The sequence below is a fragment of the Furipterus horrens genome, unplaced genomic scaffold, assembly GCF_987537825.1.
Source record: "Furipterus horrens unplaced genomic scaffold, mFurHor1.1.pri manual_scaffold_4, whole genome shotgun sequence".
NCBI lineage: Eukaryota > Metazoa > Chordata > Mammalia > Chiroptera > Furipteridae > Furipterus > Furipterus horrens.
Window position 1 is genome coordinate 8,165,444 of NW_028327174.1, and position 127,270 is coordinate 8,292,713.

At 54.3% G+C, this 127,270-nt stretch overlaps 6 protein-coding genes and 1 long non-coding RNA gene across 14 annotated transcripts in view; 5 read left to right on the top strand and 2 right to left on the bottom strand.

Annotated features, from left to right (window-relative positions):
- Positions 1 to 3,726, top strand: part of IL2RB (interleukin 2 receptor subunit beta) — a 17,514-nt gene extending 13,788 nt beyond the window's left edge. The window contains exon 10 of the mRNA XM_090272482.1: positions 763 to 3,726. Coding sequence (XP_090128608.1) covers positions 763 to 1,536 — 774 coding nt within the window. The 3' untranslated portion in view covers positions 1,537 to 3,726. The remainder of the gene's footprint in view (positions 1 to 762) is intronic.
- A 7,367-nt stretch (positions 3,727 to 11,093) lies between these two features.
- On the top strand, positions 11,094 to 48,587 carry TMPRSS6 (transmembrane serine protease 6). 3 transcript variants are annotated; one of them, XM_090275334.1, is made up of 18 exons: positions 11,094 to 11,287; positions 15,840 to 16,036; positions 19,908 to 20,041; positions 21,164 to 21,231; positions 21,754 to 21,938; positions 22,184 to 22,225; positions 25,774 to 25,978; positions 28,022 to 28,158; positions 29,554 to 29,666; positions 29,927 to 30,036; positions 40,391 to 40,536; positions 40,917 to 41,015; positions 41,953 to 42,066; positions 43,285 to 43,401; positions 43,719 to 43,887; positions 45,190 to 45,461; positions 47,172 to 47,308; positions 47,794 to 48,587. In XM_090275334.1, the coding sequence occupies exons 2-18, from the start codon at positions 15,841 to 15,843 to the stop codon at positions 47,950 to 47,952; spliced, it is 2,403 nt and encodes an 800-aa protein (XP_090131460.1). In that variant the 5' UTR covers positions 11,094 to 11,287; position 15,840; the 3' UTR covers positions 47,953 to 48,587. The 3 variants fall into 3 exon arrangements, with proteins under 3 accessions (XP_090131460.1, XP_090131462.1, XP_090131461.1); XM_090275335.1 differs by lacking the exon at positions 11,094 to 11,287 and adding an exon at positions 11,375 to 11,441; XM_090275336.1 differs by lacking the exon at positions 22,184 to 22,225.
- An 8,151-nt stretch (positions 48,588 to 56,738) lies between these two features.
- Positions 56,739 to 66,634, bottom strand: KCTD17 (potassium channel tetramerization domain containing 17). The gene is given in 11 exon segments (XM_090272483.1): positions 56,739 to 56,881; positions 57,677 to 57,701; positions 57,704 to 57,748; positions 57,751 to 57,765; positions 58,121 to 58,207; positions 58,373 to 58,466; positions 59,768 to 59,893; positions 61,866 to 61,961; positions 62,894 to 62,985; positions 65,148 to 65,256; positions 66,398 to 66,634. Coding segments are annotated over 11 exon segments (948 nt in total). The 5' UTR covers positions 66,587 to 66,634; the 3' UTR covers positions 56,739 to 56,811.
- A 14-nt stretch (positions 66,635 to 66,648) lies between these two features.
- Positions 66,649 to 69,316, top strand: LOC150011070 (uncharacterized). The gene is made up of 3 exons (XR_016510418.1): positions 66,649 to 66,945; positions 67,136 to 67,225; positions 69,167 to 69,316. It is a non-coding gene; the product is annotated as an uncharacterized LOC150011070 (long non-coding RNA).
- An 8,245-nt stretch (positions 69,317 to 77,561) lies between these two features.
- Positions 77,562 to 85,576, bottom strand: MPST (mercaptopyruvate sulfurtransferase). Of its 4 annotated transcripts, none has more exons than XM_090272486.1 (4): positions 85,421 to 85,484; positions 84,907 to 85,029; positions 81,343 to 81,970; positions 77,562 to 78,162 (listed from the first exon to the last, which is right to left on the bottom strand). In XM_090272486.1, the coding sequence occupies exons 3-4, from the start codon at positions 81,935 to 81,937 to the stop codon at positions 77,864 to 77,866; spliced, it is 894 nt and encodes a 297-aa protein (XP_090128612.1). In that variant the 5' UTR covers positions 81,938 to 81,970; positions 84,907 to 85,029; positions 85,421 to 85,484; the 3' UTR covers positions 77,562 to 77,863. The 4 variants fall into 4 exon arrangements, with proteins under 4 accessions (XP_090128612.1, XP_090128613.1, XP_090128614.1 ...); XM_090272487.1 differs by having other exon boundaries at positions 84,907 to 85,043; positions 85,421 to 85,473; XM_090272488.1 differs by lacking the exons at positions 84,907 to 85,029; positions 85,421 to 85,484 and adding an exon at positions 85,519 to 85,576.
- An 85-nt stretch (positions 85,577 to 85,661) lies between these two features.
- TST (thiosulfate sulfurtransferase) lies at positions 85,662 to 93,395 on the top strand. Its single transcript, XM_090272489.1, has 3 exons — positions 85,662 to 85,886; positions 86,519 to 87,134; positions 92,939 to 93,395. Exons 2-3 carry the CDS (start codon positions 86,540 to 86,542, stop codon positions 93,235 to 93,237), a joined length of 894 nt encoding a protein of 297 aa, XP_090128615.1. The 5' UTR covers positions 85,662 to 85,886; positions 86,519 to 86,539; the 3' UTR covers positions 93,238 to 93,395.
- A 2,331-nt stretch (positions 93,396 to 95,726) lies between these two features.
- CIMIP4 (ciliary microtubule inner protein 4) lies at positions 95,727 to 112,723 on the top strand. 3 transcript variants are annotated; one of them, XM_090275337.1, is made up of 7 exons: positions 95,998 to 96,673; positions 97,849 to 98,006; positions 99,903 to 99,947; positions 103,093 to 103,502; positions 104,706 to 104,850; positions 112,240 to 112,350; positions 112,546 to 112,723. In XM_090275337.1, exons 2-7 carry the CDS (start codon positions 97,955 to 97,957, stop codon positions 112,638 to 112,640), a joined length of 858 nt encoding a protein of 285 aa, XP_090131463.1. In that variant the 5' UTR covers positions 95,998 to 96,673; positions 97,849 to 97,954; the 3' UTR covers positions 112,641 to 112,723. The 3 variants fall into 3 exon arrangements, with proteins under 3 accessions (XP_090131465.1, XP_090131463.1, XP_090131464.1); XM_090275339.1 differs by lacking the exons at positions 95,998 to 96,673; positions 97,849 to 98,006 and adding an exon at positions 95,727 to 95,990; XM_090275338.1 differs by lacking the exon at positions 97,849 to 98,006 and having other exon boundaries at positions 95,999 to 96,673.
- Positions 112,724 to 127,270: the final 14,547 nt, after the last annotated feature.

The following is a 127,270-nucleotide window of genomic DNA, read 5'->3' on the forward strand; positions in this document are numbered from 1 at the left end:
CCAGCTGCTTCCACCTTCATTTTCTTGCTTGACATTCCCTGCAGGTCCATGCACAGGGAGGCAGCTAACTGCTATGCCGTTGAGGCTGAGAGAGGCAGGGACCTGCCCAGGGTCACACCGCTAGTGAGAGCCAGGGCTCTGGATTCTGAAGCAGCTGAGAAGTTCTCTGATGGGTGCTTTCCTCTCTCTGTGGAAGGGGCTGGGGGACTCAGGGCACTGGAAGGGAGACGCAAATGAGGGGACTATTAACTCACCACCAGAGGTGTTTCCATGGCAACGTGGGGGGGGGGGCCTGGGCCCAGCCCTGCTGTGTGATCGGTCCAGGGCACATCTGTAAAGTGAACAAGATGTGCTCTCGGGCCCCTTCTGCCTCGGCATTGGTTGGTCGATTCACATACTCACGCTAGTCCCCACCAGACACGGATATTTCACCCTTTGCTGCATCCTCGGTACCTAGAGCAGCACCAGGCTTATAGTAGGTGCTCAGTAAGCAGTCACTCGCTGAGTTAACACCTTCCCTGGCACCTGCAGTGAGCCAGGAAGGCCTGTGCAGGGGCTAGGAAGTAGGCACCTCCTTGGGCTGACCCAGAGGGCTCCCCAAGCAGTGGGCAGGTAGGTGGAGTCTAAGGGGACAGCCAGGGAGGGCTTCCCTGAGGGGGCAGCCTTGAGTGGCTTTGCCGCCAGAGGAGGAATCAGGAGTTGTTGCTGAGAATCTGGAGGAGGCATCCCACTTAACCCCTGCACCGGTCTGTCTCCTGGCAGAAGTGGCTGTCTTCGCCCTTCCCCTCGTCCTCCTTCAGCCCCAGCGGCCCGGCACCCGAGATCTCCCTGCTGGAGGTGCTGGATAGGGAGGCCAAGGCCACGCAGCTGCTCCTGGCGCAGCAGGACAAGGCGCCCTCGCCCTCCCTGGAGACCAGCAGCCACTCACTGACCAGCTGCTTCACCAACCAAGGCTACTTCTTCTTCCACCTCCCGGATGCCCTGGAGATTGAGGCTTGCCAGGTGTATTTCACCTATGACCCCTATGCTGAGGAGCCCGATGAGGGTGGGCCTGGAGTGCCCGAGGGGTCTCTCCTCCCACCCTTGCCACCTCTGCCAGGGGAGGAAGATGCCTACTGCACCTTCCCCACCAGGGATGACCTGCTGCTCTTCTCCCCTACTCTCCTCGGTGGTCCCAGCGCCCCAAACACTGCCCTGGGGGGCACTGGAGCTGGTGAAGAGAGGCTGCCCCCCTCTCCACATGAGGGAGTCCCCAAAGACTGGGCCCCCCAGCTCCTGGAGCCTCCTACCCCAGGAAATCCACCAGGAGCTTCTGACCCGGTGGATTTCCAGACACCCCTGGAGATTGCACCGGGAGAGGCAGGGGAGGAGGGCCCTGGCCCCGGCCCCAGCCTTGGGGAGGGGGCCAGCTTCCCCTGGGCCACTCGTCTGGGGCAGTGCCAGGTCAGGGCCCCCACCTCCTGCCTGCCCCTGAACACTGATGCCTACCTGTCCCTCCAAGAGCTCCAGGACCAGGACCCAGCTTACTTGGTGTAGACAGACGGCCAGTGGTGGGGCAGGTGGCTGCCCACCGTTGCTGCAGGCCCACCTGGGGACTCTGTCTTCAGGGCTTGTCCTCTGCCAAGATACTTGCTGCCCAGATGGCCCCCACCGGGCCCTGCACACTCAGCTGTTCACTTCCAAGCCTCACTTGCTGCTCGCTGGTCCTACTTACCGCCCCAGCCAGGAACTGCAGGGGGAGGGCTGCTTGGGTCCCCCCGCCATCAATCATGGGAACCATGAGTTTTGCCACTGAAGCAATGCTCCTCTCCAGCCTGCAGCTGTTCCTCGAGGGGAGTTCTCGTGGCTCTCCGGGGGGTTGCACCCCGGCCTCCTTACTGGGCTTCCTGCCCAGTCTCACCCTCTCTCAGCCCCTCACCCACCCTCCATGGGGCAGCCGGAGCCCTCTTTCCAAAACGCAAATGTGGCCATGCCATCCTTGTTTAAAACTGCGTGACTCCTCACTGACCTCAGCCCTACTTCTTGGCCTGGCCCTTGCCCCTCCAGCATCCCGCTGGGTCATTCCCTCCTGAGCCTCTTGGAGCTCCCGCATGCCCCCCACACCTTTGCACATGCCATTCTCTGTGCCTGGGGTGCCCTCTCCTTTCCCACCCGGGTGACAAACTGCCCTCATCCTTCAGGTGTGTCGGTTCAGTTTCCCCTGGAGGGAGACACTCCAAGGGAAGGGACAAGTGCAGGAGGGACAAATTCTGAGGGTCATAGGGTGGCTGGGCAAAGAGGCCCTGTCACTTCCCTCTGGAATCTCTCATGATTCCAAAAAGTTTGGCTACGGCATCTCTAATGCTATGGCCCCAGTATGGACACAAATCCCCCAACAAAGCGGACCCTGGCTGGATCCTTCTGCAACGGCTCCATAGAGTCATCAGGCACGCTGCTGGAAGGAACCCCTCCCAGTGTCACAGAGAGCCCGGTCCTGGGCCCCTCCGACCCACCCTCCACTGCGGGGCTCTCTTCAGAAGCCCAGGGGCTGGCACACCTCCAGAAGGACAGCTCCGTTCACTGCCCTTTGCACAGTGCACTTGGCGCCCCATTGTGTTCCCCGGATGAATGAATGAACTGTCTGGTACCACCTTGGCTGGGCTTCCTTCACCCGGCTGCCTTCTCACAGGGGGCACCGTCCACCTCGGAGAGCACGCGGCCACCTTGACCATTCTGAGGTCAGGACTCAGAGAGCTGAAGCCCCATGCTCACTAGTGTCCAGCATGCCTGCGGCAGCAACGAGCTCATCCCCTTACTTGGAAGTCCTCCCCCTCTGACTTCCTTTTCAGGGCTCCCCATCACCCCTCCACGTCTTTTCCCTCCGCCCCTGGCACTGATCACACCTGTGACGTCTGTCACAACGACCTTCCTTGACCAGGAGACTTGGGAAGGCTGAGCTGGGAGAGTAAAGTGCCTGTATTTATAGGCCCTGCTTGCAGCTGATGGGGCACTTGACACAGGCCGGCAACCCAGGAGGGGGTTTAGAACAGAAGCTCTGTCCGATCTGGGAGGCCAGGCCTGCACTGGCCAATGGGATCTCTCTCTGTCTTGGGCCTTTGAGCTCCAGGAAGGAGGGAGGCCCCTGGAAGCAGGTGCAGGAGGAGAAGGCCCCGGGAAAGGCAAGAAAGAAGTTGAGCCTCAACTCCTGATACCAGGACTCCTGCTGCTGAGAGGGCTACTGGCCCTTCCCTCGGGATTCCTGTTTCCCTTACGTCCAAAGTAACCCTTTCCCAAGGTTGCCCAAGCCTTGAGCTCCTACCACGGAATAGCTTAACCACCCTGCAGCGTCTCTCCCCACCTCCGGCTGTAGGATGCCACGTGTTCCCGGCCCCCCGAGCTTCTCCGTCTGGCCCAAGTGCCAGACCCCAGCTCCGTGCCCAGGCCTGTGCTGTGTGTCCCGGGATAAACCAGGAAACCCCGCTGCAGGTCACGTGGCAGAGTCCTTGGGAGGGTTACATTTTCAAGCCTTGGTCGTATTGTGTTATATATATTTTTCAATGATCTGTGTGTACGATCTTTGTTTTTGTTTACTTCACATTTTTCTTTAAGTCAATTCACTGTTTTGGTTAAGTACTTTTAGTTAAAAGAAAATCTTTATATTGCTTCTGTAAACAGAAAGCTGATATTTACTATAAATAAAAGGTAAATGTAAAAAAGTAAATACAAATAAAATGTTTTAATTCATTGCCTGCTGGAATTCTGCTCTGTCTCTTAGTGTAAAGGGAAGGTTACCAAGTGTTGGTGAAGCTGTTGAAGACATGCTAGCACTGAACAGAGACTCCCTGCTTGAGGAAAAGCACAAGCATCGTAAAGGAAATATCTTTTTCACTAATGGGAGTCAGGTTTATCTTATTCTGTACCCAGGCATCAGCTGATAAGGTCCCGTGGGAAAATAGTGCACTTGACTGCTAGGAATCTTAGCTGTACCAACCATCAGCTACATTTCTTCACCTCCCTGAGCCTCAGTTTCCTAATCTGCAAGATGTGCAACATAGCACCCGCCTCACGGGATCATTTTCAGGTGATGAGAGATGATGCTTGGGATGTGTATGCAAAATTTTCCTTGATTTTTATTGTTTCAGAAGCCTTGACTCTGAAAAGTGGGACCGATCATGGATGGCAATATCTGGCATTCAGAACACGGCACTCATGGCAGACATTGCTGATCGACTGCACCCATGCATGGCAGACATTGCTGATTGGTCATGGCCCTCCTTACTCTGGAATACAGCGGTGCAGCTTTGTATTCTGTAGGCAGGTCCTGAATGATCATAGGGGACACCTGGTGACATCTCTGAACCTGATAATTCCTTAGACTTTTTCCACAACAGAGACTCAGATTTTCCAGGTAGAAAATGAGACGTGGAGGCTGGAAGGCCGGGAGGGGCTACGCCAGGCAGGCCCAGGGAGCCCAGCTGGCCCCACCGTTTCTGACGAGAGACCCGAGCTGGCAGTGAGCGGATGAAGGAGCCACCTTACACCGGGTGGAGATAGTCTGATGGTCCAGAATGAATTAGAGTGTGGGCCTTGGGAGCTGGAACAAGGAGGGCGGGGTGGAAGGAGTAAAGGAGAGACAGGCCTGCAGGGTCAGATTGCAGGGGAGAGGTGTGGCACCAGCTGGGGACCAGGCAGCCTAAGACCCGGGAACTGGCAGGTGCGGAGCGGGAAACAGGAGGCAGCCAGGGCAGATTGGGGGATAAGAGCAAAGGGAGGAGAGGTTGGGTGGGGGGGTTTTCAGCCTCTCAGGTCTCCAGTGTCTTGAACAGTAATTGTTCCTCAACGCCCCAATCTTCTAGTATCTCTTTGCTCCCCACCCCCCATCACAGCATTTCCCGGCTCCCACTCCAAGCAACTTCCAGGGCCCCCAGTTACCAAGAAAACTGTGGAAACCAAACATGACTAGGATGAATAACCCACCACTGTCCTGCTAATTGTCAACATCCTAGATAACTCCAAAAATAGTCAAGAAGCACATTAGAAAGGAATGAGAAAACTAATATTTATCTTTCAGACACTGTGCCAGGCATGTCCCAAGCATCACCTCTCATTACCTGCAAAGGACCCTGGGAGGCAGGTGCTATGTTGCACATTAGGGAAACTGAGGCTCAGGGAGGTTAAGAAATGAAGCTGATGGTTGGTACAGCCAAGATTCAAATTCAGGTACATGTGGTTCCAGAACTTTTTAGGCCCTTTGTATACCTAAGGCTTCGTGGGAGACAATTACATTAATGAAAAAAATAATAATAATAATAAGGAAAATTCCATTCTAAACTTACTGGCACCAATTAAAAAAAAAAAAGCAGCTCCCATTCCATCACTGTGATTGTGGTTGAAACCATCCCCATGTCTGTGGCCTGGCAGTGTCACCTCTAGATTGGAACCCTGCTCAGCCTCCTCCTTGGTCCACATGTCCCCTGCCACCTGCCCCTCTAATCCTTCCACCTCCGAGCCCTGCCACACCCTTGCTTAACCCCAGAGTGACTCCCTGTTGTCTTCAGGACGATGGCCGAACTCCTTAATGTGACAGTCCAGGACTGGGGGGACCTCAGGCAGGTCGCATCTACTCTCATGCCTCAGTCTCCCCATCTGTGAATGGAGTAGTCAGATTAGATGATTTCTAAGTGTTTTCTTAGCCCTCATGATATGTGGTTTCAGGTGTCACACGAAATGTGGCTTGTGGCCAGGGCTACATGTGTTTCATTTCAAAAGTGGGAGGCGAGGGATGAGGGTAAGGACCACAGCCGTCCACTCATTTGCTTCAGCATCTGTTGGTCCTTAGGTTTGAAGTAGTCCTGACACCCAAACAATCTCCTCCTGGACTCCTACGCACCCCTCAGGACCCCACTCAAGCACCTCCACTTCTGGGAGGCCCTGCGATTCATCCCAAGTGGGGCTGATTACTGCTTCCTACTGACCTCTTCCTTCTGAATTCCCTCAGTTAAAACCACGTGTGGGGCTGTGAGCCAGACCCTGTGCTAGATTCTGGGGATGTAGGGGAGATAACAGTAGTTCTGGCAGAAAATCAACCAGACCACATTAGCACAAACCTCTCTTTGGAAACCCCAGGCCTGAGAAGACTCTTGAAGGAGCCTCTCCCTGGAGGAAGGAGGCTGGAACGTCGTTCGGGGCTTTAGTGAAAGGGTCTCGTCAGAGCTCAGCTAGTTTTGGAAATGGTTGAGGATGGTTCTTGGAAGATGAAGAACTTGATCGTGCAGATTAGCAGTCACTGTCTGGCAATTTGGATTTTATCGACAAGCAGTGGGGGAGGGACAGCTGTGGGGACAAGGGCCTGTGAAGGCCACAGTGGAAAGTTTTGAGTCCTTCAGCGTCTCTTCAAGAACTGCGTTTACTGAGCCTGTAGTGTGCCTCCGGCTCTGTGCTCAGCATTGCTATGAACTCACGTGTCTTTCCAACAACGCCGGGAGGGAGCAGGAAGGAGCAGTTCTCGCTCCATTTTACAGATGAGAAGGCTGAGGCCAGGCGTGGACGATGACTTGCGCATGGCAGCACAGCGGGAATGCGGCGGAGCAAGGCTGTGAACCCAGGCAGTCTTTACCATTCACACCGGCTCGCTCTGTATAGCTTTTAAAGGGGGTGCATGTGTAGAGTCTCATGAGGTCTCTTAGCGACCTAGCAAGACAAGAATGACGGCGACTCTGAGTCCTGCGTCATCGATGAAGACAGGAAGCCCTGAGATGGTGACACTGTGTCCCAGGCCACCCAGTGAGTTTAGGGGCCAGAAGGGGCTCTCACCCCCGCCTCCTACTACCTTATGGCCATTGTCACTAGGAACGAGGGGTGGGTGCTGGGTTGTTGATTAAACTTGAGCTTAGCATCAGTGGCTCAGCCTGGTCCCTGTGACAGCCTTGGGACATCCCCTTGCTGGCTTGCTGAGACATTTTCCACCACCACAGGTATGACACACTCTGCTCCCATCACAGCACTGGGGACGGTGGCGATGTTCACAGCTGTGGGAAAGCAAGGCAGGAAGTGCTGAGTGGGGAGAGAGACGGGGGTGGGGTGGGGGGGGTGCCCGGTCTACAATTCCAGGAAGCCAGGGCACAGAGGGGAGGGAGGAGCTGGCGGGACACACACAGAGGAGTCTGACAACCGCCCCGTCTGCAGAGTCCTCTGCTCTGTGGGGGTGGGAGTGACCATGGAGGACACAGGCAAGACAACGGACAGTCACACCCCGCCTCTCGGAAGAAAACCAGTCGGAGCCTTTATTGGGAATGCCCAGCTTGGGAAGGTTCTGAAGAGGCCTCCTAACTTTGGGAGAGAGAGTGGAATACCGGACTTGAGCCAGAGGGGCTCGTCCCAGCTCAGCAGGTTTGGGGTATAGCTGGTTGGGCAAGGCTCTCAGAAAAGAGCAGAACTTTTCTTCGAGATTCATTCCTTCGTTCACTCAACGTACATTTACTGAGACCTATGAAGCACAAGTTACAGTGCTAGGCGCTGGGGATCCCGGGGTGGACAAAACGCCCCCTGCCCTGTCCTGAGGCCCCTGCGGGCTCTGGGAGGCAGCTGGCATGGTGGGTAACGCATTAATTCCGGACCCGGAAGCCTGGATGAAGTCCCGGCTCTGCTGATACCAGCTGTGACCCTGGGCCAATGCCTAAACTTCTCTGTGCCTCAGTGTTCTCGTCGGTAAGGCAGGGGGAGTCCCAGGACGGCTGTGAGGACGAAAGATGGGAGTGCGTGTAAAGCACTCGAAAGACGAGGGCCGGGCGGGGACAGGGCTGGCACGGGGCTGTGACCACGCTGCAGGTGTGGGTGCAGCTGGCTTGCGTCTCCCATGCTCTCCACCGACCTGGTGAGGCTGTCTGGGCCGGGCTGACCTCCTTGCCCTTTCCAGCCTCTTGCCTTCCCCAGGTCTCAGGGTTTATAGGTTTAAGGTGTGACCCTCCCTGGGGTATCTGAACACTCAAAGGGATGAGTCCCTGATGAGGGGATTCTAGGATGTGCGACACACTTCCGAAGTGGCTTGAGGACCCAGAGCTACGTGGCCCTTCGGAAGAGCAGTCCACAGTCCACGACATTGTCAATAACCAGCCTGCCCCACCCCCGTCGTCCCGCCTGTGATGGGATGAATGGTGTCCCTACAAAGACATGTTCGAGGCCTGACTGCCCCTCCCACCTATGAAGGTGGCCTTATTTGGAAACTGGGGTCTTTGCAGATGCAAGTAAGATGAGGCCATTAGGGCGGACCCTAATCCAATATGACCTATGACCAGTGTCTCTGTGAGAAGAGGGGACGAGACACTGGGAAAGACACAGGGGCATAGCCATGTGACCATGGAGGCAGAGATCGACTGAAGTCAAGCTGCCACAACCCAAGGAACACCAAGGATTGCCACCAGCACCACAGCCAAGGAGAGGCAGGAAGCGTCCTCCCCTGGAACCCTTGAGAGAACGCGGGCCTGCTGACACCTTGCTCTTGGACTTCTGGCCTCTGGACCTGTGAGACAATAAATTTCTGCTGTTTTAATCCACCTAATTGGTGGCACTGCCTCGGAGCCTAGAGGAGCCCCATCCTCCCAGACTCTACCTGTCGAGACGGTGTCCGGCTGGGGCACACGGAGCCCCTCACCGCTGCTCCTGAGCCTGCGAGCCCTGCACTTCTCCAGAGGGTCTCAAAGAGAGGCTTGGCCAGCACAGAACCTTCTCCAGGGTGGGCTGGACCCTCAACCCCCAGGGCCCCGACAACAGCCTCCTTGACCCCTGAGGCTTGGCTGACCCCCAGGACTAGGCGGGGCAGCTCTCCGGCGATCTCCCATCCTGAGCTCCCGGAATAGTACCATCACCCTCTGTACCGCAGTATGGCCTCATTTTCGCTCATTCTATCTGCAGCAACCCCACTTCCAAATAAGGTCACATCGAAGGGACTGGGGGTTAGGATTTCCACGTAAGAATTCGGGGGACGCAACTCAACACTTCGCAAGCATCTTTTGCGAGCCTCCAGCAAGGCAGACCCGGCCTGTCCCGATGGGAGGCACCAGGGCTGAGGTCAGGCCTCCCTCTGAGTGCCAGTCTGTCTGTAGATTCTCAGGAAGCAGGACGCTGGACGGCCAGGTCGGACACATTGTAGGCACTTAATACAGGTTTGTGCTGTGAGTTCACATTTCACCAGGGCCTGGGTTTCCGCACATTGGGGCTAAAAGTGGCATCGACGAAAGGTTTTTTGTGGGAAGGAAATGAAATAAACTGGGAAGCACTGGGCACAGCACCTGGCCCCTAGTAAGTGGCCTTCACTGGTGCCCATTCTCGTAAGGCTGCTGTGGAGCGTGAGGGAGGACACAGCGGCCCACCCCCACCCCCAACTCCATCCTGAGTTTCAGTTCAAGAAAGGCAGCTGACCCTTTGTGAAGACCTCCCGTATACGGGGCCTTCAACAGCCCAGCTTTATCATCCCCATCCACAGTGACGAGATGGCAGCTTGGGGAGGTGATATGTCTTGCCAGGGCACTCACAGGTGGAGGGACCGATATTCTGAACACAGGCTCTCACCCTGGAACCCTGGCTGGATCCTTGTCACCTGCGTGTGGTGAGCGCACTAACTAAGGTCTGGCTTCCAAGCCTCACCGGCCCAGCCTCCAGGGGCTTTGCTGGAGACCCAAGGGGGCCCAATGTTGGGGTGAAATGCAGGTTCCCAGAGCACAGTGAGGTCTTCATCCCCTGTCTGTGAGTGAATATGTCCCTCTGCTGTGGTTACAAGGGTATCCAGGCCACACGGTTGCCCTGCTGACAGAAGAAGCCGTCTCTCACGGCTCCCATGCTTTCAAATGCCTCCTTCATTTTGCTGCTGCCCCACGTCAGCCCCTCCCCCAGGCTGTGGCCGAGAGATCGATGACGGGCAAGTGACAAGTACAGAGGATGCTGATTGTGCAAGATCTGCTCTCCGGATCATCCAGCTACACACAACTCGTGCCCAGGTGCCTCTGTGCATGGCTCTCACTCGAGATGGACACGCCTCTGGACCCCATGTACCCCTGCCATTTGCACACAGTGGGCTCCTTACAGAACACACGCAGGAGCATGCATGTGCAAGTGTGTGACATGTGTGAGGTACCACATGGTAGGCATTGCACAGGCAGCCTTCCTTGCCTTCACCTGCAACTCCGTGCACATGCTGACCTGGCCCAGACACACCGGGCAGGTGCACACAGGGTCCCAGGCGTGCAGCTTCCTCGTTAGGACGAACACTGATCAGCCTGGTGACGAGATGGTGCCCACATGTGCTTTGGCGCCCATGGGGTCAGACCTGCCGCTTAGGCTGCAGCTTCGCTCGTTAGCACCACCACTCGCATTTGTGAACCTCACTGTTCTACCTGCTGTCCCACTTGTGATTTCAACGTTGTAGACGTCACATTAAAGAATAAGAAGCCAAGCAGGTGGAACGAATTTAAATAATATGTCTTATTTAACTCAATATAGCCAATATGTTACCATTTCAACATGTAATCTATGTGAAAAATCCTTACTGAGGTATTTGACATCCTTTGTTTGTGCTGTATTTTCGAACCTGGTGTGTATCTCAACCGTGTAGCGTGTCTCAGCTCAGGCTGGCCGCGCCCCAGGTGCTCGAGAGCCACGTGGGGCCAGTGGCCACCAAAATGGACAGCGCAGCTCTATAGAATCAGGTAGAAATGTAAATAATTTCTTGCTAAACAGAAAATAGCATCAACCCCCACCCCTTACTCCACTCTCTTCTCTCTGGTCCCTGGATGGCGTGGGCCCCGCCTCCTTTCCTCCCTTGGCCCACTGTCTCCTCCGGTCTCACCTGTTCAGGTTTGGAGACCCATGTGAGCCCCTGTGTGCATCCTCCAGGCCCCTCAGCATAGTCCCCAGTCCTTGCCACCCCCACCTCATGCTCTAGGGGACCAGGGGCTGTAACCAGGCAGGAATGTCACCAGGCAACGGGCCTCGGGGGAGAGCTCAGATCTCTGGCACCTGCCCGCCAGCCTCCAGGGTGCCCGTGGGGCGGGGCGGGGCGGGGCGGGCCCTGCCTGCCTCCTGCCTCTGGACTGTTTACCTGAGCACAGTCACGGCCCAGGTCCTGAACCCAGCAGCAGGCCCATGGAGCCTGGGACCACAGGCCACAGAGGACAAGGGCCAGACACCCCGGCCATGGCTCTGGGCCATTGATCCAGCCCCAGCTGGCCAGGTGGGGGTGGGGAGACCTTGGCCTAGAAAAACAGAGGCTGTGAGGTCTGTGTGCAGGCCCCGCATCCATTTGCCACTCCCAAAGGTAAGCGGGGGCCTCCCGGATAGGGGATCAGGGTCTATGAGTGACCCGGTAACAGTGCCCACTGTGAGAACTGGGCCTGGCTCCCTGGAATTTGAGCTGTCTATCCTGCTTTGGGGCCAGGTCTGCCGGGCCTCATCAGCCGGAGAGTGACCGGGTGAGCAGAAGGCGAGGGGCCCACGGAGCTGGGGCGGGGGCAGGATAGGGCGGAGCTAGGCCAGGGGCACAAGGGCAGTGGAGGAGCCGCAGGTTCCGGGTGCCAGGAGGCCTGGGGTTAAGTGGGGCTGCTGGTTCTGGGGCAGGGACAGGCAGAGGAGAGGTCTGATTTGCTGACCGAGCACCCCACCGTTACTCTGTAGGGCTGGACATGCTGCCCTCTCCATGCCCAGGTACCCAACCCGGACTGTATGGTGTGGGAGACAGGCCCAGGGTCCCACGCTGCGTGAAACGGGACCCTTAGCCCCCAGGCTCAGAGCTGAATGGAGCTGGCAGTGTGTGTGTGTGTGTGTGTGTGTGTGTGCAGCATGTTCACAAATGTTTATGAAGTAGAAGTGTGCATCTATGAATCTGTGTCATAGATAGGTGTGTGTGCACTCTGTTGCTTCCATCTGTGCACACCTGTGTGTGTGTGTGCGTGTGTGTGTGTGGAAAGGACATTTGCCCCCACCCCCACATCTGGGACACACGGCCACAGCAGCTCGTAGCAGGGAATTACTCTAGGTCCAAATGGCCTCTCTGGAAGGTTGTGGATGAGAACTCCAGCTCCTCCCAGCTCCGCTCTGTCCTGGCTAAGTAACCTTGAGTTAGTAATTTCATCTCTCTATACCTCAGTCTCCCCAACCATTAAATAGAAGCAGCAAGGCCAACATCCCAGGCTGCTGGAGGCTGGGATGAACTGTGGGTGTTGGTGTTGCCCCGTGCAGGGCTGGAATTCAGGACGAGGTGTGGCCCAGCCCTCGTGAGCTCAGCCTCCAATGGGCAGACCAAGGATGCTCCAATGGTCAGAAGGGCAGGAGAGAGAGAAGAGCAGGTTGCAGGGTGGGGTTCAGGTACTCAGACCCAGGGACAAGCCTCAGGTCCCTGTGGCAATTGGGGTACACCCAGTCCTTTCTTCCAGGAACTCACTGTCAGTGGGACAGAGAGGATAGGTCCCAGGGTGAACTGTTCATTGATGGGGATAGCCCAGGACACTGCAGAGGGGCAGTGCCTTTCCTGAGGCACTCTGAGAGGGCTTCCAGGAGGAGGTGAGAGCTGAGTGGAGGTGTGAGAGGGCCATCTAAGAGCCAGCCAGATCAGGAGGTGGGCAGCCCAGGCAGAATGAAGGGTGTGTGATAAAGCTATGCAGTAACAAGGACCTTCAGTGTTCAGGGACCAGTCCATGCTACATTCTACCATATTTATTGTGAGAATCGATAACTGTAAAGGCCAATGCCACTGAGGTGCAACTGGAAAAAGAAGACACAGGCAGAAAGGAGGCAGGAGAAGTCGGCCTGGCCACAGGTGCACACAGCGCCTTGGAGCTATATGGGAAGAAACTGGGATCTTAGCATGCATTCATTCATTCATTCAACAAAAATTATGGAGTGCCGAGTTCTTCTCCTGGAGCAGGGCGCACAGCAATGGCCAGAAGAGAGCCCCGCTCCCCTGCAGCTTGCAGGCAGGGAGGAGACAAAGGACACATAAGCATTTCATGCGATTTAGGTCTCAGAAGTGCTGTGAAGGAAAATGCAGCAGAGAGAGGGGCGTGGTCAGGGAAGGGGTGAAGGAGCAGGCCATGAGGAAAGAGAAGGAAAAGCGTTCCTGGTGGTGGCAACAGCACGTGCAAAGGCCCTGAAGTGGCGTGTACTGGATATGCTGATGTTTGGCAAGCAGCTGGCGGGGCGGGGGCGCGCTGCAGCAGAGGGAAGGAGAGGACAGAAAGCTGAGCAAGGGCCAATCACAACAGGCCCCTGTGCGCTGTGATAAGGGCGGTTTGGGCTCTGTGCTGGGTGGACGGTGGCCATGGAGGCCTGTGAGCAGGGCACATGGTGGGAAGACCACTCGGGCAGTTGTGTGGCGACTTGCTAGGAGGGTGGTCGGATGACTGGCTATTATTGCAGGAGTCAAGGTGACAGACGATGTTGATCTAGATGATGGTGGGAGCCATGGAGGTACCAAGAAAGACCTGGGTTCTGGGAACATTTAGAAGATAGAGCCACAGACTTTCCTGAGGGACTGGGCCCCTGAAACCATGGGGGCATCACCGTATACTAGTAAAAGACAGGAGTGGTGTGGTCACCGTCACAGCTGTCAGTCATCACCGTTGTCCATCTCCTGCTGGGCTGTTGCCCCAAGAGGATGAGAATGGGGTCTCACACTCACCGGTGTGCCCCTCCTGTCCAGCACGGAGACTGACGTCAGGCAGACATGCTCGACAAAAATGGGGTGGCTCAGTCACCGTAGGCAGGGCTCCAGGGCCACCACCATCATCCATGTGCCAGCACCAAGCCTCACTCACAAGTCCGGCTCCTGGAGGCAGCATTCGTAGGAGGAAGCACTGCCCCAGGAGCCTGGAGACCTGGGCTCTCTGCATTCACTCCTTCGTGAAGCATTCATTCGCCTGGCAGGCTATGGGCTGGGTCCTGCAGGGAGCCAGGGCTGAAGAAGACACAGGCCCACTTTCTTGTGAGAGAGAGAGACAGAGCTGGAAGACGGGCCTATTGTTGATCTGACCAAGGACCACCCAAGGGAAGAGGCAGCTTATATGACCAGGCAGCTGGCCTTGGACTCACCCTTAAGGGTCCCCGCAGTCCTTTAGGCAGAGGGTGTGGCTACACAGAGGTGGCATCTCCTGGGCCTGGCGTGATGTGCATGATGGAAATTAGGGCTTCAGCGGGGTGGGCAGCAGCTTGGCCAGGGAAGGTCTTGGTGCCACGGTGCAGGGTTCAGAGGTGGCTGGGAGCTGTGAGAGGATTCTGAGTGGTAAATAGCTGGAGGTGGACAGACCCCATAAAAGCCAGACGGCCTGTCCCGCATGTCTGGATGTCCCCTGGTTAGGGGTGGAGGGGAGTTCCGTGCCCACTTGAGAATCCCTCCCTTCCTTGCACTGGGTGGGGGCCACTCAAGAGGGTCACCACGGCTGGGTGCCAGAAACCCTTGACTGGGAACAATGACAAGAGGAGTGGCAGAAAGTGGAGAAGCAGAAGGGCTGGGGGCCCCTTGAATCCAGCTGGGAGGTCTTTGAGCATCACTGAGGCATCTCATTTTGGGAAAACCCAAGACACAGCCCAAAGGCTCCCCACCCCCACACATGGGGGTTGCATTTCAAAACCACAGCGGCATTTATGGACTTGAGAGGAGGAGACTAACTTCTTAGTGGTCTGGAACCCCTGCTCTGCAAGCAGATGGGTGGATGCAGGGCCTGGTCTGCACTGTGGGAAAGCCTGCCAGAGAAGCCAGATAATACTCAGAAGTTTGCTTGGGGGCGGGAGGGTCTGATGATAGAGCTGCAGACCCAGGGCCCTGGGAGGGATGGCAGTCAGTTATTACTTAATCATGATTTGCTAATTAACGGCTCACTTACAGGAAACATCCAGGAGTAGTGAGGGAGCAGGGAGCCAGACACCTGGATGTGTCCCTCCCCCCACTCCGCCCCCCACTTAGCTGCTGCCTGAAGTTGTGTGAGTGGCTTAGCCTCTTGGGGTTACAATGTTTTCAGCTGTGAAATGGGGCCAGTAGTGAGTGCTAGATATTCAGATCACATTGGGAAAATGAGGCCAGACCAGGAAACCCTGGACGGAGGGATTGCTAAAACACTCTGGGTCTCAGTTTCCTCACCTGTCCAATGGGTGCAGAACCTTGTGAGGTGGTTGGGGGTTTCAGCAGAATAATACATGTGAAGTGTCCACACAGAGTGGGCCTGAGAAAGAGGAATGCACGGGGACAATGGTCCCTGCATCCCTGGGTGACCAGAGGATTCCATCAGGTGATACCTGTGAAATGTCTTCTGTAGACACTAAATGGGTATCAGTGTTTGTCTCCTTCTGCCCTGAAGAGAATTTGGAGCTGGCGGGGAGACAAGAAGGACAGCACTCTTTGCAGGGTAGGTCCCTGGCCCAGCACAGCACTGGCTCGGGGATCCCAGGGCAGGGCTGAGTGAACTGACCGCGTCGGTATTCCGGGGAGCTCTTCTCTGGAGAGCCAGGAGGAACAAAAAGCATTCCCCTGAATGAAGGGAAGCGGGGTTTGGGGAGCCCATGTTTGGCCTTCATGTTATTCAGTTCCTTCTGTGGGTACAGCCTCTCGGGGGGCAGGGTTCAGGCACTGAAACCCCCACCCGTCCTCTGAGCACAGAGAGGTGGATGTGGGTGCAAAGGCTGGAGCTGCTCTGAGCCTTGCGTTCGGCTCCGTGGGCGGGCACAGCACCCACTTTCAGTCACGGCTCCCTTCCTGGTGACAGGGTCCTCCTGCCCCCGAGGCAAGGCTGTCTTACTTCTATGCATTGCCTGCGGGCGGTCAGCAAAGGCTCCCTTGCAAATGCCAGGCCATTTTCAACCGTGGTCTGTTTCCCTGCCAGGATGCCCGTGGCCGAGGCCTCCCAGGTGGCTGGTGAGCAAGGCGATGGAGGTGACAGCGAGGAGGCGGAGCCGGAGGAGATGCTCAAGTCCTCTGAGGACTCCAAGAGAAAAGTCCGAGACTACCTCCGCCTGGTGCCTCTGTGGCTGGCCCTGGTTGCACTGGCTTCAGGGGGTCTCCTGCTCTGGTATTTCCTAGGTACAGGCCTGGTAACTTGGGGTGGTTGTGGGGGGCACATCAGAGGAGACCACAGTTCCAGGTCAGCAGTGCCTAGAGACTCACCTTGGGCAAACACTTCCTCTCTCTGAGTCTCCCCACTTGCGTAAGACAGGGGTGTTGTTGCACCTACGTTCTGGGTCCTGGGACTCAGGCCAAGTGCCTCCAGCTCTCACCAGCCAGGGAATGAGTGCTCTCCCAGCACCCAGTGCTTGTGAACCAACACACCAAAGGATTATAAACATTGCCTCCCCTTGCCTGCAGTCCTCCGGGGTTTTCCCTGGGACTCTGAGCCAGCTGTCTCTTCAGGAGAAGGCCCAGTGGCATCCATGTTTCCTGGCACTAATTAATGCTTGTGTTCACTTGAGCCCCACTTGGAAGCTCCTCTAGGGTGGGGACCACAGCTCTATCACCTCTGAGTCCCAAGGGCCAAGCATGAATGGGGATGAAGAGGAGGACAGACACAGAACTCAGGCATCCAGGGCATTGTCCACACACGCAGAGGTCTTTCACACCCATCTCAGGCACACAGAGAGTTCAACACACAGTGAAAGAGGGGCCTGGGGTGTCCCGAGCATGTGGCCCAGAGCAGGTGGCCCAGTGCCTCTCCCAGGTCCGGAATTTTGGCTTCCCTCTGTGGTATCATAGCCTTTAATCAGCCCCCTGGAAGCAACTGGCCCACGTTCTGGGTCCATTTGTCCACCTATTCATTCATTCACTCATTCATTCAATAAACATTCTTTACCACCTACTATATATTTCTCAAAATCTGATGGAGACTGTCTCATCCTCCCCCTGCCCCCACTCTTGGCTACGGAAAAAAATGGATGAACCAAGTTAGATGGTGCCTGTGAAAATGCTCCATGTACACTGTAGAAGACTCATTCGTTCATTCATTCATTCACTCATTCCTGACCACCTCCTATACACCAGCTCTGGGCCAGGCCCTGAGGATAGACCAGCCTCACCATAACGCATGGCATGTGCTGGGGAGCTGTAGCAGGGAGAAATGATCAGAGACTTCTCATTAAACACTCTGAAAAAGTTAGACAGTATTCTTTTCATTTTTTCTAAAGATTTTATTTATTTATTTTTAAGAGAGAGGGGAAGGAAGGGAGAAAGAGAGGTAGTAAAACATCAATGTGTGGTTGCCTCTTGTGTGCCCCCAACTGGGGACCTGGACCACATCCCAGGCATGTGCCCTGACTGGGAATCGAACCGATGATCCTCTGGTTCTCAATCCACTGAGCCACACCAGCCAGGGCTTGGCAGTATTCTTACTGGCTAAATCTCATGATGCAACTTCAGGTTCATGGAAAGGAACGGGGACTCACTTTGGAGCAGTCATGGGGGATCAGTCTAGGCCCAGCTCCACAGGGGGTCAGGGTGGGGGTAGTTGGAACTAGCCTCCAGGCAGACACCGTTAGGAAGCCCAGGTGGGATGTGAATCCACTTGCCATGAGCCAGAGTGGATGGTAACTCTGCTCAGAAGCAAACAACGTTGGCAGGGAGTGAAAGCTGGGTGTATTTCACCACAGGCAGGAAGCCAGAGCCCCAAATAGCACAGGGCTGCCGATCCCCCCGCTTGGCTGTGGGATAATTAGTCTTCAAGGTAAACCACAGAGCATCAGACTGCAGGGCCAGAAACTCACCTGCCAATGGTCTGCCTTTGCAGATGAGTCTAACTTCTGCTGGTTAGGCTCCAGCAGAAAATTGCCCACCCCCCTGCCCCCGCCCCTAGTGTATGCTCCATGGGGCTGAGTGCCTCCAAGTCTCAGCTGGGGGAAGCTGATTCCACCCTGCCAAGGGGTTAGGGCAGAGGAGGCACTGCAGGGGATGTTTGAGCCATCCCTTCCGCCCTGGCCAGGCTGTGCTCCAGGGACTGGGCATTGGGTGAGAGGACGAATCATCGATGCCCCCTGCTGAGCTGGAAGGGGAGCTGGGCCAGGGGCCTAGGACCCTGGAGTAGAATAAGCCCAAAGGGAGTGGCAGCCTGACCCAGAAAGGGGCCCAGGAGGGGATGGGCAGAGACTGGCTTGCCAAGGCAGATGGGCCCTGGTTCCTGACGCTGCCCAACTGTTTCCCTGGATTTTCCCCTCTCCTGCCCTTCTGGGTGACAACTTTAAGCTTTCTTCTCAAACCTCCTGCACCCCCACCCACTTTGCCACCTGTTTCAATGAGCACATGGAACCATTCAGAAGAAAGGTCCCCTAGATGCTCTCCCTCAGCTGCACCCATTGCTCTGCCCTCACGCCCGTCCCCAAGGTAAACCATGGCTGCCTATTCTAAAGCCAGCTCTCTGGGACCCCACGCAGTGGCCAGGCTGTAGCAACGCTCCTTCTCAATCTGCCAGCACACCTGGTCACCCCCAGCCCCCAAATACAGCTTGATTCCCACCACTTCCACCCCCTCCTCCACGCAGCCTGGGCCAGGCTCCATCGCCTCTCACCCCGACCACCCTCACCTGGGTCTCTCTCACCTGGCCTGCTTCCCGCAGGTCTCCCTGCTTCTGCCCTTGCCTCCTTGGAGCCTGTTCTCAACGCAATGGCAAATTAAATCATTTAACTTCTCTGCTTAAAATCCCCCAGGGCTCCCCTCTCACTCAGAGTAAAACCAAAGTCCTCCCCCATCCCCTCTCCCTGGCTTTCCCCTCACTCTGCTGTTCCTCAAACACGGCAGACAAGCTCCTGCCTCAGGGCCTTTGCACTTCCGGTTCCTGATGCCTGGAGGGCTCTTTCTACCGATTAACATCCACATGGCTGAGGGCAGCACCTTCTGCTCTGGTTTCCACTTACACCACTAACATGTTTATAGTATGTTTGTTGCTAGATTGCAAGCTCTTTAGGGCAGGGGTTTATTTTCTTCATTGTTTTGTTTATTGTTCTACTGGGATATTCCCAGGTGCTCTAGGCCAGTCCGTGCACATAGTAGGTTCCCCATGAATATTAGTTGAGTGAATGAATAAATGAATAGAGGTATAAACCCAGGGCTATGGATCTATTCTCTTCACATCAACCAAAATAGTCTTTGCAAAATAAAAATCTGAGGATATCATCCTGATTTTAAACCTTTCATGGTGTCCCTTGCTCATCTGATAAAGGCCACAATACTCCGCTGATGTCACAGCCTCTTGTTGCTCCATCTGATTGTTCCAGTCAAACAGGTTTTAGCCCTCTTCTTGCCACGCTCCGTCTGCCTCTGGGCCTTTGCACACGTTATTCTTGTTGCCCTGAAAGTACTTCCCTCCCTCCCTTCTTCCTGATTTACACTTTGGTTTTCCCATCTCAGCTGGAGGGTCACCCTGACCCAGGCCTGGTTCTTTGTCATGTGTCCTCAGTAGCACTTCATGCCTCTTCTTGAAGACTCCTAACACCTGTCTTACCCACCACTGTCAGTTCCTCATGGGGAGACACATCTGTCCTGGTTTCCTAGTGTCCTCCACGTACTAGGTACAACCTGGACAATGTGGTAAGTGGAAGGATGAATAGAGGCTGTAGCCCATGAACTTGACCTGGGCCTGTGGGGTTTCCTGGCCTTTATATCACCCACGTTCTGGACTGATCACTGCATCAGCTTCTAACTGGGAGCCCTTGGGACACCATCCAACCTGTGGGCCTCTCTCCTCCCTGGCACCTTGGGGCCAGTTTGTCACTAAATAAACTTTGGATGGCGTTGACGACAATGATAAAGATGAACGAGGATAATAGTGCCTTGGAGGCCCAAGATGTTGGGGGCTGAGCTAAGGGTTCAGGTTGGGGAGAAGGCTAAGGGTTCAGGTTGGGGAGAAGGCATGGCAGAGACAGGGGCCTTCCCTACTGCACCCTGGTTAACCTGCTGGCTTCTTCCTGCGCAGGGTACAAGGTGGAGGTGACCGTCAGCCAGGTGTACTCAGGCAGCCTCCGCGTGCTCAATCGCCACTTCTCCCAGGACCTTGCCCACCGGGAGTCCAGTGCCTTCCGCAGTGAAACTGCCAAAGCCCAGGAGATGGTAGGGGAGGATTTGGGGGATGGGAGGGAAGGAACGTGGGGGTGAGAAGGGAGAGGGAGGGGCCTGTCAATCCCATTGGTCAGTCCATCTGGAGAAGCCCCTGGGAGCAGAGGCCTGTTCTAGGCACGATGGAAGGGGACGTGGCATAGGGCGGTGGGAGAGTGAATGGGCTCTGGCATCAAATGCACTTGGATTAAATCCCGATTGTGCCACTTATAAGGAGCATAACCTTGGGGAATTTAGGGCAGTGCCAGGAAGCTTTCAGGGCCCCCCTGCATCCCCACCTCTCTTGGGCCATGGCTCCCTGTACTGGGGGTGGTCCTGATGCCAGCCCCTCTGCTCTCCACTCTCTAGTCCAGGTCGCAGGGCCACACCTGCCCAACAAGGCAGGGGACTGCTGAGAAGTCATTCCCAGGAGCAGCCCTCAGCCGTGGGAAACAGAGCGGGCGGACAGGCACCTGAGCTATCCTGGCCTTTGGTGGGGGCAGCTCTGAGGCCCACAGCTCTGCCCTGAGCCATACTGGCTGCGCCCCACTTCCAGTCTCTCTTCGCCACCACCCACTGGCGTTCCCCAGAATCACTTTCACATAAACCATTCACCTCACACCCTTGACTCGACCTGTCTCGGGGGCCCACCCAGGGCTCTCTTTCCTCCTCTGTGAAGTGCGTGATGTTAACAGAGCCTGTCTGCAGGGATGCTGTGGGGTTGATAGGAGATAATGTCCCTGCTCCGAGTGCTTTGCTGACACCCAATCCAGCTGGCCCTTCCTCTCGCCAGCTCTGTAGTTGAACATGTGAGAAATCCAGCCAGCTGCGCTCTGTGGCTAGGTGGCTAGGGGTGAGGAGGGGACTCAGGAGTCACGTGGGGCTTCTCAGAGTTGAGTGGCATTTGACAAGGGGGAAGCGGCCATTGGTGGTCTGATGGACGCCAGAACTGAAGGAGGAGGGAGGGGAAAAGTGGATTGGGTGTGAGGTTGTCATGTGTGGCCACTGCCACCATGTGACCATGGGCAAGACTCTCTACGCTGTTAAGCAGGGCCGCCTGGAGGGAAAAAGGGCATCTCGAGGTAGAAGGGGCTTCTGCAGAGGGTCACCAGGGGCTACTGTTTCCCCTCCTTTTAGCTCAAGGCCCTCATCGCCAGCACCCACCTGGGCACTTACTACAACTCCAGCTCCGTCTACTCCTTTGGGTGAGTCCCTGCCCCCCGGGCCCACCCCTTGAACTCAAAGAAGGGAAGGGAGTTGACTTCTGATGCCATGCCCTCATTTTTAAAAATTGGAAAACTGAGGCATGGAGAGGCAATTTGGCTTCCTGCGTGTGACCTTCCTTCACGCGCTCTGTTTCCCCATCTGCAGAGTGGGCACAGAGCCGTGGTAGGGATCACAGGGATGGTGGCCATGCTGTGCCAGGCCCGTAGTAGATGAGGCCCCACTGGAGGTGTGAGTGGGGGGGGGCCCGGCTCCTCCTCTCACATCTGGGTCTGCTACTTTTGACGTGGCCTGCGGCAGATGACCTGTGCCTCCGTTTCCTCACCTGCAAACTGGGGATGTGGCGAGCACCTGTGTGTGGTTAGGAGGCTTCCCTGCAAATGGGAAGAGCAAGGCCTGGGAGGTAGTAAGTGCTCCCCATGTGGGAGCCACAGGAGCAGGGTGCTGGACAGGGGGCTGCAGGCCCCTTACCCAGCCCCCCGCCCCACTTCTGCCCACCTTAGGGAGGGGCCTCTCACCTGCTTCTTCTGGTTCATCCTCCAAATCCCCGAGCACCGCCAGCCGATGCTGAGCCCCGAGGTGGTGCGGGCAGCACTGGTGGAGGAGCTGCTATCCACAGCCAACAGCTCAGCCCCCGCTCCCTACAGGGCGGAGTACCAGCCGGACCCTGCGGGCCTGGTGATCCTGGGTCAGTACTGGGGGGGCAGGGGGCAGGATGGTCTGGTGAGGTGTGGGAAGCTGCGCACGAGGGCTGGGGTGCTCTCAGGGTGGACCGCAGGGGTCCCAGGAGCCAGGACTGGGGCAGGGGCGGCGGGAGGGTCAGCATTCAGAAGAAACCTCAGGCAGGCTGGCTCTGATGGTCTCTTCTAGTTTCATTTTCATTTTATTTATTTATTGTTTGTCTTTATTTGTTTGTTCATTTCCTTTTAACAGAAGCCAGCATAAAAGACATAGTTGCCCTGAATTCCACGCTGGGTACGCTCATTTCATTTTTCTGCTTTTGAGTTGGTGTTCCTCCTGGCTTGAAGGACTGTCAGGGGACCACACGGCTTTTCTGGCGGGTGCAGGGAGCACTGGCCCAGAGTCACCTAGGGGATGCCGTGATGGACCTGGTGAGGGTCCCAAGCAAGGCTCTGGAGGACAGAAGGAGGGGTTGTGCATGTGTGAACACGTGTGTGTGTCATGTACACAAGCACATATGTGTTGCCTGTGCGGGATGTGAGAGTGTGACTACTTCTTTGTCACTGAGTTCAATGTGCCCATGAGCCACTGTTTGCGCTGATGCTTGAACATAATCTTGCTAATTCAATGTGTATCAGTCGCTCTGGGTTTAACACTTGGTCTGCTGGAGATATTTCATGGTCAAGGATACGCCCTCCCCCTTTTCCTTCCCTTTCTCAGCCAGCCAGGCTAATCTGCCCTCTGCCCTCTGCCCCCCCCACCCCTGTGTCATATTGCTAGGGTCACCTTGCTTTTTCCCAAGAGGCTCCGGTCTCCCTGCTGAGCCCTGGGAAGCCCAGCGCCAGCAGGGCCGTCGTGCAGCGCGGGGCCAGGGGTGTGCCATGTCACCATCTGTGTGACTGGCTGTTCCTGGAGCTGTGCAGGGTGCGACCTGGGTCACTGTTCCCTGTGGTCCTGAGCACACGCCCCTAAATCCTCAGGTTCTCTCTATGCTCCTCGAGTTTCTGCCCAGAGCCGAGGCCGGGCTGGGCCTCAGGGCCCCCTCCGGGTGGGAGGTGGAGTTTCAGTTTGGGTTGTACCTTCACTGACCTTCTCTCCTCCCATCTGGCTGGTCCAATGCTGACTTCCTTGGTGGATGGGGGTCATGGGGTCAAAGTACAACTTTCAAATAGTTCCAATCGTGATTCTCAGGCACAGATAGAGTGAGCGCATGTCGGAGATTTATCTCACTCTGCAATGAGGGACCCAGTAGGAAAGTAAAGCTGGTTCAGAGGAATGCAGGGGACACTGATCTATCATTTATCTATCTAGCATCTGTTATCTGTCTACTTTACCTATTTATAACCTGTCACCTCTCTGTCCCTACCTCTCTATCATGTATCTATTATTTGTCTGGTCTATGTATCTATACTTTATTATCTGTCACCTGTCTGTTCTATCTACCTATTCACCTATCTATCTCACGTGGCACTGGTACACTCATAGCCCTGATGTTTGGTCTGGGATGGGCCTTCCTGTTGCCCTGGACTGTCTAAGGTGTCCATGTGTCCCCAAGTTTCTTTGTAGTTACCCTTATTTGGTTCCCTGAGCATCTGGAGTCCCTCTGGGTACACAGTGTCTAATGGGGCAGGGATCACTATTAAAGTCCTTTAAACAGGCCTTTTGAGTACTTCTTTAATGCCAGACCCCATGCCTGTGTGGGGGACGGAAGACGACCGAGTCCTCACCCCTGCCCTCGGAGGAGCTCAGAGCCCCATGAGGGAGACAGGCTCATAAACAGAATCTCACAACACCAGAAGTACCAGTGCAAGAATAGAGGCCCCAGGGGCAGTGGAGAGAGGGAGTCATTTTGCCCTGGGGACAGGGGCTATAATCCAACGTAGAGGATAGAATGTGCCTCTAAAATAAAAGGAGTTACTTCTGACTGGGGGGTCCTGGAAGCCTTCCTGGAGGAGGAGGCAGCAGACTCAGGCATGGGGGATAGGTAGGAATCTGTCAGGTTGAGAAGTGGAAAAGACACTCTGGGCAGAGGAAACAGTGTAAGCAAAGGCAAATTCATTTACATTTTTTCCAGCAAACAGAGATATCTGGCTCCCTAAATGTGTTTCTGATTATCAACAGAGACCAGCACTTAGCTCTCGATGTAATTAGCCTCAAAAAGAAGTAATTATTAAAATAGCATAAGCAAAGCATCCACTTGGGACAAGATTTAAAGAATACAAACACCTAGGAGCAGCCAGGCACCTTTCCCCAGCTGCTGGCTGAGACAGACGTCACAGGCCCTGTCCCTGTCCCTGTCCCTGTCCCTTGCAGATGTCAGAGTCTCTTCCTAGGGAAAGTCAGCTCCCCACTGGAGTCACGATAACCAGGGATCAGGAGGAGGGAGCTGAGCAGCAGGCAGCAGTATCAGAGTAAAGCGTGTGCACTGCCGTTCCCTTCTTGGTCCTTGGAGAAGGCGGTGGGACAGGGAACAGCATTGTGTTCATTGACAGAACTCAGAGTGGCTGAGCGACTGGCCCAGAGCCACACAGCTGATGAGAGGTGGTGTTGGGCTATCAGGCAGAGTGCAGATTCCCTGTGCACCAGGCTGCCCCCACATCGGGGCCTCAGTCCCACTGTGTTTCTGGCAGAACACACAGCCGTTCTGCTTCCCAGGCTTATGGCGTCTGCTGTGCAAGTTCTAGCACCTTACACAAAGCTCGGGGACTATATGACAGAGAGGAGGAGGCACAGCCTTGGGAGCAGTGGGGGGCCGTTGGTCATGTCTGTGTGATGGGCGCCGTGTGACATGAGGGCAGTCAATGAGATCGAGGTGTGATGTGAGGGCAGCCAATGAGACTGGAGGTATCTGAGCCTCAAGTGGAGACAGCTGAAGGGTCACAAGTCACAGGGCTTTCATTCCAGCTTCACCTTCTCCCTCTCTGCCACACCCACCTAAAAAACAGCCACTTCATATATTGAGCACCTACTGTGTGCAAGGGGCTGTGCTGAGCAGTCAAACATGCATCATGCCTAAACTCTGTGACAGCCCTGCGAGGATGACGTTATTGTCCTCATTCAGAAAACCAGGGCCCAGAATGGATTGGGTGGAGATTAGATGAGCCCAGGTCGGTCTGTCCCAGGTGTGTAAAAATGGGAACAATAATAAAACTATTTCAGAGAGGTATTGAATGAGATGCTGCGTGTACGGCCTTTAGCTTCGTTCCAGCTTGCTGCACTGTTTCATTTTCCTTGCTTCATTACTATTAGCTAGACCTTGCTTCCTCCACCTGGGGCAGGCCCCCAACCCCACGGGAACACACTCCCTTCTCTCCACCTGAAACGACCCCTCACCCCACCCCCCCTGTACGGCACAGCCGTCTGGCTGGTGTCCAGTCTCCTCGGAGCTGCTCCCAGCAGCAGCCGGTGTGTGATCCACGGCTGACTCTGCCCCTGCCCGCCGGGGCCTCCAGCGCTTTGTTCACACTGTGACCCCCCAGGACCTCCCAGGCTGGAGCCCTCACCTCCTAAGCTAGGGCCCGACCACAGGGTTTTGTATCTGTCCTGCTGTTCTTGGCACGCCCAGCAGCAGCTGCACCTTTCTCTGCACGCACCTAGCAAGGAGAGCTCAGTGAGTGCGAGGTGAGCGGATGAATGAACCAGCGAATGAAGGCGCGAATGAGGAGGCTGGAGACAAAGGCACAGGGCAAGAGAAAGATGGGACATAGCACCTCTGGGCTGAGCCCCATCCAGCTGCTCTTCCCACCGCCCCCGCCCTGGTGAGGTCCTGCGGGGGCTGGCTCCCCAGGCCTCTCCTCCCAGCTAGTAGAGGTCAGGGAGCCTGTCCCTTTCCCCCCCTCCAGGCTGCTACCGCTACAGCTACGTGCGCCAGGGCCAGGTCCTGCAGCTGAAGGGGCCCGACTACCTGGTCTCCAGCTGCCTGTGGCACCTGCAGGGCCCTGAGGATCTTATGCTCAAACTCCGGCTTGAGTGGACGCTGGCCGACTGCCGGGACCGGCTGGCCATGTACGATGTGGCTGGACCCCTGGAAAGAAGGCTCATCACCTTGTGAGTCCCTGGGAAGGGTGGGGGTGGGGTGGGATGGGGAAGTTAGGGGTTGGGGAAGGAAGTGGTGGCGAGGGGTCAAAGGTCACACTGGGCATTCTGAGACCAGGGACTGCGTGACCTCAGATTCACTCTCTGGGAGACAGTGAGGTTAGCCCAGAGGGAGAGGGCGAGGGGAAGCTGGAAATGGCTGTGAACTGTGGGCAGTCCCCTCCCCCTTCCATTTTTCCCATTTGTAACAAAACAGTTGTACTAGATGACCCCCAAGGTTCATTCTGGGAGGACACACAGCTCATTAGAAGAACACTTCAGAGTCTGGCAGCCCTGACCTCCAATTCCTACTCTGTAGCTTCCTATCTGTGTGCCCTAAGGCAACTCACTTTGCTTCTCTGGCCTCAGTTTCCTCACCTGTAAAACGGGTGCACAATTACGCTTACTGTGCAGGGTAATTGTGAAGATTTAAGTCAGCCCCTCTGTGCCAAGATCCTTATACACAGTAATGTAATCCAGTTGGGGCAAAGTCACAGAGGGCACTGAGTGCTGGGAGCCATTTAAACTTTATACTTGGTAAGTGGGGAACTGGCTGTACGTTCTTGAGCAGAGGAGCAGGGCTTTAGGACACAGGATATGATGTGGAGCGCAGAAGGGACCAGGTCAGAGGGCAGATGTGAGGGGTGGGGAGACTATTAAAGCCCTGGAAATGGCTGTGGTCACCAGGAGCTTGGTCACCTGGCCACAGGGTAGCAGGTGGGGGAAACCACTGGGGGCCAGGCTGCTGCCTTCTCTGTCCTGCTTGAGCTGGGCCAGCTTGCAGGTAGAGGTGGGGGTGGGGCCTGCGTGTTCAAGGCAGTCCTTGAGGGCGACCCCGGTGAAGCTTCTTCCCAGCCCCTCCGCCAGGGCCTCTCTTGACTCTCCAGGCTCTGCGGCGTCATATACTCCTTGCACCCGGCCACGGCGTGACCTTAATCTCAGTGTGTGGGCTGAGTTCCCGGAGGGCTCTGGGAGATGCAGAGAAGCCTGATGATATCTGATTTTCAGGAGGGTGGGGACACTGATGAACTTCCCCTGGGGCTTCTCTGAGTCTCCCCCACCCCCAGCTCCTGGCGGGGCCCGGCTGCTGGGTTCAGCTCTGTCCCTACTCATGGTGGCACCCGGGCAGGTGACTCACTTCACCTCAGGCCCAAGGAGAAGGTCTAAAATGACATACAAGTTTGGAGGTGCCCTCAAACTTGCACCCCAGAGCGCGAGAGGGGATTCAGTGCAGACCCTCGCCTGTGTTTTATCTCCTGGTTCGTTTTCATGTGTTCACACCGAGGAGACCAGAGATGTTTTAGCTACAACAAGGCTCTACCTGCTGCTACGTAAATCAAAGACAAGAAAAGAAACCCCTACATTAAAAGCAGAAGGCCCCATTAAGGGTGACCTCCAGGCTCCTCTTAACCCTCTTGTCTTATCGCCCCTGTTCTTGGCGTGGTCCTGAGCCTCAGTTTCCCCGCCTAGAAACTGAGCAGTTGACTTTGACTATCTCCTAACAGCCTTGGCAGGGCTGAGGTTCCAGACCTCGAAGAGTCTAGAATTCTAAGATACCATGATTTATTCTGTGCATCCCGGGGAATGAAGCTCTGGGTGAAATCCCTACCTCTACTTCCTGTCCGCCCCAGCCCAGAACAAGACCAGGAGTTAGGGTGTGGCCAGCTGAAAAATATGATCCCCACAGGTGTCTGTCTGCTCTTCCTTTGGGCACAGGCTGGATACTCGAGGTCATGCAGACTCTGACGGGGCAGAACAGGTTCTGTGGGACTGGGGTCATATCGTTGAAGATAAGCTTTAGGTGGCTGAGCAATTCTCCTGGCCTTTCTCTCCTGAGATGCTGGCCTGGTCCTTACGGGACCCCAGTCAGTGCCCTGGGCCAGAGAGGGTCAGCAAGTTGTCAGTGAACACAGGCAGGCTGGCTGCACACCCAGAAAGGCAGGTTCCCCGCTGACCCTCCTCGGCTCGTTCCTGTACCTTCCCTCTCACCCGCCCCCCCTTCCCCTGTGCCCGCAGGGTCTACGGCTGCAGCCGCCAGGAGCCCGTGGTGGAGGTCCTGGCGTCGGGCGCCGTCATGGCGGTGGTCTGGAAGAAGGGCCTGCACAGCTACTACGACCCCTTCGCGCTGTCCGTGCAGCCGGTGGCCTCGCAGGGTGAGGGCTCGGGGCCCTGGGCGGGGGGGCGCAGTGAGTGCAGACATGGAGGGCGCACCCCTGGGCATGCCCTTCTCCGTCTGGGCTCTAGGTGGTGTGGGATGAGGGAGAGGGAAGGTTCTGGAAGAGCCTGCGTTCTCCACGCTGCCTTCTGCACACAGCCCAGCCCCGCTCTCCCTTCCTCGGTTCTCTGCCCACTTCCCTCGTCTTCCTCTGCACACTTGCTGAGGCCCTGGCTCCCTCCCTCATCTCCCTCATTCTCTCTCCTGCCTTCGATTTTCTTTCCTGAGTTCATCCTCTCGCCTCCCTCCTGTCCTTCCCTCCTCATCCTGGCTCTGCCTCTCCTCTCCTCTCCTCGGCCCCTCACCCTCTTCCCTTTGCGCCCACGGAGGCTGAGCCTGGAGGGTGGGCTCTGTGGTCCACAGGCCTGAGGGCCTGAGGTTCACCTCCAGACAATCCACGTTGTCCCCAGAGACCTCCAGAGAGATGGGGAAGGCTCTCCCCAGGCTGCCCACTGACCCCTCCCCAGCCGCCACTCTCCTGCTCTGGAACCTTCCCCCCCCCAAGGAAAGGTGGGCACACCTTCCCCACCTGTTGGCTGTTGGAGACCATGCTACCGCCATGCCTTGGGCAGGCAAAGCAACCCCAGCCGTTTCCAGGGCTCTGGGTGGGGAAGGTGGTAAACAGGGGATGACACACAGCTCCTGTCCCCCACTCAGTTCCCTCTCCCCCTCCTGGTGTTGACCCCCAAGGTCTCCTGGCAGTGGCCCAGGTCCACAAGGGACTCTGCTGGGGTGTTGGCTGTCCCCCAGGGGTCCCTGGGACTAAGGAGGTGCCAGAGCTGGCTCAGTTCTCATGAGAGTCTCTGACACAGTTTTAGGGGAACGTGAACAAGGGGCTTTAGGGACCTCGACTCCATGGAGAGGTGGCAGGACAGCTGGGGACACTCCAGCTCCCGAACCCTCACCCCTTCACGGTGTGACTTCAGCTAAGTCACTCTTCTTTTCCTCCAAACCTCATCTTTGGAAAGGGCCCCGATTCCTCCTCTCCTGAGGCCTGTGACCAGGGCTCTCACAGGTGTGAACACACGCGGTGAACGGCAGGAGGCTGCACAGCGAATGTCAATTGCTAACATTTATTGAGCTCTTACTGCACACCAGGCTGTCTGAGTGTTTTGTTTGTTTAATTCTCGAAACCACCCTACGAGGCATGTGCTATTATTGTCCCCATTTTACAGACGAGGTAACTGAGGCTCAAGCTCACACAGTCACGCTCAAACACTAGGCTTACTGTTCAGTGGCAGAGGGCTGGTGGGGTTACGGCTGCCCCCGCCTGCTGGGAGGTGCAGTGGGACGCAGCCGGGGGACCCTGTGTAACCACTGTTCTCGGAACCAGCCTGCGAGGTGAACCTGACCCTGGAGGACCAGCTGGAGACACAGGGCGTCCTCAGTACGCCGTACTTCCCCAGCTACTACTCGCCCAGCACGCACTGCTCCTGGCACCTCAAGGTGAGCCCCGCACCCTGCCTGCCCACCTGCTGTCTGCCTGGATCACTCTAAAGCCCTCCAGGGACGCTGGCTGAGAGGGGTCACTGTCCTGCCTCTGATGAAGCACCCACAGGCTGAGCCTGGGTCCAGATCCCTCTGGGAGTGGAGAAGGCGGATATGGCCAAGGTCTGGCGCTGCTGGCCACAGCGATGCCTAGAAGGTGGAGTCACCAGACCCGCCATAGCCCATGGGCCATGTGGTGACCAGCTCCTCTGTCACAGGTGCCCTCCCTAGACTACGGCTTGGCCCTCTGGTTTGATGCCTATGCACTACGGAGGCAAAAATACGACCTGCCGTGTACCCAGGGCCAGTGGACGATCCAGAACCGGAGGTACCATCCCTGTGACCCCTGCCTCTCCCGCAGGTGCCCCCTTGGGAGCCCAAGTCCCAGACCTCAGAGGAGAGGCCCAGAAAGATAGTAGAGGCGGGAATGCTCAGGCCTGTGGCCCCATCCCTTGACCCAGTCCCTGTCACACCCCCACCCTGGCCCCAGCCTCCCCTCCTGCTTCCCAAATGTCTCAGGCACATATTTGTCGTCAGACACCTTGGATGTTGATCCTAGTTAGAATGAAGTGGTTTCATTCCCTTGGGTGCTGTCACTACGCTGTCTGGTACCCACAGTCTTACATGAGGAGATGCGGGAGCCACAGCAGCACCACAGCACCCCTCCCTAAACCGCCCAAGCACAGCTGGAGGCCCCCTCCCCTCACCGTGCCCCTTGCTCTTTGTTAAAATCGGGGACTTCCTGGCTGGAAACCTGCACAGCCAGGTCCAACGCTTTTGCTAACACGACGGCTCCCGTGGGGGTGCTCAGTCACCAGGGTCACCCTGTGTCACCCGCATCCCCTGCAGGGCACTCACTCTGCTACCTGCTCTGCCCTCGGCTCCCCTGGTGACCAAGTTTCTGAAGAAGTGAGTCCCTTGGGGAGGTGGGCAGGACACAGTGGGAGCAGGTCCCGGAAGGGGCCCTCCTCGGGTCAGCTGGCTGCAGTATGATCAGTAAGATGAGGATTGGTTGATGCCCACAGGGGTGGGCCACTTGGGGCTGCTGGGGGTCCTGACAGCTGAGAAGGAGTCGGTGGGCAGGGAGGTGGGGCGACAGGAGAGGAGGAGACAGGAGATGTTGGAGGGAAGGTAGGGAGGGCTCCATGCCTGAGTGCTGTGCAGGAGCTCCGGTAGGGAGAGGGGGGGTGATGAAGGCTCAGGTGCAGGTGACAATGCTGGGAGGGCAGGGTTGGGAGGGGAGTGATGGTCCAGAGGGGGAGCAGGAGGGGGGCCCTGCCAGGCATCATTGTTGGGGGCGGACAGAGGCCTGGGGACAGAAGAAGCATCTTGAAGTAGCCTTGTAGAGCCAGGAGACCCCTCCCCACCTGGGGTCGAAGAACATTGAATAGAAGTTTTTATATCTAACAGCAGGTTGGCTCTCTGCCCTCCCTTCCAGTGCTGGCGTTCTGGGGCTGGGTGTAAGAGGCTGGAATTCTAATGCAAAGTCTGACTTCTTGGCTTCATAGATTTAGAGTGTCCAAGATTCCAATAAACTAGAGTTGGAAGGTTCTAGAATTCTGGAATGCTTGGATTCTGGGGTTGATGTCCACACTCGCCAACACTTACACTTTGCTATAGGTTGACCCTGTTCAAAGCATCAGCCAGACAGAGGTGACAGGGGCTGACAATGTTCGTTGACTCTTCATCATCCTTTCCAGGGCTTTTGAAATTTATCAGGGACAGTGATTAAAGCACAAAGAAGGAATGCAGATGGTGTGACTTCACACCCATGCTGTTTGGGGGGTGACAGATGGTGAGTTCAGGCCCATGCTATTGGGGTGACACCCGATGGTGTGACTGGCACGGTGCTGTTTGGGAAGCAGAAGGCACCTCGTCCCACCATTCCCAGCATGTGGGTGGCATTTCTGAGCAGGACCGCTTTGGTCCTTCATGGAATTCCCTTGGGGATCCCTTTCTACCTGCCTGGGGCTACCCAGACTGAGGGTAGCTGGGCTCATCCCTCAGGTTCAGGAGCTCAGAGTGACCCTGACAGTGGCCCACGATCCATAGTTCTTTGAGTGATAATAGGATTTCCCGCCATCCTCTCAAGTGCAGAGCTGAATCTGATGATCTCAGAGAGGGGCTGGGAAGGCATTCAGGCATTCAGTTCATTGACCCTATGGCCTGTGATGTCCACAGAAACATCATTCTGTTTCCCCGTAAAGGGACTCGAGGCTCGGGGGATTAGGCGGTGCCCAGATGGGTCCACAGGCAGGGCCTCTCCCGTGCCCACCACCACAAACAGCAGGACACGTGACGGTCTACACCGTGCTCCTACGGAGAGCCTTCCTCCTGCCTCCCTCGGGCAGCCAGGGATGGGCACCCTGGCTAGGGACTTCATGAGCTACCCTTGGGTTTTAAATGTGGGCCATGATGGAGACAGCCTTGATCCAAAGGAATGATACCCTGATGGTGCCATTTCAGGCACTGTGACAGATTCTGATGGGGTCGAGTGGGGTTCCCCTTCCCAGTGTCTCCGAGAACCACTGAGCTGTAGAAAGTGTGAGCAGCGCTGGCCATCGAGCTCAGCCCTCAACCCATTGTATAGCTGGGGAAACTGAGGCCTACACAGGACTAAGGACTTGGCCTCTTGTCATTATCTTTTTGCCTTGAAGTGGTAGGGAGGGACTTCAGGGTGTAGCCAGGTAGTGAGAGGAGAGGCTGACGGGACCCAGTGCCCCCACCCATTCCTCTGTTCCCACTCCTCTCCCCTCCTTGTGGAGGCCACCTGGTTTCCACATATAACTCTGGGGATGCCCTCTTGTCTGTAAAACAAGGGAGTTAGGCCTGCCCAGGGCCCCAACATTTTTTTCTTAAGTATACTTTATTGATTATGCTGTTACAGTTGTTTCAATTTCTTTCCCTTTGCCCCCCTCTGCCCAGTACCCACCTTTCCTCCAGCAATCCCACCCCCCTTAGTTCATGTCAATGGGTCGTGCATATAAGTTCTTTGGCTTCACCCTTTCCTATATTATTCTTAAATTTCCCCTCTCTATTTCATACCAACAAATTATGCTTCTTAATCCCTGCACCATGTCTCCATTTCTCCCCCTTCCCCCTCCCAGCTGATAACTCTCCAAATGATCCCCATATCTATGATTCTGTTCCTGTTCTGGTTTGCTTAGTTGGATTTAGTTTTTATTTTTTAGATTCAGTTGTAGATAGTTATGAGTTTGTTATGATTGTAATGTTCATAGTTTTGATCTTCTTTTTCTTAAGTAAGTCCCTTTGACATTTCATATAATAATGGTTTGGTGATGATGAACTCCTTTAGCTTTGCCTTGTTGGGGAAGCACTTCATCTGCCCTTCCATTCTAAATGATAGCTTTGCTGGATAGAGTAGTCCTGGTTGTGGATCCTTGCTTTTCATTACTTTGAATACTTCTTGCCAGTCCCTTCTTGCCTGCAAAGTTTCTTTTGAGAAATCAGTTGACAGTCTTATAGGCACCCCTTTGTAGGTAACTCTCTGCTTTTCAGATTCTCTCTTTATCTTGAAACTTTGACATTTTAATTATGATGTGTCTTGGTGTGGTCCTCCTTGGGTCTAGCTTGTTTGGGACTTTCTGTGCTTCCTGGACTTGTATGTCTATTTCCTTCGCCAAATTTGGGGAGTTTTTCTTCATTCTTTTTTCACATAAGCTTTCACTTTCTTACTCTTCCTCTTCTTCTGGCACCCCTATGATTCGGATGTTGGCATGTTTAAAGTTGTCCCAGAGGTTCCTATGCCTCTCCTCATTTTTTTCATTTCTTGTTTCCTCATTCTCTACTGATTGACTGTTTTTTCTTCCTTATGTTCCAAATCATTGATTTGAAACCCTGTTTCCTTCCCTTCACCATTGGTTTCGTGTGGATTTTCCTTCGTTTCATTTAGCATAGCCTTCACCTCTTCCCTTATGTATCTGCTGTACTTAAGCATATCTGTCAAGCCTGTGAGCATCTTTATCACCAGTGTTTTGAAATCTACATCTATTTGGTTGGCTGTTTCCTTGTTTGTTAGGTTGACTATCTCTTCGTCGTTTAATTCTCCCACTGGAACCTTGATCCATTCCCTCTTTTGGGCCATACTTCTCGGTCTCCTCAACTTGACAGGCTCCTGTGTGTGTTTGCCTGTGTCTTAGATAGAGCTGTAGCACCTGTTATGTTGTAGGGGGCAGAGCCTTAGGGATTCGTCAGTACAGGGCAACCCGTTTCACCACGTTGTGGCGCTGTATGTGGGGGAGGGTCTGAGAAGAAACAATGCTGCTTGCTTGGCACTGGCCTCTTTTCCAGGCACTTCTCTCACTTTGTATGGGATGGGTGCCCCTCTAGCTATTGTCCTGGCTGTTGTTCCTAGAGTGGGTGAGTCTGCGGACGTTTTAGGTCTGTAGGGGCCCTTTAAACAAGCGGACTCTGCTGAGAGACCGGCAGTTTCTTCCTCTGCCACAATCCCCACTGGTTTGCACAGTCAGAAGCAATGAGGCTTGATTTTCCCTGGTGCTGGGACCGTGAGCTGTGCGGTCTAGTCTGGTGCTGGGAGCACTCCCCAGGTGTCCATCCTGACTTTTTAAAATGTGTGACTGCGCTTTCCACTGGCCTGCCACTGCCGCCGCTGCTGCCACCATACCGTGTCCTCTCCGCCACAACTCCGCCCCTCCTACCTGTCTGGATGAGTATTTCTTCTTTATATCTTTGCAGCTCAATTTTCTGGAACTTCTGGTTGTCTCTAGTTTTGAGGTAGTTGTATTCCTTCTTAGATGCGGAGGGAAATGCAACGTGTCTGTCTAGGCTTCCATCTTGGCCAGAAGTCCCCCAACTTTTTATTTATTTATTTATTTTGTATTTATTGATGAGAGAGAGAGAGAGAGAGAGAGAGAGAGAGAGAGAGAGAGAGAGAGAGAAACTTTGATTTGTTGTTTCACTAATTTGTGCATTTTTTTCATTGGTTGATTCTTGTCTGTGCCCTGACCAGGGATTGAACTCACAACCTTGGTATACTGAGATGATGCTCTAACTAACTAAGCTACCTGGCCAGGGCTCCAACTTGTTATTATTTACTCATCAGATAGATGCGCCCAGTATGTTGTGTTTATTAGTTCCTAGTGACATGTGTTTGTGGAAAGAGCTTACGTGTGATAACCAGACAAAACAGGGTTCAAGTCCTGGCTTTTCTCCTTCTGACCCAGCAAGGACTCACCCCTCCCAGCTTCAGGTAACTCATCTCGAAAATGGGCATGAAACAGATCCCCACCCAGGAAAGACTAAACGAGATAATGGATGTTGCAGGACACTGGCTCCCGCAGGCCCGGGAGAAGCTCAGGAAGGCACTAGCCATGAATTCATAACCGGGCGTTGACGCTGTGCCAGGTAGGCCCCAGGCTAAGGGATTTGGGTGCCTTTTCCTTCATCCTCCACAACCCAGCGAGGAAGTAGGTCCGGATGCTGCCTTCCTGGACCACTGAGGTCCCTGAGGCACAGAGAGGCCAAGTCACTTCCACAGAGGCGCTCAGCTTGTCAGGGGAGAAACCAGAGTTGGGCAAGGTGTTGTGATCTGTCTCGCATGTGTGGGTGCGCACATGTGTGTGGGTGTGCCCATGCATGCCCGTGCAGCCATCATCTCCGTTAGTCCGTGTACGTGCGTGTGCTCACGTCAGTGCTCACGCTCGTGCAGATTCTCCCCGCAGAGCCCCGGTGCAGCTGAGCCAGCCGCACGCTCTCCCAGCCGAGGCGTTCCGACCAATCATCGGTGTCCCGATGAGAGGACTGACAGACTCTGTGGCTCTCGCCACTTCCAAGAGCAGCCTGCCAAGTCCCCTCTCTGTCTTTTCAGACCTTCGTTAAGGGTCCAGGGTTCCCAAGCAGAGAATCAGGTCCCTCTGCACCCAGGCTTCTGCCCGTGTGTGAGTGCAGGAGCGAAGGCAGAGGCGCACCCCCAAACTGTAGGCACCGGACAGACTGTTTCCCCTAGCTATCATCTGTGTTTGATAATGATCATCCTATGTAGATGCCGGGAAATTCTCTGAACGAGCATGTGTTGGAAAATCTGTTTGTGTGGGCGGCAAAGACATGAGATGTTTGGGGAAGGGTGTAGACTTCCAGGCACAGGGTTTGTAGGCAGGAGGAGGCCCAGGCCTAGGGCCCGGGGTGATCGCTGATAAGGAACAACAGAGGATGTGTCCAGGAGACGGTGTCTTTCCCCTCGGGTGCCAGCGTAGGGAGACAGGAGAGGCTGGCCTGGGCTGCCTTCCCTGTCTGAGGTGACATCCTTGGGCACGTCACCGCACTCCTCTGAGCCTTTTGTGCCTCCTCCCGGCCCCCACCCCCCACACCCCGGACTTCTATCCAGCTTCTCCCCATGCTCACCTGACTCTGGCTGAGGCCTTCTGTCCTTTGAGTGGCCCAGAGGCTGGGGAGGGACTGGCCTCCAGAGATCCCGCCACCAGCTGCGTGGTTTCGCAGAAAGTGCTCTGACGGGGCGTCACTGTGGCAAGGCTTCCCCCTTTCTGGGAACCTGCCTCTCGCCAGCTTCCTCTCCTGTGATGTCACTGTTCTTGTGATCTGTCCACAATTTCTACCTCTCTCCTATGGATGGGGACAGGCAGGCTCCTCAGGCCTGCTGGAGCCACCGCTGGCCCGGCCTGGCCATGGGGAGCCCTTCTGCTCTGCTGAGCCCCTGGGCGCCAGCACTGCTTGCAACCACCGAGACCCTGGCGCTGCCCAGCGTCAGAACCTGTGCGAGAGCGGCAGAGCTCCAGCTGCTGCCCTGGATGAACTCAGCCTGACACGTCAGCAGCTGGCTTTCAAAGAAGTCGTTTTCTCATGTATTCCTTAAAACGTCCTACGGCGGAGATAATATCACCCCCATTTTGCGGATGTGAAAACTGAAGCTTGCTGAGATGGAGCTATGTGCCCAGGGTCACGCAGCTGCTTCGCGGGGCAAACTGGGCCTGAAACTCAGCTCTGCAGCTTCAGGTCCAGGGCTCTGGCCAGCACATCAGATGCTGCTGTCGTCCTTTCTTTACTGCTGGCATCCTCTGACCCTCCTTCCCATGTAACCTGTCCTTGGGGAAGGGACGCATCCATCCATCTTCCTTCCTTCCCTCCTCCCTCCCTCCCTCCCTCCCGTCCTTCCCCCCTTCCTCCCTCCCTCCCTTCCTCCTTCCTTCCTTCCTTCCACCACCCTTCCATCTACCCATCCATCCATCTCCCACCCTTCCTTTCTTCTACCTGCTCCCTCACTCACTCACTTATCCATCCATCCTTTCACCCGTCCACCATGCATCCAGCCATGCTTTCTTCCTTCTGTTCACCCCCTCTCCCCCCATCCATCCATCCATCCTTCATCCAACCACACACCCTTCTATCCATCCCCCCACCCATCCATCCAGTCTTTCTTGAATTCCTCCCTGTGTGGAGTTGTTGAAATGCAAGACAGTTGACAGGGTCCCTGCTTACCCTCTGAGACAAGAAGGAAAAATCCCCAAATCAAGAGAGGTGAGAAGGCAAGGCAGACCACAGTGCAAAACTGGGCCTTCGGAACTTTGTGGCTGAGATGAGAGGTGGGCTGCACAGCCTTCAGACTTCTGAGCTTCTTGGAGAGGGCTTGTTGGGGAGGACCTGGTGTTTGGTGGGCGGGGAGGAATCGGAGAGGTAGGGGACGCATACCCTCCCCCAGAAGGCTCCGCAGCAGGCACCAGAAATGCAGGTGTGCAAAGGGGCCAGGGGGTGTGTAGTTCCATGAGGCAGGCTGCTTGGAGGTAGTGGGACAGGTAGGGACCTGGTTTGCAGGGATAGGTAGGGATCTTGTTTGCCTAATTCAGGTGGCCTCAAAACGCCAGCCAGTGTTTCTGGGATTATTTTTTCATGAGACACGAGAATCTAGGTTATTATGTGAAATTAGCTAGCAACTAAATTTCAAAAAACTAATACCACATAGACTAAACAGACGATCTTTAAGTTGAGAACTCAGCCTAAGTAACTGGTCGCCGCCTCTGCTTTGAATTCTTGTCTGGCTCTCTGCTAACCAAGAGGTTGCCCCAGGAGTTCTGCCAAACTGCCCCTGCCCCTGCCCCTGCCCCAGGCCTCCAGGGTGAGAACCGAATGCTGCCCAGGCTGGGCAGGTTCCTGGGGCACCAGGCGGAGCCACTAGCTGATTCTGGAATTCTCTCTCGGACTCCAGTTGACAGCAGGTCCTGTCCGCAGGTGTTGGTGCCTCAGGGCCCCTGACCAAGGCCTGGAGTGGGCATTCAGCCCTCAAATTCTAGATTGGAACGTTCCACTCCCCTCCAACCCACCTCTGGTTCCTCCCTGTCTCACGGTCTCCCGGGACGGTGTGGAGACTGCGCCCCATGTCCTTGAACCTTAAGATGTTTAGGGGTGCACTTGATTTCTCATTTCCCTCTGCCCAGTATTTCTCAGCCCCTGGCTCTTCTGTCTGCTTCCCAGGGCAGTTCTCTGGGGATAACAATGCATGATAACATTTGTTTATTCACTTTAAAGGCAAACTACAAAATCCCCTTATTTCCTTAGTTATAAAGACAAGGGCCAGGTTTGCTCGGGGATGCCCCCTAGTGGTGCCTTCTCCCAGCCTGGCCATGGGAGTCCTAGGAGCGGTTCTCAAAATTTTCCACCTCAGGACACCTTGAAACTTTTTAAAATTGTTGAGCACCCCAAGGAGTTTTTGTTATAGAATCTCTGTTTACAGTATTATAAATTAAAACTGAGAAAGATTTGAACTATTTATCAATTTATTGAAAATAATAACAAACCCATTACATTTTACCATATTTTATTTAAAAGTTCTATTTTCCAAAACCAATAACATTTGGTGAGAAAAATAACATGACTTTATACTTTTGCGACTTTCTTTAATAACCGGATTACTAGACCACAACTGGATCCCCCGCATTTGCTTCTGCATTTAATGGGTTACTGTATCATGCATCACATAGTCTCTGGAAAATTCCACTGTATTCTTGTGTGAGAGAGAGTTAAAAAGGCAAGGGATAGCTGAGCATTATTATGACAGTAATTTTTATTTTAGACCCCAGGGGTCCCCAGACCTCACTTTGAGAGCTCTCTGTTGTTATGGGGGCAAGAACATGGTCACTGCGGCCAGACAGTGTAGGGAGGCTACCCCTTGGGCCGGGTCTGTGGGGGGACATGGGGGCGTGCCGGCTCAGCCTCTGCAGCTCATGTGGCAGTGGGGGGGGGCCACCTCCCCCTGAGCAGGTGGGTGTGTTCTCCTGGGTCCCTCACAGGGTGAAGGTGCTTCGAGAACCTGGACACGTATGGACAGTGAGGCCTCACGAAGCTGCAGCGGTGGGGGAGGGGAGGGATAGGGTTCGGCTGTGCCCAGCCCCTGCCCCTGCCCCACGCTTGGAAATGTTAACATAGCCCCAAAGCTCATCTTCAGTTGTTCATTGATTAACTCACTGATTAATTCCCGGAAGCATTTAGCACGTTCTAGAAGTTCTGAGGAAGTACCTGGCCCCTGGAATGAGGTGACCTGATCTTTGGGATGTTCCCAGCATGCAGTGGGGCGTGCCCATCTACTAGCTTGACTTCCTCTGACCTTGACCTTCCCTGCTGGGGCTTCCTACCTCTGTCTGGAGATCTGTGCGCCTGTGCTCTGCGGAGGCATTTCTATTTGCTCAGAGAGGGTGCTCCCTTCCCTGCGGGGGATTCCTAGGAGCATCCCATCTGTTCCCAGAGGGTGTCCCGCCTGGGCAGGCAGGGAACCCCACACTGCTCGCTGGGAGGGTCCTGCTGCTGTGGAGCTGCAGTTTCACCCACTCCGTGAAAGCGCACCCACTTGCTCTGTGCGGCAAGGTCCACCCAGACTCCATGTGGGATGAGCTCTCAGCACCCCACTGTGGAGATGGAAGGACTCCTACCTGTTCTCTGGGGAGAACTCTGCGTCGCTGTGAAGGTCTCCTGCCGCCTGTGGGAAACAAGGGCATCTTCCTGGGAGGGAGGGGGCCCAGGATGGATTTGGGGGAGCTCCCGAGGCTGGGGGACAGTCCCACCAGGTGTGACCATGCAGAGAGAAGGAGCTTCCCATCAGCACCGCGCTGTTGCTCCCGGAGCAGGGCCAGTGCCTCCCCCATGGCCAGGGGGTCACGGGGAGACCCCCGGGGCTATGGAGGTGTCTCTGCGGGAGTGGACAGTGCCTGAGCGGGAGTACGCTGCCTTCTCACCCGGCACAGAGCACAAGGTGGGGCATCCTGTCCTGTCCACAGAGAGCGGAACAGTCAGGACTTCTGTCTCTACAGACACATTGAAGCCCTTTTGCCGAATTTCAGACTAACAGAGATCAGACATCCCTTCTTCAATAAGAGAGGAATGTGAGGCTCAGAGAAGGACCCTGACTTGCTAGGTACCGGGGACGTGAATCTGGGCTTTGAATTTTACCCTGCAGGCAGTGGGGAGTCATTGAAGGTTTTTGAGCAGGGGAGTGACATAACCAGGCTGCTTTCTGGAACAGATGACTCTGGGCGTGAGCGGTCACCCGAGGGGAAACCAAGACGGAGGGGGTGGGGACGGAGGTGCGGCTCCCCCTTCCTCTCTAGCTTCCCTGCCCTTGCTGCCTGCACCAGGGCCCAGGCTGTCCCTTCCCTTGGACAGACCCCAGTGGTCCTGAGTCTCTCTTTTGCCGCCCCCAGGCTGTGTGGCCTGCGCACTCTGCAGCCCTATGTCGAGAGGATCCCCGTGGTGGCCAGCGCCGGCATCACCATCAACTTCACCTCCCAGATCTCCCTCACCGGGCCTGGCGTGCAGGTGCACTACAGCTTGTACAACCAGTCGGACCGTGAGTACGCGCTGGCCGGCCCCGCCATGGCCCCGCAGCTTCTCCTGCCTCTTTGCCATCCCTGGAAGCACCCAGAGGCTAGACAAAGGGAGTGTGTCTGCGTGTGTGCACACGTGTGTGTGCATGTGAACACAAATGCGTATGCACACAAACAATACAGCTTTGTGTGTGCCTGTGTGTGCAAAGCGGTCATATGTGTTCACTTGACATGCACACTCATACATACTTGTGTGTGCCATATGTGTGTGCCTGGACGTGGATGTCCACAGGGACCATGTATATAGCACATGTACATGTGGGTATATATGTAATGCACAGAGGCTGCATCTACATGTGTTTTCATGGTGACATGACCTAATGCCACCCTCCCCCAACCCCAGCTTGCCCCGGAGAGTTCCTCTGCTCTGTGAATGGACTCTGTGTGCCCGCCTGTGACGGGGTCAAGGACTGCCCCAACGGCCTGGATGAGAGAAATTGCGGTGAGCAGTCCGTCCCTCGCACCCCTCCTCTCTCCTCACCTTCTCTACACTGAGCTGAGCCCCTCTTTTGCGTAGAGACCCCATTATCAGCACCCAGGAAGTGGGGATCTCTCTTTGTGCTCAGATTGCAAGATGGAGGCACTGAGTGGGAAAGTGGCCTCCCAGGGCCACCCATGAAGCAGGGGTAGGGACGAGCTGGGACCAGGTCTCCTGACGCCCAGCTCAGGGCTTCTCCCCACCAGGCCATCACCCAGCCTCTGTCCCAGCCATCCATCCAAGAAGGACCAGAGCGGATGAGGGCAGGACCCGGAAGGAGAGGCGGTTAAGCAGCGGCAGGCAGGGCCTGCGTGTCCAAGCAGAGAATCCTCCATCTCCTTGCCTTGAATGGGTCCTCACTGCTCCGCTTCTGGGGTTCAGACTGGAGACTGGAGCTGCCAACTTGCCAGCGGTGTGCTCATCTCTGCCCAGCCCCCAGGAAAGGCGCAGGGACCTGGTGGTCGCCAAGCCAGGGCTTTCTTGGAATAATGCCTGTTCCTCTGAATCCTGGCTTCTGATCCTCGGGGTCACCATCAGGGCATCCTGGTCTGGTGTTTTCTCTACAGGCCTATCTCCTGCCCCATCCCACCCAAGTTTTCTACGTGTGGGGAGGGAAGCTGGAGAGGAGGGGGACACACCTTCCTCTGGGATGATTCTCCCTGGGTGCTGGGTAAGGTGCCCCATCACCTCTGGCTTCAAGTTCTGGCTAAGCCCGGGGACCTTGGACAAGCCATTTCATTTCTGTGTCCACCAAGGAAATAGGGCATCTCACCAGGCCTCTGTGAGACTCGAGTGTAAGGATCTCTGATGGTGACAGGCAAGGCATGTTCTACATGTGTCACGATGTCCCAGCCTGCTCCTCTCGCTCCTTCTTACCTGCCCCCTCTCCGTGTCCCCACAGTTTGCAGAGCCGCATTCCAGTGCCAAGAGGACAGCATGTGCATCTCACTGTCCAGGGTCTGTGACGGGCAGCCTGACTGTCTCAATGGAAGTGACGAAGAGCAGTGCCAGGAAGGTAGGGCGGGTATGACCAGGTGTCTAGAAGGCACCCAAGGAATGGGTCTTAGCCAGACAAGCCCATCCCTTCTGCATGCTTCTTCGGCAAAGGTTTCTGCTCTCGTGTCCAGATACTTACCAACCCCTCTGTGTGTATGCCTACATGTCCATCTTTCCGTCCATCCATCTTCTTTTCTCTCCAACCAGAACTTGAGTGTACACCCACTCATTTATCCATCCTTTGGCCTGTCCAACCACCTGTCATCCTATTCACTGAATCGTCAATCTACTCATTTATTGGTTTTCCCGGCTACCTGTCTGTGTGTCCGTTGTTCCATCCTCCATCCACTGACCTCTCCAACTACCTGTCTGTCTATTGGTCTTTACATCCACTCAGTTACCCTTCCTTCTAGCTGTTGTCAGTCTCCCTACCGGACCATCAGTCCACCCATTGGTTAGTCTGCCCAGTTTCCTAGTTGTATCCATTGGTTTATCGCAGCCAGCCAGCCAGCCAGCCAGCCAACTGACCAACCAACCAGTGATAGGAGAGGCGAGGAACGAGATGGGAGTAAAAGATGCCAGAGATGTGACCTCTGCCCTCTGGGGACTGTCTGTTAGCAGGAACACATGATGGGTGACTCTCTCTGCCCGAAGCCTTCTGGACATGATGTCCAGTTGCATGGGAAGGCTGGATATCGAGGAGAGATCAGGCAGGGGATGCTTCCTAGAGGAGGCAGTCTTTGAACTGGGCCTTGAAGGGTGGTAACATTCAAATAGGTGGGAGGAAAGGAGACCAGGTGAACACCAGGTGGTGGAGCAGGAAGTTCTTCATGGTGAAGGCAGTGAGGGGCAGGTGGGCAGCCAGGGGGGGCCTGGAACTTTGGTCTAATGGGAGAGGCACAGCCCTGCCCTTCTCAGACTAGTCTGAATGTGGAGGTACATTTCTGCCTTCAGGTACCACTTCAAAGGGAGAGGCGTGACCCTATGAGAGGGGCCCCAGGCTGGGGAGTGGGGGAGAAATAATCTTGCTCTCAACAGAACAGTCAGGGCTGGGGGAGAAGGGACATGGCCTGGGAGGCACTGAAGGAGCCTCAGGGAACCTTCATCATGGGCAAGAGGCTCTTCACAGTTACCTCCTGGTCTCTCCCAGGCTTCATCTTCCCTGGGGCTTGATTTGGAGTCTTCCTTGCGCTCAGGGACCCACCCTCTGTGCCCTGGCCCACCCCCTCTATCCCAGGGGTACCCTGTGGGACGTTCACCTTCCAGTGTGAGGATCGAAGTTGCGTGAAGAAGCCCAACCCGCGGTGTGATGGGCGGCCCGATTGCAGGGACAGCTCCGACGAGCAGCACTGTGGTGAGTGCCACGGGCTGGACTGGGGGTGCGGGCAGGAGACCCCCTCTACCCCCTGGGCCCGAGAGCATGGGAGCCAGGGAGGTGCCCACACCCGGAAGCTGGGGAGAAAGCTTACCGTGTGTCCGTCTGTCTCTCTGCCCCCCGTCTGCCCCCCACCTTGGTCCTGCCTGCCTCTGTCCTCCATTCTTTCTTTCCCTCAATGTCTGCCTCTGCTCTCCCCTCTCCTTCCTGCCCCTTCTCTGTCTCTCTCTGTCTCACTGCCCCCCACTCCTGCCCCTCCCCCTCTGTCTCTCCCTGCCCTCTCCCCCCACCCCCAGACTGTGGCCTCCAGGGTCCCTCTGGTCGCATTGTGGGCGGGGCTGTGTCCTCGGAGGGCGAGTGGCCTTGGCAGGCCAGCCTCCAGGTTCGGGGTCGACACATCTGTGGGGGGGCCCTCATCGCTGACCGCTGGGTGATAACGGCCGCGCACTGCTTCCAGGAGGACAGGTGAGAGGGAGGGTGTGGGGACCGAGGTCGTGAGCGCGGGGGTGGGCCAGGCTGTGGCAGGGAGGGCCAGTGTCCCTCGGCTCTGAGCAGACAGAGGGAAGGCAGGTGAGGAGCTTCCCCCCACCCCTGCGCCTGAAAATGGCTCTTCGCACACTTGGGTTCAGTCCTGGCTCCCCCACAAACGTACTCTGTGGCCCGGGACAGGTTGCCCCACCTCTCTGGGCTCTCCTTCTAGTATCTTGCTTGAAGCTGGGTCTTTAATTCACTCTTCACTCCCGCATGCACCCCTGCAGTCACATTAGTGCGCTCCCACTGTGCGCCAGGCGCTGGGCTTGACACTGGGGGACAGCAGAGAGCGGAACTGCCTGGGCTGGTCATAGGCCGTGACCCCTCCTCCAGATGTGCCTCCAGGAGGGCACATTTCACCCAGCCTCATGGACTCCTCCTCCTCTGCATGGCGGTGGGCTTACAAGGCCCCCTTCCCACCCCCAGCCCTATCTTCTGGGCCCCCAGGCCCCGCCCCCAGCATGGCCCGCCTGGGACTCCTCTCCCTATACCTCCTCCTCCATCCTGGGTGTCTGCAGTTCCCAACCTAAGGCCTGGCACCTCCAGAACACCCCTCCTCCTTACATCCAGAGCCAGGCAGCGAAGCGAGTCTTCTCAGTGCTTGGGACGAGTCCACAGCCACTGCCCATGCACATTGGTGCCATTGCTCCTGGTCACCTCAGTAGTCCAGGTGCCAGGGACTCTTTCTGAGGGCAGCCTGACCCCCTCACTCGCTTTCACTCCACCCCTGGCTCCCCTCCGCCCTCAAGGTAAAGAACGACCTGGGCACTGACCTGCCGGGTCTGTCTGTGATTCCTCCACACTCCGCTCCCACCCCTCACAGTGAGCACTGACGGGTCCCAGTGAGTTCACAGCAGACCCTCCTATAAAGCCCCGAGATAAAAAGGGAGAGATATTTGTCACGTGCCTGGCACTGTGCTAACTTTTTTTACGTACACTCTTATCGCATCCCCCCAGAAACAGGAGTAGAAGATGCTCTTCCCATTTCACAGATGAGGAGACTGAGGCTTAGAGAGGTGCACACATGCCTAGGAAAGGATGGGGCTGGGGCTGGAGCCCAGGCAGGTGGGCCTTAGGGAGGACCATGAACAGCATACCAGCCGCCAGCTGCCGGGCCCCCTAGAGCAGGAGGAGATGAATGTGGGGGACGGTGTCCCAGGTGGTGAGCGGGCTGTTCTAAGGGTCTGGGATGGGAGAGGCAGCTGCTGAGCAGGACACCTCCCCGCTCTCCCCCAGCATGGCCTCCCCAGCGCTGTGGACGGTGTTCCTGGGCAAGGTGTGGCAGAGCTCACGCTGGCCGGGCGAGGTTTCCTTCAAGGTGAGCCGCCTGCTGCTGCACCCATACCACGAGGAGGACAGCCATGACTACGACGTGGCCCTGCTGCAGCTGGACCACCCTGTGGTGCGCTCGGCGACCGTGCGCCCCGTCTGCCTGCCCGCGCGCTCCCACTTCTTCGAGCCAGGCCTGCACTGCTGGATCACCGGCTGGGGCGCCCTGCGTGAGGGTGGTGAGCAGGCCTGCAGGGTGGGGAGACAGGCCTCCCCCAATATCTAGCGTGCAGAGGGTGGGGGAAGGCGGCCAGGGCTCCAACCCTGAGGCCTGCGAATCCTGGGATTGAGTTGGGTTGGATTTCACAGAAAAAAGGCACCAGTCTTTTACTACCTATGGGCCCCTACCTTCCTGCGCCCTCCTTTCCTCCCGGAAGGGCATTTAAGAAGAATCAAAGCCATGGAGGGTTATCTTGGGGGATACACGTGGGGTAAAGGGGCAGGCCAGGGACCCCACCACCCCACAGGCAAGAATGCGTGTGGGTGTCTGTGTGTGTGTGTGTGTGTGTGTGTGTTGGGGTGGGGGCAGGAGAGGCTCTTAGTTAAGGTTGAATTTTAGGGGAACATGATTTCATTTAATCTACCCAGTAACCCTAGAGTGATTTTTGTGACCCCATTTTATGGATGGGGAAACCGAGGCTCAGAGACCTTGAGCAGTTGCTCAAAGACACACAGCCAGAGAGGGCTGGAGCAGAGTGGAACTCAGGACTGCCTGACCCCAGAGCTCCTACTGCTCCTGCTGCTGCCTCTCAGAAACAGGGGGTTTCTCCCCTTCCTGCCTAAACTGACTGGAGCCAGCTGTCCCTAGAGGCCACCTCTCAGTTCTGTGACCACAGGCCTGGGCTGGCCAACAACAGCCATGCCCTGTGCCCTTCATGGTGGTGGTGGCTTTAAAAATGTGTCCAGTCTTTAAAAAGCATGTCCAGGGATTTACAATGTGCAGGCAGGACTGTGGAAATCAGTTATAAATGAGGGAAGAGGTTCAGGTGAAAAATGACTTGTCCAGGGGGATGACGGGACCGTGGTGATGCAAGGACTGGCTCCCTCGCTCACACAGTCACTCAGCAACACATCTGTCAGCACCTGCTCCACGGTAGACATCGAGCTGGCTAAGGGGATGTACAGATGAGCAGAAGAACATTCGTGGGGGAGCAGACAGCGCTAAGGGCTGACCTACACAGACAGGTTTCCAGGGCGCGAGCAGGCTCAGCTGAGGCTTGGCGGATGAGTTGGCAGCGTCCTGGTGGAGGGGAAAGGCATTCCCAGTGAGGGTCAGATGGCAACCCAGGGGGCCCTGAGCACAGCCAGTGCCAGACGGAAGCCGGGGCAGGTGGACCTGGCAGAGGGTCTGCGGGAGGCATCTGACCTGTGCTTTAGAACCACTGAGGGCTTCAAGGACACTGATGCCAGGTTGCATCCCAGGTGAACAGGCCTCTCAGTGGGACCAGGCACAATGCTCTGTGGGGTTCTCGGGGGTTCTACACGCAACCCTCGTGGAAAAGCCCCAGGCTGGACCATGGGAAGATGCTGGCCTTTTAGAGGGAGAGCAGAGGGGTCAGATATGTGCCCCGGAAACCCCCGCCCTCCACCCCGGGGGGCTGTCACAGGTTAGAGGGGAAGCAGCCAAGAGGTTTCAGGGAGGAAGAGGAAGGGGAGGAAAAGCCGGATAAGACCCTGGTCTGGACAGGCTTCGGGTGGGGGCTCCGTGCCCGTGGGCCACACAGAGCGGGGAGCCAGAATAGAGTGACCATGAGGTGCGTGGAGGAGGGGCTAGGTGGGGCCAGAGAGGGGCTCCTGAAATGTGAAGCAAACGGTGGGAGAAAGGGTGGGGACTGTTGGGCATCCTGGGTTTCTCACCTCTGCCCTCTGGCCTCGACCCCACGGGGCAGGCCCCACCAGCAATGGTCTCCAGAAGGTGGACGTGCAGCTGGTCCCGCAGGACCTGTGCAGCGAGGCCTATCACTACCAGGTGACACCCCGCATGCTGTGTGCCGGCTACCCCAAGGGCAAGAAGGATGCCTGCCAGGTGACTCCCGTGGGGGCTGGGCCGCAGTGGGGAGAGGGCTATGCTGGCCACACCCAGGGTCTGGCTGTCTGCTCCCATCAGCTTGCTGAAGCTTCCTGGGCTCCTGGAAGGCAGGGGGTGGCTGCCCCCACTTTACAGGACGTTGAGGGATTGCCCCGGGTTGCAGGCCACAGATCAGAAGAGACCCGTGAACAAGTTCTGCTCCTTGCCCACCACAAGGCCATTTGCCCGAGGTGGCCCAGTAGAGCACTAGAAGGAGCCCCCAGAAAGAGGCAGAGGTGGATGGGGCGTGTGGGCTCATGTCCCCAGTTCCAGGTCAGTCAGGACATGCTGGAGGCCAGGCCAAGGTACGAGGGAAACTGAGGCTTCAAGAGGCCATGTGCCTTTCTTGCTGTCGCTCAGAAAACCCCCAGCAGTCAGGATCCTCCCCTGGGAGCAGGGGTGCCTTTACCTTGATGCAGTCCTCTCTCTCCTCCCCCTTTCAGGGCGACTCGGGTGGCCCACTGGTGTGCAGGGAGCCCAGCGGCCGCTGGTTCCTGGCCGGGCTGGTCAGCTGGGGCCTGGGCTGTGGCCGGCCCAACTACTTTGGCGTCTACACCCGCATCACTGGTGTGATTGGCTGGATCCAGCAGGTGCTGACCTGAGGAGCTGCCCCCTGCAGAGCTGGAGCCCACCTCCTGGACTCAGAGAGCCCAGGGCACCCACTTGGTGGGGGAATGAGTATTCTGGGGTGGCAGGGCCCTGTGGAAGCAGCAGAGGGCATCCTGTCCTGAGCCTGCTCCCTGACGTCAACCCAGAGAGGGTCCGAGGAAGGAGGAGGACCCTCGCTGCTGGTCAAGATTTTCTTGGAGTGTCCGGGATGGTCACCAGGCCCAGCTGGTGGGGTCACATCCAGTCTGTCGCCTCCTGATCTGTCCTCCTGCCCCGTCCTCCACTGCTGACTTTGGGGGGGAAATCGTTCAGCAGTGAGGATGTCTGAACCCCCCACCTCCACCCCACCCCCAGTGCAGAGGCTGCTTGAGCAGCACCGGCTCCAGAGAGCAGATTCCAGCCTCTGAAGTCCCTGGCATAACTTGAGAGGTAGGGGTGGAAGGTGCCCCCGAGGAGGGGCCCTCAGAGCCCTGGAGACTGCCAAGTGGGCCAGCTGCCCCTGTGAGCCAAAGGGTTGGGGAGCCCTGGGCGCAGGGTTCTCACCACACCCCTACATGCCCCTGGGCCTGCATTGCCCACTCACCTGGAGGTGAGTTTAGCTGCCCTGGAATAAAACTGTCTGATCTGAGGCCCCGTTTTGGAGATTGAATGGGGCCCCAGGCACCAACCTCATACCCTTGACTGAGCAGACTGTGCTTCCTACTCAGCCTGTTTGCCAACTGTCCAGAGGCCAAGGTGGGGTCAGTGGAGGCAGGGGTGGCCTCCAGGACAGCTCCCAGGTCCCAGGAGCAACCTCAGGAAGGCAATGGTTGGTGACCTTCAAGTCAGAGTGAGGGACGGGACAAGTGATGGACTCCTTCTGAATCCTTAGGGGGAAACTGAGGCTCAGCGAGGGGCAGGGACGTCCTCATGACCTCACCAGTGGTTAGGGGTGGAGCCGGTGTAGAAGCCCTATCTCCTGGTTCCTGGTCTATCACTTTCCCCACCAGTAGGACACTCCCTTTGCGTTCCCAGTCACTTATCCAGCCAGCATCTCACAGGCTCCACTAGTGTCGACTACTGTGCTGTGGCCACAGTCAGTCACAGAACTCTGCTCCCGCTCTCAGGAGGGGCAGGGCTGACGATCCAGCGTGCAGGCCTCAGGGTAGCCTCTAACTCAGGCAGTCAGGGAAGGTTGCCTGGAAGTGAGACTTGAGCTGGGGCACCAACGCGGCCAAGGGAAGGGCATTCCAGGCAGGGGAACAGCATTGCTAAGGTATAGTGTCCCAAAAGAAGATGGCATATTAGGGGACAGTAAGCGGTTTTAGTTAAACAGAGGTTGAGTGGGGGAGGACTAAAGGGGACTTGGGGGAGGAGGGCAAACTGAGACCTGATGATAAAGAGCCTGCGGTTGAGCTAAGGACTTGACCTGGACGCTCTGGGGAGCGATGGGAGGCTCTGGGGCAGTGGAGTGTCACCCGTGTGGAGGGAGTGGGAGACAAGGAGGCCAGAGAGGAGGCCCCTGCAGAGCTCCGGGCAGGAGAGGATGGGGCCTGCACTGCGTGGGATGGCGGGGCTGGGCACAGGGTTGAAGGGCCCTCAGTCTCCATTAGGTGGCTCAGTGGACGGGGTGGGTGAATGGGGAGCCACCCACGACCACTCCTGGTGGGGGCTGGCCTGAGTAACTGGCTGGTGGAGGACCTGGGGCAGCAGGAAGGAAAGGCTGTGGGAAGGTGTTATGAACTTGGGGGTGCCTCTAGGAGAGAGGTGTCCAGGAGGCAGGTCCAGAGAGGATTTCAGAGCCACCATCCATGGAAGGTGACTGGAGGGAGACTGAGAATGTTGGGGAGACAGAGACACTGTAGACGGGAGGAGGCTGAGGGCGTGGCCAGCAGCCGGAGGGGAACTGAGCGGTGGCATCTTAGCACCAAGGCCATGGCTCAGAGGGGGTGCTCAGGGAGGGCCACGGGGCCAGGCCGTGGGTCACAGGTGCCTCTCGGGCTCAGAGGTGAGGTCAGGAAGGGGGAGTCAGTGCAGACAAGCCTTTCTTGAAGCCTAGCTGGGGGGAAGGGCAGCCTCAGAGGAGACCTAGACTTGAGGTGGTTTCAAAGATTGGGAGCTGCTACCTGTCCATGGTGGGTGGGCAGAGGGAAGTGGACCTGGGAGCACGCTCCCCTGTGGGCCCTGTCTGTGGGAGGGAGGACACAGCAGGTGGAGCAAACGCTGTGGGTAGACTCCTTTGGGGGCAGGGGCAGGATGTTAAAGCATTCCTACCCCAGTAGGCTCTCAGGGCAGAACACTGTTGGGTGCTTTGATAAAATGCAAATCATGGGTGTACCCTAGTCTTAGTAAGCATTGGGGAAGGGGGAGGCGTGGGAAATCTGGGTTTGTTTGTTTTTAAGACTTTATTTATTTACCTTTAGAGAAAGGGTAAGGGAGGGAAAGAGGGAGGGAAACATTGATGTGCAAGAGATACATTGATCGGTTGCCTCTCACAGGCCTGCAAACTGGGGACCTGGCCTGCAACCCAGGCCTGTGCCCTGGCTGGGAATCAAACCATCGACCCTTTGGTTTACAGGCCGGCACTCAGTCCACTGAGCCACACCAGCCAGGGTTGGCAATTTGTTTTTAACAAGCTCCTGGTGACTCTTTTGCAGCAAAGTTGGACATAAAAAGTGAAGGCAGTTTGAGCAAGCAGAGCATCCTAAGGAGAAACGGGGAGGACTCCCCAGACAGCTGAGCGGGAGGACCTGGCCCGAGGGTGGCCCCTGCCTAGGGGTCACTGTTTTGCAGGGCTGTGTCCCAAAAGCACTGAGCTAAGCAAGGTGTACACTCCGCAGGACTAGGGAGGACAAGGAATTGGCCAGGGTGGGTGGGACAGGGTCCTGGCAGAGCTGGAAAGAGAAGCCAGGGGCCAGGGGACTCTAAGACAAGGTGGAGAACTTCTGGTCAAGATGGAGGCATAGGCAGACACGCTTTGCCTCCTTGTGCAACTATAAGAAGGATCACAACTAACCTCAAAACAAAAACCACCCAGAACTGCCAGGAAATCGGACTGTATGGAAGTCTGACAACCAGAAGCCATCCAGACAGACAGGAGGGGCGGAGCTGGGGAGCTGGGGCAGAGAGGACGCGGTGTGGCAGCAGCGGCTAGTGGAAGGGGCAGCACCACATTCAGATGAGGTGAATAAAAATCGGGAGGGACACCTGAGGAGCAAGCAATCCCAGTACTAGGCCAGACCACACAGCCCAGGGTTCCAGCGCAGGGGAAACAAAACCTCATAACGTCTGGCTGTAAAAACCAGTGGGGTTGGGGTGGCAGAAGAAACTGCCGGTCTCTCAGGAGAGTCTGTTTAAAGGACTGCACGATCCTAGAACGTATGCAAACCCACCCACTCTGGGAACCACCACCAGGGCAACAGCTAGAAGGCCACCAGTTGCATACAGGAAGAGGGTGAATTGACTGGAGACGGGCAAGTCCTGAGCAGCCTCCAGTAGCCAGGCAGTGGCACTGTCCCCTCTCTGGCCCCTCCCCCACATGCAGAGCCCTGGCAAATACCTAAGGCTCTGCCCCATACAACTTAACAGGTGCACTAAGACAGGGAGTTTAAGCAGCTCTAGCTAATACACAGAAACAAACACAGGGAGGCTGCCAAAACGAATATGTTACAGAAACAGGGGAGTCCAAAAATCCCCAGAGTTTGCGGCTGGGGGATGGGGAGAAGGAAGCATCTTTTCAGAATGCCTCCACATGCCTGAGGCTGGTGGCCAATGTCTTTCTTATGCAAATGGCTTTAATGCATCCAAAGCCTCAGGCAGATGGGAGGAGTCTTGAACCAGGGGACGGTATGGAAAGCACACAGAGCCTACGTAAGGTTCTGTGAATGGTCAGAACTGTTTGCAACGCCCACTGCGTCAGAGGGCGCAGTCAGGGATATATAAGCAGCTGCGGACATTTTTAGCTCAGACTCTCTCGCGCTCTGGCTCTGGCGCTCTGACTCTCTCTGGCTCTCGCTCGTGCTCTCACTCTGGGACTCTCGCTCTCTGGCTCGGGCTCTCACTCGCGCTCTGGCTCTGGCGCTCTGACTCTCTCTCACGCTCGCACGCTCGCTCTGGGGCTCTCACTCTCTTGTGTGCTCCCTCCACGTGGCTTGGTGAAGGGGCCTTCTCCATGTGGCTTGGAGAAGGGGTCTCCAGGCTGCTTTAAGAGGCTCTCGCCATGCAGTTTTGAGAAGGAGAGGAGATCCGCGCGGTTTGCAGGAAGAAGTTAGTTTGCAAGGAGGCTGAGAATCCAGGCGGTTCTGCATTGAGAGCTGGAGGGCACCACAGCACAGAAAGGACCTCCCCAATCAGATTGAATGATTGGCAGCTGCTGGTAAAGCTGAACTGTGTTTGGAAAGTAGGGAAACGGTTTCTCTAACTTTCCTAAAACTAGCCTGGTCTGGAAGGGGGGGAGGCAAGGATATGTGTTTTTGGGTGTTTTAAAGAGCATAAGACTTAACAACAGAAATCCGCAAATAACTAAATCTATATAACTGTTAAATAAACAATTCTTTTTCTTTTCACTAAACTCTGGTATTGAGAGTTATAATTTTGGCGGCGGGCAATCGGGCCCCTAACTAAAGAGCCCGTGGGTTTGTGTTCAACTGGAGTAGCCCAGGGGTTCTGTAACAAATAGACAAAGAAACATGGCCCAAATGAAAGAACAGAACAAAACCCCAGAAAAAGAACTAAATGAAACAAAGATAGCCAACCTATCATATGAAGAGCTCAAAACACTGGTGATAAGGATGCTCAGAGAACTCACTGAGTACAGCAAAAGCATAAGGGAAGAAATGAAGGCCACACTAAGTGAAATAAACAAAAATCCACAGGGAACCAACAGTGAAGAGAAGGAAGCCAGGGTTTAAACCAGTGACTGGAACATAAGGAAGAACTAAACATTCAACCAGACAGAATGAAGAAACAAGAATTCAAAACAACAAACAAACAAACGAGAGAATAAGAAGCCTCTGGGACAGACTTCCGGCCAAGATGGAGGCTTAGACGGACACGCTAGGTCTCCCTCTACAACTAGAGAGGAATACAACTACTTCAAAACAAAGGATAACTAGAAATTCCAGAAAATAAAACTACACGGAAGCCCAACATACGAAGTTATAAACCAGCGGTGCCATTTGGGCAGGTAAGAGTTAAAGAGGGCAGTGCTGTTTGCGGTCGCACCTGAGACAGCGGCGGGGCGGCGAAAAATCCCGGCGGCAGTCAAGCCCCTGGCAGTGCGCGACCCCAGCGCTGGGGAAAGCAGCCACCGCATCGCCTTGAACAGTGAGGCCCAGGGGGGCGGGAGGACGGATCCCGGTCTCCTAGCTGAATAACTGTGTGAATCCATCTTGGACCCCCGCCCCCAAAGAAAGCACCACAGGGCTGCGAAATAGGTCGCAGACAGGCGCCGGTCGCTGATTTGTGACGCGTACGCAGGCACTGCCCCCTATAGCCAGCCCAAGAAAACAAAAAGCATCTGTCAAAATGAGGCAGACAACTATAGAAATCCCGGTGACACAACTCACCAGGCAACAGATAGAGAACCTGACAGATGAACAGATAAGAAACCTGTCAGAGGCTCAGTTCTGGGCCATTGTTATCAGGTGGCTTACAGAATTCACAAAAGAGCAGGAAAAAGATAAGAAAGAAGCGAAAAACACTCATAACGAAAGGAACAAAACCACATACGAGACAGATGGTGAGGAAAAAAAATCCAGAGTTCATTTCAACAAACTGGAATATGGAGAAGGAACAAGCAGTCAACCAATGCAGCAAGAGGAAATGGGAAGCAACAATGAGAGGATCAGAAACCTCTGGGACAGCTATAAAAGGCCCAACATAAGAATCATTGGTTTGCCAGAGAGTGAGGAAGATGAACTAGAACTTGAAAAATTGAGTGAAAATATAATAAAGGAGAACTTCCCAGACTTGGGGAAGGGAATAGACTTGCAGGTCCAGGAAGCAAGGAGAGTTCCCAAGAGACTGGACCCAGGGAGAACCACTCCAAGACACATTATAATCAAAATGTCAAAAATTAAAGATAAAGAGAGAATCTTAAAAGCAGCAAGAGAGAAGAAAAGAATTATGTACAAAGGGGTCCCAATTAGACTATCAGCTGACTTCTCAAGGGAGGCCCTACAAGCAAGAAGGGACTGGCAAGAAATATTCAAAGTAATGAAAATCCAAAACCTACAACCACGAATACTCTATCCAGCGAAACTGTCATTCAGAATAGAAGGACAGAGAAAGTGTTTCCAGGACAAAATAAAACTGAAAGAGTTCATTAGATCCAAACCACTGTTATATGAGATGTTAAAAGGACTGGTTTAAAAAACAAGCTAGGGAGATGAAACAAAGGCAAACTAAACAGGCAACGAGAGTGGAAAAGGAACTGTGGATACGGGAAGCATATTGGGGGGAGGTCAACAGGGAGGGGGAGTGGGGAGAGGGAGGGAGATGATATAGGAATTGGGGATCATGGTAGGAGGGAATGGAATAGACGGAGAGAGGTTGGGAGGAACTGTATGCACAACTAATGGACATAATCTAAAAGGGGGGGACAACTGGAGGGAGGGGGGCCACCGGGTGGAGGGGAGCAGAGGGAAGGGAAATTGGCACAAATGTAATATTTAAATCAATAAAACACATTAAATCTGAAAAAAAAAAAAAAAAAAAAAAGAAGCCTCTGGGACAACTTTAAATGTACCAACATCCGAACCATAGGGGTGCCAAAAGGAGAAGAGAAAGAGGAAGAAATTGAAAACTTATGTGAAAAAAGAATGAAGGAAAACTTCCCTAATTTGGTGAAGGAAATAAGACACACAAGTCCAGGAAGCAGAGAGTCCCAAACCAGAGGGACACAAGGAGGACCACACCAATGCACATCGTCATTAAAATGCCAAAGGTTAGAGATAGAGAATCTTAAAAGCCGCAAGAGAAAAGCAGAGTTACCTACAAAGGGGTGCCTATGAGACTATCAGCTGATTTCTCAAAAGAAACTTTGCAGGCAAGGACTGGCAAGAAGTATTCAATGTGATGAAAAGCAAGGGCTTACATCCAATATTACTCTATCCAGCAAAGCTATCACTTAGAATGGAAGGGCAGATAAAAGTGCTTCCCAGACAAGGTAAAGCTAAAGGAGTTCATCATCACCAAGCCCTTACAACTATCAACAACTGAATATAAAGAGACAAAAACTAAGGAAACAACCAGAACAGGAACAGAATCATAGATATAGGGATCATTTGAAGGGTTATCAGTAGGGAGGGGAAGGGGAGAAATGGGGAAATGGTGCAGGGACTAAGAAGCATAATTGGTTGGTACAAAATAGACAGGGGGATGTTAAGAATAGTATAGGAAATGAAGAAGCCAAAGAACTTATATGCATGACCCATGGACATGTACTAATGGTGGGGGGGGGGGTGCTGAAGGGGAGGGGGGTACCAGGCAGAGGGGGGCAAAGGGGAAAAATTGGGACAACGTAATGGCATAATCAATAAAATATAGTAAAAAAAAAAAAAAAAAAGGCAAGGTGGAGCCAGCCAGTACCTGGGTGTTTCTATTTCCTGGGACTTGGGGCAGAGTAGTCATAGGGAGGGGTGGAGGTGACCAAGAGTTGTTATAGTAGGATGTGAGGTTCTTAGGGACTTAGGATGAGCAGAGGGGGTTCAGGCAGCCCAGGATGAAGCCAGCAAGCAGAGGGCCACCTGGACAGCAGGGTGAGGCTGGGAAGTGAGAGGACGGGCAGTCAGGCTTGAGGGGATCCGGTCTCCTGGAGCCCAGCTCCCTCCCCCTCAGCCACCCTGGCTGGCCCAGGACTGCCTAGAGGCAGGGAGGGACCCTCATGACTCCAGGGGCTGGGCCTTGGAAGTCATCTGGTCCAACCTCTTGTTTTATAGATGAGGAAACTGAGGCCCAGAGAAGAGTGGGCACCAGCAAGCCAAAACAGGTGCCCTCAATGTCTGAGCAGAGGATCGGGCCTTTGAGCCCCCGCCCCTACATACACAGGCGAGTGACAACAGCACAGGGTCCCCGGGCCTTAGGAGAAAGCCCATTTCAATTTGGATCATCTACCCAACCTTGAGTTTAGCCCCTGTCCCCAAGGGACACAGAGAAAGACAGGGACACGGCCAGGTCAGCTGTTTCTTCAGCTTTTATTACATGGTGGGGCCAGACATAGCAGAGTACCCAGCTGGGAAGTCATTGACGCAGGAGGGCCCCCGAACAGAGGAGGGAGCATCCCCCTTTCCTTGTCACCAGTTCCTGAGTGGCCCACTGCCCGCCTGCTGCTGCCCAGGGTCCTCTGTCCCCAGCAGTGCAGACGGGATGGGAGCAGTCCAGGTGAAGGCCAAGTCACCCCCGCCCCTTTGGACAGGGCCGACCTCACCCCCTCCATCCCCCACCAGTACCCGAATTTCATCTGGGGCTAACCTGGTCCTTCCCCCGAGGGCAGGGTGAAGAAGGCCCACCCTAGGAACCCTGCTCCCCTTAGATGTAACCCTCACAACAACCCTGTGAGGTAGGTAGGGGGGAGAGTGAACCCATTTAACAGGGAAACTAAGGCTCAAGGAGGTGATGTGACCGGGCCAGGGGGGAGTGGATCTGCCATGCAGTTGGGGGCTTCCGGGGAGGGGACATAGGGGCCTGCGGGACACAGCTGGAGGGCGCCACACTTTGGCCACCAGCAGGCGGCCCTGCTCAGGGGCCCCAGGGCCCACCAGGGCGGCAGGGACAGATCCCAGCCCCGCAGGTGTAGACACAGGCGGCAGCAGGAGGAGCGTTTCCTCCACCTGGAGCTGGGGGCCCACCCCGCGGTACAAAAATAAAGGACTTCAGATCGGAACCCCAAGTCTCTGGAGGTGATCTGGGACCTCACATCCGGGTGCCTCTGGCCTGTAACAGCTAGAAAATAAGAAGGAAAGGGGCCGGGGACAGGTGGGGGATGGTCAGAACACCGGGAAGGGGATGGGGCGGGGCCGGTGAGGACGGGGTGATGCGAGGCCAGGAGCAGGACAGAGAGGAGATTGAAATGGAGGGAGAGAGGGGTCAGGGAGAGAGGGAGAGAGAAAGAGGTAGGTGAGTCACAGAGCAGAGTCCCTCCTGGGAGGAGAGAGGGGGCTGAGGCCCAGAGAAGGTGGATCCCGAGCCCAGAAGGAGGGCGAGCAGGGAAGGGACCCAGCTCGCCTGTCTGGGGCCCCCATGCCCCATTCTGGGCTCGTAGTGGCTGCCTAGGGGGCTAGATTCTGCTAAGACTCTGGCCAGGGATCACGGCCATGAGAGGCAGGTCACGGAAAGCAGCTGTGTGTCCCCACTTTAGAGGCAACTAACATTTTAGAGGGACAGTGACTTGCCCCTCTGGGCTTCTGGGCACCTGACCAGCGCTTTTATCTGCCACACGCTGATCCATAGCCGGCTCTGGCTGGCTCTTCGGAAGCCAAGGGAATCTGTGTGGCCGTCCTGCCCGCCCCTGCAGAGGCCGGTGCCCCGAGGCTGCGAGGCAGGAGCCCCCCTGGGCGCCGCTCTGGCGCTGGTGGGCAGGGGGCACAGGGTCCACCCCCGACTCTCCAGGGCCCAGATGGGCCGAGACACTTTGGTGGGGGGAGAAAACCAGCCGCGAGTTCAGCCCGAGTCCAAGGAACCAGAGATGAGCACCCTCCTGGCTTCCGCCCCTCCCTCCGGCTCCGCCAAACTACAAACCGGGGATGGCAGCTCTGGGGGCGGCAAGGGGCTGAGGAGAGGCCCTCACTGCAAGCGCAGCCTCAGGTCTGAGGGGTGCACACGGGAACCTGCAAGGAGGAAATGTGAGGAGGAGGAGGCGACGAGGGGAGGCGCTGTGGCGCGTGGCCCGGCCTCAGGGGCGCCCCATGGGCTCGGCAGGCGCAGAGGGGGCGCAGCCGCACGCCTGCTCCCCGGGCCAGCGGGTCGGAGCTGCCAGAAGGGGTGCAGGAGGCGGCAGGCGGGGCGCTCTGCGATGCAAGGCCGGGGCGCCGGGGCGGAGGGCGCGGGAGGCTGGGCCCAGGGCGGCCCCCGGACGGAGGCGTGCGCAGGCAGAGAGGAAACCCGGACAGGGGCAGAGGGGGAGCAGGCAGGGTGCAGATGAGGTCCAGGAGGAAGAAGAGGTGCATGAGGATGAGGCAGGACCTCCGGCGGGAAGCGGAGGAGGAGGAGGAGGAGGCGGAGGCGGTGGTGGGGGGGAGAAAAGGTTAGCGGGGTCCTGAGATGACTGGGCTGCGAAGAGAAAGTGAGAGAGGGGATGGTTATGCAGTGAGGCGCCAGGCCGGGGGCTGAGCTAACCCTGGTGGCCCGCCCCCCGCAGCCCCCGGCCCCCCCGGGCTCTGCGGCTGGCGGCTCCGGCTTGTGTGAGCAATCATTCTCCTCGGGGGTTGGCTGCACCTTTCTCCTGCGTATCTGCCTCCACCTGCACCTGTGCCACCTCCACCTCCTCCTCCTCCTGCTGCTGCTCCTCCTCCAGCTGCTCCTCCACGCTCTGTGAACCAGCCGGCGGACCCAGGGAAGAAAGAGCGGAGAGCTAACGAGGCGGCCTGCGGGTGGCGGTCCCCGCGGGCGGGCTCCGTGGAGGGGGACCTCCAGGAGAGGGAGGGCTACCGCCAAAGAAGCTGCGGCGTCTTGTCCAGTCCCCTGGGAAGCCTGGGAAGGGACTGGCGTGCTGCTGGGTGCTCACGGGTCAGTCTGGCCGCTGCTCCATGGAGCAGGCTGCTGGGTGAGGGGAGGACAAGGACCGGGGTGCGCGTGTAGCTGGGGTGTCCTTCAGGGGCACCTGGGAAGGCCTCATTTTAGGAGGGCTGCCCCGGAGGTGTAATGAGGCCCGGGAAGGCCCAAGGCAGATGCCACCCAGACCTGGGATGCCGGCAACGGGCTCTGGCAGCCCAGGCCCCGAGGCTTTGGGCCACAGGCAGAGCAGCAGGCTCACTCCGCACCCCTGCAAGGCAGGGCCAGCCAGTGGGCAAGGGGAGTCACAGGACAGGGAAGGCAGGCAGGCAGACAGGAAGCCAGAGTCCTTCTGTCTCCAATGCACAGGGGACAAGCCCCAGAAGGCACGGTCTCCTTCCCTCCCGGCCTGTAGCAGGCCCTTGAGGCTTCCAAGCAGCTGTGGGTCTAGACTCGCAGGACCTCTGCTCCTCACAGCCAGCTGAGGCTGCCTCAGAGGCCAGCGTGGAAACACAGGGCCCGGCCCCGCAGGGTTCCCAGCCCCTCTCCTGCAGAGCGCCCGAGGAGGGGGCCTGGGAAAGCGGCAGGACTAGTAGATGTGGCTTCCGCACCCTGGCCCAGGCCAGCTTGGGACATGGACCCGCCCCTGGGAACACCCTGGCCATTAGGATCCCAGGAGTTCCAAGCCTGAGGGCACACAGAGGGGACACGGTCTACCTCCCTCAGTCCTCAGAGAACACAGCGAAGGTGCGGCAGGGACAGGACTTAACCAACGTCACACAGAGCAAGGCGCACCGTGCCCAGAGACCCCTAGTCCAGTGCACTCCCCTCATGCCATGCTGCCCTGTGACCACCATGTGGCCACCATTCCAGTGGCATCTAAGTCACGCTTGCCGCGCCCTTGGGATGGTGCCATCTCACTGCTCTCCCAGCCTGGGCCTGGGTGACCAGCGTGAGCAGACAGGACCATGGGTGACATGGGATGGATGGTGCTGGCTGTGACTGGGGTTATGCGTGTGCAGCAGGAGGGAGGAGGAAGAAGCAGAGATGGCTACGTGGGGGGGGGAGGGGGAAGAGGAGAGCAGGGGGAGGGGGACGGGGCGGAGGCTGGGGGCTCACCTTGGTCTTGCGGCTGGACTCGGAGCTCAGCCCGTGAGGGGAGCTATGGAGCTCCTTGGACACCACGCACAGGAACTCTGCCTGGTCCTCGCTGCCGTAGTTGTAGGAGGAGCCGATGTTCACCAGCTAGAGGGGTGGCGCACGGGAGAAAGGTGACAGGCCCAGTTGGGGGGCAGTGAGGGGTGGGGAGGTGGACGTCTGCACTTGTCAAGATACCAACTGGCTGCTGTGTCAGGCACATCCCTGCGTTTCCAGAAAACACCTCTGGGCTGCAAGCCAAGTCTTCCCCCCTCCCCCATCCACACCGCTGATGCTTTTCAGACCAGCCCAGCGGCCTGGTCCCCGCAGGCAGGCAGGCAGGCAGGCAGGCGTATCTGTGCTGCCCCTCCCCCACCCCGTGGCCCAGCCCAGACCTAGCCGGCCACTTCCTAAAAGCAGGAGGCCTGTAATGGGCAGGCTGTGGCCTTCTGTGCTAGATGTGGCAGAGGCAGCCCTAGGACCAGGCTGGCATGGTGGAGCCCCATAGAATATTCTGCTCACTCTTGGTAGCAGAGGTAGGACAGGTCACCCACCCCTCAGGCCAGAGGGTAAATGACCAGCAGCCCCAACCTGATGGCTCACCCTCTGGGAACCCATGCAATTGCCCAAGACTCCCTCAGGCATGCAAGGGTGGCCCCACCTTTATTCTGGGGTCCCTAGAATCACCCCCCACACGCCCCACCTTGGCTGATAATGGTCCTGCACATGACAGGTCTCACTCAGCCCTCAGGGACCCTCCCCCAGCAGAGAAAAATACCCGCAGATTTGGCAGATGAGGCCTAAGGAGGGGGTGACCTGCTGGAAGTCCCACAGCCAAAGAGTGGAACAGGAGTTAGAATCAGATCCCAAGGCCTCTCTGGGGCCTTGCAGACTGAGACACAGTGGGGCCTCGGTACTCGTCATTAATTTGTTCCAGAACTGGAGACGAGCGCCGAAACTGACGAGTACCAAATGAAGTTTTCAAATGACAAGTGATGAAGCATTTTCTCTGGCGGGGTGGCGCCGTGACGCATACAAGTTCTAGCAAGTGCGGCGAGTCCCGAGCAAGCGCCGAGGGCTGAAACTGTTTTCTCGTCAAATGCAACGAGGACAGGACTTGCCAAGGTCTGAGCTGATGAGTACTGAGGGAGGATGTACTCCTAGTAATCTGCACAATGCCAGCTGGTTCCAATGTCTACAGTCCTACCCTGGGCTAGGGACTTTATCAGCGGTCCCTCTAATTTTCACAGCAGTTTAGTTCTGCACCACAGATTAGAAAACTGAGATGTGACTTGCTCAGGGTCACACCACATGTCACTGGTGAGGCCTAGATGTGAACCAAGCTTCTGGCTCCCGGATGGGGCTCCTTCCCCCTACTGCCCCGCCATGCCAGGGAGCCCCGCTCTCTCCTGTCTCTGCTCTCCACAAGCCAAACCCTTTTCCTTTCCTGGGGGCAAGTCTGACCTCGGGTTAACTCACTGCCTCTGTTCCCTGGAAACCTAAGACAGGTAGGGCATCCGCTATTATTACCAAGGCAACATGGCTTACGATAGAGATTCCCTCATGGGAAACCTGCATCTGGACTGGGAGGAACTAGAGGTCACTCACTATACATTCCTCAGGGGAAGTCACTGCTTTGGCTCCCCCGAACGTGGCAATGCCTGTGACCAGGCACGTCCCTTGCAGGGACCCTGGGAGCTGGGCCTATGAAATTGTTCCAGGAGGTGTTAACCCAGGTGGACTCTGATCACCTATGTGGATCTCAGCCCCTTGCACAAACCTGTCACTTGGGGGCAGAGACTCACTCACACTACCACGCAGATGACTACCCAGTCACCATGAGCTTTCCCACTGAGGACGACGCCTGGAGCTGCCATGTGGCAAACGGGGCTTCTAGCCTCTCTTATCTCGGTCAATCTGCTACCCAGTGTGGCCTTTCCTACCCTTGTTTGCTTTAACTTAAGAAGACCCCAGTCCAGGTGGGGGTGGCAGGGGAAAACCCGAAGCTGCAGAAAGGGAGAGGCCTGCTTTGCCTGGAGACTAGGAGGTCCTGGGCATGGTCCCCATGTTCCCAGCCCACCTGCTCAAAGCGCCAGCCATCAGACATGGTGGAGACCATCTGCGTGAGCTCCTCCTCCTGGCACTGCAGCACGCGGTACACATGCTTGGGAGGGACCTGTAGGCAGAAGGGTGACGTGGAGGGCACCTGGAGGGGCGATGGGCACCCCAGGAGGGGGACGAGCGCCTGCCTGCCCCGCTGCTTCTCTCCCCGCAACCATACACCCCTAGAAGGAGAGAAGGAGGGGAGAGGCAGGGTGGGAAGGTGGGAGACATGTGTCGGGCACTTGGAATCTGTGATCGCGACCCTCCTGAACACTGCATGAGATGTGAGATTTTCGTGGAGGCTCAGAGAGGGTCAGTTACTTGCCCAAGGTCACCCAGCTAAAGAGTGGCAGAGAGCCAGAACTGAAACACAGGTGATACAACAGGAAAGGGAGGGGCTTGGGGGACATTCTGGTTCACTAATTGAGGCAGACCCTCCAGGAGACCATCCCCCCGCTTCAATCGGGGGCCAGGAGATGGTGCCTCATCTCCCAGGGCAGGCTGAGGGCATCTCCAGCTCCTCCTACAGACTGGCCGCTGAGGCCCAGGGTCTAACCTCAGACATGCCAGCTCCAGCAGCTTTGCTGTGCCCACCATGGGACTGCCTGATCCCATGAAACAGGCAATTTGCTAATCCCGCATGGCCCCTGCAAAGGGCCCCCTGTACCTGCCCACTGACCCCATTTTGCCTGTGAGGAAGGGAAGGATGGGCAGTCCTTAGGACTGCCATATTCCATCAGAGGAAATCAAGGTCCATTGAGGGGTGTGCTTGGCCCAAGGTCACACAGCGAACAGCTCCAAGGCAGGAAAGACCTAGTGTTTATCTCCCAGTCTGGGGCTTTGCTGGGCAGTCTGGGAGCTGGACAACTACCCCTCCCCTTACAGGCCAGCTTGGACTCCCCAAGGGAAACTGTTCTGCCTCCCCCTCTCCCAACAGGACCCCCTCTCCCCATCACCGACTGTTTTGGCGGTTGCTGCTACCCTGTGGCTCCCGCCCTCCCTGACCTGCGTGACCGTGTAATCCTTCTCCTCCATCCGGTCTTTGATGATGCGGATCAGCGGGCCAATGTTGTAGAACTCAGCTTCCTCTAGGACCCCTGGCACAGATGAAGAGTCCTTGGGTCATTCCCACTGTCCCCATGCCCCATTCTCCCCTGTCCTCTCTGCTTCCAAACCCACCTCCTACTCCAGACACACAAGGGTGACGAGCATCTCTGAGTTCAGGGCTCAAGCAGGATGGAACGTTTCCTTCCTTGTACCCCATGCTCTTTATGGGTGGGGCCAGATACTGCCACGCAGCGGCCTGACATCTCTGCTGTGCTGAGCACCCGGACCAAGGGGTGCCTCCCAGTCCCCCAATCTGGGGGCTACTCTGGGACTGGGCCCTACGATGCCACAGTGAGAAGGACCCTGGTGGACCCATTACATGCTCCCCTTTGTGAAGCACGTGCCAAGAGCCAGGCATGGTGCTAGGTATTTTCCATTCTTTCTCGCAATTAATTCTCAGAACTGGGAGCAGGCACTTCCATTACCCCATGGAAGACACGGGGAAACTGAGGGCCAAAAAGAGAAACAGCCGGTCTGAGGCTCCACAGCCACTAAGCGGCAGAGCCACGATTCAAACTCAAGATCCTTTGACTTCAGAGCCCACTGGAAATGCAGAATCCCTGTGCGTGTGCACACCCCCGACTCCCACACCAGACAGTTTGCAAAGCCCCTCCTATGCCTATCACGAGCCTTGGGGAGGTGGGGGGAGCAGGCTTTATCGTCCCCATACCCTGAAGGGAACTGTGCCTAAGAGACTAAGTGAGTCACCTCTCCAGTGAAGTAGCCTCTGGCCTTTGGTCTCCTCTAAGCCCCTTCAGGGCAGGGACTCTTCTGATTGTTTCCATGACTGGCCCCTGAGGTCCCTGATCTACGCTGCTGTCCCAGGTGCCCCACGGCACCTAACATATAGTGGGTGGCCAGCGAGTGCTGCTGCATGAGCGCCCCTCCTGGAGCCCTGCAGATGACAGACGACAACACTGCATCCTGGTCCTCAGTGGCACTCGCTGCACCAAGTGACCCACGTGTTTTAGTTCCTTTTATTCTCACAGCAGCTCTGCTGGGTCACACCATTTCACAGATGCAACACAAAGGGATACATGACTTTCCCATTGTCACACAGCTAGGAAGTCTCCTCCCCGATCCTCTGGCCCCCCCGCCTGCGGCCCTAGCCCCCTCCGAAGGTGCTGGGAGAAACTCTGAGCTTGTAAACAAGTGTTGGCTGGAGGATTCACTCCCCTCCCCAAGGGACCTGCTCCTGGGCCTGGGCCACGCCCATGGTACCTGTGCTCCTGGAGGGGCTGTCCGGGAGGCTGCGGACCCTGCTGAGCCAGTGCCTATGGTGGGCTCTGATCTTGAAGTCCTGGCCCCCCGGGGACCCACTAGGGAGGAGGAATGAGCTGTACCCTGGGGGTACAAGCGCCGGGACTCTTAACATTAGTTGTCGCGAAGTATGTTCTGCCCAGTGTAGATCACAACGTGTACTTTTTATACACATGGAGCCTCAGAAAGAAGAAATAGCATGTCCATGCTGGCTTGACTGGGTCAGCTCACCCAGAGTCACATCCTGTGCTCCAGGGAAGAGCTGACTTGGTACTGACTGTGGCCCCTGCCCCTGGCTGGGGCTCTGCTTCTCGACCATCTGCTGGGCCCAGAAGTGGGCATCTACAGGCCCTCAGCCACAAAGGCCAGGGAGGGCTGAAACCCCTGCTGGGGAGCAGGCTCCCTCCTTCCCCGCCTCCACCCACTACCAGCACTGTGCTACAGAGGTTGCCAAATTTGGGAAGAGTCACCTGGTCCACCCACCTGCTGACTCAAGCCCTCACCAGGCATCTGAGATACTGGATCACCCTGCCCAGCTCCACCCCGTTCATACCTGGCTCCCCAGGAGGCCAGCAGAAAGGGCATCCCTGCCCACAGTGGCAGCTGCCAGCCTTGCTGGCTCCCTCTGACCTCTGCCTTTCTGTTTCTGTCACCTCCCCAACAGCACTCAGTGAAAGCTCAGGCTGGTACGCCTGGCAGGGCCCCTGGGCTCAGCCCGGGCAGAAGCTTTAGGATTCAGCCCTGTCAGGGATGGGAAGAGGCAGGGAACACAGAGGAAAGCAGATGTCCCTTCTGGCTGGAAGCAACGGCTTTGGACCTCCACAGGAGGCCTGGCAGGCTGCAGAGGACAGGGCTAGAAAGTGGGCCCAGCCAGCCCCCGGGAACAACTCACCCTCCTCAGCCATGTCCTTGTCCAGCACCAGCTTGCCATGCCGGAGGAAGTTCAGGATGGGCCCGAAGTAGGTGGGGTCACGGTCAATGAGGTAGGCCCCGGTTTCATCCTAGCGAGGGGAGGGTGAAGGCTGTGAGAGAAGAGGGAGGCCTCCCCTGCCCGCCCCTCATGCTGGGATGGGAGGGAGGAAAGGAGTGAGAACATTGCCTCTTCTGTTCTGGAATGAAGTAGCATGATAGAGCTGAAAGGTTCAAATCCTGCCTCTGCCTTTTCCTGACCGGAGGAAAGGGATTTGGCCCCTCCGAGCCGCACTCCTCTCCCCATAACTAGGGGTCACTGTGAGCATCCAGGGAGGTCTCAGTGACACCTGATCCCAGGTGGGGCTCAGGGATTGCCCCTCTTAGAGGTTGTTCCGCGGAAGCCAGCCCTGCACTGTCTCCACCAGATTCCCAGTCATTCTGGAGTGTTTACAGGTTTCCAAAGGAGCGGCTATCTCAAAGGACACCCTCCGCCTGCAGGGAGGCAGGGCAGGCAAGGGCACAGCTCTACAGAGAGAAAAGAGCATCGGGAGGTGAGGGGACTTGCCCAAGGTCACAGCATCAGATGGTCAGGGGATAGGGGATGGGGGCGCTTAGCAGTCATGTGCAGACCAGCCTCCTCTGGTTACAGACCGGAGGCTGAGCCTGGAGCAGGAAATGCCAGACCGAAGGTCCTGCAAGCAGTTTACAGCAGCGCCCCATGGAACCCCAGACCCGGTGCCTGCCAGGCCGGCACGGCTCCCTGATGAAGCCCAGTTCCGAAGGCACCCTGGGGCTTCCACAGCCAGCTCCCTGCACACCTAGGCCGCCACACCCCAAAGGGCAGGAAGAAGCAGCCTCGGCCATTCCCGTTTGGGAAGGTCCCGTCTGGGAGGCACTGAAGGCCCTACGCGTCTGCCTGAACCCACAGCCAGAGGAGCGGGGAGAGTCCGATCCGACCCGCCAGCCTCCGGGGGTGAGGGTCCAGGGCAGCGCTCAGAAGCTCCAAATGGCCGTTGCCTGGCGTTGTCCCGTTGCCAAGGCAATAGGCACATTCCTTACTCTCGGATCCACTTCCTTCTCCCCTCCTCCAGCCAGTTCTTCCCGCCTCCGGCTCTTTGTAAATAAAACCTGCCGCTTTCCCCAGCCCGGCGGGCGTGCCAGGCCCCGCAGCCCCGATGCCAGCGAGCTGGAGACCCCCCAGCCCCGCACCACCCACCCGGGGGGCCTCACCCGGTCCGACTGCAGCTCTTCGCCCTGGCACAGGCGGCTGAGGAAGGACTTCTGCTCCCGGCACAGCGTCTGCCGGGTGGTCAGGAACACCGTGCCCCCCACGTTGAGCCGCACCCACTTGCCCCAAGCGCCCGCGGCGCGGCCGCCCGCCCCCGCCGGCGGCGCTGCCTCCACGGCCTCCATCCTCATGTCTGGCCGCGGAGTCCGCCTCCCGCTGCCTCCCGCGGGCTGGAGGCGGGCAGGTACCGCGAGCGGGGCATGCCGGGAGCTGGAGTCCGCGCCGCCGGAGCCGGGGCGCCGGGCGGGGGTCGGGGCCCGAGCGCGCGGGCGATGTGCCTTCCCCAGCCCCGCCGTACGTCGCCTTTCCTGGGAAGCCCTCCAACCAGGGTCTCTTGAAGAGGCCCGTTGGCTAAACGATTGCGTGTTTGGCGAAGGTCAAGTTCGGGGTCGTAAAGAAAATAGTGAGTGAGACCCCCAGTCAGCCGTCCTCCCGTTTGTTCTCCATATTACTGATTCCCCTTTGCCCAGGACGGATGATCCAACAGCTGGTAAATACGAGAGGAAACGTTGCGTTCCCAGAATTCCATAGCATTTACCTGGGTGTTTTCTAATATTCTTTCATTCTGCCCTTTCTGTGGGAAAGGAGTGGGGAGAGAGGAGCGGGTTCTTTACGCACATCAGTTCTTTGAAGACAACATAGTGGGGCTTAAAGTTGACCGAGCACCCACTGCATTCCAGATGCTTCGTGGATCTGTATTATTCTCAGCAGCCCTCTACCCATTGTACAGATGAGGACTCAAGTGAAGGGACCTTCCTGGCTCATGGCTGGTGAGTGGCAAGCTGGAACGAACCCACGTGATTTCCAAGTGCATTTCCACCACCAAGGCCCCCTTCCTGCTTCCCTGCCGTGGATCGTCAGTGGTCCTTGGGAAAGATTTCCTGGGAGGAAAAGTGGAGAGGGCACTGGATCAAAGTCTGGAGAACTGGGTTTTCATCCTGACTTTTGTAGGGTGAGGTATGGGGAGAGGTCTCAGCTTTGGGAGGGGGGTGGAGGGATTGGTTGTGTGGGTCCGCTTCTGAGCCAGAGGACTCGGAGGTGGGACTGACATTGTGTCTACTGCAGGATGGGGGGAGAGGGGCAGCTCCCCACGCCATCTGGGACCAGGGAGGCACCAGGGCTGAAGGGGAAGCTGTCTGTCCTCCTTAATTTCCTCTCCTTCTCCATGTTTCAGTCCTGCTCTTAGACTACTGGGGAGGGGTCTGAGGTTCCCCTCATTGATCCCAGTGACACACACAGGCCCACACACTGGGCAGCCTGACCCTGTGCTGGGGGAAGTTTCTCTTACCGTCCAAGGCTCTTTTTTCTCCTTAAAACATTTCCTCTTGGCAGGGAATAGGTCACAGCTGCTAGAATCTTGTTCCCAAGACATCACCAGTGTGTTCTAACGCAACTTCCCCCGAACCTGTTTTTGCTTTTGGAAATTGAGAATTATAGTAGTCCTCTAGCATTGGTGTGAAGATTAAATTATTGTATATAATGTCTGTAAAACACCTTGCACAGTCCCTGGTTTTAATATATTGAATGAGCGGGTGAATGAATGAATGCATGAATGAATGAAGTGGGTGGGATATGAACTGGTCTTGAAAGATCAGGAGCGCTCCCGGCACCCGGGGAGCCCTCAACCATTGTTAGCTAAAATAAAACTAGAGCAGGAAATGCTTTTTGTTTTTCTTTAATCAACTTAAGGGTTGCAGCCAGGGAGGGACCTGGTCAGATCTGCAACTTTGATTGCTCTGGGGGCTGAGCCCAGGGCCAGGGCTCATTGCCCTCCTGCCACAGGAGCTGCCCTTTGGATTGTGGCCCTGGAGGTGTCTCCGGAGTCTGAGCCAGCACCTTTGGTTTCAAAGTAGAGGGAGAAGCTTTTGTTATCGGTGTAAGTGTGGTTCTTGTGGTGTTGCAAGGAAAAGAATTTCCTGAAATCCGCCAGGGAGGATGGGGCTGTGGTATGGTTTATTAATGATGTAAAATTAAGGGGATTTTCCTCCTGACTTCCCAATGTCCCATCTCCGTCAGTCTCCCCTTGGAAGCATTCTAAGCTTGCCTTCAGTGGGGCCAGGATGAAGGCCACTCCCCAGAGTCTATGCTCCGTGTTAAAGTCCAGCCCTATCCAGTATTTGACTAGTTTAGCACGTGTTTCCAGCTGCGGTCCATTGTTGTGCTGTGGAATTCAGGCTGTCTTGTGGAGCCTGTGATTGGAGTCTGCGCTGTCCTGGGCCAAGTGGCTGCTAAGGCCACATGGCTGTGGAGGGAGGACTCCTGAGTGCAGGTCCCGAGGGAAGGTGGGAGGGAGGGAAGGATAGGGGAGGGAGGCTGAGAAGGGGGAGAGAGAGAGAAATATCAATTCTTTGTTCCTGTGGGGTTATGTTAGCTTGGATTTGGGAGAAAAGAGAATCAATCTACTTCCCAAGCTTTTGCAATCTTTGAATGGGTTTACACCCCCTAGTTAGAATGACAGGCTTCTATGGTCCAGCACCTCCCCCTGTAACCCCCAACAATCTGGTACCAGAGGGGGAAGGGAAGGAGTGTTAATCCCCTTGGCAGAGCAATGCTATGATCCCATGGGGTGTGAAGCTGTAGCTTCCTGGCTAGCAAGCATACTTATGCTCCCCATTTTATTAAACTCAATGTCTGAGTCCCTTTGTTCCCTTTCTAGCTAAATACTGATGGTTACTCTTTGACTAAATCAGTCTCACCCCCTGCTTCCTCAGAGGACCCCACCAATCCCTGGACACCGGCATCCCTTCAGCAAGCACTAAAATGTTTCCACCTGAAGCAACAACCCCACCGATGAGGCACACAGCTGAGAACCAGGTGGCAGGACCCAAGGCCCTTAAATACAGCTGACAGGTGCCGCCACATCCTTGCCTGTGGCTGGGTTTTGTCTGGAGGAAGCCATGCTTGGGTGGCAGAGATTAGGGGAGGTGGGGTGCACCCACCACTGAGTGGGACTCTGACCCACCCTCCCAGCCATCATTCAGTGCCATCACCTTTTGTTGAGCCACAGCTATGTGCCAGACATTGAAACAGAGTTGAAGAAGACGTCAGGGGTTGTCCCTGGTCTAGAGGGGGCTTCTGTTTGGGAAGGTGGGTACAAGAGGCTTTGACAAAACTCACAATCCCAGATAGTCCTGTTTGTAACCACAGACTGGCACTCTTCGTAGTCATTCGCTGTCCTCCCCACATAGAGGATAATGCCAAACATTCCTTAGATGATTACCCTGGAGGGAGGCCAAACTACAAACGCCTGCTGGTTCCACTGCCCCCTGCTGTCCCCTTCTGGGAAGAACAGCTTTGGGTTAATTTTTCATTTTTTAGAAAGATTTTATTTCTTTATTTTTAGAGAGAAAGAAGGAGAAAGAGAGGGAGAGAAACATTGATGAGTTGCCTCTCACATGCTCCCAACTGGAGACCTGGCCCGCAACCCACCTGACCCGGAATTAAATCCACTGAACCACCCAGTCAGAACAGGTGCTTTTTAACCTGGCTCTGAATTCAAGTAGAAAGTGAGCCAAGACAGAGGTGGTTAAGGGACAAAGGCTCCCAGACAAGGATGCCAGCCCAGGCTTTGTGGCTTGCTAGCTGGGTGGCTTGGGAACGTCACTTAACCTCTCTGAGCCTCAGCTTCCCATTTCTAAATTGGAAATAATAGTCAGCTCTAAACAGCTTCCCCCAGGGATCCCACTTCCATGTCGCTCTGGCCCCTGTGGCTCTCATTCCACAGCTTGCACCGGGAATCACACAGACCCAGGGCTCTACTACCCATCCCCTGGGCGCCTGGGGCCTCACCCACCTGCCAGAGATTTTATTTATTTACTTTTAGAGGGGAAGGGAGGGAGAGATGCATCAATCAGCCAGGGCTCATGGGATGGGGGCGGGAAAAGAAGGCTTTTTCTTGCCTGGTGCCATGTCCTCTGCAGTGGCTTTGCTCTGGCCAGAGCAATGATTCAAACTGGCTCAGTTTTTTGTTTTGTTTTTCCTGGAGGATTGTTTTGAGGGTTCTTTGGAGCCCCCATTGCTAGGAGTGGCTCACACCACAGCTGCCTGGGGCAGTCCACTCAAAGACCAACTCCCCCCGGCCCCACCCCACAGCCATCATGCAGAAAGCTCCTCTGTACAGCTCCACGCCACCTCTCTGTACCCAGGTCCTCAGCTAGTCCCAGGGAAGCCACCCATGCTCCCGGCTGTTCACCCTGCACAGCCACATCTGATTCCACTACGGAGCAGTGGCCAAGCCAGCGTCCACCTGCAGGCTTTCCCAGGCCTGGGTCCCACCCACAATCCAGGACAAATGGCCTCCTTGAAACCTCTCCCTCAGCCCGCAGAGGGGGAAGGCACCTCCCCACACAAGGTAGGGGAAGTAAAGGGCCGCAGCACCCCAACACTATTTCTAGAGGAAGCCTCGTCTGCCTTCCAGCTGTTCCTGTTAGCATCTCTCCCGTCTCTGCTGTAGGCAGGTGTGGAGTCGCCTACGGTATCTAAACTAGTTCTTAACTGTCTTGGCTGAAAGAACTACTTTAGATGGCCCAGTGCCTTGTTTTATAGTGAGGGTGTAGTTAGCAGCCCTGGCTGAAACGGAATCAGAGAAATCTGGGTTTAAAAAGAACTCCTCGAGCCCTGGCTGATGTGGCTTAGTGAGTGGAGCACTGGTCTGTGAACCACAAGGGTTGCTGGTTCGATTCCCAGTTGGGGCACATTAGAGACTAGTGGTCTGAACCACACCTAAACAGGTGTCGTCACAAAACTATCATATACCCTAATTTGCTTTCCTGTAAGTGCCCTTTCTTCATCGCTTTCCCTTCCTAACATGGTGTGTGGCCCCACATTCCCTCCTTGAGTCACATTTGTTTGTGAACTCCCATACATATGCATGTTTCTATGTGAGTAAAAACTGTCTTTTGCCAGTTTTAATTTGCAGGCCTCCAAGCATGAACCTAAGAGGGTAGAGGGCAAGTTTTTCTGACATCATCCTAACTGTTTTAAGTGTATAGTTCAGTGGCATTAAGTACATTCACAAGGTTTTGGTATCATCACCATTATCCCTTTTCAGCTTGTATAACTGAAATCTGTGTGCATTAAATAATAGCTTCTGATCCCTCCTCCCTGCATTCCCCTGCCCACTGCCCCCTGCCCCGCACTGCGCCAGGCTCCTGTATCCTTTTGACATGTATGTTCCCATCACTCTTGGAGTGCTTCCTTCATTTCTGGTGCTTAGTTTCTGGCAAGATGATCCAGGCTCACACTGTACATTCCTGACCCCACCAGCCCCAGTTCCTTTTGATGGATAATGGTATGTAGACCCAAGATCTGAGCACCAGGGAGCTTCACGGCACTTGGGTGGGATTGCTTCCAGGCCCTCCCAGGGAGCAGAGCTAGAGCTAGGAGACAAGCATGTGCATGCGTACACACGTGTGCATGCACACACATGCACACATGCACATGTGCGCTATATCTTTCTGTATCTGTCATAGAAACCCCAAGCTCATACAGGTAACTCCAATTTCAGTCCAGCTCCACAGATTTCATCCCAGTTTGTTTTTCCTCTCTCCGATAGGGGGACTGTCGGTTCCCACATCCACAATGTTTGCTCAGTCCTAGTTTCATAAGGGGTAACCCATCACTCAGTGAAAAACAAACCAATAAAAAGAGTTTAGTATTTATTTCCAGGGTGTGTGTTGTTTTGTTTCGTCTTTTTACTGAGGCTATATAGTCAAAGTAGCCCGAATACCACATTCAAGAATCACTTGGGCCGGTAGGGGAGGTTACGGGGTTTGTTTTCCCCTGTCCTGTTCTCTGTCTGAAGCACAGTTAGATTCACTTGTTTCTATAGGTATTAACATTTCATTCTCCCCCTTCCTTGTTAATTTATTTTCTAGAGTATGAGAAAACACAGCATAGTTCTAAAAGTCAAAAGACGCAAGAAGTCTTCTTCAGTAAAGTTAGGCAAGCGTCACTACAATTGTTCCCACTCACCCCCATCCCCCATAGACAGCCAATCCCATTGTTTCTGGTTGATTCTTCCTGTGTTTCTTTGTGCAGGGATGAACAGATACACGCATGTTTTCCTGTTCCTTCTCTCGTACACAAAAGGCAGCATACTGTGGATACTCTTTTCTCGCCCTTTGCTTTTTTTTCCACTTAACAATACATCCTAGAAGTCAGTCCACACCTGTCCCAGAGCCCTTCCTCATTCTCGTCCCATTGCACAAGTCCCCACTGTGTGAGCTTACCATAGCTTACTCAGACTCTCTCCTATATGTTTACAGTTAGGTGGTTCCCAGTATCTTATGATCTCCATTATGCATGAGTATTTTTGTATTGTTGGAAGTGTATCTTCAAGATGAAGTCCTCAAAGTAGGATTGCTGGATCATGAGAAGTGGACATGTAGTTTCATTAGATATCTGCATGATTTTTTAAGCCTCGTTGTGGTTCAGAAATGGGGAAAGGCGACGAGAGGCAGGCGTGAGGGCGTGAAGGCTGGCAGGAGAAGAGGTGAGAAGAAGGTGCACACAGACCAGTGTCACTGGGGTAACAACTCTCCCCACGGCCCCAGCTCTGGGAAGCCTCCCCGGTACCCAGCTCACCACAGCATTCCTGGAGGCCACTCCCATCTCATCCTGAGCCACACAATTCTGCAGTTTGTCACATGCTTTCAGCCAATTATTGTGCTTTTCTTCCCTGCTGATTGCTACTATAAACTTTAAAGAGAGGCTTATGAACCCCCCACCCAGAGAGAACTCCCACTTCTCTTCTGTGACCCCCTCCCCAATTCTGTCTTGCAGTGGATGAATGAATGCCCTGTAGTCATTCCAGCCAGGATCCCCATCCCAGCCCTAACCTTCCTGTGACCTTGGGCAGGTCACACCTTCCCTACTTGTAAAATGGGGGCTAATAACACCCATTTCTGAGTTGTTGGACTAAATGGATACAGAACACTTAGCATCCTTCCCTGGGCATGGAAAGCGCTCAATAAATAGGAGGGATTCTTAGGGTCTCTCTCAGCCCCACCAGGATACATACGTCTACGCCAGCCCCGTTCATGACTGTCACTGTGCCGAGGCCAGGAAGGGAATCATGAATAATCGGTTACCATCAAGGGCACACGGGCCAGCATAGGGAGGCCGGAGTGGGAGCAGGACAGGGTACTAGTAATAGCAGTAATCCGTTATTACTGTGCCAGGCTCTATTCTCCGAGCTCTGTATGAGTCTGACGCTATGAGGTGGGTCCTGGATTACCCCCACATCACAGATGAGGACATCAAGGCACCTTGCCCACACTCAGAACCTGGGAACCGGGGGTCCCAATGCCTCCAGTGGCTGTGCTTTGAACCCCGTCCCCTGCTGTGTCTCTACACGGAGTGAGAAGGCACAGTGCAGGTATTCATGAAGGGGCTGTCAGCCCTGGGCAGAGGTGCCTCTCAGACCCAGAACCTCCGCTCCCCCCTCCTGTCCTGTGTGCCGTGTCTCAGGCACTCCTCAGCACACCTGTCGTAGGCTGCCATCCACTCCCCATGAGGCTCATTCCCCCCGAGGGTCTGTCTTCATCCTCCATTGCCCCAGATCCTGGTGCGAGGCCCATCCCTCAGGGTGTACTGGGATTGAAGGATGGGGCAGGCTGTTTCTGTGTGTCTTGGGCACGGTGGGTGGGGGACCTGAACCAAGACAGTGGGGACGCAGGTGGACATCCAAAGACCTCAGTGCTGACTGGCTGTGGACAAGGGAGGTGGAGTCTGGGAGAAATGCCAGGTCTGGGCACAGGTGACCCTGTGTGTTGGCCATGCACTCTGAGTCCGGGAACATGGGCAGAAGAGCAGGCAGTGGCCACAGGGATCTGAGTCCAGCCAGCTGCTGCAGGCGCAGATTCGAGAGCCCCCACCTGCTCAGCACAGTGGGTTAAGCCTCTGCGTGGGAAGCATCATCCAGAGAGAGTGGGCCACCTAGCAGCAGGTGGGGACTCTGGAGCTGGACGTGAGACCAAGTTGCAGGGACTCGAGCCCTAGCAAGGCACAGCAGCTGGGGCCATTTAGCTCGGGGGCAAACAGGCCCTGAAGGTGTCACTGAAATGAAGTGTGAAACAAAGCCAGTGGGCATTCAGGTGTCCTCAGCGGGTGATGTTCCAACCCCTCAGAGTTTAATGTGTTGAAGATTTTGGTGCTTAAAATTACAAAGTGTCAGTTAACCTGAAAACTTCATCTCCTCCCGAGTGACTCATTTGCCCTAAGTTCAGGATAATGAAGCTCTGTTCTGCTTACACAGCTGGGGTTATTCCAGTAGGAGTGACATCTTATATTGTTTTCAGCTTTACCTTATTTGACATCACACCCACCCTGTGCATGGCAGGGCCACGTTTCCTCCCAGTTTTTATAGGAGGTGACTGAGGCCCTGACTGGAAGGGTCTAGAAGGCAGACCTTCTGGGCCCTTGAGCAGAACTGATCCCAGTACGGGGTGAGGGCTTCTTCAGGCCATGATCCCTCAGGGGAATGATCCAGAGAATGGCCATATTCCGGTACATCTGGTTAGACAAGGCTGGCAAACTTCCAACTGTCCCTGACATGGAAGGGGTGCGCAGCAAGTTATTTACTGAGTGGGCCAAAGTTTCATCATGTCTGTTGTCCGTGTTGCAAGATGCTGCCTGCAATACATGGGGCGGATGGGATGCCAGGCCACTGCAGTGAATGGTTAATTATTCTGGGAATTCAGGTTTGCAGGAGGGGTTGGGGGGCCGGGCTTGGGGCATGGACCTCAGGGCTCTCCAGTAGTTACTACAAGGCACAGCTCCACCTCCTTTCTCCTGCCTCTGGGCAGGGAGGGCTCCTCTGAACCTGTCCAGACCCATCGAGGAGGATCTTCCCAGGAGGAAAAGCTCTGGCTCAGATCAGTCTGGCCACCTTTCTTGGGGATGGACTGGGGTGAGCAAAGGAAACCTAACCCAGCACCCTTGCTTATATCCCACAGCTCAAGGCATCTCCTCATGGAGCTGAGGAGACACTTGACCATCTTACATGAGTTTGTCACATGTGTTCCCAAACCTCGAGTTACACTCCAGTCTTCCCTCAATCTTGAGATCTGGAAAACCACCGCAGGCACAGGCGAGGCTCACGGGAGAGGCTGCGAGCCTGAGAAGTTTAACTCCAGTTCAAGTCTTCTCTTGAACTTGCTGTGTGCCCTTAGGCAAACCACTGAACCTCTCTGAGCTTGTCCTCTTGCTTTCCTCGCTCCCTCTGCCCCAATGCGGGGAGTATAGGAGGCACTCAACATGCGTAATAAATAGAAGTCTTTAAAAAAAAAAATAACAGTCACTTTATGTTTACAGTACTTTGTATGCAGCACCAAGCTAAACAGTTTCCGTGGATTCTCTATTACTCCCATTTTAAAGTTGAAGAAACCAAGGCTCAGAAATGTGTCCGAGGTCAGGTAGCCTTGCACGGGGTAGCAGAGACGAAAGCCAGACCAGAAGCTCACAAGACGAACCTTGCTCCTTGGAGAGGCAGGGACATTCCCAGGAGAGACCACGAGGCTTTTCTGAGACCAGCACAGAAGGAGGGTTTCTCAGCGGCTACATTTTGTCTGTGGGGGAAGGGCTCCCTCCATGTGGGGCTCCCTCCACGTGGGGCTCCCTGTCTCCACTGTTCCTGACTGCTGTGGCCAACTGTGTTATTTGCTCCTACAGCAGTGGTTCTCAACTGGGGGTGATTCTTGCTGTGCTCAACCCCCGGGATATTTGGTCCAGTCTGTAGATGGTTTTGGTTGTCACAGCTGAGTGGGTCCACTGACCTCTAGTGGGTAGAGGCCAGAAATGCTGCTAACCATCCGACAGGGCATAAGTGGGCCAAGAGTGATCTGGCCGAAATGTCCTAGTGCGGAGGCTGAGCCTCCCTGAGCTAGAAAGATGGGACTCTGCTATGGGCTCCAGGCTTTGTCCCTGCCTGAAATCCCTTCATCTGAAGTACATATTAGTCCCATTTTACAGATGAGGCAGCTGAGGCTTAGTGAGGGTGGGACTGACTTTAGAACTCTTATTTGGAAAACCAGGATTCTGTCCCACGGGCGCCCTCCAGCCTTGGGGGCTTGGGAGCTGGCCGGCAGCGTCAGAAGACATGCGGCAGGGGTTGAGGTGTAGCATAAATTCGGAGTCAGGGAATCTGGGTCTGGTCCTGGCTGCCGTAAACCCATCGGGCCACCTTGGGAAAATCACTGCCCATTTTTTCCCTTCTAGGGTTCCCCCAACACAGGCTGACACTCGGGGGCTCGCAGATGGGGAGGAGCGACTCAGGTTCTGACAGGAGGCATTTGGGGCCTCCTCAAACACGTCTGTACACCTCTGCACAGAAGATGGACACAGAGGGAGGAGAGCAGAGTTCCTACCCTAGGGAAAAGGTTCTCCTTGAGCAGAAAGGATGGACCCCTGGGTCTGCCCATCTCCAGCAGCTCCAGAGGCTAGCCTCCAAGTGTGGACTCCCAGAGCCTAAAGTTAGGTCCCCCCCCCAAATAAATAAATAAAATTAGATTCTCTTGCCCTGGCTGCTGTGGCTCAGTGGATTGAGCGTCGGCCTGCGAACCAAGTGTCGCTGGTTCAATTCCCAGTCAGGGCACATGACTAGGTTGCATGTCAGGTCCCCAGTTGAGGGGCGCGAGTGAGAGGCAACCACACAGTGATGTTTCTCTCCCTTTCTTTCTCCTTTCCTCTCTCTCTAAAAATAAAATTAAAAAAACAGATAAATTACTTAAAAATTAAAAAAAAAATTAGATTCTTTTTCAATTTAGCTAAACCCAGCCATTCTCCAGTATATCCTGATGGGCTGGGACAGCCCTCCTCAGCGTGGGACGGCCCCCTATCTGGAAATGAGGTGTACTGCTTATTTGCTGGGGGCTTTCAGCAGGACTCCAGACACACCATGGCACGATTCACCTTAAATAGCCCAGAAGCCAGAAGGGAGACCCCTCCTCCAGCATTATGGGGCGGAGGACAGTTTGTTGGGGGCATTCCGGTTACATGAATGGAAGGGCTCTGGGGCCCCAGCACTGCCCAGAGGAGCGGCAGGTTCCTAAGACCCTCAGGCTCCCTGGAACGCCCTTTGCTTAGGAAACTGAGGCAGCCCCAGAGTTAGAAGCATTTAGCACTTGGCTGTTTTATTTCCTCAACCATAAAACAGAAGGGAGGTGGGGCTTTGCTCAGCACCATGTGGGTGGCTCACCTCAACCCCTGTGCCCACCGCCACCTTCTCTTCTGCCACCACTGGGAGCCCACAAGTCAAAAGAACTCCTGGCCTCTGGGATGTCACCCCATGTGCCACCTGAGTCGGAGGAGGAAACGCTCTTCTGGTGAAAACAGCGTCAGAACAACCCAGCTGCCACAGCTGGTGGCTGGGCACCATGGGAGCTTCGTGTGCCACGTCCTGCCCAGCCTCAGCGGGTCTTGCCCTGGCCCTCGGAGATGACATCCTCGGGCTGGGCCCGCATGTACCACTCCACCCAGGAGCCGTCATAGATGGCCACGTCAGGTTTGCCACAGAGGTAGGCCCCCAATGCCACGTGGCAGGCCGTGACGCCGGAGCCACAAGTGGCCACCAGTGGCTGGGACAGGTCCACCTGCTTGTCCTGGAACAGGCGGCGGATCTCCTCGGGGCTCTTCTCCAGGCCGTCGCTGGTCAGGAAGTCCATGAAGGGGATGTTCACGGTGCCGGGGATGTGGCCAGGTTCAATGCCTGCAGCAGGAGAGCAGGAGGAGGGGACAAATACAAGGGTGGTCTGAACAGCCCCCACGGTACTGTGAGCCTCCCACATGCATCATCTCGTGTGACCCTCAAACCTGGAAACCCGGGCACAATTTACGGGCATCCCATCGCACAGACAGAGATGCTGAGGTTCAGCACTGCCCAAGGTCGTGACTCTAGCAAATTGCTGGCTGCAGTCTGAACCCAAGACTCAGGGCCCACCAGCACCCCACGCTGCCCCCGATGTCCTGGTGACTATGTGTCCTGGGTCAACAAAGATCGACAATACCTCTGCCTCGCTAGAACGGGTAGCACTGCAGCCAAGGAGATTTGATCTGGCAGGGCAGACAGGCAGTAACTGAATACTTACAAGTATGATGAGTGCTACCAAAAGGCCCTGCTGCCCGGGGCACATCACAGGAGATGGTGACAGCTGGCATTGCTGAGCGCTCGCTTTAGGCCTGGCACTGTTCTGAGTCCCTCAGCTGTATTTTCTTTTTTAATCCTCCCCAAAACTTCATGGGAAAGAAATTACTGCCCTCCTTTTTGTACAAATGAGGAGACTAACCTGCCCAACTTAGTATGGGCAGAGCCTGCACATTAACCATCAGGCAGCACTGCCTAGGAGGGAGGGGATGGTCGGGGAAGCTTCTCTGAGAAGGCCCGGAAGGATGAGTAGGGTTCAGCCAGGTAGATGGGTCTGGGCTGTGGGGGCTGAGAGCATCCCAGGCAGAGGAGATCCTAGGGGACAGGGAATAGCATTGTAGCATTGTGCTTGGAGGGGTTAAAGGTCATCACAGCAAAAGCCCACACAGTGGCTAGGCTGAGGCCCAAGGAGAGACTGAAGTACGTGGGATCACCTTAGCAAGCCTGGATTAAGTCTTAGAGCTCTGATATGACCGCAGGGGAAAACCACACTTCTGTTTCCACAGGATAATTTGGCTTGTGAGCGGGAAGAGCCAGGCAAGGCTAGAGAACCATTCATGTGGAGGGTCATCCCTTCACCACACCTGCAAGAGCTCACCTGGGGCCCTCAAACACGCGTTCTGCTCTCACCCCCGCTCATGCAGTCCTCACCTGCTCCTGTTAGGCTGGGGTTGCTAATATTCCCACTTCCGCACCAAGGACTGATACTTGCAACAAAATAACCCCTAACAGCCATTTGGCCTCTAGGGTGGTTTCTGCCTCAGCTTCCCCCCCTGCAGTGGGGTGACATTCCTACAGGAAGCTGCTGACGCATGTCACTATCTCCTCTCAGGACTTCATGTAGAGCCAGCACTCGAGTCCACGGTGAGGTTGGAATGTCTCACGAATTCCACTTAACAGATGCAGAAGCTGGAGAGACATTGCAGAGAGACTAGCCCGGAGTGAAGGAACAGAGCAAGCTCTCAACCCAGGTTGGCTACTGTCAGACGGGGGCTGTCCCCATGCCTTGAACCCCACCAAGCAGAGCAGGCTTCTCCTCCCTGCTGGAACAAGGTGGCCAATGACAGGGGCACTTGGCCAGGTCTCGGGCTGTGGCGTGGGAATGATGAGAAGGGTGAGGCTCTGCACTGGTTTAGATCGAGCCTTGACACATGTCCTTGGCTCAGTCCAAGTGACAACAGGCCTGCCAGGTGTTATCTCATTATCTCCCATTTCACAGATGAGCATGCGTGACGGAGGTAAGCATGACAACCACAGAAGCATGTGTTCATTGTATCACTTCCCATTTCTCGGGTGTATCCCGTGGGTGCCAACAAGCAGCAGAGTGCTTTGCACACTTGCTGCCATTTGACATTTGATCCTCTAAGTTCCATGCCCTGCTGCCACTTTTCACGTGTAGAAGCTACAGTTTAGGGATTAGGTGACCTGCCTGCCAGATGTCACACAGCCAGTGCAGTCTGGGGCAGGGCTCTGAATCCAGGTCTGGCTCTGGATCGCCATCCTATGTTCTTCACTCCCCATCCTCACCTCTCCACTCCCTGGGGGACCGAACTGAAGAACCCAAAAGGTTCAAGGTGGCACCCTTTATTAAGCTGGGATGCATGAAATTGCCACCTGTGGAGGCTTAAAAATGGTTGGATATCAGCAGTTTCATATGGTTTGACCTAATGTTCCACGTGGCAGGGACCTTCTGAATTTACCAAACCTCCTGAGGCATCGATACTGCCAGCTACCTGGTGAGCTTCAGGGAGCCCTGGAACAAGGATGGCCTTGCCCTCGGGCCATGCAAAACAGTGCCAGGACAGGGTGAGCCTAAGCTGCTCTGCCAGCACAAAGATGCTCCAACCCCGATTCGGCAGCACGGGGGTGCCATTCCGGGAGGGCTTCCCAGAGGAAGTGGCAAGGTCCTTACACCCTCTGTGGAGTAGGCACAAGAGAAGTGGCTGGGGAATTACTGGCTGCTCACTGACATTAAATGTATGGGCTCCAGGAGGAGCTCAACTCCTGGCAGGGCTGCTTCTCGTTCCAAGGTTCCATTTCCTCTTCTCTGTGGTGACAGCAGACACCTTCAGGGATCATTAAAAAGCTCACACCAAGGGGTGGGGCTCTACTGCTTTGTGGAGACCCTTCCCTGCCTCATCCAGGGCTTCCCTGCAGGCTTCCTGCCTGGAGAATCGAGCCCCATGCAGAAGGCCCTGCCTCAACCCTTGGCAGCCGGCACCCTCTATTCAATTCCTGCCCCACCCCTGGGCAGCAACTGCTCTTTAGTGCCCCCTCTCCTGCCTGCCGCCAGCCTCGGCCCCTCTGAAGGATTTCCCTTTCCTCCGCTGCCTCAGCTCCCTCCTCTTCCTCAGGGATGGTGCAGACTGGATTAGGCCCCATCTCTTTGGGACTTCTCCCAAACTGGGCTTGCCCACCACCCCTCCTATTCTGCAGTAACCCCTACACCCATAATATTGGGCTGAGGCTGTCTGGCTTCTCACACATATACAGGGCACCCTGGGTTCCCAACAAATTTTGGGCAGCCATTGCCCCAAGTATAGGTGGGTGGGTGAGGGGCAAGTATCATTGCCCCCAGTTGAGGAATAAAGCCAGTGGGGCTCAGAGAGTGAGGGTGAGGGGACTAGAGACCAAATGTTGGGGCCCCACCCCATGCGGTGTCCCTTAAAAGCAAGGGTAATGCCCGGAGTGCTCCTAAGCCCGCGCCCCACGGTACCTCCCCGTCCCTTCGGCTAGCGCTGTTACCATCTCTGGGCTCCGGCTCGGTGCCTCGGAACCGGCCGGCGGCGCGGGCGTCCACCACCTGGAAGCGCCGGGATTGGAGGTTCTCCTTGATGTCCTCATACGTCTTGACAAAGGTGGGGTCCAGCGTGGCTCGGAACTCGGTGGGCACTGCTTCGCCCTTGCCAGAGCTCAGCGGGAGGCCCTGGCGCAGCCAGTTGCGGAGGCCACCGTCGAGCAATGACACGGCGCGGTGGCCGAAGGCGCGGAACATCCACCAGATTCGTGGCGCAGCATAGAGGCCCTGGTCGCTGGCGTCGTAAACCACGACGTGGGTGCCGGCGCCCACGCCCAGGTGGCCCACGTATTCTGCGAAGTGCGCAGCGCTGGGCAGCATGTGGTCGTAGGGCGACGAACTGTCGCTGCACTGGTCAATGTCGAAAAAGGAGGCGCCGGGGATGTGCCGCTCCTCGAACTCACGGCGCGCGTCGCGGCCCAGCTTGGGCAGATACCAGGAGGCGTCCAGCAGCTGGAGGGGCTGCCCGGCGCGCGGGGCCCGCAGCGCCTCGGCCACCCACTGTGCGGACACCAGCGCACGGAATAGCTGCTGCGGGGCCATGGCGGAGGCGGCAGCGACACTGGGACAGCAGGCCTGGGAGACAGGGAGGAAGTCAGGAGGGAAACTAGGAAGAGGTCTGACCTCCCACCCCCACCGGCCCGGGGCAGGCAACGCCCCGTGCCCCTGAGGCTGGGACTGGGGCAAGGCGGGCTGGGGAGGTGGAGCCTGGGAGTGCAGGGGCAGAGTCCGGGGAACGCAGAAAATCAGCGGTGGTGAACCCAGGTGCAGACTTGGGTCACTCGGTTCTCTCCTCTCCTCCCCTGCCAGGATATATACCATGGTCATGTGACCAAATGACCATGACCCCTAGAGGGGGCCAGGGAGGCCCCTGAACTGCTGCTGCTCGCGGGCAGGTAGGGAAAGAGTCCAAGCAGGGGAAAGCCCTGTGGGCACCTAAAAGCAAGCAGGGGCAAAAGCCTTAGCCCCACCTAGATGCACCCAACTACACTTGCAAACCGAGGATGGTCCCTGGTGGAACTTTCAACAAACATAAGCAGCCTGACAGGATGAGCAGTTGGAATTCACTGGGACCTTGCTGTGTGTACCATGTAATCCTCACAATACTTTAGAACACAGCAGGACAGTGGGTAGGCTCTAGGCTATTTGTCAGAGTGAGCATCCTCAGGAGGTTTGGGTTTATTCTCACGGTTCTACAGAGGGGGCCACCGAGGCTCATATAAGTGCACTAACTTGATCAAGGTCAACAGCTGAGAAGAGGTGACAGCAGACTGCACACTAGGTAATGTGACCCCAGAATCCAGACCTCACTGACATGCACTGAACAGGCTCCCAGGGTCCATCCAGCCAGGTTAGATTTTGCCCCCTGAGCTTGAGCTTTCTCTCCCCTGCACTTCCCTGCTGACTGGCAGCTGAGAGTGCAGCAGTCCGCCAGCCCCCCATCCTGCTGGCCCACAGCCTCCCAAAGCCGGTGCTCCCAGCGCCCTGAGCCCCTGTGCAAGCAGCCCTTAGTCAGCCAGGGGCCTGTGTGCAAACTAGAGAAAGGCACCCCTTCTTCAAGGTGGAGGCTGAGCCTCTAGGTCAAGCCCCTCAGCGGTGCACTCCCTGTGCAGGGCACAACCTTTACATCCACCCTAGGCAGTCCTGCCACCCACAGAGGGGAAGAGGGTGTGTCGAGAACAAGAGTTTGGAGTGCGGCCCTCTGGGCCAGGCTACAAGCTAAGCACCCCAGCAGGTCACGGGACAGCCTCAGGATTTGAAGCCAGATTTCAACTCTGGAGGTTGGACTTCTTCCCCAGCCCTAGGTCAACAATGCCCAGGACCTAAGGAGTCCACAGTGTGCTACCTTATACCCAGCCCCCTTCCACAGTCTCACTGCAGGCTGACTTAGGAACCACTTTGCCTACAGGGCCAGGCCCTGCCCTGGATACTGAGAAACTGTTGCTTGAGAAACAATATAATCAAGGAAAGTCTGGAGTTAGTGGGAGCACAGAGGGGCCACTGGCTCAGCCTGGGGTGGGAAGGCTTCCTGGAGGAGGGGGAAATTCAAACTGATTTGACCTTTTCAGGGGCCCAGGAAGCTTGACCTTTGAGATGTGGAGGCTGCCAAGGGGGCTTTGGTTAAAGGGCCATCCCAGAATCTGTGGGTTACAACCACAGCTGGATGATGTTGAGGGATGCTGCGGGCCCCCTCTTGAAGAACCCATTTGTGAACCATAACGGCCCCTGCTCCCCACCATTCTTGGAGCTCCTTGGTTTTTTCCCTTAAGGATACATTTAGAGTGAAAAGAATCAGTACAAATTCCTCTCTGCAGCTTAAAAGTTATGTGAGGATGGGCATGTTAGGCTCCCTGGCTCATTTCCATTTCTCTCTTTCTTTTCCTTTTTTCCCTAATCTTCGCCTGAGGACATTTTTTAAATTGCTGTTAGAGAGAGAGAAAAAGGGAGAAAGAGAGACATTGATTGGTTGCCTCCTGTATGTGCCTAGACCGCCACCACGGATCCTAGGTACGTGGTAGACCACGCCAGAACTCACTGGATCAGGGATGGAACTGCAACCTAAGTGTGTGCCCTGACCAGAAATCAAACAAACCCATATCCTTTCGGTTACCAGATGACACTCCAACCAACTGAGCCACACCGGCCAGGGCCGTTTCCATTTCTTACAGTGGGGCCTTTTAGTGAAGATTAAATAATGAATGTAGAGGGCCATTACGGTGTCCCATATGTGACTGGTGTTAATAATCATTCAAAACAGCTTAATAAAAACCCCATTATTTCTTCAAAGTTACTTGCATGGGTAGCCTTTGAAAGGACAACTGCAAATCTAGAATGTAAAAGATGAGGAGGTAGAGGGTCTGGGAGAGCAAGCAGTGTGTGTCACTGAGGGGCGGGCACAGACCAGGTCCCTGTGCGCTTGGCAGGCCTGGACCAGTACAGCTGGGTGGTGCTCTGGGAGTGAAGGACTCCAGGACTTACAGGGCAGCCCCAGGCCCATCTCGGGAGTGTAAACAACCCCACTCAGGGAAGTGTGAGCCCCAGGCCGCCGTCTGGGTGGGCCCTGGAAGAGCAGGGTTCTGTTCAGAATGGGCATTCTTCAAGGCTTCTCCAGCCCTGTCCTCCTTGGAAGCTCCCCCTCTCCCCGCCCTGCCCCCACTGCAAAGCACAAAGCTCAGAGGATTCACTGGATAAATGTCTATCAAAGAATGGCTTTTTGCAGCTTCCTGAAAGAATATAATTATTTCAGCATAGAACAAAAATATTAAAGGGTATGAGAAAAGCATTCCAGGCATATGGAACAGCATTTGCAAAAGCTGATTAGGGCAGTGCGGTCCCACCAGTTGTTAGATTTTCAGGAATTATGCCAACTGTTGTAAACACAGCCATTGTTAAAAATTAAAGTATATAAACTTACAACTAAATGAAAAAAACAAAGGCAATTATTTTTAAAAGCATGAAGCCTCAAGATTCGCAAGCCAACAAAGGCAGCTGGTGCCCAATGGGCTTCAGACCTCAGACTGCCTGATCTAAACGACGCGGAGCGCCCCCAGGGCAAACAGCCCAACTCAGCTCCCAGGTCCTTAAATGAGCTTCTGGCCTTCGCAGCAGGTGGTTGTGGGAACTAAGGAACAACCCTAGGAAAAAGTGCCTCACACGCAGGCACCGACACGAGTTAGTTTCATTTCACTCCCGCAGGTTCTTTGCCAGTTTCTCCTCCTGGCACCTTAGGGTCAGTTGGACTCCCTCTAGTCTATCAGGCTTTCTTAGTCCCTCCTCCCTCCTTCCAGTCGTTTCTGGTGTCCCCCTCCCCCACCCACGGCTCCCACCCGCCACTCACCCCGACCCCACCCGGCAGGGCACCCCAAGCTGCTGCGGACAACCATCCTTAGGGCAAACCCAAGGGCGCGCCTCCCCTCCGAGACCGAAGCCCGCTCGTCCGCTCGGGCCCCGCAGGGAGTCCCGCGCCGCGCACCCCAACGATCGGCCTCCCCTTAAAGCAATCAAGCGGGACGCCTCAGCAGTTACCCCGGTTTCGGGCTCTCGGACTCCAGACTCAGCCATAGCCCCCGCCGCAAGGTGCCCCCTCCCCACGCCCGCAGCTGTCCCCTCCTCCTGCCACTAACCTGCGGCCGAAGGGAGGAGACTTGGGCACAGCCCCCAGCCGCGGCCACTCCGAGCCTCCGTTGCCTGCGCCTTCCATTGGCCGGGCCTGGGGGACGCCTGCGCCTTCGAGTTCCGCTCCGCGCAGCCCCGGTGCCGCCCGGCGTTCCCCGCCGGTCTCGGGGGATCTAGGAGACCCCGCGCGCGGCGTGGCGGTCCGGCGCGGGCGCGGCTGGACTGCAGGGAGCGCGGGACCGAGGCGGGTGGCGCGCGTCCCCCCCGAGGGCGGCGGCGCGATGGTGCAGGCCGGCTGGGGAGTGTCGGGCTTGGGGTTTGAACAGCCGACTTCTCTAGCGGGCAGGGGCGGGAGCTAGGGCGGCTGCGAGGGCGAGTAAGTGCGGAGGGATGGGGGCGGTGACCAGCGCCCGGGCCGCTCGGGATTGAGCCTCCGGTCCGGCTACCTGCGACCCAGGGCAGGGTCCCCGTGGCTAGTGTGGGTGGAATCCCTGGGCCAGCTAGGGCAGAGGTCACCGAACTGGGGCAGGACTTTGGCATCTTGGGAGCGAGCGAGCCCCGGCTGCCAAGAAACCCCAGGAAGGTTTGCGAGACAAGAGGCGCGGGGGTGGCGGTTGTGCGGGACTGCAGCGAACCCTTCCTTACGCGCCCACTCCCCTGCCCTCCCAGGAAGGGGGGCTCTACGCGCAAGGTGCCATCTTCCCCCAACCTGGACATCTTTCTCCGTTCTTTTCTGTGAGGGTCCCGAGGGCAAGTATTGTAGCTTGAAGGGCCAGCTCCTCCCCCCTGTAGACCTCAGAAGCTCTTGCCCGACTCTTGCGTGAGGGGGACCCAGGCAGTGGCGGAGAGGCTTCCCTTAGAGAAATTACACTACACGCTCCAGACCCCCGGGCTGCGGTAAACAGGCCACCCTGGAGGGTTCGGTGGGCAAAAAGCTCCTCCCAGGGCCCACCGCGCTGACCACGCAGTCCTTTTATGCGTCTCTTTCCCGGTTCCCACCCGCGCCAGGTGAAGCGCCGAGCTGAAACCATGGTTCAACAGGTGCTCTACCGGGCGCTGGTCTCCACCAAGTGGCTGGCAGAGTCGGTCCGGGCTGGAAAGGTGGGGCCTGGCCTGCGGGTACTGGACGGATCCTGGTACTCGCCAGGCACCCGGGACGCGCGCAAGGAGTACCAAGAGCGCCACGTGCCGGGCGCCTCCTTCTTTGATATAGAGCAGTGCAAGGACAGGTCCTCCCCCTACGAGATGATGCTGCCCAGCGAGGCGGACTTCGCCGACTACGTGGGCCGCCTGGGCATCAGCAATGGCACGCACGTGGTGGTGTACGACGGCGACAACCTGGGCAGCTTCTACGCACCCCGGGTTTGGTGGATGTTCCGTGTGTTCGGCCACCGCATGGTGTCGGTGCTCAACGGCGGCTTCCGGAACTGGCTGAAGGAGGGCCACCCGGTGACAGCTGAGCCCTCACGCCCAGAGCCCGCAGTCTTCAAAGCGACGCTTGACCGCTCCCTGCTCAAGACCTATGAGCAGGTGCTGGAGAACCTTGAATCTAAGAGGTTCCAGCTGGTGGATTCACGGGCCCAAGGGCGGTACCTGGGCACCGAGCCGGAGCCAGATGTCGTAGGTAGGTGTCCCCATGGGTGGGATGCTCCCTGGGGAGTAATGCCCAATGGAAGGATGGGGCGTAAGGCTGTCTGGGATCCTCTTCAGGTTTTGCCCCCAGTACCCCTATGAAGGCCTCAGTTTTTCCATCTGTAAAATGAGAGAGTGGAGCCCATCCTAAAGGCTTTCTCAGCTCTGTTGCATGAGGACCTCCATATGTGATCCCAGGGTAATGCGGACCGGTGATCCACATCCACACCCAGCCACTAGCTCCCCAAATGCCAAAGGTGTCCTTGAGGCAACACATGGGTCACTGTACAGAAACATCTCAGGGACACCTCGCTTCTGGGCCTCTCTGTTTTCTAGAAAGCCTTATAGACACCAACAATGTCCTCCTGCCAGCACCCGGACCCCCAGCTCTCCCAGGCCTCCCGACCCTTCTGAACAGCTGCAGCCTGTATACAGAACTATAATAGCCCCTGCCATCTCAGGCTAAGCCCTCAACATTGCATTAGCTCATCCAACAAGGCCTAATAGCCCCATATTAGGGGGGAGGCAGCTGAGGTGCCAGGATAGTAAATACTTGTTCAGTTAAGCGGCAGAGTCAAGATAGGAGTCCCATTCTGTCCAGTTTCAAACCAGTGATCTAAACCAGAATGCACTGCCATTTTCCCCACCGAGACCTTGCGGGGCCAGGAGGGAGCTCCACCTGCGTCCTCCCCCGCCCCCCCGCCAGGCATCAACTGGGAGGTGACATGTGAAATGTCCCTCTCCTGTGGAGGATTCTACACTGTTGGGTGTAGGGGTAGTCCCAGGAGAGGACATGCAGAATTCTAGAACCTCCTCACAGACCTCGGGGGTCTTGTCATCACCCCTGCTGGGCGGGGCACTGCTGGTGGCTGGGACCTCAGTGCTGTTGGGGCCAGTCATGGCCGGGGCTGGCCATCCTCAGTCAGGGCGCCTCTGCAGAATCTAACACCCGTGCAACATTTGGCCTAACTTGTTGACAAATAATCTCTTCCTGTCTGTGCCTCCGAGGACGAGAACTCTGAAAGCTGTTTCCAACACTTTTTGAGCTGGAGGGCCTGAAAGGTCACCTCATGGGACAGAAGGGAAACCGAGGTACACAGGGGAAGGAGAGGGGTCAAGTCTACAAGGCTAGTTAATGGATGAGTCAGGAGAATGGAGGGCTCCGCCGCCCCCCCTTGTGGCTTTCTTCCCAGGCCATTTTTTTGTTTTTTGTTTTCCTTTGCCCGGCTTGCTCTCTGAAGGTCCAGAGTTGAAGATTCGAGTTTGTTTGGCACCTTCCAGAGACTCCTGGCTCAGAACTCCTGCAACCCCCTCCTGGTCTTGGTTCAAGACACCTTCTCTCCTTAGGACTTAAGCTTCCACTGGCAGAGGAGTGTGGAATCATTCCCCTGGCTGCTTTCCACCTGGCCCCGAAGCGCCCGAGAAGAAGTGCGGGGAGAGTTTAGAGATCCCAGACCCAGTCTCCTCACTCCAATTTTATTTTATTTTGTTTTTATTTTTTAAAGGTTTTATTTATTTTTAGAGAGAGGGGGGAAGGGAGGGAGAAAAGAGGGAGAGAAACATCAGTTTGTTGCCTCTCACATGGCCCCAACTGGGGACCTGGCCCGCAACCCAGACATGTGCCCTGACTGCGAACCTGTCCGGCAGCCTTTTCATTTGCAGGCTGGTGCTCAGTCCACTGAGCCACACCTGCCAGGGTCCCTCACTCCCATTTTAGAGATGAAGAAACTGAGGCTCCGAGAGGGGAAACTGCCTGCTGCAGGCCACACCTCCTGGAGGCCAGGCATTTTCAAGCAACCGCAGCCCCTCACCCTGTGGCCCGACTCCCACCTCCTCCAGTTCCCATCTGGAGCCCTGGGGAGCATGGAGCCTAGTTGAGGTCGGCTCCTCCTTTGTGGTGGGACCTCAATCCAATCGCTCAGCCTCTCTTCGTGCCTTTGTTATAAAACAAGAAGAGTAGTCGGCCCTACCCACCTGGGGGTGTATTCATTTAAATGCAGCAGTGGCTAGAAGGGTGTTTGGAGGAGGGCAAGGGCCAGAGCCATCTAGAAAGGAATGGAGGATGTGGCACTTTCCTCCCTCATTTTCTTGAGGCATTTGCCAGCCTTCCATACAAGATGTTTAGGGGATCCAAAGGCACATGAGGCCCTGCTGAATTCCTGGTTGCCAGCTTGGGGTGGGGTCAGGGAGGCAGCCCGTGGGTGGGGCAGTCCAGATGTAACACCGAGGGGGAGGTGGGTGGCGGGCCCCGGCCACCCCTGGAAGGCCTGTTGCCCAGGAGGAGCTGGAAGCAGGGTCTTAGAAACCTGACAGCCACTTCCTGCACAGCACAGGCAAGGGACTCCCCGTCTGGCCTCAGCTTTGTGCTCCCAGTGCCTTTGGTCCTGTGTGTATGGGAAGCAAGGTGAGAGTGTGAGAAACGCTCACAATAAAAACCGGGACAGAGGACTTGAGCAGCAAAGTGACGCGTTTATTCACGAGTCTGCAGAGTCGGGCGCACCCTCAGCCAGGAGCATGTGTGTGCCGATTAGACAAAGAAAACTGGTTTTATAGTAATGCGATTAGCTCCCCGCCTAACGCGATTAGCTCCCCCTACCCCTCTCCTTCTCCCCCGTTTCTCCATTACTGGTTACTCCGGAGTTACAATCTAATGCGATTATCTAAATGCCCCTTTTGTGATTTGTAAATATGTTACTACTGTCAACTACTTTCTACCAATTGCCCTTTGTCTGGTGATGACTATCTTTCCCCCTTCAGGATGTCCCTTAAGACACTCTAATTACATTTGCCCTTTGTTACTAATGATTTTCTACTGGTTTGGGAGTCACTATGTCCTTGTTTCTTACAAGAAGAGCCAGACACCTGAGTTTATATCTTGGTGTGGCGCTTATGTGTGGCTTTGAGCAAGTCCCTGCACCCCTGAATCCTTACAGGAGCTTGGAGGAAGGGAGAAAACAGAGGTGGGAGTCTGTTCAGTGTCTGTATAAGCCTCTTCTCTCTCCTCCCTGGGGAGGGGGCGTGAGAAGGGGTGAGGCTGAAGGAGGAGGATACCGACCCCTCCCTCTATTGGCAGAGCCCTTTAAACTCTCCCCGACACTGACAGCAGCCCCGCTGGGGAGGCAGGTGGGAGTCAGAGTTGGCCTGGCTTTGCAGACAGGGAAAGGGAGCAGGGACTTCCCTAAGGAGGCAGAGTGGCTAAGGCTTGACCCCAGTCTGCAGGCACCAAGGTGGGGCTACTGCCTGTGAGCAAACACGGGGGGCTCGGAAGAAAGGACCCAGCGCTGTGGTGTTGCTGTGGGATCGTGGGGCCCCTCTGCCTCTGTCTTTCCCTTGAAGGTCTCTGGGCTGGGGTCAGAGGGGGCAGGAGCACGCCAAGATGCCTTCCAGTGGCCAGGGTTGGGGGCTAACCACTGGGGCCACTTGCACTGAATTCCCTCCTGTCTTCAGGAAGAAAGCAAGAACCTCCGAGCAGTTAAGGAAAATGAGGGGTTGTCTCATCCATCCCCCTACCTCAGCCCCCTTTTCCAGGAAAGCTTGGGGTCAGACAGACCTGACTTCACTTCACACACCTGTGCTGTGTGTCCTGGGGTAGATTTCCTCACCTCTCTGAGCCTGGCTCCGCTTTAGGGCCAGGAGGGTAAAGTTCTTGCAGTAACCCCTTGTTTTGGGTCCTGATGCCAGAGGAATTATGAGCATGGTGGTGTGCCTGCTGAGGAAGGGGGCAGGGGGCAGCAAGCCTGCAGCTGGAGGTGGACTCCGGAGAAGAGCAGAGGAGCCTCCTGGCTCCAGTTGGCTGTTCTCCAAGGCACTCTGGGTCATGTTCATCCCCCACCCCCCACCCCAAGGCTGGCAGTTCCTGCTCATTTAAAGTCCTCAGCCAGGCCCTGAGCCCTTGATGGCAGAGATGGACTAGACCAAGGCTGGCCCAGTGTGGGAGGCCAGGGTCTGCAGAAACCCCCTGACGTCTCTCCAAAGAGGTGCCATTTATGTAATCAGAGGAAAACAATGAAGCTGTTTCATCGGGGATGGGGAAGGAAAAGCAGCATTCAGAACCCAGCAAACACTTGTGCTTCTAAATGCACTAAGCCCAGCCCACTGCGTGGATGCTCAACGTTTTAACATTGGGTTTCTAGGCAAAGAGCACCCTGAAGCCAACAGATGAATTGCTCCTCATTGGTAGGGTCAGCACGCATCCAGTCTCAGATTAAGGTGTCCAGACAAAAAGATGAAATCACCACAGAAAGAGATTGCTATAATTTTACAAGTTGGACATCTCTCCCTCAAAGGACCCTGTGAGTCATGCCGGCAAATTTCCGAGTCCTCTCTGACCTTGGGGGAGAGGAAGGGGACGCTGCTGGCATGATGGCATGCCTCCTGTGTGCCTGGGGTCTTTAGGGGGCTTTTTGCTGACAGTGGCTAACTTCCCCCACAAACCTGTGAGGTAGGTGGGTTTATCTCCCCATTTCACAGATGGGGAAACAAACTCCGAGGTGCAAGGCCTGCCTCGCTGCACATCGCCCCAGTGTGTGCCCTGGTGACCCCGGTCAGGTCCCCTCCTGCTGCCGCCCACCCTGGTCCTGCTCCTATCCTAGGAGCTCAGAGACAAACGTATCTTGGGTGCCTCTCCCAACACCCAGTCTGCCAGGGTATGGGGTGCTTGAGGAAGGGAGGAGCGGCCTGGCCGTGCTGAGGACTAGACCAAGGCCTTGGCCCTGCGGGGGCCACCAGCTCTGGCTGTGGCCCAGCCCACTTTGCCCAACTTGCTGGCTTTTCTGAAGCCAGATTTGGCAGACTCACCGGGTGCAGCGACACTTGGGAATGGGCCCCAAAGCCAGCCCAGTCCCCGCTTCTGTTTCCATCTAGGCCTCAGTATTGCTAGGAGAGGCCCGAAGAGACAGACCACAGTGTCCCCAGTCTCGTCTGCCCCCAGGAGTGGGTGGTGAAGTGTGTATGTGGGCGACAGAATCTGAGGGGGGTGGGCCAGCCTCCGTAGTCAGCGCTTCACTCCTTACAACAGCCCTGACGCACGTGACTACTCTCATCCATTTACCCACGGGGAAACTGAGGCTCAGAGAGGCGCTGTGACTTGCTTAAGATCCCCCTGCTGGTAAGTGGCAGAGCTGGGATTTGAACTTGTGTCTAATACCAGGTCATATGCTCCTTCCACAGCCATGTGCTTAACAGGAAAACCTGGTGACTTGATGTAATCCTGGGTCTGTCTTTACCTCTCCGTGTGGCCTTAGGGAAACCATTTTATTTTGCCAGCCTCATGTATTCATCTGTAAAACGGAATCATGTCAATAGTAATGAATCTTGCGAGTATCTATCTAACATCCATCTTCCTCACTGGACCACACTCCCAGAGAGCGGCGCTGGGGCTCTCCTTTTCACTTCTGGGTTCTCATTTGCTCTTCTCAGTAAGCCTATTCCCATAGGAGTCGGCACCACTGAACCCATTTTACAGATGAGAAAACTGAGGTCCAGAGAGGTGATGTGATTTGCCCAAGGTAAAGGTTAGTAGATGGTAGAGCTGAGACTCGTATCCCCATCCTCTCAAGCAGGTCTGATTTTGGATGTTATCACATCAAGGCAGGTTAGGGGGGAGAGGGCACTGTGTCTTAAGTCATGAGCCAGAATGTAGTAGGACCAGCTCTGAGAAGGGCAAAGACATTATTTTATTTGTGAGGCACCCTATCCTTATAGTCTCGGCTGGTTGCAGCCTCCAGGCCCCATTTGCTCCCCTCCCCCCATGCCTCCTTAACCCTGCTCTTCCCTTTGTCCTCTGCCCCTGGCCAGGACTGGGTTCGGGTCACATCCGAGGTTCGGTCAACATGCCTTTCATGAACTTCCTGACCGAGGATGGCTTCGAGAAGAGCCCAGAGATGCTCCGAGCCATGTTCGAGGCCAAGAAGGTGGACCTCGCAAAGCCCCTGATTGCCACGTGCCGGAAGGGTGTCACCGCCTGCCACATTGCCCTGGCCGCCTACCTCTGCGGCAAGCCCGATGTGGCCGTGTACGATGGCTCCTGGTTCGAGTGGTTCCACCGGGCCCCCCCAGAGACCCGTGTGTCCCAGCAGAAGGGCGAGAAGGCCTGAGCAGCGAGCTTCGCCACTCGCCCGTAACTCAGCCAGTTCAGTGGGTGGCATGGCCTGTGGCTGGCACATACCTCTTCAGCCAAGGACACTGACAAGTCGTAGAAACGCTGGGCGAAGCCCTCCTCCCCCGACACTGGAATAAATATAGCTTTCTCTGGGTCGCTGTGTCTGCCTGTGTCTCCCTGGCTTCCCTCCTTGCCCCGTACTCACATTTCCATCTCCTGCAGATTGCTGAGAACCCACCCGCCAGCTGGGGAAGCCACTTTATTATTTAGTTTTGGCAAAGGAAGCTGCCTGATGCCCCATCTCAGGTTGAGCAGGCTGAGACCTACCTGGAAAGGGTACCAGGAAGCCAGAGAGAGGTGAAACCACAGCTAGGAACACTGGCATAGGCCCAGCCCTCTGGGCGTGTGTTGGGTTTAGGGGTGGAGTGGGGCAGCTAGCCTTCCAGGGGACGGTTCAAAGAGGTGTCACACAACAACGCCCTGGGGGACCTCGCCCCCCCCCTCAGAATATGACCCTCTGGGGCGGGTGGGGGAGGGGCCGGAGAAGCAGCTTCAGTCCCTGGGGCGTGAGGTCTTAGAGCCCTGGCAGTGGGAACCAGGAAGCTACCGTGGAAGAGGCTCCTAGCACACGGGACCTCTGTGGCTGGATTTCATGTTCCAGAGACAGGCTCTCTAAACCCTCCTTTGGGGGCGAGAAGATGATCCTGGGCCCCCTCACCTTCTGGGGGTGCCCTGCTGCCCACGGTCCGATTTCGAAAGAAGTTCATTGTGGGTAAAATGCTATCAAACAGCATCACGTGCTACAGAGAAATTGCGCGAGAGGAAGAGTCGATTGATACAGCAAACTTCTTTGTTGTCTTATATTAAGAAATAGCCACACACACAAAGAAAAGAGAAAGAAAAAGAACTTGCCACAGCCCCCCCCACCCCCAACCTTCTGCAGCCAGCACCCTGATTGGTCAGCAGCCATCAACACTGAGCAAGACCCTCCACCAGCAAAGAGGTGGTGACTGGCTAAAGGCTCAGATAATGGTTCGCATTTTTTAGCAATAAAGTATTTTAAATTAAGGTGTATATATTGTTTTTTAGACACAGTGCTATTGCGCACTTAATGGACTATAGTGTAAACATAACTTTTAATTTTTAATTTTTAGAGAGAGGGGAAGGGAGGGAGAGAAACATCACTGTGTGGTTGCCTCTCGCACACCCCCGATAGGGGACCTGGCCTGCAACCCAGGCATGTGCCCTGACTGGGAATTGAACCGGAGACCCTTTGGTTCACAGACCGGCACTTGATCCACTGAGCCACGCCAGCCAGGGCCTAAATATAACTTTTATATGCACTGGGAAGCCAAGAACTTTGTGTGACTTACTTTATTGTGATATTTACTTTATTGTGGTGGTCTGGAGCCAAACCCACATTCTCTCCGAGGTTTGCCTGTACTCTTGTGCACCCATAGGTAATTGATACAAGGGACAGGAGCAAAAACAGGAAACCAGTAAAGAGGCAAGTGTGGTGGTGGTTCGGACCAGGGTCAAGGGAAGATGTGGAGGTGCATGGAAGAGTCCGACGAGGCTGGTGAGCTTTGAGACTCGCCTGTGGATCGCTTATGGGGTGAGCTCAGGGTTATAGGTGGCGTCCCTCTGTGCCAGGCACTGTTCTAGGCATTTCACAAAAATGGCTTCGTTCAGTCCTCACTCTTGCCCTTGGCGGTGGGTTACATATGTTTCACATCTGAGGAAAGTTCAGCTAAAGAATGTGGGTGACATCAGTGGCAGGCCCAGACTCTGGGAACCCCACGTTTACCCACAATGCTCTCTGCCTCCTGGGGAGACCCTGAAAGGCTGGGCATGCAGGAGGTATTCCCTATATACACCCTCTCCCCTGCTGAGCAGCAGCCAGACAGGACCGAGCTGCTGGCACCAACTGCGGAAGTCAGTTCCCTTATATGATCTTCTGTAGCCCTTGTGTTTCATGAGGAAGAGAGTAGACCCGCACGGTCTAATTTTACTCCTTGGTTCCTGATCCCTTCCTGTCCAGCTCAGACAGCTCAGGTGCATCTTTTCCTCTCCTCCCCACGGCCCTTGACCTACATCGGTGCTCGTAAACACGTCCATGCCTTTAATATCTGCGTCTCTTCTAAACTGTCGAACTCCTCGGCATCCTTCAAAATCCGGCTCACATGACCCAGTCTTCTTTTCCCTAGATAGAACTCATCACCCTCTCTGCTTAATCCTTTGTAATCCCCAGAACTTCCTTCCTACCTGATGGCATCTGAGCCCTCTGTGGCTGGCACACAACCTGGCACATGGTGGGTGCTCAGGGGACGTTTTGCCGCTCAGTACTGGCTTTTCACGGCCCCTGTCCCCTAGGGTTGACCTGTCAGCCCTCTGAGGTAACAGAGCCCTGTGTGTAGCGGTCACCGTGGAGACGCCAATGAACAGCAGGGGAGGGCTCCTCCCTAGCAACCATCCATTGGTCTTGGCAGGCAGTTGTGCAGACGGACACTCCTGGGCTTCAGCACACACCAGCGCGGTTCGCGTGTTCTCTGGTGTCATAAAAGAGAGTGCAGAGGTCAGGCAGACACGGACAAGGTGGGCCGGGGGGTCTATCATGACACAGATTTCATCTTCCTTCTCCCCATTCAGAGCTGCTTGTGCATGAAGAGCGCCCCGGCTGCAGCTGGACATTTTCCTCCCTTCTGGGCCGGCATCGCTTGGGACCTTCTCTCCAGATCAGAAACTGCAGTGAGTCCACACACCTGCGCACTGGGGGTGCCATTTGGGCAGATGCGAAGCCGCTGGGGGCACTTCAAGTGAGAGGCTGGGAATGGGGGGTGGAGACAGGGGCAGAAACCTCACCGCCTGGGCCAGGTCCTATGTCTTTCCTGCACCCCGTTTCTCCATCTGCGAAAGGAGGCGAGTTAGCACTTTCTCTGCACACCTCACTGCGTCCCTGTGAGGACACACTAATACCAGACGACAGAGCAAATCCTGCCACCACTTAGTTGCCTTGGACAACAGTATTATCTCATGGTTCCTCTGGGTCAGGAGTAAGGATACAGCTTCAATGGGTCCTCAGTCTTAGGTTCTCTCACAGACTGTGACTGGCTGGGGCTTCAGGCTCATCTCAAGGCTCATCTGAAGAAGGACCCTTTCCAGAGCCCCTCCCATGTAGCGGTGCTGAACTGACAGCCTCAGTTCCTCACACACGGCTGGCCAGAGGCCGCCTCAGTTTCTCACCCTGTGGGCCTCTCCAGAGGGCAGCTCATAACATGGAAGCTGCTGTCGTCAGAGTGTCTGAGTCAAGAGGAGCCAGAGGGAGTGCGAACAAGACAGAGTCAGCCTTATAACCTCATCTTGGAGGCGGTATCCCGTCACTTCCTTTGTATCCTATGTTAGAAGCAAGTCGGTAAGGCCAGCCCACGTGGGTGAGTACCAAGGAGCAGGAGACACTGGAGCCACACCAGCTGCGCACTCTCGCCCCTGATGATCTAGGTCCCTTCCACATGCAAGATTTGTTCATCCCCTCCCAAGATCTCCAAACACCTCATTGCAGCCTCTCCTTAAAATCTGGAATGTGGTCCCATGAGTCTGGCCTAGGTGTGGAGGAGTCCCCTTGCGTGTTATTTTGTAGGTCAGTCGTCCATCGGTAGATCTGTGGAACTAAGCTCCCTGCCCCGAAAACCTCTGCCCTGCAATGGTGTGGCAGGCTTAAGGCGAGAGCCGCAGACATTCCTCCTCAAATACGAGGAGAATGGAAATGCGGAGCCACTGGTCCATAGCAGTTCTGAAATCCAGTCAGGCGGATGTTGGACTTTCCTTGACAGGCTTCAGGGGGTACAGATAATTCTCCATGGCTCTCAGCTGTGCCCTACAGACACTGGCTTCCACTCTCTAAGTTTTTTTCCGGACTATTTTATGTCAGTAGAATTTGAAAGTCCACTGGTCTCTCCTCCTATTGTACTGTGTCTGTCCCTTTCATTCCGAGCTGGCGGTACTTTTGCTGATATAGTTTTCTCAAAAACTGTGACAAAATTCTTCCACTGGCATTTCTGTTCAGGGATAATACCCATATGCTTCCTACAGGTCCTATTAGTCCATTAAGAGAATCTATATTTTTAGTCTCTTTTAAGGGCCCATTGTGTGACTGAATAATACCCTGGTTCTTTCAGCTTTCTAAGGTTTTAACAAAAGGCTGTGCAGTCACACTCTTGGCAACATTTTCCTGACCGTGCTCTGAAGTCTTTTCTTAATTTTAGCATCCTTTGGCATCCAGAGAGGATGAGAATTTCCAAAACTATTAAGTCTTGCCTTGGTTTTCTTTCTTTCTTTTATTTTTAAAAAACTTTATTTATTTTTAGAGAGAGGGGAAGGGAGGGAGAAAGAGAGGGAGAGAAACATCAATGAGTGGTTGCGTGTGGTGCACCCCCAACCAGGGACCTGGCCCGCAACCCAGGCTCGTGCCCTGACTGGGAATCGAACCCGTAACCCTTTGGTTCTCAGGGCGGCACTCAATCCACTGAGCCGCACCAGCCAGGGCGCCTCTTCTTTCTTTAAATGTTCCTTCATCAGCTTCTCTCTCTCCTCTCACATTTTACTACAGGCAGCAAGAAGAAACCAGGAGGCATCTTCAGGACTTTGTTTGGAAATTTCCTTTGTTAGGTCACCCAGTTCATTCACCGCATGCTCTGCTTTCCACATAACTGCCGATGGGCATCCGCAAGTTTCTGTCTCTACGTAACAAGGACGCTTCTTCTCCAGGTTCTGATAACGTGTCCCTCACTTCCTTTCGTGCCTTCAGTGGCAGCACCTTCCAACTCCAGGTTTCTACTACTAGCCAGCCTGTTTAGGCAGTTTAGGCTTTTTCTGTCTTGTTTCTCAAAATCCTTCCAGGCTCCTCCCACTGCTTGGTTCCAAAGCCACTCCCACATTTTTTAGGTTTTTGTTATAACAGCACCCCGTCTTTGGTATCATAATATGTGTCAGTTTGCTATTGCTGCATAACAAATTATCACAAAGCTCAGCAGCATGAAACCGCATGCTTAAGAAAAGGACGCATTTATTATCTCATGATTTCTAAGGGTCAGGGTCCTGGGTGTGGCTTGGCTGTGTCCTCTGGCTCAGGGTCTCCCACAGGCTGTAAGTAATGTGTCAGCTGGGCTGTGTTCTCATATCAAGACTCACCTGGGGAAGGATTGGTCAGGCGGCAGGATTTGGGGAGTTACTCATTAAATCCTGTTGGACTAAGGGTCTCCAACAGGAAAGCCTGTTGGCCCCCACTGTTCTTACCACCTGAGCTTCTTCATAGGACGGATCAAAATATGCCAGCTTCTTTCATCAGAGTGGGCAAGCCAGCCAAGAAGAGCCACAGAAAAAGTTTGAACAGTCACTAATCTAATTTGGCAGTGACATCCTCTTACTTTTGATCTGCTAGGTCCAGTCTACATTCAAGAGGGTCATTTTGCTTAGTGTGTGAATACCAGGGGCATAAGGGGTCATTGGCAGTAATATCAGTAGCAACACAATAATCAAGCAATTAATTAAAATTTAATAAGTTGTTTCACGTGATGATTTTTCAAGATGATAAAATTAATTCAGTTCTTAAACAGCTTCAACTTACCAGTAGAACGACTTGCTGGGCGACCTAAGACAAGTCATTTTCTTCCTCTGGGCCTCAGGACACATTTATTGATAACAGAGAGAGAGGAAGGGATGGGGGGTGGGGAGAGAGAGACATCGATGTGAGAACGAAACATTGATCGGTTGCCTCCCATAGAGCCCTGACCGAGGATCAAACCCACAAGCTAAGTATGTGCCCCAACCAGGAATCGAACCAGCAACCTTTCGGTGTATGGAACAATGCTTCAACCTATTGAGCCACCTGGCCAGGGCTGGACCTCAGTTTCTTTATCAATAAAATGAAGTGGTTGGATTAGCTTATTTCAAAGATCCTTTCCTTCCAGCTGGACTAAACATCACTTATATAATGAATTGTTTTATCTTTTTCCAAAATTCACACCAACCTTTAAAAAACATGGTAAAATGAGAGAACATGAGTAAATAAAAAGATCACCTAGGAAAAAGGAACACAAACCCGAAAGGTGCAGAGGCTTTTGAAGATGCCAGAGCTACCCCCCAAATTTGGCCTCAAGGCCTCCTGTCTTTGGAGGAAAGACAGGCTACACCAGAGCGGGTTCCTGTTCTCTGCTCTCCTCCCTGTTGGCCAAGTAGGTTCCCTTTGCTTGAGTTAAGTTGTTAAAATGGACAAATTCCTACTTGCAGGGAGGGAAATAGTGACCAGGATGGGGATCTTGGGGCAGCATGCCACAGCCAGGGGAGTGCTGGGTGGTGCTGATGGGGGAGAAGGAGGAGGAAGGGGAGGCCAGACCCCAGGCTGTTTGGGGAAGGCCTTTGAGGCACTCACCCCTGGTGGGGGTGACCAGGGCGGAGCCTGCGGGGCTGCAGGAGGCAGGCCCAGTGCCAGGGGTGATGGGTGGGTGGGGCAGGGGGCTCTGAGGACCAGAGAGCGCTGGAGGCAGAAGCATGGAGGGACCTCAGCCAGGGGCTGGGCAGATGGCTCCCTGTCTGGCTCTCAGCTTATCCCCATTCGCAAAGCCTCTGTGACATCTGAGATGACAGTTTGTTTCTTGTCCACAGGACTCAGCTTGGAACGAGAGTCTATGGAGCTGGGCCGCCAAGCAGGTAGGACTGGCCAGGTGACCAGGGATGCACAGAGCAGGGACGCTCAATGCACCCCCCCAGGGCTTTAGAAGGGGACTCCCCGGGGGCAGCAGAGATAACCCATTCCCCTCCCTCAGTCCGGCTCTGGCTTCCAGGCCCTCTGCAGGCCCAGACTTCCTCGGGGCATCCTGTTTGAAAGCTGAAGGAGAAGGGAGGGAAAGGAGTCCCCGCCCCCATCTGCCAGGCCTGGGGATCGGGACCTGCACAGTGGTCCCCTCCTTGGGGCTCAGATGGGAGACAGCAGCCCCTTGTGGGCACCATAGTGACATAAGAAGTGTCCAAACCTGGAGAGAATTTTTATAAGGGTTTATTGGAGTCAAACTGACAACACAGGCCGGGGAGCAAGATCTCCAGTGCTCTGGAGAGAAAAACGGTTTTGCTGTTTCTTTTAAGCATTTGAGATTGAGGAGGGAATGTGAGGGAGGCTACAGGAAGGTGGGAGGAAGCAAGGGCGAGGCTGGGTTACAGGACAGTTACGATCATTCACTCTCTCAAGGGCGGTTGCGTCTTTGAAGGAGCGGTCAGAAAGGGGGGGTCACTATTGGAAGGAGCAGTCAGAAAGGGGGGTCACTATTGGAAGGAGCAGTCAGAAAGGGGGGTCACTATTACGAGGAGGGGTCTGAAATAGGCATTTCTGAAGTGTGTTCATCTAGATGCACAGGGCTTGCTGGAGACTACGATAGCCTTTAGTGAAGAAGCTCTGCGCCTGTATGGTGACCACCCACCGGGACCTGCCCAGTTAGGAACCTATGATCAGATCATCCTGTGGAGATACTTTTACGTAGAACTCCTTGTTTCACCTACCACCGGTGGACAGACAGGCTGTGGGATGGCACAGTGGGGCACAGTGGTCGGGGAGCGGGGGTTGGGCAGGGAGCCCGGGTCTCAGTGGGTGGGAGGTACGTGCGAGCCCAGCCCCCAGGTGGTGTGGCCCCAGCAGGGGAGGGGTGTTCTAAGCCCCGGAGCAGTGTGGGAGGAGGTCTAGAGGGGAGAGGGAGGATCTGTGCTTTGAATGAAATTCAATATGGCTTGAAGGCTGGAGAGTGACATGAGTGAGAGAGGCCAGGCCTGTCCTAGACCAGATCCCCAGGGTGAAGGCTCTGTCCTGAGGACAAGGGGGATGGTGTCCGTGCAGTTGTGACTGCATCAGGTCAGCTCTGAGAAGGGTCCCCACGGGGGAGTGCACAGTGGCTGGGACTGGCCGATGGGGCGGGAGAGACAGGCCAGTGAGGGTGGGGTGGGACTCCTGCTAGAAGCTTTCTCCAAGGACCCAAATAGCCCAGGGGGCCTTGTTAGACACCCAGATTCCCAGCCTCTCCCGTGGAGATCCTGATACAGCAGCCCTGGGAGAGGCCTGGGAATCTGTGTTTTTAATGAGTGCCTTGCGGAATTCTGATGAGTGGCCGAACTTGGAAAACTCTGAGGACTCATCATTTGATGCTCACAATAGCACGTGAAATAGGGTTTACTCTGCCCGTTTTTCAGCTGAAAGACTGGAGTGGAGGAAAGGTAGGGGTGCGGTGAGGGTCCTGGGATGCTGGCTGCAGACCTTTGCTCGTTTACTCAAAAAACACTGAACTCCCAGAGGACCGGGGTCGGCCCGCTGAGCTCACTCACTGTGTGTCCCCAGTGTCTGGCGCAGCACCCAGCACACACCCGGCCCGGTGACTGTGCTGGCTGTCTGAGCCAGGGAACAAGACATGGCCCGGCCACCACAGTGCCCATAACCCCAAAGGGCCAGCGGCGGGTGAGCAGGCAATTCCACAGAATGTGCTGGGCAAGGAGCACGCAGAGACCCAGCCTGGGAGAAACGGGGAGCACTGCCTTGGAGCCCTGAGCCCTGAGTGCTGGGGGACCCCAGGAGGAGTCCATCCCTGCACTAGGCCTCAGACTCCCTGTGAGCAGGAGAAGGGGCCACAGTTGATGGGCAGGGGGTGGGGAGGGAGTGCTGAGTGCTCTTCAGTCTCTCTGTCTCCCCTCCTTTTGAGAAGGGTCACTGTCCCCCTCCTGGAAGTCTTAGTTGTCCCCAGAGGCCTCCCTGTTGTCGAGCTGCCTGCTTTTTGGGGGAGAAGCCAGGACAAAGGGAGGGAAGCCTATCTGGTCTCATCTTAGGATGAGTACCTTGCAGCTACCTCTCAGTCCCTCCCTCACGAGGGACTTCTCCTGCTTCTGGTCTTGGAGGCACAGGGCTCTCTGGTGGATGTGCTGTGGGAGGCCCAGGACTGACTCACCCGTGGGCCCGGCCTTCATGACCCTGCCCCCAATCTAGGCAGAGAAACAACATGGTTTGTAGCTCCCAGGGATGGAGAAAGGGAAACCCAGGGTGGTGAGAGGTTTGTGGAGCAGGTTGGGGACAGAGTTGTGAGGTGGAGAGGAGGGAGCTGGCCCCAGAGCTTGGGGACAGTGTCAAGGAGGACTTCCCAGTGAGACTGCATGGAAAGAAATGGTGGGAATTGGATTTGGGGAAAAGGAGGGGGTGGCCTTCTAGGTGGCAGAACCAGCCTGGGCAAATGCTGGGAGGTGGAACATCGCAGGTCATGGTAAGGATGGAAGAAGGGGACGAAGAGGAGACTTCTGGGAGCAGGAGACCCCCTGGGACTGGGAGCCAGGGCAGGAATGTGGGTGGGAGGAGGGAGGGGGAGGTGCGCTGTGAGGACAAGGGGCTAGGCTGGGAAACACCACCCGATTCACCCAGAGAACAGAGGAGGGAAAGGAGGCTCAGGGAGCAGCTCAGAATGGGGAGCAAAGAGAGGCCCAGCTCCAGCTCTGGTCCCTTCCAGCCATGTGACTTGGCCAAGCCAAGTAAGGCCCTATGCCAGCTTCCCTATTGTCAAAAACCATGTGGGACGACCCTGTTCTGTGGAAGGCTTGGCAGCTGAACTACCTTCTCTCTTTGTCGCTTTCCAAATTTCTCACCCACGCTTCTGGCTCCGGTGACTCCTCTCTGTTCCCATCTCTTTCCTGCCCTGGATCTCTGGGGCTCTGGGGCTCTTTCCTCTCCTCACTGCCCCCCACCCCACCGCCACTGTCTTTCTTCCTGCCGTCCGCTCTCTGCATTTGCCTGTCTGCCTCCTTCTCTCCCTCCCTCTCTCTGCCCCCTGTTCAGGTACAACTGCTTTGACCAGAGCCCACCTGAGCAACGAGGAAGGCCAGCAGGACACAGACCCCAGGAGAACTGCCCACAGCCCCTTGGATACCTCCACGTTCAAGTACCAGGCCCCAGTCTCCCCACAGCCAGCCCTGCCCTACCGGAAGGGGGCCTGGCCTTTAACGCCCCCAGCTGTCAGCAGGAACTCCTCTGGGATGGACTCACGGTCTGGGTCACTGAAGAAGGGAGATGACAGACCCTCACCGAGGGAGAGCAGGGCCACTTCCCAAGAAGGGGCTCGGCCGTGCCAGGGGCTGAAGCCAGGCCCCAACTCACAGGCCCAGGGCCAGGGGAGCAGCATTATTCCTGACAACATTCGCCACAAGTTTGGGAGCAATGTGGTGGACGATCTGGTCTCCGAGGAGCAGGTGACAGCACAGGGCATAGGAGGTCAAGGGCGGCAGGAGGGTGGTGCATAGAGACTTATAATGAGGGGCCCAAAGGAACCTAACCTAGAGATCAGAGTCTCTGGAATACTGTCACCACACAGTAGTGTTTACTGAGCACTTGCTATGTGCCAGGCACTGTGCACTGTTTAAACTCTTCATATATAACAACTCATTTCAACTTTCCAATGAGAAAGGTACTATTGTACTCATCTTAAGGATAAGGAGCCCTGCCCTAGCTGGTGTGGCTCAGTGGATTGAATGCGACCGGCAAACCAAAGGGTCACGGGTTCGATTCCCAGTCAGGGCACATGCCTGGGTTGTGGGCCAGGTTGACCTTAGCCAAAAGGCTGAGAAGCAATTTCCTTTTTTTTTTAAACAGATGGTAAAACCAAGGCTCAAACAGGTGCTATGATCTGTTCAGGGTCCTACTGAGCAAGTGGGAGATTCAGAATCAAGAAGCGATAGGACCCTAACATTTGTCACCTTTTAAGGCAGGGGAGGTCACAATCCTAAATGTCCTCCCTTACTTAGAGCATCTTGTCGCAGCTTGAGGTACAATCACTATGTCTCGTGGCCTCTCTCGGCCTTTGGAAGGTCACATTTCTCTCTTCTAAGAGGCCCAGAGAGGAGCAGAGACTTGCCCAGAGGCAGTAGCTGGTTTGTGGCAGGACGGGGACTCAATTCCAGGTTTCCTGGCCCCTTGGCCTGGGCTCAGCCACTCTGGGCCTCAGTTTCCACACTGGCACAAGGGAGGAGTTGGCTTCCATGCGATCCAAGGAGCCACCTAGAGCTGCCTGGTGCAGTGCCTCAAGTCCAGGAGGCAGGCCAGGCTCGGTGAGCCCCCAGCTGTGTGGACGCTGAGCCGGGGCTTTCCTCTTTTATAAAACGGCAGGAGAAATATCACCTTAGAAAGACCTCTCCCAGTAAGGTACACACACAGCAGGGGCTCGATGCAGGGCAAGGTTTATGATCACCGTCCTCTCTAATGTCCCAGCCCAGCTGGGAGGTGGGGTGGGATGAGAGAGTGGAAGGGCCTTCAGCTGTTCCAGTCCCCCAGCCCTGGAGGCTGGTTGAAGGGTGGGGTGGGGGCGGTGAAGGCAAGCTCAGGGGAGTTAAAGGGGAGATGGAGGGCTTGACCCTGCTTCTCTGTCCCTTGCTTCTTCTCCGTCCCTCCCTGCCCAGGCTCGAAGGGCCATTGGTGAAGTCTTTGAGGGACAGAAGACGGCAAGCTTGTGGCCCAGCCAGACCCAGAGTTCTGTGAAAATCGCCTCCACCTTCTCAGACTACTACGATCTGGGCTATAACATGCGGTCAAACTTGTTTCAAGGTCAGGTCAAAGGGCAGGGGTGCGGGTTGGGAACACCCATGGGCCCCAAGGGGCAGGGAAGGCCTGTGGGGTGTCTAGCCCTTCCTGGACCTCTGTGGATCAGACCCTAGGACACACCCCCGGAGACCCTCATTGCATGGCCACCAGGGAGGGGCCTGCTCTTTGCCAGGCCGCGTGCCGAGGGTTATAAATGTCCAGTCCCCTGGCCAGTCTGTCCTCACTGTGCAGATCATCCATCTCAGTTGGCTGTCACCTCCTCCCTCCCCAAAGTACCTCCGGGTCCTCATGGCCAAGACCCAGGCACCCTTTGCCTGGACACCTTTGGTCACAGGGACATCAGGTTTCTGGTTCAAAGCTCAGCTCAGCCACTCACTGGGTGTAGCCTCACATAGGATCTGTCAGGCTGCCTTTGCTCCAAGAAATCAGCCAGAGAACAGTCTAAGACTTTACACAGGTTTATTGAAGGAAGGGAGAGAGAGAGTTTAGAGGGAAGAGGAAACTCCTGGACCAACTCCAGGGCCCATAGGAGAAAAGAAAGTGGGAAAAGGGGAAAAGAGAGAAAGGGGGAAAAAGGGGGGGACAGGGGGGACAGGGGGCAAGTGGAGACTCTCGGTCACCCACAAGGGCCTGTAGAAATCACCTGCTTGTGTGCCGGCAGGCCCTGTCTCCACACCTTTCCGAACACATATTTCCGTTAGGGGGAGTTTACTCACCGACACTTTTGGCAGGTTATTTACATCTCCCTGCTTTCCCACCTCCAGGCCAGTCCATATGGGTGCTCTGCCCATCAGTGTTTCTTCTGAGAACAAGCAAAGTCTGTTTTTATTTCCTATGGGAGAGGCTGGGACCAGGTTAATTTGCATATGTCCCAGCTGCTGCCAGGTTCTGACAGGGTCCTTAACCTCTCTGAGCCCCACTATAACATGGCCGGCTCTGGGTCGTTGGCAGGACTCTCTGAAGGCACTGGGCCTGTGATATATAGTGAGTGCTCAGTAGCTGGTGGGCTGGGGCTTTTCCTTCTGAGAGCCTGGTGTTGGCACTGCCGGGGCACAAAAGTGGGGTGGAGACAGTGACAGTGTTCTGCGGGTCAGCCGCAGACCTGTTTGTTACAGGTGGACTGCCGTTAGCTCCACTTCACAGACACGTCGGAAATAGTTCACCCAGGACCTCTCAGTAGTAGGAGGTGGATCTGAAGCTCAAGTCCAGGTTTCTCTTCTGCCTCTGAACCTCAAACTCTTTTCTTGGTATCAGGTCACCTGCCTCGCTATGACCCTGTTCCCAGCTGGTTAATGAATTGCTCAGATGGGGGTCCATGGCGAGCACACAGGGGCTTCTCTCTGCCCCCATGGCCCAGTTCAGCCTCATTGCAGAAAGTCAAGTTTTCTGGTCCTCTTCCTTCCTCCTGCCTCTCTCCAGGCCCTCTCCAGGGTCCCTGGGCGCCTGGCAAACCTCCTCACCTGGCTCAGATCCCTGTTCCCCAAGGAACCAGACAGCCACTGGAACTTTCTGGGTTTTTCTTTGAGCTTGGAGAAGGGGTGGTGCTGGGGAGGGAAGAGAGAAGACAGCTCAGATTGTCCTATGTTCTTGGCCTCTGGAATCAGCCTTCCACTTGTCTCTAACGGTTATCACCCAGTAGTTCTTACATAAACCTCATATAGTAACGTCTACATAAACATAAAGGGATAATATTAAAAAGTCTGTGTACCCATCACCCAGTCTGGGAAACACAACGGTGCATCTACCAGCTTGCACCAGCTCACTGGGCTGGGTCGTTAAATTTTCCTGGACTGACTGATTGGAATCACAGCGCTATCGTACTCCCCGGCCATGGAAGGGTGCATGTTCTGGAAATCTGCAAGTGCTGTGAATTCGGACGCCACCTTTAGCACGGGGCTGGCAGTGCGCCTCCCCAGGCATCCCTCCGTTTCCACCCAGACTCTGCACTTGCTGTAGCTGGGGAGGGGGAGGTATGAGGCTCCCGCGGCTGGACAGGAGGGAGAGGAACTAGGGAGGAAATGGGTGAGTGGGGGAAGACCATGGAAGGCCTTTTCTCTTAGTGAGATGGGAAGCCAGGGAGGGTCTGTACGCAGGAGAATGGCGTTGTCTGACTTAGGTTAAAGGATTGCTCCTATTGCTGCGCTGAGAATAGATGTGGGAAGCTGGGACAGAAACAGGGAGAGCGGCGAGGAGGTGACTGCGAAAATCCAGATGGGACAGATGGTGGTGGCTTGGTCTGCGCTGAACGACCCTGGAGGGCACCGCTGTGCGTTCTGGTGGCCCAGGGAGGTCATGGTGATGGTGGTCTGCAGTGGTAGGCTTCTGGGCGTTTGTGTAAGGTAGAGCGGACAGAATAGGCCAATGAATGGATTTGGGGTGCATGAGAGAGGAATTAAGGTTGATGTGGAGGTTTTTGACCTGAAGAACTGGAAGGATGGAATCCTATGTACTGAGATGCAGCAAGTTTCCGGAGAAGCGGGTTAAAGAAACCCTACACCACGCTGAGTCATAAAGATAGTCTCTTCTATAGTCTTCTAAAAATATTTAGTTTTCCTTTTCACAGTTAAGCCTTCAATCCACCTGGGGTGGATCTCTGCCTTTTGTGTGAAGCAGGAAGTCATTTTTAGTTCCTCCTTTAAGTGGATTTCCAATTGTCTCAGACCCTTTTATTGAAGAGTCTCATCTGTCCCCCCAGTGACCTGTAGTGGTGGGGCTGGGATCCGTCATGGATCAGATTCCAGGTTTGCTATTCTGCCCATTGGTCTAATGTTACACTTCTAATTACCAAGGCGTTATAAGTAGTCTGATATCTGGTTGGGTAAATCCCCCTCCTCCCACCCCATACCACCACGACCACCAGCTAATGTCTTGGCTATTCTAGGTCCTTTACACTTCCATACAAATTCTAGAATCAACTTGCCAGTTTTCATAAAGAGCTCTGTTGAGATTTGGATTGGAAGTACATTGAGTCTACAGCTCAACTGAGGGACAAGTTGTCAGTTTTATGATAATGAATTTTCCGATCCATGAGTATGGTATTCAGCTCCATTAACTTTATTCTTCCTTCAGTATCTGTCAATGACATTTTCTAGTTTTTTTTTCTGTAAAGATTATGCAGGGGTTTTTTTGTTAGATTTATTTACAAAAACCTCTTTTTTGCTGTTTATTGCAAATGGTATCTTTTTTAAAGTTATGTTTTCTAACTTTCCTGCTTATATACACAGGGGAATTTTTAATTTTTGTACATTAATCTTATATCCAGAAGCCTTACTCAGCTCACCTATTAATTCCAATAATTTGTTTGTAGATTCTTTGGAGCTTCTTTTTAATAATATGGCTACATTTATGTATCGCACATAGCATGTGCCAGGCACTGCTTTAAATACATTTTAATTTTCACAAGAACCTTATGTAGTAAGTGCTATAATTCCTTTCCTTAAAAACTTTAGACAGACAAAATTGAGGCATTGGCAGACGAAACAACATGCTTAAGACCCCATAGCTAGGGATGTCCAGAGTTGGGATTTGAACCCTGGAACCAGAGTTTACATTGTTAACCACTGGGCTCTTCCTGCCTTTATGCCATCTGTCCTGGAGAACTTGTCCAGGACAATGGTGCATATAAGCAGGGGGGAATAGGTATCCTTATCTCATTCTTGATTCTAACACTCTACCATTAAATATAATATTTTGACATTTTTATCAAATTAAGGAGGGGGTCCCCTTTATTCCTATTTTGCACATTAATTTAAAAAATTATGAATGGGTGTTGGGTGGTATTAACTACTTATACAGCAGTTATTTAGGTGATCATAGGATTTTTTTCTTTGATCTGTTGATGTGGTAAATTCTATTAATTGAGTTCCTAATATTAAACCAAACTTGTATTCCTGCATTTAAACCAGTATAGATGCATTATCTTTTTTTAAATAGTGAAAACTACCACCCACTGAGAAGAGTGTGTAAATCCTGAGTGTGCAGTCTGAAGAGTAGTAAGTGTCTGTGCCACAGGTGGGGTTTCATAGGAGCCTGGGAAGCCTCTCCTTCCTTCTTTCCAGATGCATCACCTGACTTTTGTCAACAAGCCCTTTACTTTTCTTTATAGAGTGAGCCCCTCCGTGTGGACCCTTGGGTGCTATTAAATAAACTGGTTAGGGCAGACCTCTCAGTGCAGGTGACATCTGCAGGAGGGGAGCAGGTCAGGCTGTGGGGGGCTAGGGGAAGAGCAACTGGGCAGAGGGACCATGTTGAGGAAGTTGATTTGTCCTGGGCTTTTAACTGGGGGGGTCACCGAGTCCGCGACACACCTCACTTGGACATCTGATCTCTATCATGTCTAGGGCTTCAGTCCAAATTTCTAACTTAATATTCGGTTATGTAAGCACGTAAAGGCATGCCTGCCAAACACAGTAAACATTGCTTTAAAAAAAAGTTGATTCCTAGCTTGATGGCATTATCTTAGACAACATGGCCTGTAATGACTTCAGTTGTCTGAAATTGTCTAAACTTGCTTGATAGCCCAGGAGTTGGTCCATTTTGTAGATGATCAATGTGTTTGAAAAGAATCTCTTGGGTTCAGGATTCTAATAGAGCAGGCTTGCTAATTATTTCTCTACAAATCTTCTAATTCCTTGTTAATGTTCTTTGATTGGTCTGTTCATTACTAAATGATGTACCTTTCAGTCTTTCCTGCTGATAGCAGATTTGTCAATTTCGCCTTGCAGTTCTGTCAATTTTGCTTTACCTGTTTTGAGATTACCCTAATGTAGGACATTTAGAATTATTACATCACCTAAATAAATGACAATCATTTTTATTTCTCATAGTGCCTTTGCCTTATGATTTATTTTGCCTGATAATTTAATACAACGAGATTGCTTTTGTTTAGAATTTGCTTGCTATATGTTTTTCTATATTCTGTGTATCCTTTCTCTGTGTCCTTTTATTCTAAGTGTGCTTTAAATAATATATAACTGGAAAATTTTTTTGTAGTCTGATCATCTGTTTTTTTAAATCAATGGTTAGTCCATGTGTATTTATTCTAATTACCAATATATTTGGATTCATTCCTATGACCTTATTTTGTATTTTCTATTTGTGCTGCCTTTTCTGTGCTGCTGTTTTCCTTCCCCTTCTCTCTTATTTTGGATTCAAGTGAGCATTCTGTTTTTTCCCCAATGTAATTTTGTTCTTACTCTCCTTATTCTTTCAGCAGTTACCTTTGACATTTTTACATGCAGAGTTAACAAATTCCAAAGTTAATCAAGATCTTTAGTTTTCCTGACTAATACAAAGACATTAGAAGTTTTCACCTTTATGTTCCCCACTCCCATCTCAGCTTACATGTTATTATTTTACAGAATTTTAATTTTACATAAATGAAATAGTCTAAACCATGGATTTTGGGAACCCCAGGGTCTGGGTTTGAGTCCTAGATCTTTCATTTACCAGCTGTGTAACTCTAGACAAGAGACTTAATCTTTCTGTGCTTCAGTGGCTTCAATAGTCAGATGGAGGTAATAATCATACCTACTTCTTGGGGCTGTTGAGAAGATTCAATGAGTAAGTTCTGTAAAACTCTGAGAACTATGTACTTGGCATATTATAAATCTTGGAAAAATGTTAGTGATCATTGCCATCATCATTTCACTCCATAAGTTTGACATTACTACTGTTATTGTCATCGATGTCTATTTATATTTCCTCAAGGTTTCCGTTTTCTTTGCCTGCCATTCCTTCTTGTATCTCAGATCTCCCTTCTGGGATTCTTTTATTTTCTTTTTAAAAATATGTTGTTTAACCATGGCTGGTGGTGGCTCAGTGGATTGAGCGCAGGAATGCGAACTGAAAGGTCACTGGTTCGATTCCCAGTCAGGGCACAGGCCTGGGTTGTGGGCCAGGTCGGGGCGTGCGAGAGGCAACCACATATTGATGTCTCTCTCCCTCGCTTTCTCCCACCTTTCCCCTCTCTCTAAAAATAAATAAAATCTTTTAAAAAATATATGTTGTTTAGATTTTTTTGGTTAGATTCTATTCCTGGTCAATTTTGGGCCCATAAGAAGTCTTCATTTCATCCTCATTCTTAGTAGTTATTGTAAACAGTTCTGGGTGGACCGTTGTTTCCCGTCAGCACTTTGCTAATGTTATTCGTTTTCCTTCTGGATTTGATGGTTATCAAGTTCATTATTATTCTTTGCAAGTAATCTGCCTTTTCTCCATGGCTACCTTTAAGATTTCTTTGTCTTTGGTGTTTTAAATTATAGTTGGCTATACCTAGTAAGGAATTATTTTTACTTATATGGGTTGGAAAATCACAATATGATTTTTGAATCTAAGGATTTATGTATTTCATCAGTTTTGGAAAAATCCCAGCCATTATCTTCAAATATTGTCTCTCTCCATTTCCCCCAGTTGTTCCTTTAGAGCTCCAATTAGACGGGTGTTAAGCCTTCTCATTTAACCTTCATTTAACAGATTTTCATACTTTCCACATCCCCCCCCATGTGCTAAATTCTAGTTAATTTTTTTAGTTAAATCTTCTAGTTTACCATTCTTCTCAGGTGTATCTTATCTGCTATTTTACCTGTCCACTGAATTTATTTCCAAACGTTATGGTGTTAATTTTAACTCAGAGAAAAGTAGAAAGACTAGTTCAATGAACAGAGGTTTCACTCATCACTCAGCTTCAATAATTATTATTAATACATGGCCAATCTTGTTTCATCTTTTTTCCCACCTACCCACCTATCCATCCCACCCCAGATTATTTCAAAGAAATCTTAGGCCTCTTATTATTCACTGACTTTTCAATTATTGTATGTTTCAATTCTGAAATTCCATTTGCTTCTTTTACTAATCTGCTCTTTCTGGGTACTTTCTCATTCTTTGTTTATACATTTATTCTCTTTCATGACTCCACAAACATTAAATTTACTTATTTTATACTCTGTAACTGATTATTCAAATCTTGCTGTCTTTTGGGGTTTGGTCCTCAGTTTGATGTCTCTGCTGACTCTTTATAATGGTAACTTATTTCCTCATGTGTGTTTTAACCTTAGACAGAAATACATTTTGTGAAAATACAGGTATTAATGGCCACATGCTGTATATGCTTCAATGAATTTCCAATGATGTAATATTCCCCATGCAAGATCAGTTTCTTCCTTCGAATAGATAGAGACCAAAGCTCTGAGAGGTTCAAAACTTGTCTGAGGCCATACTGTCTATAAAGGATGGAACCGGGGCCTGCCATCCCCTACCTTACCCTCCCCACTCCCCTACCCTCCCATAATCCACCGTCCATAGGGGAAACTAACGTCCAGGTATGAACCACGGAGCAGCTGACTTCCGCTGACTTGGGGCTTCTGGGGATGTCTTCTTGGGGTTCCACAGGGGCGTCAGAGGAGATGAAGAGCCTCATGAAGTCCTCCTACACCCCAGAGGTGATTGAGAAGTCAGTGCGGGACACAGAGCACTGGCATGGCAGGAAGACGGATGATCTGGGTATGTGGGAGCTGGGAGCAGGGGCGTGGGGCACTCCCCTTCCTGGGCAGGGTGTGTTGGCCCCAAGGTCCCAAGAGAAACCAGAGCAGCAGAGAGAGCCCTGCGTGTGAGCGGTGGGCCTGGGTCACCACCGGTCCTGGGTATGCCAGAGGTCCTCCGGGTGATCTGTGCTGGCTTCTGCCCTGCCCTCTGCAGGACGGTGGCACCAGAAAAACGCTCTGAACATGAACTTGCAGAAAGCACTGGATGAGAAATATGGCGAAAAGAGCAAAAGCAAGTCCTCGAAGTAGTAAATACGACCCAGAGGTGGTGCCTTCGACTCAGAGAAAGTGCTAACAGTAAAGTTAACAATAAAGAAAGGCACAAATCTAAACCCGTCTCCCCTTGCTTGGTGCCTCTCTGCATGCTGGGGTGGCGGCCGATGTGCAATGCAATCAAGGGAGGACAGAGTCCTGAGGGACCCAGCTGTCCCCCTAGACACACACACACACACACACACACACACACACACACACACACACACACACACACACACCCTACTTTCCCCCATTATTCCAGGGCTTCTCCTTCACACCCTGTGTGGAGGGGTCCTATGGCGGACACTATTGGATCTTACCTTGTGCGCCCTCCCTAGCAGGACCCCAATTATTTTCAGACACCCATTTCTTCCCTATGAGCCCAGGGACTTCAGAAGAATTGGTCACATACCCCTTGAATCCAGGGGTAGTTTTGAGTGATCTCACGGTAGTTCTGACCCCTCCCCCTATACAAATGATTGGTTCAAAAAACGGGCACGTGACTCAATTTGGCCAATGAGATGTGAGGGAAGGTGTACGCGTGCCCCTGTGGGTTATTCATTTCTCCGCTAGGACAGCGGGGCGCACCTCTCTCCTGTTGTGTTGGGTGAGGACGCACGAATCTCAGACTGCTCCTGGCGGACACAGTCTGGGTCCTGCGCGACCTCGGTCCTCCAGGGACCTCAATGAGCTGCTCCGTTCACCTGGCCAGGAACCACCCACCTCTGGACTTCTTATAATGTGAGCGTGGCCATCTGTTTAGAGAGCTAACCTTACTTTTTACTGATAAGGGTCCCTGGAAACAACAGGGGAGGAATGTGGGAATCGGGGCCCCAGGGAAGAGGACCGCAGAGAAGGGGTTTCAGGTTAGACAGTCAGGTCTACCTGGAGCTTATTACCTGCTGGGGCTCCAAGCCAGCAGCAGCACAGCTTACCCTCAGATCACTGACTTGCTCCCTCAGCACATGCTCTACCCATGGGTTATTTGCTGTGTTTCGAACCACCCAAAGCCTAGCGGCTTAAAAGAACGGCAACCATTTATTTGCTTATGATTGCAATTTGGGCAGGGTTCAGCCAGTATGGTTAATTTCTGCTCCACGTGGTCCCTGCTGTGAAGATGGCTGCTTCTCTCACATACCGGGTGCCTTGGCTGGGATGAATTCTACAGCTGGGGTCGGGCTAGGCATCACTCCTTGTGGGTAGCTTGCGCTTCTGCCTGGCTTGGTGGCTGGGTTCCAAGGAGGTGCCTTTCAAGGGGACAAGAGTTAATGTGCAAGAATTTAGCACTCCTTGCACTGGCTTGTTAATGTCCCTGTGGTCAAAAGGTCAGGTGATCAAGCCTAGACTCCTAGTGGGAGGAGACCACCCCAGAGTTCTCCTATGAGCAGGATTGGTTCATTGGGGGCCACCGCATAAGTCTTCCATGGTGATCATCATACTTTGGAAAAATCAAACAAGATCACTGGCCGGAGAAGGGGGGATGCCCCTCTTCCCGCAAATAGAATGACTTCCTAAAGTTAGGCTTGGAGCAGGATGCAGTACAAAGGGGTGAATTTCGCTTGATTCAATAGTTACCAAATACCTACTTATGTGCAAAGTGCTGAGTTCAGCTCAACTTCCATTTGAGTACCTGATTTCAGAGAAGGAAAACTCTGATTCCAAAAAACCTCCGCTGCCTTGTGGCATACCCCTTCAGGGGAAAGGCTAAGGGAGTAAACCCCGACAGAAAATCCGGAGCCGGAGTCCCTAAGGCGGTTTGACGTTGTAGTCAACACCGGCAACTCCTGCGGCACACCTGAAGCCAAGCTGTATTGACTCCGTCTTTCCCTTGGACCCTTCAGCTGCGAAGAGAGGGGGGGTCTGCTGCATGGGCAACAGCAGACCCTCCATATCACCCTGCCCAGGCTCTGTAGCTTCAGCTCCACTGGAGAGGACACTCCAGCGTCATCGCAAGATGTCGATTCAACACGGGAGGAGACAGATACCGTGTCACTCCCGAGTCGGACTGCACAACCATTCTCGGCGGTGCAGATACTCTTAAGAAGCTACACCATCGTCTCTTGAGACGGACGGCTGACGGCTGCCGACGACCTGATTTCTGCAAGACGCTGTTCTTGTTCTGGAAATACCACACTTATTGGAGGAGCTACCACTGGCTCATCGCATATGACCACTGAAAAAATGAGTCACCCAGAGTATTGTAGCCAAAGCAAACCCCATACTGTTTGGACATGGGAATTATAATATGCCAGGTGTGTATGATAGTGTGGCAAATGCTTTACACACACAGCCTCTTCTTATCCTTTTTTACACCTGTCCACAAAGCTATTACCATTCTCTGTATGAAGATGAGAAAATGGAGGCTTGGAGAGACCACGTAAACTGCTCAAGATTATACCACTAGGAAGCTGGGATTGAAAATCCAAGACTTTCTGAGCAATGCCATTTTCTACACTAATAGGCAAGCATACAGTCATGTTAATAAATATATACTGGGCACCACAAACACTTGACCCTGTTAGGCCCTGTCGGGGACAGTGACACAAATCTATGGCAGTCCTTGTCCTCAAGGACTTGACAGTCTGCAGAAGACTGATGTAGAAGAAGCTGGCTTTGAGGCTCACCCATCCATCTGACCAATATGCACTGTGCACCTACCCTCTCTGCCGGCCCTGTTCAGTGAACAGGGAGTTCAGAGATGTATAAGACATGACACCTGTCCTCTCTGTATCCGAGTCCAGTGGGGAGATACACCGTCAGTAAGCAGGTGCTCGGAAGTCTTACACTTGCAGTGAGAAGTACCTATGGGGCAATGAAAGCATAAAAGAGAACCTGGGATGAGACAGCAGCTAGTAGTCATAGAAGGCCTCATAGAGGAGGTGCCTTCTGAGATGAGTAGGTACATTCAGGTGGACTGGGAGAGGTATAGCATTCCAGACAGAGGGCACAGTGTGGACAAAACCCCAGCACTGCATATCTGGGAAGCCGTAGGGGTGGGGATGTGTTAAGCTTGGAGAGGAGCACTCCAAGGTGAGGTACGGAGGTCAGGCGGGAAAAGTAGAAAGAGAATCTATGCTTGGATGGGGCTGAGTGCACCCCGTGAGGGCCTCAGATGTGAGACCCAGCCCCTCCCCCAGGAGCTTACAGTCTGACGGAACATAAAGGGTTAATAATGACTTAAGAAACCACACTGAAGACTTTAAAGGATGCTCAATATTCTCACTAATCAGAGAGATGCAAATTAAAGCAATAAATTTGTCTCGTTAAAAACATTAAAATGCAAGTGTAGGTGAGAAGGATGGAAATGGGGACTCTCACACCCTCAATGAATTATGAGCACAGAACGGCAAGGCAGAATTTAGCGATGTTGAAATGATACCTTATTAACTTGAAATTCTATTTCCACACAGCCTAGAGGAACTGGAGCATGCACACTGGGGCCCCGCACAAAGAGATTCATTGCAGCATTGTTTGTAATTGCAAAACAACACAGGTGTCTGTGAGCGGGGGGAAGGACAGATGGGGTGATGCAGAGCCGTGGAAAGGGAAGAGCCACGTCTATACACACCGGCACAGAAAGATCTCACAATATATCTTAGTGGGCAGAGACGACAATCTGCAGAATGAGCCCCATGGTATGAAACGTACCATTCTCACAGCCTTCGAAGGGCACACACACACAGCCACTCCATTGCTCATGGCTGTGGTTATGAGAGCATGGAAGGTGGGCTGGAAGGATGCTGCAGAAATTCAGCTTTGCATTATAGTGAGCTTAGCCCTTTGCAGACATAACTTTGCTTTTTATAACCAAAGTGCCCTCTGAGAGACCGCCGATGCTGGAAAGAGTGGCCAAGTAACAGAACGCTGGGGAGTGGAGCAATTTCATTTTTGACATAAGTGAACAAATGATACAAGTTTCACCACTTTGCTTCAGTTAAATATTTCATCTCAGAACATCAAGAGGAACCCGTTTAAATTAAATATTGAATACTTGGGGTAGAGAGAAGCTGTAGTGTTGGCAAAATAAAATGTGCACAGATTTTTTTTTTTTTTTTTTTTTTTAGAGAGAGAGAGGAGAGCGGAGGGAGAAAGAGAGGGAGAGAAACATCCATGTGTGATTGCTTCTCACATGTCCCCAACTGGGGATATTGTCTGCAACCCAGGCATGTGCCCTGACCAGAAACCAAACTGGTGACCCTTTGGTTTGCAGGTCGGCACTCAATCCACCGAACCATACCAGCCAGGACAAATTTTTAAAACTTAAATAAGGTCTTTATCTCATGGATGCTATTTCCAACAGCGTTCCTGTTCTTCATGCTCCTGAGGTCCCTAGATGGTGAAATTCCTAGTTACTCTTAAGTTCCAAGGAGGTACAGGGACCAGATCTCTTTTTTAAAAAAGAATTTATTTATTTAGAGGGGAAGGGAGGGAGAAAGAGAGGAAGAGAAACATCAATGTGTGGTTGCCTCTAACATGCCCCCAACTGGGGACCCGACCTGCAACCCAGGCATGTGCTCTGCTGGGAATCAAACCAGTGACCCTTTGGTTCGCAGGCCAGTGCTCAGTCCACTGAGCCACACCAGCGAGGGTGGGACCTGATCTTAAGTAACATGAATTCACGTAGTGGAAAAGTCATTTCACCACCCTTCAGTTCATGCAGGGCCTCCTTTGCTCATAGTAATTCAGAACTGGCTTTATAATTTCTGCTCTGAGTACCACGGGAGGGTGGGAATACCTCAGTTGATCAGCACCACACGATCGTATTCCTAGTCTGGCTCGCCCCTTGTGGCAGTGTCTCTAAATTGCAGGCCTAGTACTTAGTTCTCAGACACCCATACTAAGGAGGGAACTTAGAGACCATTCAGTTACATCTTTCTAACCATGCTTTTCTGGCCCCCATTCATGTTTCCATTTTATAGATGAGAAAACTGAGGGCCAGTCAGATTTATATTTAATCAGGAAATAAACAGTCTATGTTGGCCAGTGTTGCAAATCCAGCCTGTCAGGAATAGTGCAGCGTGGCCGGCAAAGTCCTTTCCCATTTCCCCTCCCGGAATTATGGTTTCTGTGGTTAACAGGAGGAAGCAGGAGCTGCAGCAAAAGCAGAGGAAAATCCAAATGCTTGTTTGTGGTCAAGAGGCAACAGAAGACTCTGCAGCCCTAGGGGCCAGGAAAGGATGGGGAGAAAGGGTGTGTGTTTGTGTGTGTGTATGTGTGTGTTGGGGTGGGGCTGGGCCCCAGGGCGGGACTTAGGAGCTGAACATTGCTGTGGCCCTGCAGCAAATCAGGGCCCTGGTGCAGACTGGTGGAGTAGAACATTCCAGACACGAGAGGAGGACAGTTGAGACTACCGGCCGTTTGGAGATTGGCCGTGATGAGTTCCAGTTGCCTTGCTCTCCAGCTGCCTCCCACAGCACTTCCCTGCAGTCTCTGCGCCCGCAGCCCTCATGGTTGCAGGTTCTTCCTTGGCTTATCTTAACCTGTGACCCCTAGGTTTTGTTTGCTTTCAGTCAGGTCTGTTTACCCCTTTGCCCAGGGTAACTCCCCACTCTCCAGGCTCCTTGCAAATGTTTACCACAGAAAAGCTGAGTCACTGCAGAGAGACTGTGTTTCCTCAGCCTTCAGGGAAGGGGAACGCAGGGTGGCCCAGTTAGGGATAATAGCTAGCACTGAGACAGGACTATACATGCATTAACTCAATCTCAACGCCCCTGCGAGGTAAGTACCTGCATGGTCCCCGTTTTACACATCCAGGCATTGAAGTACAGAGAGGCCCAGTGAACTGCCCAAGGTCACAGAGCCAGTAAATGCCGGAGCTAGCATTTGAACTTCATGGTCTAACTCTGAAGTCCATGCCCTTAACCAGTAGGTTACATTGCTCTGAGGAAGCGTATACTGTGGTTTTCTCAGGAACTAGTGTGGGAGGGGGCAAGGCTTCTAGAATGTGTGTGTAGTGCAGAGGGGAAGTTCACTCGGAGATTACGTTTGCTGCTGCTCCCTAAATTCTTCCTGGTAATGAAACGCCAGTAATCTTTTAAAGCCCCTGAAGGAGGACAGCTGGAGGGCATCTGATCTGAGTAAAAGCCAGGAAACGCCTGCAGCGAAAATTAACCCTGGGAGGCGCAGGGCATCTGGGACTGCGGACCTGGGGTCATTCGACCAGGTGCTCCCTCCCTACAGAAGATCATGAGGGCAAAGGCTGGAAGGTCTTTAGAGACCCCGGAATCACCTTATTAACAAATGGGGAAACTGAGGCACATGATGGCGAGGGAAGTGGTGCTCGCTCAGCAACCTCATCACCCTCGCTAACACAGCTCACAGTGGGCAGAGCTGGGAGTCAGGCCTCAGGATTCTCCCTCTGGATGCGGCTCAGCTGCCAATCCGCGGTGAGATCCCCTGCGGGGCGGGGTTATGGAAGCTGGCTCATAGGGGCTGTGGGGTTAACTGCGAGGGTCCGCAGCAGGGCCTGGCACAGTGCAGTGCTTGATAAAGGTCCGCAGTCACATTCCACACACTCTTGCTCCCCAGAAATCATTTTAAAAATGTCATTTCTTTATTCTTGAAGAGAGGGGAAGGGAGAGAGACAGAGAGGGAGAGAAACACTGATGTGAGAGAAACATTGATTGGCTGCCTCTTGCACGCCCCCAACCAGAGACCTGGCCCGCACCCCAGTCACGTACCCTGACCGAGAATCCAACCGGCGACCTTTCCGTTTGCAGGATGATACCCAACCCACTGAGCCACACCAGCCAGGGCCAGAAATCATTTTAAAAGAAAGATGCAAAGAAAGGGGGGGGGGGCGGTAAGGAGGCAGAAACCTTTCAGCTAGGAAGCCAGAAAGCTGGGAGGGGAGATGGAGGACATTCAGAGGGTCAGAAATCAGACAGCAGGACGCCCCTGTCCTCGGAATCTGGGCTAGGCTTGGCCTTCAGGAGACAGAGGACCACCTTCCCTAGTGCCCAGCTGCCTTGTGCATGGTCAGCTGGCTGAGCAGAGAGACATTTAAAACCACACCTCAAGACAGTCCCTGGGAGCAGAGCCCTGCTGTCTGGGGCTGGGCCTTTGAGGGGATTTCCTAGAAGCAGATATGGGCAAGGATCTCGGGCAAGGGTTTCCTTGGGAGCCCTTAGTGAGAGATGACTGTCGGGGAGTGGAAAAGCGAGAGAAAAAGAAGGAAGCCAATAAAACGTACACTGTTAAGCAAATTATCACTAGGAGGGAAGGAACTTAATTCCCCCAAGGAATGCTGGGAAGTGGTGTGGGCCCTCGGCCTCAGGATTATTCCACCTGAGGGGGTTGGGGTGAGGGCTGCTCCTGGGGTGCCCACCCCTTGGCAATGGCAGTGTTTTGCAAGCTCTGTTCCAGGAGCCAGAGGGTGTCCCTGGTGGGATGCCCTGCAGGCGCTGGCAGGCAGAGCAGGCAGGTCCTGCGCCCTAGGAACTGAGACACGGCAGGGTGTGGTGTCGCAGGTAAGCAAAGCCAGGCCTAGTTAAGGTGGTGTGAACAGACTTCACTGGGTAACTTCTGATGGCAAGGGCGGGAGCTGAGTCCATTCCACCTGTGCAGAGGCGACTGGGTGTTTTAAAGGGAGAATGAAGGGGTGAGGAGGGGGAGAAATGGGGGCTGGAGTGAAGACTTCCAAATCGCTGGTCATTGTCAATGTGACCAGGCCAGCGGCATCTGCTGGGTGGCTGTCACGGAAGCTGGAATTCTGTCCTCCCACAGAGACTGGGAGACAGAGGCCTGTCCCTCCCGATGGCGGCATTTTGAAGGAATGGCTTTCATTTAGGTCCTTGAGAAGACACTCCCTTTTTAGCGAATGCTCAAAGGAAGGGAAGGCAGGGGCCTGTTGTCATGGGTCAGCTGGAACAAAGGGGCCATTGTCCTGGCAGCTCCACCTTTCTCAGGCTGGTGTTTCAGTGGGGGCCTGGGGTCACAGCCTCACGCTGCTAGAAGCGCTGCCAGCGTTCAGTCATGCCTCTCATCAGCGTGGGGGTTTGGACAGAGTCCTTCTGTGCGGAGAGTTTGGCAATTTCAGGGGGCATGGCCTGAGGGCACCTGTTACAGGTCCTGGAGGAGAAGCCAAGGGTTTTGCCGCTTCCCTCCGGGCCTGAGTCAGAGACCCGAGGCTCACCTGTCCTGGAACACAGAACCTGCTCTTTTTTTCCCTCACAAACACGCCAACCCCCCCCACAAACAAATACATCCTACTTGGACATACACATAGTCACCTAAGCAAACGTGTATTCGCACAGGCTCAGACGGGCGCACATCCACGCGATGCATACACACAGACATACACGTTAGCACGCACACACGTATGCACGGCACAGGGAAGCATCGCTGACATGCACACATCTAACTACAAGCGCGCCAGCGGGGACAGCTTCCTGGATGCGTGACCCGTACAGCTGCACACGGCCGCGTGCTCAGAAGGGCCCCGCGTTTGGCTTCATGCTCTACTGTCCTGGTTTTGAAACGCTTAGTGATTTTTGAACAGGTGCACACACAGTTGTTCTCTGTGCCATTAGGTCTTGCTCTTTCCTCCTGTCGTGTCTTCACACTGGACATTCCCACGAAACTCCGCCCTCAGCCCTGAAACCAATGGCTGAAGACGAAAACTGAGAACTGCAGGTGGACGGGCTGCTCCTACAGATGGGTGTGAAGTGACATCTGCTGATGACCTCTAGGTGGCAGCACCAAGCCGAGCCAAGTTCAGCAGAGGCTGGGAAGGGGTGACAGTGGAGGAAATGGGTGTCACCGAGTCATTCTTGGATTCGACACCTTTCCAGAAAGCACGGAGATTTCCCGAAGCAACAGTCTTTGAAGGATTAGTCCATTCTTCTGTGCCTGTATTTTTATCCAGTTCATTGTTTCCATTCATTTAAAACATTTTTTTCTGTTTCTTAAATTTTTCTGATTAAAAATGCAACATATTTTATTATAGAAAATAGGGCACACACCCCAAAAAATCATCCATAACCTGGGGAGGGCAGAACAAAGCAGGCCTCTCTTTTGTGTCTTTTAGGACAGAGACTCCGGCATGGGGAAGGAGGCAGACTGGTAGAGTTGGTCCTAGCTCTTGGGAATAAGATTGGAGGCTCACGGGGGTTGGGAACCACTCCAGCCCTGTGCCCCTCCTGCCTTGGCTCAGGGCTGGTCCTAGGACTGATGGATCTCAGCCTCCAGCTAGGTTGTGGGGGAGGGGCACTCTTGGGGAGAAGAGGATCCAGGAGCAGGAAGCAGGCAGGTCACCGCTGAGCACAAGAGAGGCCTGAACAGATTACTATGAGTGGCTCCAGGCATGGAGCTGCCTCTAATGGAGGGCCAGTGGGCAGAGTTGCCAAGGCAGCAGCTAAAAGGGGGGGCCCTGCATAGACATGGGAAGCCTGTGACATTGGCCATGGTTGGGGAGCTGGCAGAGAGAGAGCTTAGAGAAGCTCAAGGCCCGTGAGGGCTCCTTCCCTGTCCTGCGAGTCCCCCCAGTCACCACCACTGGCAAGGGCCTGCCCCGGTCCCACAGGGTGCCCAGACTGTGCGCACTAAGTTCCTGGCTCCAAACACGCAGACCGGGGGGGTGGGGGGGTGGCAGCGTGAGACCTGCCTCTCCCTGGACTGAGGTTAGTCCAGCCTCTCAGTCTCTCTCTCTCCTGTGTGTAATTTGATTCTTTGAGTTAATAGTGTTGGATGAGGCAGAGGCAGAGTTAGGCATGCGCCCTGAGAGATTACGAGGGAGGTTGCTTAGACATAGGGCAGACCACACCAGCAGGGGCTCAGGGAGGTAGGGGTTGGGGTTTGGCAGGAACATGGGTCGGGGGGGAGGGGTGAGCAGATCCAGGCTGCAGGGGACATCAGGTCCTGGGGTCAGGCCCAAGGGGAGGAGCAATGCATTGCACCTGTTCACAGGAGGAGACCTCAAAGTGAGGGCCAGAGACAGCAAATGGCACGCCCTTGGCGACATATTCTTCCAGGTGTGCCCTTCCTGGCAGGAAGGAATCAAAGAGCCATCAGGAGAAAATGCTAGCAGTTCCCCACCCTTTCTCTCTCCTCCTCCGGGTCCTTTTCCCCATCCCTGGAAAAAGGCAGGAAAAAAGCAGGAATTAATGTCCGAATTCTGAACATCAGGACTCCCTGTGGTCTACACGCTGCATCTGCCTTGATTTACCAGCAGGTGGAGCTCCCCAGTTCGTGTGCCCAGTCCTTTGCCCGGCCAGACCGAACCAGAGAGAGAAGGGAGGGATGGGGGTGGGGGTGGGGGGCTCTAGAGTCTCTGTCCTCCAGGAGGTGCTCATTTGCTCTTCCGTTCACTTGCTCATTCCACACAGTCCTAGGTGCTGCCTCTGTGCCAGGGTGTGCGCACACAACCCAGGAAAGAGATGTTAACCAGGCTGGGGCCATGAAAACTGAGGACGCCAGTGTGGGAAGGCACAAGGCTGCAGGGGAACTAGGGAATGAAAGTGATTTCAGCCACCCCTGCTGGAGGGCTACTACGGTATGTGACAGGCAGCATCTGGTTAACTATTTTCCAAACTTCTCTGACCTTTGTGGACGATCACCTCCAAGGGAACAGATGAGGATCTTGGGGCTTAAAGTAACATGCAGGTGGTTTGCATCAACTCACTGTCTGAGGTTGCCCATGGTTTTGCTCAGCAAAACACCGTGGACTGTGTGGCTAAAACAATAGGCATGTATTTTCTCATAGTCCCGGAGCTTAGAAGACCCAGATCAAGGTGCCGGCAGGTTTCATTCCTGGTGAGAACGCTCTTCCTGGCTTGTAGACAGCCACCTTCTCTCCGTACCCTAGTGTGGTAAAGAGAGAGAGGAAATGCTCTGGTGCCTTTTCTTATAAGGACACTAATCCCGCTGGGTCAGGGCACCACCTTTATCGCCTCATTTCACTTGAACGACCTCCATAAGGCCCTATATTCAATTCAGTGGCATTGGGGGTTAGGGTTTTACCCCATGAACATTGCGGGGTGGGGGGGACTTTCCGTCCATAGCATTCACACTCTGAGCAGCAGGGGAGGTGGACCTTCAGCCCAGGTCCTCGTGACTCTGGGCTCGCCCCTGCTCTGCATACCGTCTCAGGGGAGGCTGCATGGAGGAACTCTGCAATGACCTGACCGTCAGAGGATGCGTAGGAGTCCGTAGGGAGATAAAGGTGGGCATTTGCAGAAGGAGCTTTTGTGAAATCAGTAAGGTTTAGCCCTTTGAGTGCCAACGTTGCTGTGAGCGACGCTGACAAATTTTCCCAAAAGTGCCAGCCAGCATCGCTCCCAGCGGCTTTTTTTTGATGGCTATAAATGTAAATAACAATGGAATAATTTGTATTTTATGTTTTGTTCTCTTTTTTTGTACCTCAGGTTATATATTGATATAACCTTTTTTTCATGTTGATCCAAATTCCAAATTACGCATGGCGCTCAAAGGCTGAGAATGGCAATTGATATCCTGGTGTTCACAGTTTTAAGAAGCCGGGTGATCCTGTGAAGGGCCACTTGCGGGGAAACAGGCCTGGGTATCGCTTCCTCTTTCTGCTTCTCGGTTTCCTAACGACGTCAGCATAAATAGGAAGTGTGAGAGGCTCGCCGCTGCCTGGAGACTCCAGCAGAAGGTCCTCTGTCCCCACGGAGAAATATGGCCTGGCTTTGGGGGCAGGCTGACAGGTGGGATGATGAGCAGGCGAGCATAGGGAGATTGGACCACAAGGAACAGGGAGAACCTGGGAGTGTTGAGTAGGCAGCTGTGCTCCGGGGATTTGGGGAGGTTAGGGTTTGACCTCTTGGAAAGACCTGAGCCCAGACTCCTGGGCAGCTGACTTAGCCACCTGCTGGCTGGTGGACCTGGGACAAGTTAGGTAACCTCTCTGTGCCTTAGTTTCCTCACTTACGAAAGGGTAGGATAAAGATAGTATCTGCCTCAGAGGGTTGTGGAGATTAAATGGGCTGATTCCACTAAATCAATTGGGCAGCACCTGCCAGGAATAAGTTCTCAATAATTCTCAGCTGTTTTTTTAAGTATTGATTATGCTGTTACAGTAGTCCCAATTTCTTTTCCCTTTGCTCCCCTCTGCCCAGAAGTCCCCTTCCGCCCAGCAATCCCACCCCCCTTAGTTCATGTCCATGGGTCGTACATGTAAGTTGTTTGGCTTCACCCTTTCCTATATTATTCTTAATTTCCCTCTGTCTATTTTGTACCAACCAAGTATGCTTCTTAATCCCTGCACCATTTCCCCATTTCTTCCCATTCTCCCTCCCAGCTGATAACCCACCAAATGATCTCCATACCTATGATTCTGTTCCTATTCTGGTTGTTTGCTTAGTTTGTTTTTATTTTTTAGATTCAGTTGTTGATAGTTGTGAGTTTGTTGTCATTTTAATGTTCATAGTTTTGATCTTCTTTTTCTTAAGTTTAAGTCCATTTGACATTTCATCTAATAATGGCTTGCTGATGATGAACTCCTTTTGGCTTTACCTTGTCTGGGAAGCACTTGATCTGCCCTTCCATTCTAAATGATAGCTTTGCTGGATAGAGTAAGCATGGTTGTAGGTCCTTGCTTTTCATCACTTTGAATACTTCTTGCCAGTCCCTTCTTGCCTGCAAAGTTTCTTTTGAGAAATCAGCTGATAGCCTTATAGGCACCCCTTTGTAGGTAACTCTCTTCTTTTTTCTTTCTGCTCTTAAGATTCTCTTTTTATTCTTAGCCTTTAGTATTTTAATTATGACGTGTCTTGGTGTGGTCCTCTTTGGGTCCAACTTGTTTGGGACTCTGTGCTTCCTGGACTTGTATGTCTATTTCCTTTGCCAAAGTTGGGAAGTTTTCCTTCATTATTTTTTCATATAAGTTTTCAATTTCTTGTTCTTCCTCTTCTCCTTCTGGCACCCATATGATTCATATGTTATTACATTTAAAGTTGTCCCAGAGGTTCCTAAGCCTCTTCATTTTTAAAATTCTTGTTTCCTCCTTCTGTATTGAATGACTTTATTTTTTCCTTATGTTCCAAATCATTGATTTGAACCCTGGTTTCCTTCCCTTCACCACTGGTTTCATGTGAATTTTTCTTCATTTCACTTAGCATAGCCTTCACTTCTTCCCTTATGCATCTGGCATACTCAGTCATGTCTGTCAAGCCTGTGAGCATTGTTATCACCAGTGTTTTGAACTCTTCATCTGTTAGATTGGCTATCTCCTTTCTGCTCAGTTCTCCCACTGGAACATTGATCTGCTCCCTCTTTTGGGCCATACTTCTCTGTCTTCTCATCTTGACAGACTCCTGTGTTTGCCTTTGTGTCTTAGGTAGAGTGGTCACACTTGTTATGTTGTATGGGGCAGAGCCTCAGGTATTCGTCAGTACAGGGCAACCTGTTTCATCATGTTGTGGCGCTGTATGTGGGGGAGGGGTCTGAGGGGGAAACAATGCTGCTTGTTCAGCACTCGCCCCTTTTCCAGGCACTTCTCCCACTTCCGTATGAAATTGCTGCCTCTCTAGCTGTTGCCCTGGCCATGGTTCCCAGAGTGGGTGGATTTGCGGATGATCTAGCACCATGGGGGTCTCTAAACAAGTGAACTCTGCTGAGACACTGGCAGTTTCTTCCTCTGCCCCAACCCACACTGGCTTTCACAGCCAGAAGCAATGAGGCTTTATTTTCCTGGTGCTGGAACCATGAGCTGTGAGATCTGGTCTGGAGCTGGAATCACTTCCCAGGTTTCCCTCTCTTTTAAAATATATGATTGTGCTTTCTGCTGCCACCACCGCCACCACCACACTGCATCCTCTCTGCCCCAGCTCTGTCCCTCCTACCTGTCTGGATGAGCATTTCTTCTTTATTTCTTCATTTGATGGACTTCCATTCAGTTTGATTTTCTGGTACTTCTGATTTTTTATTTGTTTTTGTTTTTAGCTTTAAGGTAGTAGTAAATTCCTTTGTAGTTGAGGAGGGAGATGCAGCGTGTCTACCTACACCTCCATCTTGGCCAGAGCTCTGCATAGATCTCTCAGCCATTTTTATGGGGAACTCAGCCTCTTACTTAGTTCTTCCCTCTCATTAGAGGGCAAATACAGGACACCCAGTTAAATTTGGATTTCAGAAAACAACGTTTTTTTATTATGAGTATGTCCTTTACACACACACACACCCCTTTGTTTTCATCCCTCACTCACTTCTGGCTTGTCCCAGGAACTCCCCCTACTTCTTACTCTGTCAGGCACAGTATTTCTGGTCTCATGTCAACTTTCCCCAAACTCATCCCTCTTAATGCAACTGAGGTTTCAAATCACACCCTTCCCCAACTATTCAACACATCCATGTAAGTTTAGGGTTTGGTTTCATAATAAAAAATATTTTATTGTGATTTTTTTCAGTTAACAATGTCCACACATTTTGGAATTAATATCTTGGACTTCTTTCTAATACATGTAGGTCCACCTCATTTATTTTAAAAACAGGTTTCTACTTTAGAATGTACAAAAAGTGTTAGTAATTTCACTATTGAGGAATATTTAAGTCGTTTATAATTTTCTTCGACCCACAAACATTGCTGCAATGAACAGGGATTTGTGAGCAAAAGCATCAAGAACATATGCTCTGCCACATGTTAAAACACATTATAAAGCTTGAAAGAA

Bases quoted from the DNA above. Each gene is read 5' to 3' on its own strand.
- TMPRSS6 (XM_090275334.1), top strand. From the start codon at position 15,841: ATGCCCGTGGCCGAGGCCTCCCAGGTGGCTGGTGAGCAAGGCGATGGA. The intron at 16,037-19,907 runs GTACAGGCCTGG...CTTCCTGCGCAG, and splicing joins CCTGCTCTGGTATTTCCTAG to GGTACAAGGTGGAGGTGACC. The intron at 29,667-29,926 runs GTGAGCCCCGCA...CCTCTGTCACAG, and splicing joins ACTGCTCCTGGCACCTCAAG to GTGCCCTCCCTAGACTACGG.
- MPST (XM_090272485.1), bottom strand. From the start codon at position 85,456: ATGGCTGAGTCTGGAGTCCGAGAGCCCGAAACCGGG. The intron at 81,971-85,420 runs GTAACTGCTGAG...CCTGTCTCCCAG, and splicing joins TCCGAGAGCCCGAAACCGGG to GCCTGCTGTCCCAGTGTCGC. The intron at 78,163-81,342 runs GTAACAGCGCTA...CTCCTGCTGCAG, and splicing joins CGAGCCGGAGCCCAGAGATG to GCATTGAACCTGGCCACATC.
- TST (XM_090272489.1), top strand. From the start codon at position 86,540: ATGGTTCAACAGGTGCTCTACCGGGCGCTGGTCTCCACCAAGTGGCTG. The intron at 87,135-92,938 runs GTAGGTGTCCCC...GCCCCTGGCCAG, and splicing joins GCCGGAGCCAGATGTCGTAG to GACTGGGTTCGGGTCACATC.
- CIMIP4 (XM_090275337.1), top strand. From the start codon at position 97,955: ATGGGCATCCGCAAGTTTCTGTCTCTACGTAACAAGGACGCTTCTTCT. The intron at 98,007-99,902 runs GTTCTGATAACG...TCTTGTCCACAG, and splicing joins CAAGGACGCTTCTTCTCCAG to GACTCAGCTTGGAACGAGAG. The intron at 112,351-112,545 runs GTATGTGGGAGC...TGCCCTCTGCAG, and splicing joins CAGGAAGACGGATGATCTGG to GACGGTGGCACCAGAAAAAC.